Source organism: Cololabis saira, chromosome 24 (genome assembly GCF_033807715.1).
Source record: "Cololabis saira isolate AMF1-May2022 chromosome 24, fColSai1.1, whole genome shotgun sequence".
NCBI classification, from domain to species: Eukaryota; Metazoa; Chordata; class Actinopteri; order Beloniformes; family Belonidae; genus Cololabis; species Cololabis saira.
Window position 1 is genome coordinate 5,911,505 of NC_084610.1, and position 144,179 is coordinate 6,055,683.

Here is a 144,179-nt window from a genome sequence, read left to right on the forward strand (position 1 = left end):
TAAAATGTCTCATTTTAGTAAAAAAATCTCATTACACTTAAAACAAGACTCATCACTAAAAAAAACAACAATTTTCTCCTGTTTCAAGTAGATTTTCACTTAAAATAAGTAAAAAATCTGCCAGTGGAACAAGATTTTTTTGCTTGTAATGAGAAGATAAATCTTGTCCCACTGGCAGATTTTCCTACTTATTTCAAGTGAAAATTTACTTGAAAAAGGTGAAAATTGTCATGTAAGTTATTTTTCTGGTGTTATTTTTCTGGTGATGACTAAATGTTGAAATAGCAGTAAAACCACATTCATTGATGAAATGACATAAGGGATGGAAAGGAGGGATGGCAGTTTTACAGGGGGGATGACTTTGACGGTTTTTATTTCAGGGGGGGATGCCATCCCCCCTCATCCCCCCTCAACTCCAGTACTGGGCATTTACCAACCAGACCGAGGTTGTGACCAGGAGCTCCGCTGTGATCGTGTTTGTTCGCTGGACCTCAGCTTGCTGTGACCTTGAAGTCTCATGTGAGGATTTCCAATGGTTGAATGTATCTAAATAAACACAACCCATCAACCGGAGGCAAAGATTCAGCAACTTCAGTCACATCCTTGTTTTCTGCACTTGATGAAAGATTCTGATCCCTGCTGCAGATGACAGGAGAAAGTCACTGAGGGAGAAGTTTCTCTGGCAGCCGGCACTTTTTCACAGGCTTTCCAGTCAAACGGGTAGGCATTGTGACAGGCCAGTCAATACAAGTCAGCAGTGATTATGCAAGTTGCTTATGCCTAATGAGAAAGGTCAGTGCATTGCCAAGAGAGTGGGACACATGCCCACTCTCACACTGAGATGTACAGTACAACAGTGCTGTCGGAAGCTTTGCTGCATAAATACACGCTCCACGTTCATCCGTCCTGCAGAAAGTCAAAGTGCTCCTCAGAGAACGATATCAGGGATGAAAATTGACGTGACAGATTCTTTCTCCCACCGAGCACCTGTATAAACCTACCCCACTCGTAAATTTCTTTTATTTTTACTGCATTTTATATTTAAGTGGTGTTATATCTCTGTAAAAATGCCATAGACGTGCTATAGTGCTTATAAAAAAGACTAAACAAAATGCTCCAGTTCAGTTTGGAGTCCAGACGACATTATTTATAATACACTTAAATAAAAAGTGGACCGTCTGCCGAGCATTTCTTGGCCCATTTGCAATTTGGTGGAACATTTTTCTCATTCTGAAGGACTAGTATCCAATAATAGATGTTTGGGAGTGTGTTTTAGCTGTAGAAGACATAATTAAAACCAAAAAAGCAGCTTTTCAGTCAGAAAAACCCTTTCACTTCATTTTACAACTGCAAGATTAGTCTGGTTTAGTCAGAGCCGCTGAGTGTTGGGACAAAAAGTCAGAAGACCATTGCCAAACATTCCCCTATGAATGGGTTACCATAGCAACCCAGAAAATGAAGGAGAAGCTTGTTGCAGGGGGGAAAAAAGGGGTTTCCTCCGCCAGGAAGTCAGCAGTGTAAAAGGATGAATTGTAGAGCAAAGCAGCACTTCCAAACGCAGCCTGTTGTGCTGGAGTTGTGATATTACAAACGTACCCGAAGGTGTCAAGATCAAGTGAGAATTGTGGTATTTTATTTTGAAAATGAAGTGTGCTGCAGATCCCATTCTGGAGTCAGACCTCCTGACGACTTCACACATTTACATCACAGTTCAGGACCTGTGGAACATTTATGCTGACTAGTCATTACATCCTTATAAAAGTGAGTAACGGATCCCCAACTGGTTCACTTTTGAATGTCAAGTAACTTTCAAACCCCATCTGAGCATCTAAAGCATTCATTGGGAGGGACTTGTCCCTAGATTCCAGGTGTTTCACTGTGTCTAGAACGTTGTACGCTACATTGCTCACATAGTGGCACCTGAAGCCAGGCTGAACCTCTGAAACACGGATGCTGCTTTTATTTGTTGAAGGAAGAGACTGGCCTTCAAACCACAATCGAAGCCCAGTTTCCACATCAAAACACGGAGGTGGGAGTATAATGCTGTTGGGCTGCTTCTGGTCCCGGGAACCTTATTTAAGTGCATGGAATCATGAAAAGGGACGATTATATCGTAATGGGACGATGACTGCGTTTACATGCAATCAATAACCCTTTTAAAACCCGAATATTGGCAAAACCCGAATTTGCACGGCCATGTAAACACCAATAACCCCTTTGAATAACCTGAATTTGCTCATAAGATAAGATAAGAGAGATAAGATAATCCTTTATTATTCCCTCAATGGGGAAACTCCTGTGTTAGCAGTACACTTAACATTAATACACACACACACACACGCATGCGGGGAAGGGGGTAAAAATTTAAAAAAGTAAAAGATATATATAATTAAAAATTATGGACAGTATATACACAATACACAATATACACAATGCAGTGGAGATAAAAAATATAAGATAAAAAATAGTGCAAAGGAAGAAAAACAGTGCAAAAAAGCAGGTAAAAAGAGTGTGAGGTAGACATGTATCATATTCCGGTTTCTAAAAACCCAAATATGACCCCTGGGTTACTCCTTTTAAAACCCAAATATTGGGTCATGTAAACACCAAACGGAATATCCCCATCAAACGGAACAGGAATTTGTTTTCTGCACATGTTCTGTTCACAAGGAATCCTGGTCTTTTGAGTCCAGGAAGTTCTTACAAACACGGAGAAACCAAGACCAGGAGTAGACTAATCACTTCATAAATGTAATGAAGAATATGAACATTTCTGCATTTGTAGACGGTAGAAAGTACCGGGATAGAAGATTTACAAGAAGGTGAGCGAGAAGTTGCGCGAAGCAGCATTTGTTTTGAATTTGGATACAGGAAGAAGAAGCGGAAATGACAGGAATTGCGTCATGATGTTCTCCGCGCGTCGCTGGTTTGATCCATATATCCCGAATGATTAATCACCATGTAAACGGAATATTCCAAATGTTTCAGTAACCGGAATATTAGCAATAACCCGAATTTTGACTGCATGTAAACGTAGTCACTGGTCGGTAGAGACGGTTCCATCCAACCTGAAGGTTGCCGGATGAATCTCTGGACAAGTGTCCCTGGACAGAACAGCGTTGCTGGAGACACTCATCCCGCCAGTCCAAAGTCCAGATAAATGGGAACAGCAGCCGGGAAGGGAAGTCCCAAATCACCATGCAGAATACGACGATCTGCTCTGGTGACCTCTAAAAAAGAAAAGCGGCAAAAAAACAGAAAACCCCAACTTTATTCTTCTCCCAAATCTGCTGCCAGTCACAGTTTGGGTGGAAAGAGCTTGAGGTCAATGTCCAAGCCTGGAAAGGACACAATTTGGATCTTCACCGCGGGAGAATGCGTGGAGATTCCTCCGGAGACGCGTCCCGGCTCAGTTAGGAACAACCAGCAGAGGTTGTTGTCTGCTGTAAGTCACAGAGACGGCGCTGTCCACGATGGTCATGGACCTAATCCTCTCGGTCTCGACGTTTCTCTTCTTCTTTCAGTCAAAAACGTGAATAAAATATCTTAAATGAGCATCACTGAGATGTTTTTGTTGTCGTTGATTTGCATTGTTGATTATGACCACTCGGACGAGTCAACAGCTTTGTTTGGGCTCTTAACTTTGAGCTTAATGGTGAGATGTGATGGTGGTTAATTGCATAAGTGGCGTACTGTACATGTAACGGGTTTACCCCCCCCACCCCCGGGCTGAGCTGGCTCCGGCTGGCAGAACAGCATCCTCTGTACACTTTATCTCCCTCGCTCATTGCTTTGATGTGTTGTGATTGCGTTGGTGTGGCGGTGGTGCGCCGGGTGGGAGGGGTGAGGGGTTGGAGATTGGATGGAGGTTGTGGGGTGGGGGGGGGGGGGGGGGGGGGGGGGGTGCAGCAGAGAAAAACGTTCCGCAGTGAAAATGTGCTCCCACTGAAGCGTAGAGAGACTGCAGCAGAGTGAACGAGCCTGTGCACCACCTGCAGTCGAGTGTGTGTGTGTGTGAGAGAGGGAAATAATCACCCAAGACACAATGATTAAACACCCCGCTCCTCATCCTCCATCCTCCCTTTCTCTCCTGGCTCCTTCACTCCCTTCGACCCATTTCTCCACACACAACACCATCATCACCCTGAGCCTGCCTTCTATCAGCTTTGCACAGCGACTGCTGCTGCACGTCCGTGTGTGTGTGTGTGTGTGTGTGTGTGTGCATTGCGCATGCTGATGTGTGTGTGTGTTCACCACCAGTCTCTGCTCAGTATTCTCCAACACATTCCCCCCCTCCTGCCTCTTCTGTTTCAGCGACTCGCTGCTTCCCTTTTTGCCATTCTCCTCTTCTCCTGGCGTCTCAGGTCCATCCATTTTGACTCCACCACTCACTGTCAGCCCTTTCTCCATCCTCCCCATCTCCACTCTCACTCATTTCTTCTCCTCTCCAGTGACTCTGCCTTCAACTCTGACACATCCACCCCGGCTGAATACACTAAAAACCCCTTCTGTAATCCAAGGGTTTTTTTTTTTTCCCCCTCTTTCCCTCCAACTGCTCCAAGTCCCCCCCCCCTGTCCCCCTCCCCATCCTCACTCTTTTGCTCCCCTCCTCCCGCTCTAAGTGCTGCAGCATCAGTGCATGTGTGCGAGAGAGCAGCGCGGAGCGAAAGAGGTGGACAAGTGTGTGTAAGCGGAGTGTGTGAGCGAAGCACCGGGGATCCTGAGCCTGCAGGAGAGCCATGTAAAGAGGGAGGCAGGTGGAGGGGGGGTTCTTCTGCCTGTGGATGTATATATGTATATGCCCGGGCCGTGTTTGCAGGCGAGCGTATGTGTGTGAGTATGGGCATGCCAGCGTGTGTGTGTGTGTGTGTGTTCAACACTGTCGTCGATCAGCGACAGGCTCTTCGCATTATGCAGCCGACGGTGCTCATCACACTTTGAGGACTGACTCATCCACACCGGGCTGCAAAGACACGGGAGCCAGAGACGGATGGAAAGACAAGGAGGCTGTTTTAAGCTCTCGATGCTCAGGGTCCCTCTAGACCGTCCGAGGGTCTGGTTCTGTTTGTGGGATGCCAGCAGCCCCTGCAAATTGGAATTGCAGACGCACAACCAGACAGACGTCCGAATTCGCTGAAAGCCCCTGAAACGAAAATAAACCCCCCACACCATCGTCGTCTGAATCAAAGGACGGTTTCCACTTCTCATCTGCTCCATGGACTAGGACAAGAGGATCTCCGTAATCCACTTGATTTCCTTCTTTTTTTTTTTTGTGTGTGTGTGTGTGTCGGAGGCGGGTGCAGGATCCTATCCCAGAACCGGGGAGGGAGATAAGAGGCTGGCAGACCAGACGGGGCAGACTGAGGCATGGCTCGCCTCAACTGGTGCCTGGCTGCTGTCATCAGCTGGGGCAAGTTCCTCTTCTCCTGCTTCTTTCCACTGCGGGGGGCCAAGCGAGACAAGGTAAGACCTCACGGAGAGGGGAGAAGGGGAGAAAGGGGTGCTGGGAATGGCACACTTAGAAGGGATTGAGTTGACTTAAAGGATTCTCCTTGCACATGTTGCCTTTTCGATACCCACTCCAGCCGATGCAGGTGCCTCTCTCTTCTGCAACAGAGTTAATCTGAAATGATCGTTCTGCATGCAGCGTGCATCAGGACAGGCCTCGGTCTCAATCACACCTCTCCACCGTGACTTGCATGCAGTTGGCCTTACCTAGACCACCACATGACGTAGCGGTGAAAACCAGCCCGGCGCCCGGTCATGGACCATGGTCTCCGGAAAGGCTGGTTCCTACCCCCACTAAGTGCCGGTTCAAGGTCAGGTCTGCATCCCTACGTGGTCTCCGGGCGGCTACTGGAGATTTAGAAGGTGGGGAACCATGGGGACCACATTTTTGGGTTTGCAAGAGGAACCAGCAAGCGCTTCTGTCAAACAGGGTCACCTTGCCTTTACAGCTGCAGAATTGTAATGCACCATAATTAGTGGGTGTGTGTTTGACAAAGGAAAAGATTTTGACATCCCCTGCCTGTCATCTCTAGAGAGGGGGGTTGGGAGTCTGCTCTGCCTGTGAGATGCCTGCGAGATGCTCCTGTGGTCATACGGCATGTTTGGAAGGCCAAACTCAGGTTCATTGATCAGCAGCAGAGACATCCACTCTCTCTCTCTCATTTCTGTGTTTCTGGATGGAGACCTCAGCTGAAACTGGGGGGGTTCTTGCTCCACGGCTTCTCGGTAGCAGCTAATCAGTCACGTGTAACATTTCCTCTGATCGACTTAGTTACGCACTTTTGGAGGGATTTGAGTTATTTCAGCGATTCACCCTCTCCTGGAACTCGTCCCCCGGGCTGGAAACGGGGACCAGCTTCAGCAGTCAGGGAGAGTATCACCAGAAACAAGAGCACCCCCCCACCCCCCCTTTTTTTTTTTAACTCTAATGCACCATTTCAGTCCTGACTCGGCCCAACTTTCCTTTCAATCCCGGACCCTAAAGGCTCCGAACTTGAGCATCGTCGCATGGTAACGGCCTGCTGTTGGAAGTAGTATTTGGGCAGTGAAATCCCTCGCTAGGGGGGGGTTAAGCTCATGGTGGCACCACAGAGTGCAGTGCTGCAACTGCCCGTCTCCTCCAGCCCCAAAGACCCTCCCACCAGCACCAGCACCAGCAGCTAAACCCACCGTCCCCCACCATCCCCGGCCCCCTCCTCGCCCAATTGCCGCAGCTTCTTATCTCTACACCCGCGCTCCATCCCACCAGCCCCCCCCGCCCCCCGCCCCCCCATCGCACTCTCTTCTACTGCATGTGTGTGTGTAACTGTGTATTGAGCTTGTTAGTGCCTTTGCAGATACACACTCATTATACATCCTGTACAAGCTCCAGCTCCGGCTTTCCTCTCAGTACTGGCTGTCTTCATTTAGGTTTAGAAAATTATTCATTTTTATGGGATTCTTCCGTTTCCATCCCTTTTGAACTGATAAGAGCTTCACTGTCAGAGTTGCGTAATTCAGTTGATGATTGTTTATCACCAGAGATGTTCAGGTTCGGGTTCCATAACCTGCAGCAACATTTGTGCCTTTGTTTTCTCTAGAGAAGCGTTCATGCAGTTCACTTGAATATATCTTTTTGTTTATCATATTGTTGCAATAAATGAGTCTCTAAAGTCTTATCAGTATGTATCAAAGTGTAACTGAACTCAGTACGCTTGTTTGATCCCAGGTTAATATTATATTTTAATGATTTGGTAGATAGATACTGAGTTCTTGTTTATTCTTGTAAAAATGTACATCATTATTGATACTTCCCTTATGAATGAAGAGTTGCTAATATCCAGAAATGAATAAGTCTTCATTATTTTGCTTTTCTGTGATCACTTTACAGTTAAACTCATTTTTGTACTGATGTGATGATTTTCCATCTCACTCTTTCCTTTTTTTTTGGGTTGTTTGAAATTTAAGTTAAAAAACGTTATTTGTGCGCAGGGGTCAATCTAAGGTGCACGGACAATATCAACCAACAACAGCTTTAAAAAAAGCAGATTGCATAAAAAGACACAAATTTTAATCAAATGAAGTTGATGCATTTATGCAGATTAAGTGCGTAGTATAAATATAAACCCAACGACGTAAGATTAAACCAAACTGTCATAGATAAACTATAGTATCCAAGATTTTATGATACAAAAATAATTTTTTGTATCTTTTTTTGTGAACATCTACATCTTTGGGGTCATGTCTCTTTAAGTGGCAATTGGTGATTTTAGCATCTCCTTATGCTCTTTTTCCAACATTCTGTCTTTTTGTGACAATCTTAAGGTGGTTTGATTGACTGGCTCAATCCCCCGACTCTTCCAGCATCATGCAACACCTCAGAACTCACTGGACACTTTTGAACCGTCTGTCCTGTTGCTGTTCTGCAGCATCAGGACCGGCCACGTGGCCGACAGGGAGGTGAAAGTGGAGAGGTAAGGCTCCGTGCCTTCCCTCCAAGAGCCGCTGCGAGGTGTTCAGTTTCCATGGCAACGCGGCTCGGGCAGTCCCCACATGATGGGGCTGGGTTACAACGGGAGCTGGGCGGCGGGGTTGACTGTGAATGTATGGCGGTTTTGTCAGAGGGAGATGAGGAAACAAGAGAGGGAGGTGGAAGGATGCTGCGTAAAGGTTTTCTCCAGATGCGTTACTATGGTGACACTATTGTGGCACTGTGGAAGAGGAACCCTCTCCTCACCTCAGTTTTCCTCTCATTCACATCCTCTTTTTTTCCAGCTTCTTTTCCTTCTACACTTTCATCCCTCTCATCTCCTCTCCTCTTTCCCTTTCATGCATTTCCATGTTCCCTTTTGCTTAATTTCCTCTTCTCTTGCACCCGTTTGGCACCTCATCCAACCTTGTCTCTTCACTTCCTCCGATGTGATATTTCTCTCCTTTCTTAGCAAGAGCATTGCAGTTTTGGCGCAAAAAGTCACATTTTCTTCCCTCGCGATAGGTCTTTTGTAAGAATACCAATAATATTCAGAACCTCTTTGTAGTGGTCATGGCGTAGCGGGTAGAGTCCGTTTCCGTCCAACTGGAAAGATGCAGATTCAAACCCCTGCTCGGTCAATTGCTCTTTAGCATAGTGCTGGCCCCAGGCCGGGATACATGGGAAGGGAAAAGCATCTGACGTAAATAAACATATGAGTCGAGAGTATGGACTTTTGCTTGCGTTGTGATTTCAGATCCAACGTTTTCCACGTAATACTGCTACGACAAAAACTGATATTTGATATCATCACAAGTTGTGAGTCTTGTCTAATGCATATTGTGCAGTTTGATGACGCCAAAAGCATCAACAACCAGTGTCGAGAGGGGGTTGTTGTTGTTGTTTGAATCGTGAAGGAATTTGACCGTTGTATGTAAATATGTATGTAAATGCAAGTCTGCAACTTAAAAATCGGTCTTTACAGTCCTCAGTTGCGAGACGGGGCCATATGTTAACCTTTTGAAGCAGAAAAAGATTTCAAGTTTAATGTCGGGATACAGGAGCCGAGGACCCAAAAGCAGGAGGTCATGTCCTTTTTATTGAACACAAGTTGAACAACAGAAGGCACTACTAAAGTAGGATAGTGAAATTATTAAACTGAAAACCGACAAGGAAATAGAAGAATGCAAGCAAACCAAGGTAGAACAACGCATACATGACAAACGAGGGACAGACGAGACACAGGTGTTGACAATGAAACGGAGCAGACCAGCATAGGAAGTGACAGAAAACACTTTCAAAATCAAACAGGAACTCTGAACCAGTAAATCAAAGCTAAAACCTTGATCAAATCAACATCTAAAGACCTTGACAGGTATTTGAAACACACTTGTTGTCTCTTTCTTTTTTTTTTTTGCACCGTGGCTCCTTTTAAGTTCAGTTTTTCATCCTACTTTCCTTCTGCTTTCATTTGATTCATTTTGTTTTCTCTCCTGCTTGAGTCCTGTCCCATCTCCTTCCCCTCTCCCTTCTCTATCTCTTGTTTACTCGCCTTTGCATTTGTTTCCCTGATGCCTCATCAAGGCATTCACATCAGGCAGCTGTCCAGAAAGCCAAAGAGAGAAAAGGCTGATGGGAAACCTGCTCTCTGAATGCTTCCTCGTTCTCTGCCTCTGCAGCATACCGTACGCAGTTTGTATTTATCAAACAGTCCCGACCAACTTTCCCTCCGTGTTGAGAAACGTGGGCCCGCCACAGCAGTCTCTCTGCAGGTGCCGCTGCCGACTTGTGCCCTGAATGGCTGGCTGTGCTCCGGGCCGCCGTTCAGCATGATGGATGCTTTGTTATTCCAGCATTAAAGCTTTAATGTGATGGATTCCCCCAGCGCCAGAAGAGGAGATGGCAGACTCCATTCTTTTTCTTTATTCCTCTCTGCTCCTTGGCTTTTGTTTCAGTTCATCTCCCAAATATTTGATCCGCTTTTCCGGCGACGTGTTTATAATATTGCATCCGGTGATCAAATACCAGCCTCTCTGTGCGTTTGCCAGTATTTATAGATGTAAATCAGATTTCCAAAAATCTTTAAATGGCAACAGCATTGAAAGAGAAGTGTGCGGAGATCTGGTTTATTGTATTGGGAATAAGGGGATAATACCCGCCTTTTAAAAATACAGCACTCCTGCAGAAGCTGCATGTTTGCTGGTCAAAGCTTCCTTTCGACGGCTCTTCTGGCTTCATCATAAGAGAAAAACAAAGTACATGAGGAGCACGCATGAGCTATAAATGCAGAAACAAACATCTGCTAATGGGTTTAGAGGCCACTAGAGGCTGCTCGCAACCCAGTTCAGACCAGCGGGCTGTCACGCATCAAACACATGCACCAAAATCCATTTAAAGCAGCCCAGGAGTTAACACGACTTCCAGGAAAGTGGCTAGCATGCTGTCCTGTTTGGTGTTACCATGTAAATAAAACACGTGCGGAGGCGGACGCGCTCATAAACACACACACAGATTATATGTCAGGTTATATGGATTGAGGTAACTGTTACAGTGGAAGTGATGGAGAGCAGCATGGATCAATACGGGGTGTTTTCTCAAAATGAATTGGCTCTTAGCCTTTTATAGATCTGCCTTTGGACTAATGTAATGTTCCTGTGCCGGCGGTGTAATGTTGATTTAGTGCTGTGCTGTATACGCACATATGCATGATGCTAGTCCTTTACCATTAACTAAGCAATGTTTGCATGTATACCTGTTTGAATAGATGCCGTGTGCTCATGCTGTTGACTGTGAAATGTTTAAAATTACTTAAAATGATGCTGGCATGTGAAGAATATTTGACACCCTGCTTCAAATGCAAAAAAAAGTAAATCATCTGGCTTGCCAGATGTTATAATTAGGTAAATGCAACCTCAGGAGAGCAACAAAACGTGGCTTATTACATTGTGCAACTATTTATTTGACAAAAAAACAAAGCCAGTGTGTGCAAACAAAGTAAATCCCATAAATGAAGAGGTTTGCAAAACGACCTTTAGCAGCAATAACTTGGAGCTTTTGCTTTCTGCTTGATGTTATCAGTCTGTTACGTTGCTGTGGAGGAATGTTGGTTCAATCTTTGTCATAATGTGGCTACAGTTCATTTAGGTTCATTTTTTTTATGCATGGTCCTCCATTAGGTCAAATTACAGCATTTCAGTCCGGCTAAGAGCTGGATCCTAGTCCAGTTGCATGAATGGATTTCAGTCAAGCTTGATCTGTTTAACCGATGCACTCACGTCCAAGCAGTAGGTCACTGGGTCAATCAATTCCCAGCCCTGTCATGTGTCCCCGACAAAGTGTTTCCGAGCAGGACATTGAACCCGAATTACCGCCAATACCGGGAATAGTCGGGAAGGACACCCTATGGAGCAAAAATGCCCTGAAACGACAGAGGAGAAAGAATTCTTTAGTATATCGAGGAGTTTGTGATCCTGTGGCTACCTACACGTAACAAGCCCAAATCATCAAACCGTCACCTCCGTGCTTGACAATTAGTGTGATGTGTTTCTGTGGATATACTGGCGTTCAGTTTGGGCATCAGGGCCAGACTCTAGTCTCATCTGTCCAGAGGGCATCATTCTTCAAGTCTTAACTTTTGATCGAAAGCCATTTTGCAAACGGTGTTCTTTTAGAAGAAAAGTGACTATGTACTTTGGCAGCGGCGGGACTTTGTCCCAGATGTCCCAGATGTCCCAGATGTCCCAGACGAGAAAGCTGCCAAGTCGTCTGCTTTTATAGACGGGCTCATACTCGGTGATCATCACTTAATCAATGTCTTTGATTAGTGGCCGGTACTTACCCTCTTAATTCCTCTGGACACAGTAAGGGTGTACTTGGATTATCAAAGCTCTGCAGTGCAATTTGTCATTCCAGACCTGGAGAATTTTTCCCACATACATAAGACCTTGAAGTTGACATTGGGCTCTTCTCTCTAATAACACGATATCCACTACCTGTTATTGGACCTGACGACAACGGCTGCAAGGACTCGCTAGCTCCGTATTGTAATGAGCTTGTCTGGGCCCTCGGCTGTGACACAGCATCAGCTGAGTCCTGCAGATATTTTGCAGGAGAGGAGGAGAACAGATCTGGAGGCAGGAAGGGGTTGCCGATGAAAAATTGAAGTGACATTAGCACAGACATGAGCGAGCATGCTTCCAGGAGAGAGGTGGAGGGAAAGAGAGGTGAGGTATGCAACGCAAGGAAGCCAAGGAGGTGGAGGAGGGTGGTCAGTGAATGGAGTGTGTGTGTGTGTGTGTGTGTGTGTGAGAGAGGTAAAGAGAGGGAAGGGAAAGGAGGGGCTAACAAGGATCATTTGAGGAGAAGAGAGTTTTGGAAGAAAGAAAAGTAAAGGCCGGCTCGGCGCTCACCTCCCTCCCCCAGCTGCTCCCTGGAATAAAGTTACCACACTTGAAGAGCGGCAGGAAGGAAGGCAGAAGTGAGCGAGGGAACAAGAGGGAGAGCTGGAAGGAGCAGGAGTGGACGAGGGGAGGGAGCTCACATGAGGGAGACTGGCTGAGGCCGTCAGAGAGAGGAAAGCGGAGCAGCAGTGCCCTCCATCTCTGTGCATCTCTCACGTCTGCCATGGATCTATGTCGACGAGGCCTGCCGGGAAGAGCTGGGAGTTTTTGGGAATACTCTGGATTTCAGCCGTGAGCCTGGAAAACCCTCGACCGGTGTTTTGTTTTTGCCCCCCCCCCCATCCTCCAGGATGCCCTCCGTGTCTATGTCGCTTCCCTCTGCCCTGGCAGGCAGGGCCAGGACCTGGGTCTGTCTCTCCTGCATGTTCTGGGTAAGACATGTTCGTGCAGGGACGATCAAGACGATCAGAACAGTGAAATATTCCAGTCGGTGTAAGCAGATCCGAACACATGACACATGAATGAAGGACTTTAGTTGCACTGAGCTCTGTCAGATGTTTGAAAGACGTTCCACAACTGTTGACAAGTGGGTGGCTGTGTTTACACGTGAAACTTGGAGATGAAAGGTTGCTTTAGAAACCGTGGCACACAAGCATCCCTGTTTCCTCCCGTGTTTGGAGCACATGCACCCGTGAGTCAGGTGGACGTTGCAGTTTGGGGGGATTTTTCCAGAGTAAATCACGTCTCTAAAGTACGACGGAGTATTAGGGCCAAACTAAGACAAAAAAAATTGGAAATTACGAGAATAAAGTCATAATATAATGAGAATAAAGTCGTAAAATTACGAGAATAAAGTCGTAATGTTGCGAGAATAAAGTCGTAATAGAATAAAGTCGTAGTATTATGAGAATAAAGTCGTAATATTACGAGAATAAAGTCGTAAAATTACGAGAATAAAGTCGTAACATTACGAGAATAAAGTCTTAATGTTGCGAGAATAAAGTCGTAATATTATGAGAATATAATTTATGAGAACTCTAACAGGAAGAGCTTCTTCTCCCTGTGTTAAAATGAGGAATATTGAGCATCTTGTGAAGTTATATTTATATATTTATAATATATTACGACTTTATTCTCGTAATATTATGACTTTATTCTCGTAATTTTACAACTTTATTCTCGTAATTTTACGACTTTATTCTCGTAATATTATGACTTTATTCTCGTAATTTTACGACTTTATTCTCGTAATATTATGACTTTATTCTCGTAATTTTACGACTTTATTCTCGTAATATTATAACTTTATTCTCGTAATTTTACGACTTTATTCTCATTACATTATGACTTTATTCTCGTAATTTCCTTTTTTTGTTTTTTTGTTTGGCCCTAATACTCCGTCGTACTAAAGAGTCTCAGTTGGACTCAGACACAACCTAGATGCTAAATTCCTCCATCAACATCATTTTTCTGTGTTAACCGGCCTGTAAAGTTCAGGGGTGTGTGGTTTCCTTCCTCTTGAGTCCTGCTGGTACATCTGCAGAGGTCTGCTCCGTCCGCTGATCCTGACAGGTCTGATCCGCAGCGACTCGCATCGGCATGTCGGTGCGTCGAGTCCACGCAGCCTCGGCACTGGAGTTATTTCTGGGTTCTCCTGTATAATTTAATCTGCTGCTGCTCTCCTCTTCTTCTGTATGTGGGGCTGACCGAGTGTGTCAGGAGCAGGGGGGGGCTCTCCGCACAGGCACGCCAACCCCGAAAAATGCATGATTTGAATTGACTTGGTCGGATGCGAATACAGATGTGAGACTGAAGCCTTTGTGAAGTGGAGCCGCGTTCAGCGAGTGGGCCGGCGAGGCTTTTGTGTTTATAAAACATTTCTATCAAGTGAAACCTGCCTCTTTAGATGTTCTTTTCCACAAAACTGGAGGATTGTGGATGTCAACATACAGCCACATCAAATGTCATCCTGCTTTTCTTGAGTCTGGCAGTAGCATCATGCAAACTTTACTTGTGAGAAACATGGATTTATCGCTTTTCTCTGCTTGTGTAACGTACACACGTGTGTAAATGAGGCATCTGTCCTACTTCTCTCCAGCTTGCAGTGCAGGGTAGAGCCATTTAGATGCAAGGGAACGAGGCCGGGTGGTAAACAGCCTCCATGCACTCCACATGTAGTGCGAGTTTCCGGGGACGAGGGGCCTCCGACTCGGCAACATCCGCAACAAAAACAGATAAATGCTAAAACTGCACTGTGTACGGCTGCTTTGGAGGTGTGACATCAGCGGGGAGAGGAAGTTGAGGAGCGAGTGACGTACGAGAAGCTAGTTCTGAGAAAGCTCCTCAAATACAGGCTGTTAATAATGCATCATCCCCACGCACAGACTGAAAACATGAGTCGACATGCTGACAGAGGAAGCCACGCATGGCCTGCATGGCCTGCATGGTCTGCATGGCCTGCATGGCCTGCAGCACGGCCTGCATGGCCTGCATGGCCTGCATGTCCTGCATGGCCTGCATGTCCTGCATGGCCTGCAGCATGGCCTGCATGGCCTGCATGTCCTGCATGGCCTGCAGCATGGCCTGCATGGCCTGCATGGCCTGCAGCATGGCCTGCATGGCCTGCATGGCCTGCATGGCCTGCAGCATGGCCTGCATACAACACTGGTCAAGCTTGTCTACATTAAAATGATCTACATTAAAATGCAGTAGCTGCAAATGATGTCCCATATGTGGTTTCCAACATACCTGCAGTCAGGATGCTTGAACGTTTAATCCTTTCAAATATTACAAATGACTACTATTCAATCTGAAGAGGACATTTTACTTGGACGCTTTTAGTTGATGAGAAACACTTAAATTTAATTAAAATTTTATTCAAGATGCGCCCCATGAGTGGCATCTAATGAGGATCAGTTATAAAACAAGCTGTGTAGCGATCAGAGAACCGTGTGAGCTCCGGTAACACGTTGGCAGGTGTGAATGTTCGGGTCGCTCCCATCAGGGAAACACTTGGACAACGGTGCTCCGTGTGGCAGGTCTGCTAGAAGAGATGTGGGTTCTGGGTTTGGAAAGATCACGTTTGGAAGTTTAAAAGTTTAAAGTTTAAAAGACAACTGCTTGGACTGGAAAAAAACTTTAACTTCAGGGTAAGAAAGGTATTCCAGTTCTGAAACACGGTGGTGGTAGAGTAGTGGTTTGGAGTTGTCAGAACAACATATGTATGAAATTTATGTTTGTCTTTTCTCCATATCGGCATCCAGCTGTACTCTTCTCTTTTGTGGTTCGTTGTTTCCTGTTCAGACTCTGATTCGAGCTCAAACATGCGAGTTGTTGGAGAACCATTGGCTCCTCCCTTCAGCGAGTCTCCAGGACTTGGACCAATCAGAAAACAGTTGTTCTCAGGAGCAATGCTAAAACAATTATAGGCCTGTGGAGTGATGCTGGGTTCAAAACCAATCTAGATTTATCAAAGCTTAAAATGAGACTGCTGGAAATGAACAGATGGAAGCTGTAATCGTTGTATTTTGAAACTGAAAAGCATGTTTGGTCATTTTGTCTTGCATTTTATTCTCATATTTTTGCCACTCCCACATCCATCCATCTATTATGGACCCGATTATTCCTATTTAGGGTCACAGGGAGCTGCTGGAGGTTTACCAGGCGGTACACCCCAGACAGGTCCCTCTCACACTTATTAACCAATATGATCAACACCAGGATTCTGATTTCATAGAGGGAACCAAACAGATATTCTCACACATTTTTAGCTCATTATTTTAATTGGATTCTCATTATCTGCATTTTCAGCTTGTGTGAAGATTTCAAGATGTTCCCGGTCATATTTATGCATAAATATAGGAACTTCTCCAGGGGTTGGCCAACATTCAAGCACCGCCACGTCTCCCTGATGAATGATGTTGGAAATAACTTTTCACCAAAGCACGCGATGCGGACTGTGATTTTAGATTCTTATGGCCAAAGTCGGGTTTATAAAATCATTGTAAAACCCATTAAGTGTTTCGTTTTGTAGTTTAACTCGGTTTACGGGTTGGACTAACTTGACTTTGACAGACTTTGATGCCAGTCGCTCCACAGTACGCATGTTCTGCAGTAATACTGTACTGGATTATTACGACATCCAACTGTCACGGTATTCTGTGTTTCAGACGAGTAAAAGACAGTTGCAACACTGTAAAAATATGCAGCACATCCATCATGTCTAACAGACTCCATTATTGACTGACCAGAATCCTCAGAGAGCGCTGAAAATCAATCAGACTTTGATCGGACGGTTACTGGCTGCCACGCCTGCACGCGTGTCGCCTCTGCATGCGCTTGTAACGTGTGTGTTTTCATGACCCCGGAGGTTCTGGGAGTTCTGCCCGGTGATGAGTTTGGGGGATGCTGAAATAAGGACTCTGTCGAGGCTTCATTTATCAAGTGTTTCATTTATCCTTTTTTACTTTGAAAGATGGGAGATCCCGAGAGCAAAGTCACATGTGAACATTTGCTGAAGCTTGACTGAAAAGCTTTGGAAACACATTGGGTTGGGTCACTCGGGCTGAACACTGCCGATCCAACCGTGAAGGACTCCCAAAGACTCTGTACCAACAAGAGGAGCTAATTGAGGTGTTTCTGTCTTTTCTGATGGGAGGAGTTTACCAGAAAAACCAGAAGAGCACCCCTAAACCAGACCCTGGAAGCTGATGGATGGATGAAGGAACCCTTTTCTAATATATTTGATTCGCTGTATGAATGAAAAGAGAATGCAATGATTTGCAAATCTCACAAACTAATCAATCAAATTCCAACCAAAAAGACGTGAACTCACGCAACAGAGGACGTGTGCTGTACTGTCGTAAGAACAAATACGATCATTTTGGATTTTAGGGCAGCAACATGTCTCAAAAAAGCAGCAAAAGGTGTGAAACGTAATTGGTTCCACAAAGAGACACCTGGAGGAACATCTTGCAACTAATTAGGTTAAGTGGGTCAATGACAAGACTGGGTTTAAAAAGAGCAAAAGAGAGCCAGAGACTCTCAGAAGTAAAGATGGACAAAGTTTGCAAATATATATATATACATATATATATATATATATATATATATATATATATATATAAAAGGTTGTCTAGTGAATTATTAGTGAAACAGTTTCACAATATTGTTCCTTGGCATAAAACTGTGACAACTTTGAATATCTCTTTAACCATATTGTCAATAACGTGTCGATTGATCACAGTCGTACAGCCGTACGTGAACATGGTCCAGCCTTGCCATCGTCCAGCACCCAGAGCTCGTCCAGAACTTTAGCCAAATCAAACATTTACTGTTGAACCACGGTTTTTTCAAAATGACAAATATGGAACAACTTTCCTCTTCTAGCTCTCCAGGAAGTGATATTGGTTCCTGGGCTGATGTGGGCTGTTGTTCATAATAATAATAAGTGCTACGCTACGGGGTGAATGTTGACCCGGTCCCAACGCTTTTGGATGTGTTGCTGCCATCAAATCCAAAATTACTTTATTTTTTGTTCTTTACATGGTACATTTCCCACATTGTAGACATTATATTACATGTTTCTATGATGTGAATAAAATACCAGTTAATGAGATTTCCATTCTGTTTCTATTTCCACGGTGTCTTGAGTTTAAAGCGCGATGCATTGTCAAGAACTCTTGGCCCAAACTGTATTCCTCTGTCCTATCAGCCATTTAAAAGCGCGCTGTTGGTGTGGCTTGGAAATACAGAAGAGAGACTGTTTCTAGCAGTGTGGAGTGCAGATGATCATATTTGGGTTTTTGATGCTGATGTCCACCTCCAAATGACATGAAACTGCACTCAGACCTAGTTTTGATGAACAGCCTCCAAAGGGACATCATGTCCTGCTCTGCTGCCACACAGGCATCCCTCCAGCTCTCTCCGGAGCTTCCTCCACGTTCCCGCTTTCCACCCTGTCCATTTGTGTGTGGGTGTGTACGCATGCATGGCCCGTGTAACTGCATCTTCATGGTTCAGACCGTCCTCGGAGAGTGTAGCTGTCACTCCAGCTAAACAATGCTCTGTGTATCCGTGACCAGGTGATTTATATCCGATGTGATCGGAAGCCCCGGGCTACCACCCGCTAGCTCCTGACCCAGCTTCAGCACACTTCCCCAGGGCTTCTCTGCCCCCTCTTCTTATACCCAAGTCTGCATATCTGTCCGCAAAGTTTCTTCATTAGGGCCCGAGCACTGACAGTGCGAAGGTCCTACTGTATCTGTAGGAATGTTTTTTTTCCTCGTTATTTTTATTGTTGTTTTTCCGACGAAATGAGGGCCTTTTTTCCCCCTAAACGTGCCCCAAAAGGCACCAAATTTTGCACGCAAGCCAGGCCTGGCGAAAAATGTGATATTTAATGGTTTGCATTAATGGGCGTGGCCTAATGGCTCAACAGCGCCCCCTAGAAAACTTTGCGCCTCAAGCCCCACAATACGGTTTGACGTACATGCACGAAAATCGGTACACACCTGTATCATGTCGCAACTTAAAGGAGCATGAGGCAGGATTTATGAAAAAAATTCGTATACGTTTTAAGTTTTCTAGTAATAATGTCAGATGAAGCGTTCCAAACCAAAAAGAATGAGCCCTCTAGTGTATCTCTCCGTTGCCTTGAACAGGCTGTGTGCTGCAAAATGTGCTGCAATTCGGTCCCGAATTTCATGACGCTGCATGCACGTTCTCCCCGTTCTCCCGTGCCGGCTTCACTGTTGGCTGCAGTACCCCCGACGGCCGTCGTGGCGAAGGTGGCGCTAGACAGTCTCATTTCTTAAAAGGAGCCTCATGCTCCTTTCAAGAAAAGTCTCTTGGCGCCATGGCCGAAACGGAACAGGAAGTCGGTCATTTTGAATTAATCGTGTAATTTTGGTGCAATTTATGCCATTTCTTCAGCCGTTTCTTCGCCCGAACCGTAACGTGCAGGTGTGTTATACATCAAAATGTGCGTCTCAATCCTGCGACGATGCGCATTACTTTTCTCAGTCAAAAGCGTTACCGTGGCAACGATAGACGCCAAAAAACGCACCCCCCCTTCATCTGATTGGTCCATATTTGATAGTTCCTACTTTCTGCCATAACTTTTGAATGGTTTGATATAGAGAGTCGTGGGTGGTTTCATCCGCTAAATGTCCAGGCCTGAAGAATCTACATGCAAGTCATACAAGCTTCCACTGCAGCCTGAACGTGCACAAGGGTGCAAGGGCCCGTTCATCGCTGCTTGCAGCTTTAATTGCAAGTTGGGATTGTGTACATCTGGCTTTAAATATGTATACATAGATATTCACCGCATATCAAGTCCAAGTCACCACCTGGATTTAACTTAGCAAATAGGTAAGAAACTCCCATTGGATACTAAAATGACTGCATACCATAGATAATTATGTTTCAACTGGCAACACCTCATCTTGTGGTCATCTTGTGGAAATCAGAAGGGTCAAAATATTGGCGACAAGCGACGAAAACATCTAAGTAAATTGCTGTAATTACTGAAATTGGGTTAAGATCTATCAACAAACATTAATTATATCTGCCATAAAGCATATTTGGACTGCACATTGGACTGAAGGATCCATTTCAATCCCTCAGAAGGATAGCCGTTGTCTAAATGACCTCAGTGGAAGCCAGCGATGTCTGTCAGAGGCGGCGAAGGATTCCACCCAAATGTAGATTAAGAAATTGGAGAAAAAGCTTGTAACAGAGAACAACAGCACTGTCTGACATGTGAGTTACACTGTTAAAGTATGGATTTAAAAACCAACCTGGAAAAGTGTCATGACTAACGGAACCACGATAATTAAGCACGACTTGTGGATCATGTCGCCTGTATATCGGACCGACGTCGTAGCTGCCATTAATGCTTGCTCACCAGTTCGTATTGCTCTGTAATTCCACCACCAAACACAAGGTGGCAGTGCAGCCTCTTTTCTTTTGATTACCGTATTGTCCCGATTATAAGACGACCCCGATTATAAGACGACCCCCTCTTTTTCAAGACTCAAGTTTGAAGAAAGACTTTTTGAACACCAAATTCAATTTTTATACAGAAAATAATTCAAGTACATCTGAAACAAATGATTATAACAATATATTGGAGAGAAAAAGCATGTTATTTTGACTATTTGAAAACATTATCTTGAAGTTTGCATCATAACTTCTCCTCAGCTGCCGGTTTACCTGCCGAACTTCCACCCCTCTTTTCTCCAGATTGTCGCTACATTTCTCCCCTTTCTGTTATCTCTTCGCTTATTTTCTTCTCTTTTCTTTCTTATACTATTTTTAATTTTTCTTCTTCGTGACAGGGGTTGGCTTGGGCCTGGGGAGTTAAGTTCAGCATTCGCTTTAAAGATATCTGGCGCCATTTGGCGTTGTGAATGGGTATAACGTCTAGACCCCGAATGTAAGACGACCCCCACTTTTTCAGTCTTATTTCAATGCAAAAAAAACACTGTCTTATATTCAGGCCAATACGGTACTTTCTTTGAGGCAACATAGCCAATGAAGCATATTTTATGTGTGATGGAACCGATCAATGTTGAGTAACAGTATTTATTTCAACAATCTATCTTTCTCCCTATCTTGACGACTATCTTAACCCTTGTTGAGAATCTTTGGGGTGTGCTGGAAAAGACGCAGTGACCTAACACTCCCATCGTCACTATAACATCTTGGCAAAAAAATGAATGCAACTCTGAAAAGAAATCAATGGTTTAATGTTGCTTTAGCTTATCTTACCGTTTCCCCTGAGAATGACTCATGTAATCAAAGGTATTACTGATCCACCCGAACATTTGGGTTCAAATGTCTCTCAGCCACAAGTTGTGTAATGGAATGCGTTCCATGTGGAAAAAGACATCCATAAAGCAGCGATGTGTATAAACATCAAATGATTCAAATTTCAAACCTACATGTCTGCTAGTTTTTCCATTTTTTCCATGCATTGTCTATTTTGATCTATTTTTTCCTGAGATGGACTCAAAAACTACACGGCTCATTCGCAAACACGGCACTCAGAGTTCATTAGCTGCTGACTAACGATCATAAGCGGCCTAGACTTCATGATCACAGCTTATTGATCTTTGTGTCTCTCAGTCTACACCTGCTATTGATCATATTGCGCCCTCGCGCAAACAGAGCAACAGCTTGCATTCTCACGTTAGCCCTCAAATGTTCGTTTTTGCAGCTGATTTGGATGCATCCTTATAAACCCACACACAGAGATGCAAACATTGAGAATATCTTTAGATGTGTGCTTCAGTTTTTGCTGATGCTCGGAGGAGGACTCTCCTGCAGCCTTGTCAGCGACTGACAGCGTCAGTCCACTTGGGATTGTCTGTACTCAGGCCATAAATAACACAGCCTCAGCAGCATTTGTGTACACTCATCGATGCTCCCATGGTGTTTAAATGGTCCAGAAAAAGAAAAATATCAGCCTGGTGTGTTACAGTTTTCTAGGCTTGTTCTGCTTTGTGATGAATTTGACCTTACCAATACTTTCTAGGCCTTTCCTGAGAAATAAAGAAGTCATATTGATTTCTTCAAAGTAGCACCGTTGATCTAGTTTGAAATCAGAGAAATGAAGTCTCCTCAGTATTTCACAATTTCAGTATTTTGAGGGAAGGTTGATCATTTCTTGTGCCGATGCACAAGCCTGTTCAACTTACAGTAATGATTATGGGTACATCTGCGCTGGCAATCACTGATGGAGCCATAATCACAGTGAAGGAGGCCCCTCGGGGGTTATAACTATCATAATGACTATCCTGATAGGGGATTCTCTCTCTCCTCTCCGTTCAGAAAGGCAGAGACCTGGGACCAAACCTGTCTCGTGTCAAGGTTTTCAGTTCTAGTTCTTGATTTTCCTGGCGAGTAAAGCTGGTGTCATTTCAAACCAGACGGACGTTAACCAGTGCACGTTCAGCGCTCTTGTTTGATACGTCACTTAGGTTTGAGATCAAAGCTTCAGAGACGGGAGTGGAACCAGCCTGATGTAAACACAGATGTTCTGAACATGGTTTACTTTTAAAGAAGACGCGTGACGTTGCCAGTGGGCTCGTCTCACATTAGGTGTTTTGGCCGTCATCTGCTTGGATACTTTGACACCAGCAGTTGGGAGCAAGAGAGGGATCTGACTCACCAGCAGCTCACGCTGACTGAATAACACTAACTTGTGACTCATGAAGTTGCCCTGTCTGAAAACACACCCTGTTTTAATGAGCAGTACTGGAGTTGAGGGGGGATGAGGGGGATGGCATCCCTCCTGGAATAAAAACGGTCAAAATCTTCCCCCCTGTAAAACTGCCATCCCTCCTTTCCATCCCTTATGTCATTTCATCAATGAATGTGGTTTTACTGCTATTTCAACATTTAGAGTCATCACCAGAAAAATAACACCAGAAAAATAACTTATTTGACAATTTTCACCTGTTTCAAGTAAATTTTCACTTGAAATAAGTAGGAAAATCTGCCAGTGGGCCGCTCGGTGGCGCAGTGGGTTAAGCAGCGGCTCATATACTGAGGCTACAGTCCTCCTCCTGCAGCGGTCGCGGGTTCGAATCCAGCCCGCACACCTTTGCTGCGTGTCTTCCCCGTTCTCTCTCTACCCCTTTCCAGTCTGCGTCTCAATAAAGGGCCACTAGAGCCCAAAAAAAAAAAAAAAAAGAAAAAAAAAAAATCTGCCAGTGGGACAAGATTTATCTTCTCATTACAAGCAAAAAAATCTTGTTCCACTGGCAGATTTTTCTACTTATCTCAAGTGAAAATCTACTTGAAACAGGTGAAAATTGTTGTTTTTTCCAGTGATGAGTCTTGTTTTAAGTGTAATGAGATTTTTTTTACTAAAATGAGACATTTTAACTAGAAATAAGACAAATATTCTTGTTAAGATTTTGAGTTTTTGCAGTGATCCATTTTACTTATCCTGTGAAGGACAGAGTCATATTGATAAGTTCAGAAAACTGTTTCCTGCAGTATTTCTGCAGGTGTTTTGGTCACTGCTATTATTTGTAATATATTATATTATTTGTATTCAGCACAAATTATCTGTCCCCATATGATAAAACCCACCATCCCCCTTGATTTTTTTCTACAACTCGAGTACTGTTAACGCCTATTAGGACCAAAATTCACAACATATATCACAGTGTACCGAGGAAGTTTGAAACTAACTAATGTCATCTAAAAAGATGTAGGGTCTAAAAAAAGGATCCTGATCCAAGAGGTTGATGATCAAACTGCCCTTGCAGGGAGCTGGTTAGCGCTACGACCAATCGTGTATTCAGGGCGACGGAAACAAGTCAACGGTAGAGAGAGTTGTGTAGAAGAGGGTGATGGAGCAAGACAGACGGCAGTGATATTAAAATGATTGTCTTTGTATACAGAATTTGACAACAATCGGTGTGCTCAAACACTAATATCTGTAATATCTGCAGCCCAGCCGCCTACAGTTAGGCAGATATACATAACCACGTTCAGATTACTTCTTGAATAGCTTACTTTATCGTCAGAGCAAGTTGGCCAGACGCCTCTTACCATTCGTAAATGAGATGGGTCTCATCCACCTCAATCCCCAAGACCTTGGTGTTCAACATGTCTCACCACTTGGACCTAGGGCTGGCCGATATGGACCAAAAGTCATATCTCGATATTTTCTAGCTGAATGGCGATACTCGATATATATCGATATTTTTTCTGTGCCATAATTGGGGTTTCCCCCAAAGTATTATAGCATAGCATCTCTAATAGCTTCATTTTTTTCTGAGGCAAACCCTTAAAAAAACAGTCAGTTTTAATACAAAGCCTTGTGCCAAATGTCACACAGGTTCCTTTATTAACAGAGGTCTGCACAATATCAAAATGTATAAAACAAATGAAATAAAAATAAACTGCCTGCATATATAGAATAAAAATGCTTCTTGAATAAAATAAAACAAATATCCCTTTCCTGCATAACAATTAAATGAAAATACACTGTGCAATTAATGCAATGTAGACAGTAACAGGCAGACTTTCCCACTGAAGCTGACAGTTGTGCAAATAACAAAACATTTGTGCAAATCTCAAATAAAACATTCAAGTCAATTTGTCACAAAATAAGCTATATCAAAATCCTAAAAAAAAAAAATACATTTTTGGATGGAAAAAAAAAAATACATTTTTTTTTTAAATCGATATAAACGATATCGTCTCGTACCATATCGCATTTGAAAATATATCGATATATATATTAAAATCTCGATATATCGCCCAGCCCTACTTGGACCTGCTGATTATCAGCTGACATTGGCCACTTTGAATCTCACTTCAGTGGCGGATGGCAAGTTGCAAGGTATAAAGTCCAACTTTGTTCTCCTCTTTCACTCCCTGTAAATCCTTCATCAGGGCGATTTACAGGGAGACAACCACCCGAGGGTTTTCACCAAGTCTCATTTAGCTGCCAGTGAGATAACTGGTAAATCAAACTTTTACCCCAGGGCTGTTACCAAAACAGTAAATGCATCTGAATGATGAGTGCCATCTTCTGTTCAATTCTTGAAGATAAAAACTGTCGATGCCAAAGCTGATTCAGACCGCCGCTATTCCTCAGCTTCAGCCGTCCAGGCTATTTACTTCCAGATTATGTTGCCACTTTGTTGTCAGCCTGTTCAATCAGCCAGGAGACTCTCTGTACATGAAAAGACTGATTCCGTTGGCTCCCCATGACTTTTCAGCATAGTTATTGAGCTCCAGCGGATGTTAGCAAGGCATGCCTGCAAAGCAAATTTTAAATTTGCTAGCGGTACCTCTATATTTCTCAGCTAACATCCAGCAAGGGACGGGAAAGATTACTGGCCTCAAAAAGTGAATCCATTTCTAGTAGAACCTGACGTCTGAGCCGTGAGTAAAGACCTAACAGAACATAATCGTTGTTATTTTAAACATGATGTGGCTGGATGTGCTGTTAATTGTACTGACAGACAGCCTGCGTGGGTGTGGATGGGACCAGGATGAACTGAAAAGTTGCATTATGGGAAATGTAAAAATTAGCCGTTTCTGACTTATCCTCATACAATGGAGACACAAAATCTAATCTTTTTGATGCTTCATTTCCTTTCTGTAGTTTAATATCATTGGAAAGCTCAATTAAAGTCAGTTTAGGATGAATAAATCTGAACTTTCCAAATACAAATAACTTTGCGATGCAGTACTTTTCGGTTGTAATGTTGTGGGTTCTTCCACCATGCCTTGTTTCTTTTAGTGCTTATATAAACTTGTTTCTTGTAAATGTTGACCCTGTCCTGCCTAGAACATAGATCCTGGTTCTCGTGTCTCTTTCTGTTTCTTGTTCTTATTTCCTCCTGGTCTCTATCTCACAAAGGAACCCATTGTTTGCGACAGCCTTTCAATTTGGTGGAAATTGAAAGCAGGTGTGGCTCTGCTGTTTCATCTCGGAGGGGGGGGGGGTCAGGACTTTCCCCATTCTGCGGCTCGGTACTTCTGCTTAACTCATGCAGACTGTCATCCAGACTTTTGCCTGCTTTTTGGTGCTTTTTTTTTTTGCTGCATGACTCACTTGATCCACACATCCACCTCATCCATCAGCCCGGTAGCCAGTCGTGCAGAAAATCACTCATTTTAACACATAATGTGTGTAGTAAAAGTGTTTTAGTTTGTTTTTAGAAGTTTGTCAAAGCATATAATTCCTTTGCTGATTATTGAATGGAAAAAAAAAACCTTTTCAACTCAAAGACAACATTAATTTAATCCCTAACTGACTATCCTTGGTAATCATTATTGTGCACTAGAGGGAAATGACTGAGCAATTCATGGCCTGCAGGATTTACATTTTAAATTGCATCATCAGGCAAAATGATACTGTACATCTTTATTCCAACATTCCTCACTCCCAGTTCATGCAGAAAGAGTTCCCTCTTACTGAACTATAACTGGAACCATATGTGGAATTTTGCATTAGAAAACGTTTGTTTCTCATACTCATGGGAGTGAAGATGGATGTGTGTATGTTTGCGCTCATGTTCATGTGTGGTTTTCTGCATCTGGGATTTAGTTCCAGTCATAGCGGCCCAAAAGGTTGCCGGCTCAAACCCAATCTCGAGGCTGCAATAATAAAACTCTATATGGAGACTTTTCTCTCTTGACACTGTACAGTAGTAATGTTTGACATTACAATGCATTTCTTTCACCTAGCAAAGACCCCCGGCCCCCCCGACCGCAATTTTGCAAAGACTCATGCTTTTAACTGCACCAGATTGGGAAAACTGCAGGACAGATGGGAATGCTGAACATAACATGAACTCTGAAGATTTACAGACGAGGGAAAAATCTTGTTGTAATCATTGTCGGTCTATGCCTGTGTAGTTTCAATTTTTATAGGCTAACATTAAGGAGCTATAACTTAAATCATAGACCCTGTGAGATCACCCATAGGTTTATGAAGATTTGAAGGTTTTTTATGTGTTTGGGGTTTTTTTAGACCTAGAGTGTTTTCCATCTTGACAAGAAGTGACTCCACCCAACCCCGGTTTGTCTAAAAATGGCTGAATGGGCAGAATGAACAAACCTGGCCCGTTGGAAAGCTTCTGAAAGGAGGTGGACTGCCAGAGTCAAAGTGAGGACTGCCAGACCTACCGTGGCCATCTGTCACCAGCCGCATGGCCCAGGCCAGCCGCAGTCCGGCTAGAACCGGGCAGGGGTCAGCCTGCAGCCCGTTGGCCGCCTTCGTCGCTGGGCTAAGGTCTGAAATCAGCCTAAAGCGACCCATCTTCACCCAGGACTCCTCCATATCAATCCAGAGCTGTTCACGGTGGTCTGTTAGTACCATTACCAGTGGAAAAAAGTCATGTTATCTTTAAAAAAACAAGCAGTAATTATACTCTTTGAGCTCTCACAGCTCTCACGTCAAGCTCACTGAATATGCTAAGTAGCTAAAGTGATGACAGCTAGTTGCCAAGGATGCAAAATACACACTGCAAAAACTAAAAATCTTAACAAGAATATTTGTCTTATTTCTAGTTAAAATGTCTCATTTTTAGTCAAAAAAATCTAAAATCTAAAAAATTACATTTAAAACAAGACTCATCACTGGAAAAAACAACAATTGTCACCTGTTTCAAGTAGATTTTTTTGCTTGTAATGAGAAGATAAATCTTGTCCCACTGGCAGATTTTTCTACTTATTTCAAGTGAAAATGTACTTGAAACAGGTGAAAATTGTCAAATAAAGTATTTTTCTCATAATGACTCTTGTTTTAAGTGTTTTTTGACTAAAAATTAGACATTTTAACTAGAAATAAGACAAATATTCCTGGTAAGATTTTGAGTTTTTGCAGTGCATATTTGGAGACAAAAAAAACATTTAGTTGTATCAGGCTGTAAATATGCTTCTTTCTGCTGCAAAACTGGACATTTTAACATTTGAACTCCAGAGTCAGTGGGGATTGACAGACTTTTGGACTCTGCCCCTAGTGGCCTTTGAGGGAACTGTACATGATGTCAGTTTAGCAAGTCGGCTGCAGCTTCTTGGCTAATTTTTTGCCTCATTGGTTACAGATTTTAAGACTGTGTCATTTCCGATACTCAGGTATTTGCTCTCAAGCACAGACAAAGTCATTTTTGGCATCACATACTGTATCCCTTATGATGATAACGTTTTTCTCTTCTATACATCATTATTCCCATGACAGAACTCATTTTTGTTCATCTCTGAGCAGAAGGGCAGATCAGTGCCTTTGGCAGCGTCGTCCTCCCTGCGTCTCACACCCCTCCTCCCCCGACATGTTGGCTGTAAGTGGGGTCGCGGTCGAGGTAGTCTAGTGATGCTTTTCATTAGCTAAGTGCAACTGAGGGAGAAGAGCAGCAAAGCTTTGATTTAGTGGGCCCCTCTCTGCAGGCCCATGCACACAAAAAACACCTACTCTCCTCATCCTCCATCCTTAGCTCTTAGACTGCTCACTCTATCCCTTTAACTCCTCTTTTTTTCCTCAGTCTACATCCATTCCCCCTCACTTTCTCTCTAAGCCTCTTTTCTTTCTACATGACTCCCCTTTCCATTTTCTCTCACCAGCACCTCCTGGGAGTCTTCTTCCAACACAGCAACAGAGGAACAGAGGACAGGGCTGAGGATTTTTTGCTGCTGCTCAGAACCGCAGACACAGTAAAAGACAGAAAAAAAAAGTTGTTGAAAAAGGACCATTACTTTGATGTTGGGACTCATTTTGTTTTTAATCTAGATCGAGGGTCGGCAACCCGCGGCTCTAGAGCCGCATGCGGCTCTTTAGCGGCGCCCTAGTGGCTCCCTGGAGCTTTTTCAAAAATGTTTGACCTTTTTTTTCCTTTTTTCTTTTTTTTCTCTTTTTATTCCCTTTTTTCTCTTTTTTTTCTTTTTTTCTTTTTTCCATCTTTTTTTCTTCTTTTTTTCCTTTTTTTCTCCTTTCTTCTTCCTTTTTCCTTTCCTTTTTGATCTCGACATTTCGACTTTTTTCTCGAAATTTTGACTTTTTTCTCGACATTTTGCCTTTTTTCTCGACGTTTCGACTTTTTCTCGAATTTTTTACTTTTTTCTCGACATTTTGACTTTTTTCTCGAAGTGCATAATGAAAAAAAAATCTTCCCCCAGTTATAACTAATATAGATACTGTACATACAGCATGTGTTGCCTTCATTCTAAGGCTTATACAAGACTTTTCATTTTTTGCGGCTCCAGGCATATTTGTTTTTTGTGTTTTTGGTTCAATACCGCTCTTTCAACATTTTGGGTTGCCGACCGCTGATCTAGATCATTTAACTTGTATATTGTCAGTTAGAAAGTCATCTCAAGGCACTTTACACAGAGAGCACTGAGTCTCCCAATGAGAGCAAGCAAGAGGTGACAGTGGAGAGGGAAAAAAGGTCTTAGGAGAACCAGACTTTGTTGTCTACATGCCTATAAAGAGACCCTAACTATGAGCTTTATCAAAAAGAAGAACTCTAGAAACCACAAGTAAGCCAAGTGCTCCATTTGGATAATATTGAACTGTACTGTAGGATCATTAAGATGAGAGGCAGCTATGGCCTAAAGTTTAAATGTGATCATGAATTTAACAGGAAGCCAATGAAGGGAGGCAATGAATGGAAAAATAAGATCTCCCCTGCCCACCCTCACCAGAAATCTTACTGTAGGATTGTGGAATGTGGACAAGGAATTGCAGCAGTCTAAACTTGAAGTGATAGTAAAAAATGATTAACTTAGGAGGACATGCATACTCTACTTGCATATTTATGACTGTATATTCATCTCTCTTTCTTGGCATATGGCAGATGGGTATCCTCCCCGAGTCTGGTTCTGGAGGTTTTTTAACCCTTTCCTTGGACTTTTTCCTCCTGTCCATCCTGAGCAGGCATTCACTTCAGTGCAATGTGTTGGCTGCTTTAGCTAGGCAGTTGTTTCTTTTAATTGGCATTACAATACATAGGCTACATACATTTGAATTTTGGACTCAGTTGGAATTAACTGGATTATACATTGGAATGAATTGGATCATGAACTGGATAATGCATTTTCTTTTGTTGTTAATTATTCTTAAGCTTTGAAATTACTTTATTGTGAAGTAGTTCAAGTAAACAAGTAAATTGAAATCAATTGAACTGTGTGATGTAATCTTCAATCCTGGCCAAATATAACTGTAAGATTCCTTACAGCATAATTAGATGCCTAAGTAATACCTTTCATAGTCCATTTTTGACATGTTCAGGTCCATAAATGACAACCTTAGTCTGACTTTCATAGCAGGAAAGTTATCCAGGGCTATATCTCATTAATAGATGTTTGTAGTCAATTGCAAGCTTCACAGATAGGTATAGGTGAGTATCATCTGCATAGCAATTATTGTTTATGCAGTGCTGCCTAATAATATTACTATATGTAAGCATAAATGGAGTGAAAAGTAATGGCCCAAGAACAGAACCCTAACTTTTATGTGTAAGGAAGACCCCTCATTTTCATGTACAGTACAAACTGGATAAATATGACTTAAACCAGGTTGATGTGTATCCTTTACTCCAAATAGAATGACTAAACCTTTGTAAAAGAAAACCCAGTCCTAAACTATGTGATCTGACTCATGACTAGAACTATTCAGACAAATAATATCTTTCTAAATGGTAAATTAAGGAAATTGCAACAGGTTTTTCAAGAAGTTTAGAAACGACAGGGAGAGGTGATCTCTGTCTATAATGAGCTAGCACTCCCAAATCAAGACCAGTTTATGTAGCGGTTTAATTACAACGGCATTGTAAACCCAAGGCACATAGTTTGTCAATAACGATATACTGATCACATCCAAAATACATAAATGTTATAAAGGGGAAAACCTCCAAGAGAGAGGTCAAATTTAACTGACATGAGTTGTGTTGCTTTGTAAGTCTTTTGAGCATCTCTGAATGTTTACGCTGCCATGAACTTTACCATTTTGAAAGTTTTAAAAGGTATTTCATGTTTCAACAAGGTGACCAACAAAATCCTTATAACTTCTTTTATCCTTTTATATTCTTTTTCTTTCAAATTCAAACTCATCTTGAGGCAGACCTCTACAAGTTACATGATAGAATCAGTCGTGGATGATTAAGAAACTGTTAGTCAATCAGCTGTCTGATTACATGCCCATAATTGTTACCTTACTGTGAGTAATATATTTACTCTCTAGAAAAGAAAAGAAATAACAGCCAGAAAGGGTCATTTCCATCATTTTTCTCAAAGCTGATTACCTGCGATTTAAGCTGCTGGGGAGATTTCTTCTTATTTTGGAAAAAACATTGAATTCCAGATGCTAAATGGCAGACATCCAAAAGCCATTTGCTCTCCTCTTGTCTCACTGCAGGCCTGACTTCCCTTTTATACATGTACATCTGTGCAAACTCGCTCTTGTATGTTTTTTTTCCCCTCTCTTTTTTCAACACGGCCTCATCCATCATTGTGTGACAGAGCACGTTGACCCCAGTTGCCGTGGCAGCCAGGTAACCATGGCACCTGACTGTGACACAACTGCCTGCATGTGATTGGTTCATCTGACGGCTTTCTGCCAGGTCATCTTTAACATCAGGGCTGGCACCAAGGTGCTTTAAATGCTATTTATAAACCTGGCAAGGCTTACGCTGCAAAAAGTGTCCACCTGAACAAGTTGGTCGTCTACACAGTTAGATATGTGACTCAATGACTCAACGTCAGGGAATACCTGTGTGATCTTGGCAAACTAATACTTTTCAAGTCATTTCCACTGTTTTTGTCCCTATTTGTATTCTGTCTGACTTTCTCCCTTAAGTTGACAGTTAAGTCAGTTCTCCAATAACCACAATGGATACAAGTCAGGTCAGATTACAGCCTTCACTTTAATCAGAGCGTCTGTGGATGAAACACCCACAGTCTGCCTGTTTATAAACCTGAGCTGCGGTTCAGTACATCAACAACCTGACAGAGTAAAAAGATCACTCATGAGATGGATGACAGAGAATTATTTGCAATTCTTGTTGCATAATGTTTTCTTTGAAGCCGTCTGCGCTATTGAACAGCGCCCACGAGCTGGGCCACGATTCTTCGCTGGTGCTTCTAGGGAGCGTGTTGCGGTGTGACAAAAGCCATTAGGATTCAGGGAGATGAGGGATCGAAAATGCTGAGAAGTACACTTCTGGAAAAGCTTTGAGCCAAAATGACTGCAGAACATGGAGACGAGAAAAGGCATAGGGCAAAAAAAAGATTCAGAAGCAACCAGAAAAGGAGCTTAAAGATGATGCAGTGAAGGATTAGAAGTGGACAAACCTGTGAGGTCATCCGTGAGTTTTGTGAGACACTTGTCACTCAAACATGTCTGACTCTGGGCTGACCAATGGGGAAGCATCCGCCCACTGCGGGATGTTTGTGTCAAAATGATTCAATAAAAAAAAAAAGACTTCAATCAAAAAAAAAATCACTTCAAATCGAAAAGAAATATTTTAAATCCCAAAAAGTGTTCAAATGCAATTTTTTGGGTCTCAAATATTTTTTTTGCATTCAAACACTTTTTTTCTTTGATTGAAAAAGTTATTTTTTATTGAAGTGATTTTTTTTTTCATTGAAAATATTTTTTTCTTTTTGAAGCAACTTCTTTTTTGATTAAATGATAAAAACACACATGTCCTACCCATAATATGGCCCAAACAAAAAACACTACTTCAAAAAAGTTGCTTCAAACAAAAAAAATGAACTTCTATCAAGAAAACATTTCCAATCAAAGAAAAACAGTGTTCAAATGCATTTTTTTTAGTCTAAAATATTTTTTTGCATTCAAACACTTTTTTCCTTTGATTGAAATCATTTTTTTTTATTGAAGTGATTTTTTTTATATTGAAAATATATTTTTTGATTGAAACAATCTTTTTTTGATTGAATAATTAAGACACAAATCTACCTCCATAGCTTTGAAAGTGGTTTTGCTAAATGTCTTATCTATGACAACCTTTTTTTTTTTTTTTTACCACATCAATAACATTTTATGAAGCAAAAAAATTAAAATAATAATGAGAGGTGTGGACCTGGTGGCTGGTTTAGCTAATGACTAGCCTTCAATCACTTCCTCAGTTTTGCGCTATTGACTTTTGATCTTTAAAAATAATGACACAGATGACAATAATTTATATTTCAAAGGAAAAAATGATTTTGAGCTTTGTGCTGTTAATTCTACCAAAAGACTGCTGGGCTAACCAGGCTTTGGCTAAACACGGTTATCATTTGTGATTTCATCACTGAAAAGCCTGATCCTGTTGCAAATGGCGGAGCTGATCATTCTGGCCTGAGAAAAACCAAAACCCGCTCTAATCTCACGGGTTACTGCTCTGACAGAACACAAACTACCAATGGAAACCTACCAATTTCCTCCTTCATCTATAGATGCTGCATTTGCATTTGCATATGTGCTTCAAGGGATTACAGAGGTGCTAATGTACACATGTGAAATTGCTGTGCTGCAACTTTCTGCCTCATACTGCAGGTTTTACAAGCTAAAAATACATCTGAATTAAAATGGCAAAAGTTCAAATGCATGCACCTTGAAATAAGTAATCCCCGCTCCCAACATGTACATATACAGTACATACTGACTGAAGATCCTACAGTGAAACTTTGGTGAAACCATATTAGTCAGTCACTGGGTAATTGTATATCCTTCAGCATCAATATTGGTTATGCAGACTTGTGATCTGCATCTCATTTGGAAAAGACTTTTGTCAGGGTTGGTACTGGAGCGAGCTGTTGTAATACATTGATGAAGAGAGTTGAGTGTCATGTGGAGACAAGAATAAATGGGCTACTGATTTATGGCTCTACTATCTACTATTACTACTATTCTATTTAATCTGAATAGGCTCCAGCAGACAACCGTGACCCTGAATGGGATTAAAGTGGGTATAAAAAGTGGATGAATGGATATTTTAATTGACCATCTTTTGCTTTTTGGTCATATTTAGGCAACGAGACATATTGTTTAGGATTCTGAAAGCCTCATGGTTTGAGTTACAACAGGCCCTTTGACGTCTACCTTCTTCAACAGGCTTCTCCATGGTTTCCTTGGTCTCCTTGGTTCTAAAGTTCCCACCTAGACTATTCAAGATTCAAGATTCAAGACAACTTTATTCATCCCTTGAAGGGCAATTTGATTTGGCAGCTTGTGCCCAAACACACACATATCACATTCAATAGAACACAGAGAGAAAGTTGGCAGCTGTGTGCAAAAATCTGCAATTTGTTGCATTAAAAAGTGCTGATACCAATAAATTAATTAATTAAAAAAACAGTCTATACAAACACCGGATGATATCATTCCTAGAAGGTACACAGTACCTAAATGCACATACCAAACAAATTCATAAGTATAAATTTAATAGCTGGACAGCAGAGGGGATAAAAGACTTGGAAAAGTGATTACCCTTACAAGCAGGTTGGGCATAACGACGTCCTGAAGGCAGCAGTGAAAATACTTTTCTAAGACATGCCCAGAAGTACCCAAGACTATGACTTTGGTTTCATGACGTGATTGTTGAGTGACTTCTACTGACAACTCTGACACTAACGAGGAACCTGTAAATTGAAACGTCACACCCCAGAAGCGTTTCCAGCCTTAATTTGTATCGTGGAACGTTACTGTTGAACTAAAGCTTCAATTGGGCCTTAAACACAAAAAAAGTACTACCGGTACTTTCTTTGAACACCTCTAGGAGAAACATCCGAGTAGGCGTTAAGAAAAAGGACCTTGCATTGTCAGATTCTAGACGACGGACGTTTGATTTATTTCAATTTTTCTTGAGTGCTCATTGGATCCGTTGAATGAAATGCATTTGTTTTAATTATTCCCAGAGGGACTTTCAAGGTGATTGCTGGAACAAGGTGTCCATAAAGTGCTAGTTTCAATACGGAGAGCTCAGATTTACAGTCTAGCGGAGCCAAACCCAGAGCGGCCCAGCTGCACAAATACAGCGAGGAAATGGCATCATTATTGTGCCTCACCAAAGAGGCTGATCAGACAGAGGGATGCTGGGAAACAAAGAACACAGCAGAGGAGGGCGCTTGTCCTTCAGTGATACGAGCGGAAATGAAATGAGGAGAGATTTTGGATAACTTTTTGTTCTTTAATAAATTAGGCTAAACAAATCCAGACAGCCTCGTAGAACCACATGCAGTCAATTCATATTAAATTTTTAATTAGAGTTAAGGTTTCTTTTAAATTTCAAACTAGTGAAGCAGCTGGGTGTTTGCACTTCTGACATTAAACTAATCAAACTAACACTTAGTAATGTGCAGCTGGTTGGAGGGGAGGTCACGATTCTTTGGAAGTGTTGGAAATGTTCCTGCAAATCCGGAGTAAATTGGATAAATCATGGGATTGAGTTTGGAAATGTCTCTGCTCTTGTTTCTCCTTAAAACAAGAGCACAGTGCACCTTCATCATCATTTAGATGTCAAAATCCTGGATTTCTCTGCATGTCTACGCTTGGGTTTTGCTGCAGCTTACAGAGCTGTTGTGTCCTCAGGCGGTTCAGCAATAAGGGCAACGCACCTCCAAAAGACAGCCGCATACCAGCTTGGTGCAGAGAAATACACCTCCACGCAATGCTGCACAAATGCACGCAGGCAGGTATCGTTCCTGGACGTTGGGGGGGCTGGTGGCCGCAGTGAGGCTTTTTATATTACTGGCCATAGACCTCGGAGAGTGAACTCAGCCCTGATCCTTCTTCCTTCTCCTTCTCTCTGCAGCCCGACGAGCTGGAGGGCGTCCACACACACCACTTCAAGCTAAAGCCCTTCAAGAAGGCCAAGAGTTGCGATATATGCAAGCAGGCAATCACCAAGGAGGGCCTCATCTGTAAAGGTGAGTTTCTTGGACGAGGTTGACGTTGTTCCAGGATGCATGGGACTAAGTTCAGGGAGGGAAGAAGTCGTATTTCTAAAAAACGAAACAGTCACTTTCTCAAGAAAGTGAAAATATCATCAATAATTGCCATTGAAAAATGGAAATCAGCTGAACCATCATCTTCAAGGGAAAATGTATCAATCAATCAATCAAATTTTATTTGTACACCTTTCATCCAGGTACATGAAATACAAAGTGCTTTGATATTTTGACTGACAAATAAGCATAATAAAAACAAAAATAAAAACTGGGAGACCAATGCACACTGACATACAATATAGTTAATTAAAATGAAATAATGATAAAGGTTCAAGAATTAAGGCTAAAAATTAATCAGTCCACAACAATAAAATATAATAATAAAAACATTACAAGAAATGTAGTCAGAATAAGATTGTGTTTAATTGTCTGGTTAAATTTAATCAAAGAAAACAACGTGTAACTCACAATAATGTTCAATAAAGAAAGTAAGAGCATCTCCACACACAGTGTGAGAGAAAAATGCAAGTTAATTAGTTTAACAACTGCTTAGCCTTCAGTAAACCACTTATTAGAAGGATGAGATGACAACAATGTTTAATTTATTATAAGATGATATGAAACTGAAGCAAAGTGGTCTGATGAGTCCAGATTTACCCCTGTTTCAACGTGACAAGAGGATCAGGTTAAGAATATTGATATGATGGACCCATCATGTAGATGTAGTGGTAACCATGGAAACCTGCGGTGGCAGGAACATGATTTGGGGTAACTTTGGTTGGTCAGATCTAGCTTCAGGAATACAACATGTGGATAAATGTCATCTGGCAACTTGAATGCACTGGATGACTAGTGTATAGACTTAAATAGATGTATTTTTCCATGCCCTGATGGCACGGGACGTCCATCTCTTTCACACCTGGACTGGCCACAGAGTCCAGATCTTAACCCCGGGGAGAATCTGATCATCAGGACGACACCACAGGCTAGAGATGAACTTGGTGCTTGACAGCAGCTATTCTCCTTTGACATTGTAAACTGGCAGCAGGGGGCTTCCCTTATTACTGAACCCATGATGTGAATATGTGCTGGACTATAAAAAATGTATTCAGAGAATTTAGAATTTCTTTAATAATCAAATGCATCTTTTTCCATTTGGTTTTGGTCCAAGTCCGTTACAGTTTTCTATTTAAGCCCGCCTGCGTCTGCGATTATACCGGTTTCTCTCCCTCCTTCCCTCCACTTCTGCTCCTTTTACCCCACAACCCACTCACATGGCTTTTGGTTCTAATTTTAGAAGAACGGTAGGTTTTTATTGCAGGTCCAAGAACCGTCCTGGGGAAATGAACATCAGAAGTCTCCTGGGCCGCCTCAGTTTTCCTCTGTTTTTATATTCTTTTATCCCACCATCTCTCTTTACATTATTTTTACCCAGTCTCTCTCTGTGTTGGGTTTTTGAACTGCAGTACAAAGGCAGCAGCTTTAGCCGGGGCCAGGAAGCCCAGCAGTGGAAGAGCGGGCTTGTGTCGGGCTTTGGCCGAGGATTTTCATGTTTAAAATTAGCATGCTGCTGCATTAGCCTAGATAAGATGGAAACGAGAGAAAAAGGGGGATGAAAGCCGGGGGGAAGGGGGGTGAGGGAGCCAGGCAGGAGAGCAAGAAATTGGGGTAGAGGATTGACATGGAGAAACAAAAGAAGAGGAAGGTGCAGAGCAGAACGCAGGGAAAATTACCTTTCCTCTAATCTTCTGTCCGTTCACAGAGTAGACCGACCCTGAATCAAAACTCCCAAACTACCGGCGTAAACGAGTTAATCAGCAGAAACAGGAACGTTCACTAATCATGAGGCTCAAATAGTATTTTCTGGGGTGATGTCCACCCAACAAACGGATATCTGAACATTTGGGTCCAGCCCTAATGTTCAGACCTTTCGTGGCAAGTTGCTTATTTTTATTGGAAAATGCACTTTTTTTTTTGTGATCAAATGTTTTTATTTTTTTTTCATGATTTTCTTATCAAAGGTGGCATCCACAATAATTTTAAACAAGCATTAACACATTCTCAGCCCCTTCCAAACCCACCACCCCTTGGACCTAAAAAGAAAGAAAAAATAAATAAATAAATAAATAAATTGGTAATGCAGAAAAACAGATACTACAGATAAGATAATAGAACAAAGAACAAAATAAAACAAAGGCAAAAATATAATAATATCAAAAACTGGACAAGGATAGCTGCAAACAAGGTAATCTATGTCAATTTTAAATACATCTTTCGAGTTTGGACTTAATTTTAAAAATGCACTTTTTTTGAAGGAAAAGGGAAATTGAAATTTTTGCTCAAACGTTCCCCTGTTCCCATATTTTACCGGTGTCCTTTTTATGTCGTGTTAGAAGTTGCCTCACAGCCTCACAAGAATGGTTTTCACTACGATGAAAAAACCCTGTTCAAGCAGATGGACCCGAGCACAAGTTATTGGAGGAGTTGATGCTTTTCCAAGCTCTGAAGGAAGACCCAAGCCGTCTCCCTCCGTCTGCTGGACAGGAAATGCTATCGATGGTCAGAAACAAAACAGGAAGCACCGAGGTAAAGATCTGCTGGAACGCCGATGTCACTGTCGGCTACGCTCCGGGGCAGAGGCTTCAAAATCTACTCCGTCAGGCTTGACGAGAGTTTGCAGGAAAAAGGTCAAGCCTGTCCAGAGGAAGTTTTATGTTATGGATTTGATATTGTATCCCGGAGGAGTGAGTTCTGCTGTAAAGCACGGCGGTGGCAGCATCATGCCTCAGTCCTGGGAGAGCCAGTTGCTTGTCCTCTCCGTGTGTGGAGAATCTCTTCACACAAACAGGAACCTCCGTCTGCGAGTGACGACCACTGAAAGCTCACAAACGACTTTCTGAGTCCAGTTGTCCTTTGAAGTAAAGAGCAGCGAGTCACAGTTTTTACCTGTAGAGGACAAAAATAATGCACGAGAGAGAGTAAACCTGCTGCAAATAAAGCCGTTGGAACTCGCATGTGTGATGAATCAATAATCCCTTTGTAGATACATTGATTCACGGATGACGAGGGGTTTATTTATTCTAAGTTTTGGGGTCTGTTTAATCTTAATAAAGTAAACCAACGGGAGTTAACTCAAAAATGTGTCTGGTTTGCACAGCTGCTGTTTCAGCTGCTCAGACTGATATTCATTTTACAAATAATCACCAATCAGCCCTTCAAACATGCTATTATCAAGTCGTCCATTTATCACCCTGATGCCGGTTTACCTTCATTAACCAATGCATGTTTTTCTAAGAGTCTGGTTCTCCTTCAGACCGCCTGGAACATTCCCGAAGCCCCCCCCTCTTCCTCTTCACTCCTTCCTCATTTGTTCTGAGTGCTGGATCACTAGGAGACCACCTAGGTTGACAGGTAGCGGGGGAGCTGAAGGTTGTACCTGCACAAGCATCACAGCAGGGCTGCTTGACGGCTGCAGGTTCACATATCACGTCTAGGTTCTCAGTGGGAGCTCAGCTGTTATTTTACCAATATTATAACACCAAACTTTCATCTTTTGCAAAAATCCTTACAGAGCTGAAGCACAAAGGAAATAAATGACGCTTCCTTTACTTTTCCACTTGGGGGCAGCACCACAGCATATTCGTTGCAAGGACGGAGCCGGCTTTGGTGCAGTTTCATTTTCAGTCCATTCAGCAGAAAATAAAAAAGCAATCTTTAATTCTCTTTACTTAAGAAGGGTAATTCATCTACGAGGCTGACTGCTTCCTGCAGATTTGGTTCATTTTTGGATCTACTCAGATTGAAACATGCAGGGTGTTCCTTACGTCTTCAAGTGGTATTTCCTTTGGTGCAGTATCTGCATTTATACTGTTCAGGAATATTTTCGTATGCGAGCAATTTCTGTTCTCCTTGGTGTAATTAATGTTGCCTCTATGTTTTTCAGCGTGCCGGTTGTCCTGCCATAAGAAATGTGAAGTAAAGGTAAGACACTGCACATCCTTTACCTTTTTATTATCAGATATATGTACAAGTTATGCACTACGAATGCCTGTCTACTGTACGTGCTTGTGCATGCATACCTGCAAATACAGCTCACACTCAACTCCATCCGTGATCCCAGATATTTAGCTCAGATTTCAGCTTTAATACTGGCGTAGGAAAGAAAGGTACTACGCCTCACTCACGTGCATTGAGTTGTTTGCAACAGCAGGTTCTAGTTACGTTAGCCAGCAGGGTTTAGGTAAGAAGAGTTGACTATCTCAGTCTGATTCACACTAAATCATTTCATTTTAGAAGGCTGCCAAAATCTTCTTTTAAGGATATTCAAGGGGATAAATGATTATTCCAATTACTAAATCCTCATTCAAATTGGATCCATGAGGACGACACCATTTTCACATCGTAACTGTGGTGTAAAGACACACTGGACTCTCCGTTTCCTTCGGCCTCTGCTCTGCTATGCATTCGTAATAATCCCACAAAGGTGCACTACTCACTTCCCAGTGTGCACTTCCACAAGGAATCATGGTGTTCTGCAGTCTAAAGACGTCCTTTTCCTCTACTTTGTAGTCAACTTTATAGTCAGCAACGAGACCTTGGCATCTCTGGTCAGTGGCTGCTATTCAGAGCTGAAGAAACAGCAGTTGGAAGTTGTTAGAGTGGGACAAGCACGGTGGTGCTGGCCTCAGCTTCCCCATCACTGCTGGAATTTGAGGATGCTACAGATGTAGGATGCATGAGTGACAAAGTCCATAAAATAGCCTGTCCAACCTGTCCTGCCTGTCTGAACGCTGTCGTCAAAAACCCAGCGATCCATGAATTTCCACCATGAGACCTAGATCTCCCTTTTCCCCAAGTCTCCTAAGCCACATCCTTCAGCTCTTCCAGGACCGCAAAGAATTCCCAGGTCGGCCTCATAGTTTTCTCGAGGTTGGACATGCCCAAAATCCCACTCGAGGGAGATATCCAGCAGGCACCATGGACATCTCCCTGACGCCCAAAACCATCTCATGTAGCTCCTCTTGACATGGAGGGGCAGTGGCTTCACCCCGATGACTCCCAAAGGGCTCCGACCATCACCCTGTCCCAAGGTGGTGCAGAGGCATAACAGCCGTGGAACACAATGTTGTGGTTGTGTAAATAAGGCCACGTTTATATTTCCCCATCTACGTTTTGAAAAATACCATCATTTACACGAACCTGCATAAATACGCTGTTAAGGTGCTATGAGCAGCCAAACCTACAGGGGGCAGTGTAACGAGAAGATAAAGTCATGCTAGCCAATTGGAATCCTGGAAAAAAACATCAACAAATGACACGAGTAACTTCTAGTTACTTCCAAGATGAACGAGAGTCTTTCGTTTGGAGTGACAGAGAAGTGGAGTTACTTTTAAGTGTGACTTTAGAATATAAAACAGGTAAAATACAAGAAAATATTGACGGTGGCCAAAAACAGGTCGCACACATGACGCTGCACTGCAAAAACTCAAAATCTTAACAAGAATATTTGTCTTATTTCTAGTTAAAATGTCTCATTTTTAGTCAAAAAATCTCATTACACTTAAAACAAGAGTCATTACCAGATAAATAACTTATTTGACAATTTTCATCTGTTTCAAGTAAATTTTCACATTTTTCCAGTGATGAGTCTTGTTTTAAGTGTAATGAGATTTTTTTGACTAAAAATGAAACATTTTAACTAGAAATAAGACAAATATTCTTGTTAAGATTTTGAGTTTTTGCAGTGTGGTGACTTTTCTGTGGCATAATGTGACGTTCTGAAGCCTAAATGTCCGTTTCCCTCCATTTACAAGCAAACGTGAAGACGGAGTTTTTGCTAATCTCCACTTTGGCCAGAGTTTTCAGAATTTATGGTTTTTAGTGACTTTGAGCTTTGTTTTCGTGTAAACAAACGGCCAAAACGCAGGAAAACGCCACCGTTTTTGCTACGTGTAAACGGGGCCTAAGGCTCTGGCTTGATGGTTTGTTCCAATTTTTGTTGGATCAAATCTTCAATAACTTCATTAAAGCGACACTACGTAACTTTTCCACCTTAATATAATATTTCCAGAGTCATTGTGATGGTACATCAACTTCCAACAGGTTTAATGACACCTCTGTCATGGTCTGAGGGGTCTGTATCGCCTTCACTGGCACTATGTAACTTTGAGGAGCATGGTAGGAACCCTTCCACACTACTGGTAAAGCACTACCGCTTTTGTCCAAAGGAGTCGCCAAACTCAACAAAAGCTGAAAGTTACGTTGTGCTGCTTTAACAGAAAAATGTAATTATAGAATCATCACTTTTATACTATTTTGAACTCCTGCCTATCACATCCCTCCTGATGTATTTGCAATCAAGCAGTAAAAGAATACAAGATGCATGAGTTTGTAGGTTCTCCAACCTGCAGGGGATTGTACGGTGGCCGAGACCCGCCATTGCTGAAAATAAAAGTAACGCTGCAAACAGAAACAAACGCCGCTGCAAATAAAATAAACGCTGCAAATAGAATAAACCCTGCTGCAAATAAAACAAAAAAACGACGCAAATAAAAAAGCCACAACTGAAGTGAATAACCGGGGACTATTTTTGCCGATGCACCGGTGTTGCACATTAAAAATTACACGTAGCAACGTTGAACACTAACCTTTTCCGTTATTTTCGCGTTCGTTGTTCTTCTTATTCCTCGCTCTTCTTATTTCTTCCTTTTCACTTACGTCCTCTTCGTCTTCTTCTTCTCCTCTCACGTAAAAAACACCGGTGCATCAGCAAAAATAGTCCCCGGTAATTCACTACCGTTGAGGCTTTTTTATTTGCGTTGTTCTTTTTTTTATTTGCAGCGGCATTTCTTTATATTTGCAGCGTTTCTTTTATTTATCTTTGATTGTAATACCTGCAGAGGATGTGCCTGAGGAGAAGGCACTGCAGCAGAACCTTTAGGACACCAGGACTCAGCAAAAGCATTGGAGATAGCTCAACTTCTGCTGCATCGCAATACGACGTGATCTCAAATGTGCATTGGCCAATCAAATGCGTAATGCCCTCATAACTAATTCAGATAACATGACACAGTTGTCATAGGGCTCTTTTAAGAACTGATGCTTGCAGCATTTGTTCTGAACTGGAACTCATGCTGCGTGCCAATGGCGACAGCTAGCCAATATATAGTCACAATTCCTTCACTTATTTGCAAAAAAATCTCTTTACATGGATCAAATTGGTGATATTCTAAACCCCAGGCAGTTCTGAAAACAGAAAGACGTAGGACCTACAGGAGAGGAAATGAAGCCATGCGGTGCACCGTCTCCGCCTCCCCACTTCAAATAACATGTTCCCCATTTTTACCTCCTCAAAATCACACTCACCACATTTGATCCCCGTCTGCAGTGGAAGGGGAAAGAATGCATGGGGAGAGCAAATGAAAAGGAAGGGAGGGGAGGAATGACTGACGGAGCGAAGGGAGGGAAAGAGTAGAAGGGGACGAGGCTACTTTTAGTGGTTTTAGTTGTGACTGGTGGGGAGAAATGTTAAAATGTCTCTCCTCTCCTTTTTTCTCCTCTGCACGTTGCCCTGATTCATATCTCCTCTCCAAGAAAACCATCCGTTCACCCAAATATTACTGTAGGAACAAAAGCTGCATGTTTGCAACGGATCCAAGAAAACAAAAAAAAAAAAAAAAGAAATCTGCCAAATACCCCGAAAACCAGGAAAAGCGATTTGTGGTGGCAGTGTGGGGAATAATCAGGATAGCATCATAGCTCATTCATTCCTCTTGTGACAGACATTGGACAAGAATTTAAATGAGAGAGGAGGACTTTGAGGTTCATGGATGTTCGACGACAAGGTCTCACACTTGATCATTTTAGAAAGCAGCGTGGAGAAACTGTGGATTGAGTTGAAAATGTAAAATGAAATATTCTCAATGAGGACGAGGTGGTCCTAAAACTGGTTTACTTGAGGCCAAACCTCTGTTCAGTGAAATGAAATTCGGTGTGGTCGTGTCTCTCTCGGGGGGCCGAAAACCAGACTCTGTGATGGAAATGGAAGCCAGTGATGCTTTTCCCCAGAGACTCAGCTCTAACCTTGATGAGTACAGTCATCTAAAGCATTTGCACTTCACTAGACATGAAGGTAACTGCTCTGATTTCACTTTTTGTGTGTTCTTTCTCACCCCTTTTTTAATGTTTTTCCTACCTTTTTTTTGATTGAACGATTTTAATAGTTGTGCATTTATCTTATACCATCTTTTTGTTTCATGGCATTAAATTGAGTCAATAGGGACTTTAATGTGGCTGTGATCAGCTGTCTCATCATAGTTTAATGAATATAGTGTTCAGCGTGGTTTATGCTTCTACATCAAGCCAACGACGTGCAGTATATTTGTGGTAGCAGGGGATTCTCCATAGCTAATGTCTGCCATGAAATGTTACATGGTCTTGGATTCACCTGGACCACAAGACATGTAATTAGTCCGCCTGGTGGTATTTGTATTTGTGGTATTTGTCCAACAAGGGGCTACAACAGGCCTGCTAAGCTTCAAAAGCCATTTCCATTGACCGCCATGTTTAATAAGTCCAAATTTGCAGCAGTATTGGTCTCCGACTCTCCGAGTTAGATTTGACATCCATGATAACTGAGCTGAAGAGGAATTTTTATGTATCACATCAGGCTAAATGGCGTAAAGCCACAAAGTCATGCATAGTTAGGGACATGCTTTTGAATGATGACTGACCATGGTTGATAGCTAGTTATTATCATTTTAGCTGCTTATCACTGAGTATTGTCTTGACTTGACCTCCGACCTTGAAGGGTTTGGGGAAGTCTAGTCAAGCAGCCTGAAGCAGATGTCTTCATCTCTGAGTTGAAGGTTAGCTAGAGAATCCCAGTTAGACTGTCTCCTAGCTTGTTGCTGTTTACCTCTCACAGCCGATGGGTCTAGGGTTGCCAACTCCCTGAAAAATAAATAAGGGACACCTCCTTGGCAGGGCCGGCCAACCCGATTGCCTTCACCTTTCCTGGCGTGGTGAACTTTTTAGCCCCCTTTTTTGTGAGTGAAATTATTTTTTAACTATTTGACTGGAACCTGAATTGAATTAGATGCATATTTTTGAATGCCATGAACAGATGGAAAACAAATTATTATCCAGCAATTCACTTTAATACAAAATAAACTGAATAAAATATGTATCTTTCTTAAACAGAAACCTGTTCTGCTTAACTTAAAATTGTATAATGTAAAACAATAAGAAATGAGAACATCCATTCTTTAAAAGTGCACATTTTTAGTGCAATAACAAAAGTGCAAACAGAAAGTCTGTAGAAAAACATATTGTAAACATATTTGTGCCTCAAAGGCCATGACTGTAGGCTACAGTTGTAGAAAAACTGTAAAAAAAAAAAAACTTATGAACTCAACAGTTCAATGGCATTTTCCATTGACATTTTATGACTATTATACAGTATATATTATACAGAATATACTTTAGTTTATAAATATGGGACGATTCAGTTTTTCAAGGGATGGTTGGCGACCCTAGATGGCTTCTCCAGTCAAACTACCTTTTGTAAGGCATCATATCAGAACCCTTCAAAGTTGACTAACTTGCAAAAAGATTGCAGTCTGCTGCGCCTGGCTACTCGTTCCTAGCTCATCAAGGCTTGGTTGACCCTCACAAATCTAGGTGATTCATGGTGACCCCCTGACCGTGGGCCCACAGGAACATAATAGTCCTCACTTCAATTCTGGTAGCACATGTTTCAGATGTCAGTTCAACAACATCCAAAACAAGTGCTGCCGTTTGGTTAGCATGTTCCACATGCTTCCATGCCTTCTAGTTTTGCCCATTTTTGGATTCATGGAGGTTTGGTGGAGTTAGTTCCTGTCCACATGGCACTTAGCTTCAAAAGCACTATTCAGAAAACCCAGACAAAACCTGATTCCCTAACCTTCCTGCTGCTATGTGTGAGGTGCATGAAGGATGTAAACACAAGGAAGCACAGCAGCGCAGTCTTGCTGCTGAGAAGAAGCCACACTGCCCCCTTGTGTTTGGTGGTGTAATTACAGAATGACGCAAACAGCTACGAACAATGTAGGCATCGCCCCATGCATAGGTAATTTGCGTTGTTGCTACAGAGAACCATATATTGTACTTTAGAGAGTAAACGTTATTTGTTTACAGTTTTGAATCATGAAAAGAGTTTAAAAAGTAATTTTATTTAAATTCAATGTGGAAAGAAATCATGAAAATTAGTTAACAATGAGCAAAGTGTGATTGATGATTGATTGATGATTACTTGGACAGCAGTCACCAAAGTCAATGCAGCGTAGTTTGTTGGGGCTAACCTGATTGAGTACCACAGTTTTACATTAATTAGACTTTATCTTTGCCTGTTTTCAGAAAAGAAAATGATGTCATGTGTTTTTCTGAGAATTACGTTCATTTAAATGTTTAAAAAAGCAAGCAGACCATTCTGAGAGGAGATAAAATCACACGCTAAATTATTTCACAACCTTTTCTTACCTCTGTTCATCTGAGAAATCTCAACAAGATAATCTACTTCTGGCATGTCAAAGTGAACGTAATTAACTTTCAAAAATATTTATGGGTAATGTTGTTTATCATCCTGCCAACATGGTTACCATTTCATTATCTTAATTGCTTCGATGTCTAAGATTTGTGGCTAGCTTTTCTTGTTGCAGAAGGTGACAGATTGCATCTTAAACACAGTTTGAAGTTCATTTGACTTGAAAGTAAAAGAAACCGAGGAGCCGTTTTACTTTTTTCCCCAGAAAAGTTTCTCCAATCTTGTTGTCAGTGGAACTAATAGTCTCGTTCTTTTAAACTTTGAAGCGCTGCAACCAAATGTGGTTCAATTATTCCCTTTTAAAGTGTATTAAAATGTCATATCCAATATTTAAAAGACTAATGTCCACAAATATAATGAATGAAGAGAGGCTAATATTAATATAATCCAGCTGCCGCTCATTTTTACATTTTTTTCTTTTTCTGTTGAACTGCAAACATGTCCCTGTGGACGTGTCTTTTGAGCCTTGAGTATGCTCGACATTTATGATCCTGCAGTTCCAAGGAAACAGTATAGGTTTGCTTATTGTCAGTGTTTTGTTTGGGTGGGAGCTTGTTAGGACGGTGGCTGGAATACTGAGCACACACCAGGGGCTCTTTCTCCCACAGCCTCCTCTGTTGCTTTCCTGTATTTCTATAGGAGCAGGAGCATTAACTCTGGGGGATTTTCTGCATTTTCTGGTACTATGTAGTCTGCTATGTGGTCCTGGGTTGTCTTGCAGGAAAACATTCAGTTTTTTGTTAAATTGCAGTATAACGTGGAAGTTCAGACCCTTTCAGATGATTTGTAGTGACGCATGAAGCTGTTACACCTTAAAGGCAGGGTAAGTGATTTCTGGATGATGTCACACATCACCCAAACACTGTGCGGTAGCTCCTCCCTCCCCCCCAGTGCTCCTCGAGAAAACACACTTAACATGGTATACTCACTTATGAGCAGTACTGGAGTTGAGGGGGGATGACGGGGGATGGCATCTCCACTGAAATAAAAAAAAGTCAAAATCATCCCCCCCAGTAAAACTGCCATCCCTCCTTTCCATCCCTTATGTCATTTCATCAATGAATGTGGTTTTACTGCTATTTGACATTTTTCACCTGTTTCAAGTAAATTTTCACTTGAAATAAGTAGAAAAATCTGCCAGTGGGACAAGATTTCGTGTACAATCGTGTTCCACTGGCAGATTTTTCTACTTATTTTAAGTGAAAATCTACTTGAAACAGGTGAAAATTGTTGTTTTTTCCCAGTGATGAGTCTTGTTTTAAGTGTAATGAGATTTTCTTACTAAAATGAGACATTTTAACTAGATATAAGACAAATATTCTTGTTAAGATTTTGAGTTTTTGCAGTGATCCATTTTACTTATCCTGTGAAGGACAGAGTCATATTGATAAGTTCAGAAAAGTGTTTTTTATTGTTGTGTTTTGATGTATTTGATGTAAGCCCAGTGGATATTTAAAGCTTACAGAAGGCTGCATTTAACTGCTGCTATGTCATTCCTGCAGTATTTCTGCAGGTGTTTTGGTCAGTGCTGTTATTTGTAATATATTATATTATTTGTAATCAGCACAAATTATCTGTCCCCATATGATAAAAATCCACCATCCCCCCTGATTTTTTTTTATAACTCGAGTACTGTTTATGAGATACTCACTGAAGTTTTTTGGGTTGTAGATAATGTAGAATACTTTTAAAAAGAGGTGGTTTGGGAATCTATTCACCAGGTTCAAGTTGAGCTACCAAAGAAAGCTTGATAGCAGCAGAAAAGAAAAGGAGGAGAAAAAAGAGAAATTCTCCCTGTGAGAGCATATGAGAAATTTCACAAAATGCTGTAAAAGCTTAAAAATTTGAAACAAACAAACTCAGAAGTTGTGATTTCATTTATTGTCAATATTTCTATCGATGGTTTCCGTCCAAAGCTGTGGTCTGATTGCTGTTTGGTTCAAATACAATATAAATGTGCCAACAGATCCACCCATCAGCATCTGTGGAGGTCGTGCAGAGCATCAGTCAGCTCCCTGTTGTGTCTCTCGCTCCATGGAAACAAGTTCCCGCTATTCCTTATAATTTATTCCTGCCATGTCTTGGACGAGCCTCCTGGAATGCCGCTGCAGCGGTTTGTAGTGTTCGATGGGCTGGTGGGTTGGAAAAGGCAGGCGAGGTTTGGCAGGGAAAGGTAGGGGCAGAGAGGAATGATGGGAAGGGGTTGGACGAGATGAGCGAGAATGCAAGCAGTTTGATTATTTATCATGTAAACAACAAAGCCAGGGAGCCATTTTTGTCTTGAATTGGTTTCATTTAAAAAAGAGAAAATGTTTTTCACTAAATTCATGTGGTTCTGTCTGACATTTGATGTATATTGTTGCTGCATTTCTACCTCAGCCACGAGACAAATTTGTTTGGAATACCGTGGAGTTTTGTTGAAAAGTAAATGCAGGTTTGGGGAAAGTTGACAGTGTTTCTGCGTGTCTGTCTATAGGGGCTATAGGAGTTTTGTGAAGCTCTTCCTGGCTGAAAGATGATTTCTATTAAAAGTGAAGTATTGCTATGACAGCATGTTTTTCACCTCAGCTTCTCTGGTATTGGATAACATTTTAGGAGGAAAGATGTGATTCTCCACTTTGAAGGTTAATAACAGAAACTAGTGACGCAAGATTTAAGAGAGGATCTTTGTCTTCTTTTGTCTGCAGTTTACCTGATATTTTGCCGTCTTTTTGATAGCAGGACTCACAACAAGCACCGGGACATGGTCTTATATGCAGAGGTGGGTAGTCACGAGTTACATTTACTTAAATTTACTTGAGTAAGTTTTGGGAAATGTTGTACTTTTAGGAGTAGTTTTGAATCACTATACTTTTTACTTTTACTTGAGTAGATTTGTGAAGAAGAAACTGTTACTCTTACTCCGCTACATTAGGCTACGTTGAGCATTTACTTTTCTTTTATCCCTTTTATCCGCGTATGGGTCAATCTCATGACATCACTGGGTGATTCTTTGGGAAAAATGTTTGTTTTTGCATGTTTTGTCACATTTACACAGACTCAAACACACACAGAGTTTCTATGAGTTCATGGGCTTGTTCTAGTTCTGCCTGGTTAAAAAAGAAAAGTACAAAGGCTTGAAATTTTGTGCTACTTGTGCTTCATTTATTTATTTATTTATTCTGTTATTATTTTATTTATTTTATTATTTATGAAAGTACTTGAATTTACTTTAAGCTTATTTTAATTTAAGCTATTTTTTTTATTAATTTTAATTTATTTTATTATTTTATTGATTTAATTTGCCTGAAGATGATTATTTTGTACTCTTGACTATTTGAATGGTTGTGTTAAAAAAATAAATCAGACGTTACTCAACAGTTACTCAGTACTTGAGTACTTTTTTACTTTTACTCAAGTAATTATTTGGATGACTACTTTTTACTTCTACTTTAGTCATACTATTCTGAAGTAACAGTACTTTTACTTGAGTACAATTTTTGGCTCCTCTACCCAGCTCTGCTTATACAGTATGTGTATCTGATGGTGTATACAGGGGAAATGTTGGGATGCAGCTTTCCTTAGCATTACTTTTGTAGGGTTGGGGGACGACACCTCTGACAGAGCAGTTTTGATCAATTCCAGGTATAAGGGGGAAGGATTGGACCACTAAAGGAGTTGCCAGTGTGAAACGCAGGCTCATCTGGGGACCAAAACAGTTCCTCCTACCACTGCTCTGCAGCCGCACCGAGCCTGCACTAGATTTGATTCATTTACGTGTTGACACTTGTTTACTTGTAGCTGCTATCGGCGGTTGCTATCATATTCAGGCTTTTCCACTTCCTGCAGCCGTAAACAATCAAAGTTCAGATCCCAGCAGGGGTGAAACAGAATAACTAGGAAGTGAGTCATGGTTGCAGTCCAAGAATAAAAGTTTAAAAAAGGATATGAAACAATCATAATGGAACCTGTTTCTGTTGATACGTCCTCTTTTCCCTGCAGTTCACTAGTCAGAAAGGGATTTATCAGCTTCATGTATGCTTTTTATGTTATGACCTTGTAAAAAAAATAATTAATAAAATAAAAAGAGGCTTCCTGGCAAAGTGGTAATATCACATTATCACATCCTTGTCTTTGAGCTGTTAAGGTCTGGAAGCAGATCTGAGAATCCAGTCACGTATTATATTTCTATTTTTAGAAGATCTAATAGCTCCTTTGTCCTCTGTAAGAAAATCCAGAAGATATCCCTGCTGCCAGGACTGTCAGATATTCCTGTTTCATCTCCAGCAGCCTGAAATGTGTCAGTCAGCCTAACTCACCGCTGACAACACACAGCACCCGCTCTGCAGAAGAGACAGCTAAGCATTTTAGAGAAGTTAGAACAAAATCATAAATTCTAGGTTAGTTATCTCATGGAATACAGTTTTCTGTGATATAAGTTGGTGTTAAAGTAGACGGTTTTGCCTCTCAGTCCCTCTGCACACATTCCAAACTCAGTTAAGCCTGACTTAAGCTGAACTTGGCCACCTCTAGTGCAAATTCCAAGGTCAAGGATTTTGAGGTTTAGGTGTTTAATCCTGGCATCCTGACATTTTAATCCACATCCGAAAATGTGTGACATGTAAAAAATGGGAGAAGCATTTAATTAGACCCCTGACAAACAGCATAGTCATAGAAATGTGGTATTGAGCTTCAACGCCATTTGTATGACCTGCAATAACATTTTAGGCTTTTAATGAAACCTACCATGTGTTTTTTGTTTTTAATAATGAGAAGTGGGGACAAAAAAGAGGATGGACTACCTTAGATGGCCAGGATCAGTTTCCTACCCAGCCTCATAGAAACTCTGATAGCCGTAGATCAGGGGTCAGCAACCCAAATTGTTGAAAGAGCCATATTGGACCAAAAACACAAAAAACAAATATGTCTGGAGCCGCAAAAAATGCAAAGTCTTGTATCAGCCTTAGAATGAAGACAACACATGCTGCATGTTTCTATATTAGTTATAACTGGGGGGAGATTTATTTTTTCATTATGCCATTCGAGAAAAAAGTCAAAATGTTGAGAAAAAAGTCGAAATGTCAAGAAAAAAGTCAAAATTTCGAGAAAAAAGTTGAAATGTAAAGATTAATGTTGAAGTACAATCTTGAGAAAAAGTCGAAATGTTGAGAAAAAAGTCAGAATTTCGAGAAAAAAGTCGAAATGTGGAGAAAAAAAGTCGAAATGTCGAGGAAATAGTCAAAATGTTGAGAAAAAAGTCGAAATGTTGAGAAAAAAGTCAAAATTTAGAGAAAAAAGTTGAAATGTCGAGATTAAAAAGGAAGAAAAAAAGAGAAAAAAGGAAAAAAAAGGAAAAAAGAAGAAAAAAAAGAGAAAAAGGAAAAAAAAGAAAAAAAAAGGAAAAAAAAGGTCAAACATTTTTGAAAAAGCTCCTGGGAGCCACTAGAGAGGCACTAAAGAGAAGCATGAGGCTCTAGAGCCGCATGAGGCTCTAGAGCTGCATGCGGCTCTAGAGCCGCGGGTTGCCGACCCCTACCGTAGACAGTAACAACTATCTTTGAATCGTAGCCGACATTGGCTTTATAGCTACTGTAGTATCTCACTTTCTATTCAATTTGCCAAACCTAAGCCCATTCTCGTGTTTCTCTTAGAGTAGCAGCCTTCAACTGGGGATGAAAATGAATGCATTTATTGATTTTGATCATTATTTTCCCTTTGGGGATATTAAAAGTATATTGAATTGAATTCAACGGAACTTAACTGAAAATAGCTGTTTCACATTTCATTGCTCAGATTCGGCTCCAAACCCTTCCAGCCCAACTGAAAACTAACTACAGGGGTCCAAAACAAGGGCTGTTTCTCAGTGTGCATACTTTCTCTGTATACTTGAGAAATGTCATCATCTGCAGCGGAAGCACTGTTCCCGTCCTCAAGTCATCGAGTCCAGTCCAAATTCCCAGATGTGTACTTGACCGGCCCACTCTATCGAGGATGCATCCAGATAAATCCAGACTTGATGTAGTTGGAACTAAGAAACGGCCAAAGGATTGCAGGTTCCTGCAGGAACTCCACCCAAGGCTCCAGCCAGTGCTTCAGCTGAGACACCTTTATCACCAGACCCTCTCAACCAAGAGCCATCATGAAGTTCTGTTAACAGCAAAGTCATTGGTGATATCTTAAAAATTAAAAAGACCATACTCTGCTTGGGTTTTACTCACAGTTCAGAAGTGCAAAGTAGCTTAGAGGAGGGCAGCTCGCGGTTTTATTCAGCTGTTAATCCTAACTATGCAGAAATTTGATGCTTCATATAATTTTACTTGGCGAGCTACATAAAAATGAAAATAAAAGTTCTAATTGCACTTTTAAACTGTTTGCCTACTCTATGAAGACTTTCACACTAACTACAACAAAAACATACAGAGATGACGTCAAAGTTCCCTGGTCGTACCCCACTTGAAGGAAAATATTTGCCTGCCGCCCGCCGGGGTTTAAGCTTTGGGTGTGAACTTAGCTCCCGACCCCCAGACGAGCACGGAGGTAAATTGGGCCATCAGTCATCTGCTAGGACGCAGTTATTAGATGCTCCGGACCATTTGTCTGCCAACACTATCTCCCGACTACTGTGCTGCATCTATACCGCTGAAGGGTGTTGCCATGGAAACGTGGCGTGATGGCTCTTTGATGTGACGTGTGTGCACCGGGGAAACAGGGTTTCTTCTGTGAAGGACTGCTGAGGAATGAAGGGGGCTTGGCCCGCTCAATATGAGTGCGTGCATGTGTGTGTGTGTCTAATCATTTTCCTGCTCCCTCACTCTGGTACCTTTTTCACTTTCATGCTTGGACGGCTACTTTCTTTTCCACGCCAACATTCTTCAACGCTCCCCATCCCTGCGCAGGTCTTACAGTGTTTTCAGTCTTGGTCCACTTTTCCCTGTTTGGAGGATGACGCGGAGGAAAGTGCCATGAACGCATGCTTGGGGATAAATTTGAGGTCTCTGGTTGCAGAATGATTTTTAAAGATAAAATGATCTATTTATCTATGTTTAACCGGTCAAGAAAGATTTTGTGTGAGTGTTCGGACCCCCACCAAGCCAAAACACTGCAAAAACTCTTACCAGGAATATTTGTCTTATTTCTAGTTAAAATGTCTCATTTTTAGTCAAAAAATCTCATTACACTTAAAACAAGAGTCATTACCAGAAAAATAACTTAGTTGACAATTTTCACCTGTTTCAACTACATTTTCACTTGAAATAAGTAGAAAAATCTGCCAGTGGGACAAGATTTATCTTCTCATTACAAGCAAAAAAATCTTAGTCCACTGGCAGATTTTTCTACTTATTTTAAGTAAAAATCTACTTGAAACAGGTGAAAATTGTTTTTTTTTTCCAGCGATGAGTCTTGTTTTAAGTGTAATGAGATTGTTTTGACTAAAAATGAGACATTTTAACTAGAAATAAGACAAATATTCTTGTTAAGATTTTGAGTTTTTGCATTGTAGGTGCCCAAATTGCAGCTGTAAGTCCCTGGTTTGAATATTTCCTGGGACCTTTGCAGTATCTCTAGTTGTTGTGTTGGGTTTTTTTTTAATATAAATTCCAGATATTGTCCACAGACTCAGGTGCAGATACATGTTATACTGTTGATGCCCTATGAATATACAGGTAGTATCCTTTGGCATTAGTGTTTACTGAAGACAAATGAGTCCGGACATACTCGCTTCTTTATACACAAGCTCAACTGTATATATTCCAAAAAGGCTATTTTTGTGCAGTAGTGTCTAGTTATTCTGGTCTTGCAGATGATGTGAGTTATTGTGTAGTGAAGTGTTGTGAGAGGCCGGTGCAGCTGCTTTAGGCTCGGCCTGCAGAGGTTCAGGGACAGACTCAGCGCAGCCGCCTGCGGCAGGTACAGGACCAGGGAACACCAGCTGCAGCACCTCCAGCTCAGCGGTGACTACTCCTGGCAGCAGCTGGCTCCTCCGCTTGAGTGACCGTCGTCTCGGATTATTTCCGGACACTTCCAAGTGGAGAGCTGCTAGACATGGCCGACCAGAGGAGGCCAGCTGCTCTGCTGTTACCGCTGTAGGTGCTCCGGTGGAGCAGCCTCGGCGTCAGGTCAGTTCAGGACCTTTCCACACGGACTAACTCCACCACCAGACAATGACAACGAAGGGAGTGCTGCTAGAGACAAAGCACGGGTGCTGGTAGAGCCGTCTAGAAGATTTGCGAGGCCCTGTGCGAAATGGCCGGGGGGGGCCCTCGCGCGTGAGGGTAGCGAGCGCGCGCAAAATTTGGGGGTTTTTCGGGTCGGATTGGGTGTCTATATGCTCAATTTTAACTCTCCAATTCGCAAAATACTGCATACCTTCCCCTGCCTCATCATCATCTCTTGCCTCGACGCGGGGCCCCACGGCTGCTTGACACCCGGTCGGATCGGTGATTTTTGTAACAAATTTATCAAACAACCCTTTCAGAGAGGCATTAAACTCTTCCATTTTCTTTAGTTTTTTTCTTTTTTCATCCCCTGATGGAAATTTCCTGAATCTGTCTCGTTCTCTCGACATTGTGTGACAGTTTGTTCCAACTCCACCCGTCTGGATCAGAGCAGCTTGTGTCTGCGCTTGGTCTGACGCAGTTGTATTGAACAACAGACACGCGCATCATTGCACATATATTTATTGATATGCACAGACTAGTACACATTTAGGTCTGTAATGGAACGTGACTGTTGATATTTATAAGGGAAAAAATGAAAAAAAAAGAAGAATTTTTTTTTTTTTTTTTAATTTGAAAAAAAAAAAAACGGCCCATCGTGCGAGGCACCTTGGGGCGCGAGGCCCCGTGCGGGCGCGAGGCCCCGTGCGGTCGCACGGTTCGCACACCCCTTGCGGCGGCTAATGTTTACTCGGTAGCAACATCTGGAATCAGGGGTTTTTGGAGAGAAATGCTCAGAAGGAATAAAGGCCAACATTATAACATCACAGGTGAGCGTAAATTAAGATAGCCAAGGTAAAATAGCGACGTTTCTGCATCTGCATTGAGCTTCCAGGGAGCTTGCTCATCCTATATGCACATTCTTTGATCAAATAGTTATCACTAATATGGTTTTGTACAATGAGACAAAGAAGAGTCAAAGATGGGTTATTGTGCATCCTACATATGGCTGAGAAGAATCTCATTCATCCATGACGTAGTCAGAGTACATCTGGTTGGGATGCTTCCTGTACCGTACGCCCCCCTGGTGATGTTTCCTGGGCCTTTCCCACCGGATAAGGCCCAGGTCAGGCTGGAGGGACGACACTCCCAGCTGGGACCCCCCGAGATGAGCCGGGGAAGAGGGAAGTCTTGGTCAGATTTGATCAGTGAGGATTAGTTATCATGAACCAAGGATAGTGTTTTTGGATTCACCGGGGTTGAGCGGTATCATGTCCTACCAACATGGCGCTTCAAAACCACTTTGCAGTAAACCTATGGGTGACGTCACAGGAGGTTTGTCCAGTCCCTTCATGCAGTCTGTGTTGTTCCCATCCTCCCCCTCCATCTCCCTGTCAAGCATGCATCAGCAGCAGCACAGGGGACTGTGAGGAAGAGGAGGGAGGAGGACGAGAAGAAAGCGGACAGACAGAAAGAGGTTAGCAGAGGGAGGGATACAGTTACCGTCTGCCCCAGAATGCCTTTTGCTCTCTCATTTTGGGCACCGGAATCATAAGGAGCCCCAAGCCACTCTCTTGGCCTTATATAGCGCGTTTCAAAACTTCTTGGCAGTTGACAGGAGGAAGCCAAGCCAGCAATATAAAGAGCGTGTCCTGGTCCAGTGCAGAGGCTGCGCAGACATGCACACATATACACAGAATCAAGTTCAGTAGCTCTCTGGCACGCGTCTGGGATTACTGCTGTTGTTTTGAGCGAGAGGGGGCGGAGGAGGAGGAGGAAAGTGTCTGAATTTGGTACTCCCTCTCTCGCCTTGCGTCTCTCCTGGAGGGGTGTGAAGGCAGGGGGAATGCAGAGGTAGAAACAAGGAGAGGAGAGTGCGGGAGAAAGACTAGCACCGGGGTGCAGGTAAGAGACTTTTCTTGTAGATGTAGCAATATCTTAAAACTCACATTTGTGGCTTAAAATGGTTCAAAAGGAGGATGTCAAGTAAAATTCAGAGGTTTTTAAGCTTGTACATAAACCGGAAGGAGTTTGAGTTGTGCAGCTTTGATTATGAAGTGATTTCTGCATGTCTTTTTTAGCTGAAACTGCCTTTTCCGGGATATTGTGGATGTGTGCTAGTCTGCATTACACCCATGGGAAAGTCTCTCCCGTGGGAATGAGACGGGCAGAGTTCATTCAAGCTGCCGTTTGAGGCTCCAGAGCCTCCCCTGACCCGGCGACCGGTGATTTGTGGCAGCAGGGCCAGCGAGAGAACAGGAGCAACTGGTCAACGCAGCAGGCAAACACGTGTTTTCCCTCTCAGCAATCTGAATCTGCTCTGGCGTTGCAAGACGTGCAGGGAAAGCAGCTGGTGCAGGGACGTATCTGAACTTTTCCTTGCTTTTCCTGTAGTTGTTGTGCTCTCACACGTGATTTAAGAAAGGATGGACGCCTCTCACCTCTGACCTCGACTAACATGGGGGCAGTAATTAAACATGACATGGTCAAGAGGTTGCAGGGCTTCGGTCTCCCGCTAAGGAGCTAAAACAAGAAAGGAATGCAGTTTTAGAACTGTTTAAAAATTAAACACTTCTCAGACTACAACCCTTTTGACGTAGGAAACATTTGACAGTGATGTACCACTGAACCTGTTGCTCTCGTCCAAGCCCAGCATGTTTTAAACCGGTCTCAAATCTCAAAAGCTTGAATAAACCCAGAGCAATTCCACTCACATTTCTGAGCAGGAGAGCCCACCAACAGAACATGTGGTTGGTAAAATATGAAAAAGACAAGATCCTGCAGCTGTCTGGGCTGTGAAGCAGGATCTTGGGACTTTTACAAGTAGAAGGGACCCAGGGAGGGTGGCATTTAACAAATTAACTGGCCACTAACATTTCTCTGTCAATGAGTGACAGACTATGCGAATGTTTGGACCTATTTCAGTCCAAGTTACAGTGCAGCTTTGCACTTGTGAGAAAAGTGCAGAACCCGCTGCTACGGAGCATTCACTCGTCACTCTCCCGCTAGATCTTGTTAGAGTATGTTTTGTCAAAGATTATGGCACCTTTGATGTCGGCGTGGTGTTGTTTTAACTCCTTTCACCGCGCTATTAGCGGTCAGAAACAGCCCTGCCTAGTTAAACAGGAACTGATAGAAGAGGGCTGTCCGGAACCGACCCCTCAGCAGATCCAGCGCTGGCTCGGTCCAGTAATGACGAAAACATGCTTTGTTTTGAGCGTCCGCAGAAGCCCTGCCAGTGCAGTGTAGTGAAAACAATTTTATTGTAATTCTCCCTCTTTTTTTTTTTTTTAACCCACAAAGCGAAATACAAGATCTTGAAAATGAGGTGAGCTCTGGTCTTAGAGGTCCAGCCCGTCTCATGGTCCAATGACCTAACATCTCTAACATGCATCGTCTTGCAAACTCTCAGATCTGGAGGTTTTCAACCTGCATCCAAAGCGGACCACAATCCCACATCTGATATTCATCATTTCCTTCTTTAATGGGGTATTTTGTTGTCTGTAGCTCCCAGAGTGATTTGAGTTGCAACCAGCCAAGCCGGAGCCGCTCACCACTCGCTGTGGCCCGACCATGACCATACAACCCATCCCTCACTGATCCATAGCGTTTGGCCTCCTGCGTGTCCACTTTATGGAGTTCCTCCTCGCCTCAAACTAAACACTGGCATGTTGGTTTTTGAAGTGAAATAATGACAGCGGCTTTGCTGGACGCAGCGCCGGGCTCGCTGGCAGTCGGGGACAACAATCCAGCGCCATTAATCTGGTTTTAAATAACCTCCTGTGTGTTGTGGCGCAGGGTGTCTTAACCATTTAGAGGAGACGGGAACACTTGTGCTTGTCGGACAATATTTATGCTCATTTATGGGGTGTCAGGCATGTGGTAGTTATTTTGTTTTCATGTGAAAAACACATCCTCTTTATTACTCTGGATTCAGGGACACGCTGGGGATTTGTTAGTCGGTAGCTTGCATGTCGCCGAGGAATCTCCCAAAGGGCTCCGACAGCTGTTTGCTTTATCTTGTGTTTTTCTCTTGGCCTGGTCATTTTCTCCAACGTCACACGCTGCTAGAACACCACAAGTATCCCTCATTAATTGGCGCCGTTGGAAACAGCTGGTGGACGCTGTGTCGTCCAATACACGAAAGCAATTATTTAGATTTTCTGTGAGCGTCAGCCTCCTTTTTACATCCTGTTTAGGTCCTCTGTTAGACCTTCTTGGCTCCAAATTTAGAAATCCAGCAAGCCGCGTAGACAAAATAAAATGTTTTCTGTTTCAAAAGGATATTGAATCATGAGATTGATGCTCCAGATAGTGTTTTAGCTGTAAAATGTTCCCACGCAGCATTCTGTTTTGGCAGAACTGAGCAAGAGTCATTTAATTTGCCATCAGACTGCCTCTATATCAGATATTTAACCGCCGATGGCATTCGACACTGCCAGCGACACACTGCCCCCCTGTCGAACATTACACACTTGACATGATGTCAAAACGTCAGAGCGGGAAGAAACACGCTCTCCACCATCAGCGCTCGGCGGATTTATTAGTCCTCCAAGTAAAACAGAAACCCAGCCGATGTAAAAATCCCTCCAAAGGGGCTGTTTGAGCTCCAGTCCTTATTTGGCCCCCGTTTGGAAAGTGGAGAATTTACTTTCTCGGGCAAACTGCCATCGGTGCGGCAGCGGCTCTTGTGTGGGCAGGAGGAGTGCTTGAGGAATTTCGACTGTGGCCGGACCAATGGCAGGCTCACTTAGCCGAGCCAATGAGATGATTTATGCACAGTGGCAAACGCGCGCTTTCTCCCATCAATTTGGATGAAGCTGAAGCGCTGAGATCAGAGCGGTGATCCAGTTAGAGGGATGAAATACAGCAGCTTCGCCAAGTTCACAGAGACCAAATCTAATACAGAAATTTAAAGGGGAAAAAGTCAGAAAACACAAAACTAGCACAATAAATGTGCTGAATATCAAAGCCACCCCCCTCTTTTTTTCTTTTCTTGACAAGGTGCAACCAGAAATTAAAAAGGCTGCTGCGTAAGCGACTTCTTCGGCCTCTCGGGTCAGAGGATGCGTTCACCTCCCCGTTTGAAGTTTGTGAACAAAAATGAGTTAATCATTACACAGCTCAGGCTGCTGCCCGCTAACTCATTATACAGCCATTGAACTCACTGGACCCAGAGAGGCAAACGTTGGTAGTCTGATCGACTGCTGCAGTGAAACTTTGGGATCCAGTAGGGCTGGGGATCCATTCAAATGTCAAGAATCGATTCGATTCCGATTCTTAAGATTCAGAATCGATTATCAAGATTTGATTCGATTTGATTCGATTCGATTCCGATATTGATTTAGGTTAGTGTTATCAAAACAGTTTTTTCAGCAGTTGCATGAATTATATGACTGTAGTTCTGCAAAATATGAATACTAGTATTATATTGAGATTCAACAGCAAGTATTGGCAGCTAATGATGCTGTAAGGACCAATCAGCTCCCAGAATGCTGATAGAACTGCTTTCAGAAACATCATTAGGGTCAGAATTACCAAACAGATCCAGGGAGGAAACAGAGATGGATTAAATCGGTTTTATTTTTTCCCACATTCCGTTTTTATTTGTTCCATTTTCGGTCCATTTTGGTTTTTAATTTTTGAAAATTTGGTTTTTAGCATTTTTTGCAAATGTAACCCCAAGACAGTGTATAAAGTAATGAAATATATACAATTTATGCAATTATAACTAAACACTTTAATGTTTTCATACCTTTAAACATATTTAAAGGCAAAAACATGGCACCAGTTATTCTCGTGTCCAACAAAACATTCCTTTTTTGGGGATAAACAAAAAAATTACCAAAAGTTGTAATGTAATGATGAAAAAAAAAAAAATACACACATAAATATATAAAAGAAAATTTAAAAAAAGTCCCCCTCCCAAAAAAAAAAAAAAAAAAAAAATCGATCTTTAGACAAATGAATCGATTTTTAGGAATTAATATTAGAATCGATTTAGAATTGGGAAATCGATTTTTTCAACACAGGCCTAGGATCCAGGTATAGCTGACGTTGAAGTGGAAGCTGCAGTCACACCTGAGACTCTTGACCTTCACAGTTCAACAATGCCCGGCCTCAGCTGTCCTCCGCCCGTCCCCTGACGAGGCCTCTCGGCCGGGCCGAGACACTGGAGAACCCCCCCCCCCCCAGCCCCCCCAGGTGGTTTGGTTGACTCCTTGTTCCAGTTCATTGGCTGCTCAGACGCCCCTCGTGACTCCAGGAGATTATAAGCTCCCTGTTTTGAGAGCGCAGACTTGCTTTGACTCTCTTTCTCTCAATGTGCAAGTTTTCTTTGTGGTCTGCTGGTCACCTCATTGCCTATTTGCCGGGAAGTGAGCGGGGAAGCGCATGCAAAGGTCAAAGGACCGGCCAGCATTCTTCGCTTTATTTTAGATGGAGCAGCGACAAGCTGGAACGTTGTCATGAGTGCACACAAGCACGTGTGTTTTACAGTTAATATATCAATTCTGAGGCAAAAAGAGCGCTGAAACTAAGCTTTAGTTGCAGGGATTTCAGTCACCACGGTAGACAGGATGGATGTATAAACATAGGAAACTTTTAATAAGCAATACATATATACTGGAGCTGCATTGAGATGCTGCAGATGGAGAAATTCAGTATTAGTCAGGCATGATGCTGAAGCACAGGGCCTCCCAGAGATTCCTGCACTGTTATCCGTCTGAGCTGGTAAAAGCCATGCGAAGCCTTCGTTAGTCTCTGCTTCCAGCTGCTGCAGCCTTATATGGAGGTCCTGGTGGATGTTGTCTTCTCGGTTTGTTGCATGGTGATGTGGTGAGGATTTTCAGGTCCACTGAAAGTTTGAAAGGGCGCAAGATGTCTGCTTCCAAAGTGCACATCTGTATTTCCTCTGACGCTGTCAGGAGTCTGCCTCGCTCCGTCTGTGTGGTTGGCGTCGGGAGTCTCTGGGAGCATTTTTCTACGTGCTCAGAGTTGTGTATGAAACCATAGCCCTGCAACATTTAATCCACACTGGAGGGAGTAATCATCGGGTCATCTGCAGGTGTCTGGTACCGTGTAACACAGAGCAGCGTCTAGATTAACTTGCTGAAAGGTACTTTGGCCAGTGGGGGCTGCCAAACCAGATAAATGAATGTCAGAACCGGCCTGGAGTACTGTAGGGACAGTAAAGGACAAGTACGAGCCACCTCGCCTGTAGCCTTCGGGGAGTAGAGGGAGTTTTTCATCGACTCTCTGCTGTGACATTTTCAGACCAGCGCAGGCCACACAAAGAGAGAGGAGTAATGTTGACAGAGCTTTCGAGACGGTGGCCACTGACAGGGCCTTTCCAAAACCTTGATTCTTTCAATTTTTCAGGAATTCAGGTTTAGATTTGCTGACGTGCTTCAGATCCATCTGCTGCCAGTTGAAGCTTTGCTGTAGCTGTCAGACAGACGGCCTCACATTTGCCCCGAGGGAACTGGTACAGAGGAGCTTACGGTGGACTACGCTTGAAATAAGGCACCTGGAAACCTCCTGTCCTCTCTGTAGGAGGTGAAACGTCTTCAAGAGCAAAATAAAAGGAAGTCCAGTTGCCTGTTCCAACCCTTCCAGAGATTTCGGTGGGCTATGATTGAAAGACGTGCAGGTCCTGTGGCTGCAAAGCAACCCCCGATCATGACTCCTCCACTGCCATGCTTCACAATCTGTGTGGCAGATTTCAGAACATCAAGATCCACCAACTCCACTTTGGTCATATCAGTTGGTAAGATATTGCTCCAGAAGACTTGTGGTTTGTTCAGATTAGGGCTGGGCGATATGGCCTTTTATTAATATCTCAATATTTTTAGGCCATGTCACGATACACGATATATATCTCGATATTTTGCCTTAGCCTTGAATTAACACTTTGATGCCTACAATCACACCAGTATGATGATTCTATATGTCTACATTAAAACATTCTTGTTCATACTGCATTAATATATGCTCATTTTAAACTTTCAAATGCAAATGCAAAAAGGGGGAATAAGTCAAATTTACCAAAACTGTATTTATTAAACATTTATTAAACGAGACGAGAGAAAAGCCTGTAATTTAATGCCCGTGGCTAAAAGCAAATGTGTGAAAATGTATACTCGAATATTCACGATATAGTCATTTTGTACATCGCACAGTGTAGAAGCCGAGATACATCGAGTATACTCGATATATTTCCCAGCCCTAGTTCAGATGCAGTTCTCCGTATCTCAGTCATGCTCTTTATGTTCTTGTAGGATAGAGAAGACTGCCTCCTAGGAAACAAACCATACTTGTTCAGTTTTTAATTGTGCTGTAATGAATTTAAAGATTGAATATACTCAGTGGGACCTGGGTTTGGGGCATCGCTCTTGTATTTCCTTGCTTTTCCTTGTATTTGTCTTTTGCTTGGATGTCCACCCCCTGGGAAGATTGGCAACTGTCCTGAATGCTTTCCACATGTGAATAATCCTAATTTCCATTTCTTATGTCTCTCCTATTGTGTTAACACGCATCTAAAAGCTCCAGCAGACCAGCAAACTGCCCCCAAAATGCCTGTTTTTAAAGAGATCTGGACACCTGCTGATGATCAATTCATTGACGGTTCATGATTAGATTAACAGCATCTGGATCCGACTTCCCCTTTAGAAGCTTATGGAAGCACTGAGGGGGTACTTAGTGTTGCCCACAGTGTTTTTTTTTTGGCTCCATGTTTTTTAAATAATAAAGTTAACTAGAAAATTTCAGGAAATTTTGATACGGGCATGCCCTACTGCCCATTCGTCCCCTCTCGCTGCTTTGGTTTGGGGCTGTAGTGGTTGTGTTCGGGGGGGGTTTATGTAAGTTTGAGGTGTTTACGGTTGTATTGCATTCATTCCTGTGCTCCCTATAGTTATTAATGGGGTGCACTTTTTGGCATCTAGCGTTGCCACGGTAACACTTTTGACTGAGAAAAGTAATGCCCATCGCGGCACGATGGAGAAGCATCTAACGATGTATGCCATGCATGGGTGCACATTCCGGTTCAGGCTACGTTAACGGATATGTTTTTTTTTCACCATGGTAAAAAACCCCATCCGAATGAATGGGGCCATTTGGACATGGGGACATTTTGACATAAAATTTCCTTAAATCACAGCTTCATGAAATTTGAATATGTTGAAGTCCACAGCGTGCCGAGTCTGGGAACATTTGTACGATGTCTCTACGATAACCTGTTGCCTAGCAACAAGCGTCCAAAGTCAAATGGAAATAAAAAAAAAAGGAAAGGTAAATATCGCAAACACTTTAATAAATGGCATAAGGAGTTTGTACGGTCCGTTAGTGCCAATCGGGCCGAGCCTTTGAAAGTTTGAACGATGTCTCTACGATAAAGTTTGGCCGAGCAATAAGCGTCCGAATTTTCGCGTTTTTTTTTGCTTTTTGGCATCTAGCGTTGCCACGGTAACCCCTATTACTGAGAAAAGTAATGCCCATCGAGGCACGATGGAGACGCATCCAACGATGTATGCCATGCATGGGTGCACGTTCCGGTTCGGGCCGTATTAACGGACGAAAAAAGAGTGCGGAATAATAAGAAGAAAAGGGAAACCTTTTCTGGATACTAATATATCGCCTTCATTTTTCAGGTTTTTGCGGCCATGTTTTATTTTTTGGGGATTTTTTTGTTCCACATCAGAGCGGGGTCATGCTGTACACCCGCTGGTGCGCAGTGGGAGTTTTGCGACTTTAGCTTGTTAGCAAAAGGCAAGCAACATTGCCCTTTGGGCCGTTCTGGACGATTGCAATATGGTCATGCCACTACTTGGCATGCCCATAATAAGAAATATGTTGTCTTTCTGAGGTGCAGTTTGCTGAACTCTGATATTTAGCTGATTATAATGTAGAATTTCATGGGAAAGTCCAATACGAGCTGGCTTCCACATCTCTCCTTTTGTCACCTGTGGAGTGATGCTTTCACCTTGCATATCAGCATACATCGGGCAGGATCGGTTCCGCGAGCGTTTGATTCAGCTACTGCTCTCTGATACGCTCCACGATAGCGCTACAAAGTCAACTGGCCTTTTGTTTTCCCAGAACAAACTAATTACGACGGCTTCCTTCCTGTCTGTGTCTGTTGTCTGCCGATAGCGCGCTCTCATCCCACCGCTCGTAAACATCCGTCGGCTCTCAGCAGGCTGGGATCGCGGCCGCGACCAGCACTCCCTTTAACCGTGCATGCATGTATGAACTTCTCACGTTTGTGTTTATCTGTACACACTGAAGTAAATACAATCAGATGGCGGCCGTAGCTTGCCAGAGAGTGGCTGTTTATCCGTCATAATCAGTGATTTGTGGCACAGCAGGCGATGCAGACTATTAGGAGCCACTCTTGCCTGCCATGCATGCTATTTGTGAAATGTTTTGAGAGCCCCATCTGACCGTGACGCTCCCACTGCTATTTAAAGACATGATATGTAGTGTTGCGACACTAGGAAATCAACACGCCTCTAATTTTGAGGTGACGTTATAATTAGGGTTGAAGTGATCCTGTCCCTGGCAGCAGGTACTGGATCTTGACTCCGCATCCACAGGAATAGAGGGCCGCCCCACCTCATGTGTTGGGAAACCTACACTTGTGTGTACTGAAACACATGCTGCGGAGCTAAAAGGGATGTTGTGTGGAAAAGGAATAGGAAATTAAATGGAGAATGCAGCTTTGTGAAGGGGTGGATGGTGAAATGACTGTCAGCTGGGAGCCACAAGATGAGGTTTAAAAAAGCAAGGCCTCTCATAGACATGAGTTCAGGTAACGATCTAACCGCTGCTCTTATTTGTTTATCTGTGTGAGGCAAGTTTATTTCTAGAGCACAATAGAACACCAGCGTGCTTTACAGAGGCATTTATCAGGGTTCATACGCTTTGAAAAAACCTGGAAAAGTCATGGAATTTTAAAATGTAATTTTCAAGGCCTGGAAAAGTTTTGGAAACATAAGTTCACCCCAAAAGTTTTGGAAAAATCATGGAATTTATTTTTCTCACTTAATGATAACATTTAGTAATAACAGCCTATAAGGTAGATTTAAAATTGATAAATAAATATTTTGTATAGAAAAGTCTCGTGCGTTCTCACACGTGACGTGCCGAGCATCTTGCGCATCATGCAGATCGTTTATTATTACAGTTATTACAGTTATATTAGATTACTATACAACATATACTACAACATAGTGCTGGTATATCAGTGTTAGTCTAAACAAATGTTTATTTTGTATAAAACCATAATTTTCATTAGATCTCCACTGTGGTGACCTTTTACATAGTTTTATTCCTATATTTCATTCATACATTGATGTTTTAGAGGGTCATGTATAGTCATGGAAACTTGCTGCCAAGTCATGGGAAAGTCATGGAAATTTGTTAATTTAAAATTTAAACAAAAAAGAAAGAAATAAGAACAACAGATAAAAATCAGTGCAGATTTGGAGCAGGTGAGCCTTCAACCTGGACTTAAATACACTGAGTGTTTCAGCTGATCTGAGGCTTTCTGGGAGTTTGTTCCAGATATGTGGAGCATAGAAGCTAAATGCAGCTTCTCCATGTCTGGTTCTGACTCTGGCAACTGATAAAAAAACAGATCCAGATGACCTGAGGGGTCTGGAAGGTTCATACTGGGTCAGGAGTCTCTGATGTGTTCTGGTCCTGGACCATTCAGAGCTTTATAGAGGAGCATCAGAACTTTAAAGTGTGTCCTCTGAGGGACAGGTAGAAGGTGTACAGAGCTCAGAGCTGGACTGATGTGGTCCACTTTGTTAGAGGACTGGAGCAGCAGAGTTATGGATGAGCTGCACTTGTCTAACCTATGTTTTAGGTAGACCTGTAAAGATGCTGTTACAATAATCAATCAAACACTGCGTCCTAAATTCCGTACTTCCACCCTAATGAGTATGCAAAATGAGTATGCAAGATTTTTTAGTGCGTCCGAAACATTAGAACGTACTCAATAGTAATCTCTATCCATACTCATTCTGGAGAAATGTATTAGTGTGGATTGATGGACACTAGCTGAGCAGAAACTTCCCACAATACAATGCAGCGGTGTTTGGTTTCTAAGTGATACGTATATGTCATAAGTATAATATTAAGTATAATAATATTATTATATAATATTAATATATAATATTATATAAGGTCATCTTGTTTGGGCCAGGATAAACGGGAAATAGCGGAGCGGAGCTGCTACTGTTACCATGGTAACAGCTGCTACCGCTGCTGTGACACGTCACTTCCTCCCAACGGCAGGAAGTGACGTGTGCGCTCTTAATAGTACGTCCGAATGAATGCACACTACTGATATTTACTCAAAAGTGTGCCGAACTTAAGTATACTTTTTAGTATATACTTTTTAGTATGGCATTTCGGACGCACCAAAAGTGTTCGATTAGGTTCTACCTGCTTCTTCTACCTTCTTGAAGTAATTATACCTTTTTGATGTGCCGTAGAAAAATTGTTTTTTTTAATATTGCGCCCCCTACAGTTCAGGTTTGGTCCAGCGATGTCTTGCAGGGCGGGACCTTTCGTTAACGACAAAATTACACCCTACTGTACATCTATATTTTGCAGACAGCTTTCATATGGGATAAACAAACTGTGTTTTGCTGCAGTACCAGATATTGATCCCTGGATGTGTCATCAAAGCCCTGGATTATGTCAACAATTGCCTTTTAATTAACCCTGGACTCCAGGGACGCCACTTCTCATTCATGAAAATGACATATAGACCTATGTGCTTAAGTTGCCGTGGTAACAGTAAACTGAACGGTAAATGTAACCAGTGTAACCATCATGTGTCGCTCTGGTAACGGCAACCTTATTTCAAAACACTGACAGGACAGGGCTAGCTAGCCAAAATGTGAAATTACGTGCAGCCGAAAAAATATTATATCAAGTCAGTCAATTTTGGTTATGTCAGCAGAAAAACACATAGACGAACGTATCTGATAGTTCTTGTAAAGGTGCAAGACAACATTGTTAGTTAGTTCCTTCCTCTGCACCGGTTCTCCAGGGTGTTACGAGACAGATGGCCTTTCAAATGCACCACACGTGACCTTTTTTGTTCTGCCGGAGTCTCTCGTACACACTGGTCGGCATTTGCATGACGATGAACAACTCTGGAATGCTTTGCATGTGTGAGCTGAGTGTATTACTGTTACCTCAATTGCCACTGGGAAACAGTTGAGTTTCCTTGGATTAGATGTTTCCCACGACGGCGGTGGTTATTTCTGTACTGTTGGGGAACACTTAGTCAGTCGGGGAACATTCAGTCCTGAAGTGCTTCAGGGAAATGGAGGATGCCATGAGTTTTTGCATCCCTCAGTCATTTCTGTGACACTATTCCTCGTTTGCTTTTCTCTGTGTGAGGTATTGTCCTCAATTTCCCTCATGATTTCTCCGTTTCTCCATTCACAGGTTACTACATCATGTCAAACAACCACCAACTGTGAGTCCGGCCCGGTGAGTATACAGTGCGCGTGTCTTGTTGTGTGGAAATGAGCCCATAAAGGAAACATTTAAAGGTCTGGGTGACCTCCTTTAATGTACGGGGTCTTCCTGGAATTGTGGTCAAACCACTCACCGTGGAGTTCAAAGAGGTTGCCGCTGGAGTTCAAATCCCATCTTTAGGGAGATGGCGGCGAGACAGTTATGAAGATTAATCCAACACATCCAAGTGAGGCTCTTAGAGAAAACTCAAAGTACTGAAACTTCCCCCGATTCTTCTTGATATCGCATTAATTTTAGTGAAAGTGACATTTAATGAAAATATATTGGGACTATTGATATCTTGAGTTTTGAGGATCCTACAAGACCTCAAATTTACGTGATTAAAGGGGACCTATTATGGCATCAAATACCTATTTTAAACAGGCCTTGAATGTCTTTAAAACAAGCTTTTGACTGTTTTTGATAAATAAATTAGAAATTCAGCTTCTGAGCCATGTCTTTATCTTCCCATTCTCTAACCTCATTATCTATGCAGGATTCTGAGTGGGCGGGGCTATGATAATGAGGCACTGTGCTGATTGGCTGCCTGAATGACGCGATACACCGCTACGAAAAAATGGAGGAAGCTCCGGCCGGCGGAGTTAGTTATGGGCGTGGTTTCACGCATCGGAGGCAAACCGATGCAAATCGCATTTTCATTACGTAACGAAAGGGAGCAGAATCTTATTGGCTCGTAGATCCACATCACACTGGACGGCTCATCCGGACGGCTGTACAGACACTGCAGAATTTGGTTGCTTTCCTCCTTCTCTGAGTTGGCAGGCTGAGGGGAGACCACTTTATATATGTTAAAGCAAGAGAAAACCTGTTTTTCATAATAGGTCCCCTTTAAGTTAATCTACAGGTGCAACCACTGAGTGTGTGAAGAGAACTGGACTGTGGTGTTAGGTTCTTTCAGAGTGGCTCTGGTGGCCGTTGAAGCCATTAAGCCATGCTTCCTACAAGTTTCATTCATTCATTCTGTAACATCCTTTAACTTTAAATATATTCATGCATCCTCATTTCCAATGTTGCTACCGAAATAGCATCTGAAATGAGGACTTGTGGAGCTTTGGGCAAACTCTGCAGGACTCTATGGCCGAGCCAAGGCCATGACTTGAACTTCCAGGGTAAAAGGTGGCTGTTTCTGGGTGCACCACCTTACCAGTGCTAACCTTTGGAGGGGGAGCCATTTCTGCCCTTGGACCCTTCAAGACAAACCCAAAACCAGCCCCTTAGTACATTCAACATCACAACAAGACTTACAATCTTTAAAATATGAGTAATTATGCTCTGTTGGCTCTTAATCCACAGATTAGATTTCTGGTTCGATCAAAATGCTAAGCAGTAAGCGGCTAACACGATGACAGCTATCCTGGAGATTGCAGTGTAGCTGTTATTCTAAAACCCTGCCCCTAATTATATATTAATATGAGGTTTAATATAAGTTTAACTGATGACAAAAGTTCTCATGGATATGAAATCCACCTTTGGTGTCAATAAACTTTTTTGAGTGAGTGGAAAGGCTTAGTGGAAAAGTTACATCAGTTACATCAAAAAAAAAAGTTACATCAGTGTATACAAATGAGTAAATTCATGTTCGTGATTCAGACTGGATTGGCCTTTTTTATTCTCCCTTGTATCACTTTTCTCATTATATAATCATCTATTTAGCATTTATGTGTGGAGAGCTTTTATTGCATGTACAGTGCCAAAAATACTTGACATTATTTGCGTGACGATAGATTTGTGAACAAAAGAATGACGTGCAGGAGTGTTCCAGCCTGGCGTGAGCAAGTCATCCAGAGGCTCTTAGATGCAGACAAAATATAGTGACATCAGATTCATGAAGACTTCGAAACACAGAGAAGACAATGGAAGAAGTGACGTGCTGCAGTCAAAGTGATTCTTCCTGCTTCCAAGGGTTCCTGCTCCAAAGGACAAAATGTGATTTATGCACTGCGACTCGAAGACTTGGTTCATTTTCATTTTAATGAGCTTGAAATTGGAGTTTTCATTCACTTCCATGAAAAATGAAAGCTCAGCAAATGTTGGTCATGATTAGAGGACCAGCAGGGATTGTATTTTAATGATTCTCCAGATTTCTCCTCTATAATGTAAAATAAAAAGTGGAGCTGTATGTCCTTTTTAATATCTTTAAGATCAACAGTGAATTATGCGTTCAAATTACGAGCGCCCCAAGCTACAGTAACTTCCCACGTTTATTTAAAGCTCCTGCCTTTGAAATCACCGCTGCAGCGTGTTATAAACATTGTTTACAGCCCCCGACAGATTTTTCCTTTCACTTGGATCCTTAGCGAGCTCTGGGTCACACACTGTGTATACATATTCAGTTTTTGGTATGTCCTTCAGCAATACTCACACTCAGTTTAAGAGTTCATATTTTAAGAGCTTGACATGCCGCTGAAGTGAATTACGCCAAAGGCTTTTCACGAAATGTGGTTGTATTAGTTTGGCCGTGAGAAATGACAGCGGCGATGGTTCATGGAGTCTGAGTCTTTCCCCAGAAGTCCTGTGTGTGTTTACATTAAGTCCTGTGGGTTTATATATATATATATATGTATATAAGTATGTGTGTGTGTATTAATTGTGAAACAAAAATGACTAACCTGCTAACTCTCGTCTCTCCCATCAGCCTCCTACTCCCCAGCTGCCATTGAAGCATGTAGAGACACCGGTAAGTACAGGCTCATTTTAAGTCTGTTCATTCGCAAAAGATGTTTTTATTTGTATTTCCAGCGATCATGTATGTTACGTGCCGCAGACGCTTTCTAGACTTAACCTGCAATATTGCTGAGATGCCATTTGTGATCCGGATAGTTTTTCTGGTGGAAGAACGTAGATGCACAAATCCATCTAACACCAAACCTCACTCACATTTTTGGTGGCTGAATGAGAGCAGCACTGCCAGAACAGCATTCATGGAAGAGTGGCGGCAAGTACGCCCGGCCAAATAAAATATGAATATTACAGACAAACAACTGCTGGCTAGCAACCACATTTTGACTGACAAATGGATCGTAGTCGGTGCATAACAGTATGTGACAGCTTTTTAATTTATTTTTTTTTGCATGATGATAAACCATGGCATCCTGTAGATCATTTTTTGTCAGCTTTATGGCTGGTTTTGTCAGACAATTAACAGATTTTAATATAAAATAAAGCACTACATTAATTGAAACATTTATCACTGAGGTGTGTTTGCAGTGACATGTTTGAGAAGCATTTGGTGCAAACATATTTTGCATCACCATAATTACGCAATGGTTTGGCCATTGCAGTGGTGCGGTTCAGCCGGTGAATCAGTCTCGTTGTTTCTTGTGTCTCTCACACATGCACACACGCACACACAAACACACACACACACACACACACTTTGAGGCCTAAATATTAAAACTGTTGACTCTTAAGCCCCTATATGTGTTCTATCCGTTCTTGTAAAATGAAGAATGTGGCCAACTTGGCCAGCCGGTCACGTCATGAAAATCTTCTCCCGTGAAATGGGCCTGGTACCCCATCCATTCATTATCATTTTCACTGGGATAGAACATACTGGGGGAGCTGGGATTTATGGGATGGCTCATGTCAGAGCATCCTAGAGCCACTATTCAAAGAAACCCCAGATGGCTGCAGAATTCCTTGGATCAACATATTTTTTTTTCACAAAACCAAAAATATTCAGTCTTTGCTACTCTATTGGAAACCATCTTGGATGTCCCGTTAATTCTAGTCTTTACCTACAGTACAGTACGTCATATGTTTTGTGTCTCTGATTGGTTGCATGTCTATCCAACGGCGTCCAAAGTCAGTTTTCTTAACTGTGTCCATTCGTACTGCCACCTGGGAGTCAAAGTCGTAGCTTTCAAAGGAACAAAACTATCTATTTGTGTCGCAGAGGAAAAGAATCTGGACGGCTGGCCGAGCCAGAAGATGGCAGTACCAGGCAATGTTTACCAATCAGAGCACAGAGTTGAGACGTCCATAAGGACTGCTCTCTCTATACTGAACAGGATTATACAACACATTATTTAACCCTTAAAAATGATGACATACAAGTTCTTCAGAGCAGATAATCGGACATATAGTAGACGCACGAGTGCTTTATTGGTGGCAGCATCTCACTTAGTGAAGGTATTTTCAACTGTGCCACTGACAAGGTCAGTTTATGAAACCTATCGGTCATGAGCTGTTTAACCTCCTCTCAAGAGCTTAGAAATATTTGGTGCATTAGCCATTAAAACATAAAAACTGAGGTGACATATGTTGCTCCCAGCTCGTCGCCAGAAACCAATGCCAAGGACTGGCCTGAGACCAGGTATGAATATTTTCCTTGACACTGCTAAACTATGAAGGCTGTGGGCATAAGCAACAAAATAAAAGGGATCACAGCTGCTGCTAATGTAGAAAAAACGGGACTATTATTAAAGCCAACAGGCAGAAAACAGGTGGAATTTGTTTAGATTGTTTAAGATTATAAAAAGAGACTATATCTTCATTCCTCTTCTCGAGATAATATCTACTCCAAAGATAAAGGCGGTCCTGTTTTTTTTCCTTTCCCTTTCGTTGGTCCGTGTTTGCGTCAGACATCGCCTAAATGTTTAGATCAGCTGTAGAAATAAGAGGGTGACTCAGAGCTGGATTATAAACACCGGTCGGCCTGTGTACACCAGCCTGTATGGAGATTGATGCACATTCAGGGCAGGACAAAAAATGCAAAGGACAGAGTTTGACAAACAGAAAATGAATTACAAGAGTGAATCCCTCAGCTTTACATCTGACATTTAAAGGAAGACTCAAACCTCCACGTTCATTCATTCGTTGGTAACCTTGACCGCAAAAAGTGTTTAGTTGTAACAAACTTACTCAACTAAGTTAGTGTTTTTCAGTGATGCATGTTTGTCTCAATCTGTCCCACAATACACACTCTTAGTTCTCCATCAGTATTCTTAAGGTCGCTTTTTAAATGTGTTATTCCCGTGAAAAATGTATACTACACATCGTGGTACCCAGCTAATTGTGCTAACAACAAAATAAAGTATTTACAAGTATTTGACAGGAAATTAGTCAGAAATATGATCACGGGAACACACTGATCACAACAATAAACAAAGAAGAAGCGGATTCAACTGGAATGCTTTGACATTTTTTTTGCGCTTTGTCATCGTGACATTAGGTTGTTGTTCCAACATCTAGCTAACATCCAACTAACATTTTTAGCTGCCAGCAAGAAAACAAGCTGAAGTGTTCACAGCTGTATTTCACCGCAAGTAACAATAAATTAATCGGAATTAGGAGTTCTTGAACATACTACTGAGCATAACAATGAACACTGAGAAAATGTATTATGCTTCAGACTTTGTAGTTGCTCTTTGTCATTGTGACATGTGCATATACCGAACATCTAGCGTTGCTGTATACAGTACAGACCAATACCAATGTTTGGATACACCTTCTTATTCAAACGAAAGGGGAAGTGTGTCCAAACCTTTGGTCTGTACTGTAGTCCACAGTCCCTATGTAAAAAGTTAAAAACAATGTCAAAAACAATGTCTTGAGTTCAACTACTGAATTTTCTGAAAATAATCGTAGTGGTGTTCACAGTTTCATCCTGTGCGCCCAAATAAATCATAACAGCATATGTATCATTACAGTATGCCCTTTTATACCCTATAATATCATTACCATACAGACATATGTGATATAATATCTGTGATCAAATAGAAAGAACACTAATGTCCGTGTTATGTGTTGCTCTTTTCACGTCACTACATTTTTGCTCCACAGCCCATAAATTGGTCAAAAACCACCAGTTTAGAAAAATATCACCATCAAAAATGTATTAGATAGCCTATTATTATTATTAACATGCCGCTGCTGTAACTACCAAGATGTCCTCAAAACAATTACAGCAATGTTGTGTTTACGACTTAAAAAAAACCCTCTTAATCTAGAGGGATAAATTACCTTTGACCATCAGACTGCTGTCAGACCTGTTTTTTTAATCACATAATCTGGTTAATCAGTAAACTTTGTGTTCTCACATGTTCGATACACATTTCATTACATGACAGTGTTAATAACAAACATTAAGCTTTTTAATAAAAATTAACTTCCGCATACAGTCAAACGTTAACCAAAACTTATTTTGTTGGTCTTTTATGGCTAATCTCAGTCTGTTCCATCTATCTTTTTCTTCGCTGAAGGGCTGTAAATGAATCTGAAGTAGGACATGTTGGTACATGTTGGTACATCCTTGGTCACCTGGGCCTTATTGTTGTAAACTACTTAGCGCAATGCATTATAGCATTTCTGAGTGTGCTTTATAGGGATTAATAATTTACACTACATATTCATACACTACTTAAAAATGGCGACAGTGGATTGTAGCGTATGTTACAGCTAACTTTAGCATGTCAATGTTACACAAAAATCAATCAACAAGTTATAGTATTTACAGTTGCGTCATGTATTTAACAGCAAATTCATGGTAATTGTGAGTGCTGGAATGTACTGAAGATAACAATAAAATACAGGCATTATGGTTGCTCAATTTAGCTTGTTGCTTCAACATCTTGCTAACATTTGCTTATCCACGAGTAAACAGGCCAGAATTTTTCAAAGCTGTATTTTCAGTCTGAAAGATTTAAGTAAGTTGTGTTTATAAAAAAATTTATTAAAATTGTCACTTTAACCAGACGTTTTACCAAAACGTTAGCTGCAACTACAGACAAAACTCTCAAATTTCCAAAAACATCAAAAACTGGGTTGTGGTTGTCACTATTTACAAATGTTTTATTTGTGTTGTCTTATTTTATGAGGCTGATTTTTTTTGTTTCATGTCAATAGTAGTATTCGTTAGGGATTTTTTACATTCATGGATTTTTTTACATAGAAATTCAAATTTGCTGTGGATTCTGTGTCCATTCTTCATTCCAGGTGTCATCGTCATGAGGGGTTTTCCACACCCCTTGTCCGTCTGTGTGTGCGTCTCTTTGTGGTGTGTGAGTGAAGAAGGAAGTGTCGATGGAATGCTTGTTTGGTTAGTCTATTCAGGATATATCCACAGTGGTTTTGGGTCAAAATGCCTCATTGTAACCATAATTGAGCCAGTGTGGGGCCTGTTGAGGGTAATCCAAGTGCAATAAGGGGATTTTTTTTCATCACTTTTTGGCTCGGGTAGAATGGAGCAAATATATGCATAAAGGTTCCAGACGCAGTAAGGGAAAACAAAGTCAACAGACTCTGAGAAAACATTGGTTTGTTGTTAAATATTGCTTCTATTTCTCATTCTCTGCATTTGCAACCTGTTTCACCATCCTGAGGGGTAATTAGGGTAAAACATGTGCATAAACACACTGTACGCAAGCACGAGGCATGGAAAGAATGGGAATCTGTACAAGACACAGAGGGGAGGAGAGTCAAAAATAATGAGAGATAATGACACAGAAGGGGGAGTACTTCCAAAGATCACAGAGTGAGTGAGTGGGAGAGGACGAGGAAGAAAGCAGACGACAGTTGAAACGGGAGAAGATACAGAAGTAGATGCATCATGGCATGTTACATAATCGCTGATCAGATTTGGCTCAAACGGGACAGCCTGCAGTGTCTTTTCTTTTTGTTGTGATAATAAAACCGGCGTTCTTTGTCACAGACCTCTCACCACCTGGATAATGCTTGGACATGTAGAGAAGGATAAAACTGGACTTTGGTTTGGATTTCAAAACAATCATCTGACAAGATTTGAATTTCTAGGAGTAATCTTAGTGAAAAGGTGGTAAAACAGTAGTGTCTTCAGTCGTGATTGTAGCCATGCATCTGGCCAGCTCCATTCGACGGCGTTTTGCCCACCTGCGATCCTCCTGGAGGTGGAGCACAGGGTTCGTGTTAGGCAAGGTGAGCCATGCAACATTTATGAACGATGTATTCAGAATCGTGGCACTGATGTTCCTAATCAGGATGTTTTAACTGTAAAATACGAATCAGGTGTTTTCATGTTGACTGATCTGCAGTCATGCCGCTATTGTTGCTACAAGCACGTGCCGGCCCAACACCCTTGCAGCTTCATGTGGACAGGCTGTTTCATTTTGCAAACATCGCAGGCTGAGGTCTGTGGAGCATCTGGTTCCTGCCAGAGAATTATGCAGCCGTTCTGGCTCAGGGGGGCTGTGATTAGCTTCATCTGTGAGGAGCTCCTCGGCTGCAGGAGGGAGTGCAACCGGCTGTGTGCTTAACCTTGAGTGTTGATTACAGACATCACTATTAAACTGCTTAACCAGTAAAGCCGTCTGTCAGGTCAGAGCCACGGCACATTCAACTGTCTGTGCTTGTTCCTTCCTCTTTTTGATAATTATTTTCTTACATTTGTTGCAGATTTGACTGCTGTTCAGCACGAAACCATGTGAAAAAGAAAAAGCTCAGGTTTTTTCATGACACAACTTTATAAAGGTCTTAAAATGAGAGAAATGCAGCCTCAGATGATGAGCGATTAATATATGACAGTGTGCCATTATTCCTTTTTTGATCAAATGTTGCCACGTATCTCTTTTAACAACCAGGAATTGCTTCACAGTCCTATTTTATAAATCAACAACCCTGAAACCAGCTCAAAAAACTAGAGTGGACCTCATAACAGAGGTGACTGAAGGAGTTATGGAAGTGGTGATGGATAAGGAATGACTAAGAAAACTCAGCATTCTAAAAAAGACTTGAACTCCAATCCTGTAGGGGGAGACTCTGAGAAAATTCAAACGCCACTTGGTGCGGCTTTAAATAATTATGTAAACTTTGACTGTCCTTTTCTTTACATTTATAAAATCACAGTACGCATATAACCTACAGGACTGTCTCAGAAAATTAGAATATTGTGATAAAGTTCTTTATTTTCTGTAATGCAATTAAAAAAACAAAAATGTCATACATTCTGGATTCATTACAAATCAAATGAAATATTGCAAGCCTTTTATTATTTTAATATTGCTGATTATGGTTTACAGATTAAGATTCCCAGAATATTCTAATTTTTTGAGATAGGATATTTGAGTTTTCTTAAACTGTAAGCCATGATCAGCAATATTAAAATAATAAAAGGCTTGCAATATTTCAGTTGATTTGTAATGAATCCAGAATGTATGACATTTTTGCATTACAGAAAATTAAGGACTTTATCACAATATTCTAATTTTCTGAGAGAGTCCTGTAGCTTTTATGTTTGTTTGAGTTTGTTTGAAACAAAAAAACAGAGACCTGACTTTAGATTTATTCTTTCCATTTAAAAAAGAATGGGTTGTGATGTGCTGGAGCCTTTCCCACCTGTCAACCCGCAACAACTGAAGCTCACACTCACAAAAATCACTAATCACCATGATTTTCATGTCGTTTGGAACCTGGGAATTCTCAAACACGCCCAAGGAAAACATGTTAACTCCAAACAGGGAGAAACATCGATTTGAGTTGCAGTGCAAACCACCACACCACCATTCTTCCATTCTTCAGTTGGAAAAAATATACTCACATTTAATGACATGCAAACTGTTTTATTAATTCATATTCACATATGAAGGTTTGGAAGGGTTTTTTTCTCAGAGTCGCTTGCTGGAGAATCTTGTTGATAGCAGAGTGGACCCTATTCAGAAAAACTAATCTTAGCAGGGGATGCTGAATCATGACACCATCAAAGGCCCCAACAGAACTTCCTTGTGATTCTGTTGACTAATTTTCTGTCTTTAATGACTCTCTTGGAGTTTCCATGCCACCACTCTTCATTAATGTAGGAATATACTATATTTATTCGGGGAAACTCCTTGTGGAGCTGCTTGAAGTCTCTTAAATCTCCGGGGCAGCCTTTGTGAAGAGCTCTGCGTAATACTGAGGGAGGATTCATCCCAACCCTTCTCCAGACCAACATCATTCAATTCAATTTTATTTGTATCGCGTCTAATACAACAAAAGTTGTCTGTAGACGCTTTCCAGAGACCCAGAACATGACCCCAGAGCAATTATTACATAAACAATGGCAGGTAAAAACTCCCCTAGTGGGAGAAAAGCCTTAAGCCAAACAGTGGCAAGAAAAACTCCCCTTTAGGAGGGAAGAAACTTTGAGCAGGACCAGGCTCATAAGGAGCCAGACTGGGGGAGTCGGGGACGTCAGCAGCACACAGCAGGCAGGTGGAAGCAGCAGCGGACATACATTGGCATTGAGGCTGAAGTCTTCCCCAAACATCTGAACCACTGCCTCCTCTCTTGTCTAATGTAACTCGACCTAATGATCTGGACATCCGGTAGCAGCCTTTCATTTTTTGTCTTGTTTGGTGGCACACTGGAAGAAGATCTGGTGTCACACTGATGTGGACTTCTTTTTTCTTTTTGGGATTTTTGACCTGGATCTCAGTTGAAGGAACATCCCTGGAGGTGCTTGCATTTTCTAAGTCCTTTTTTCCTCTTCTTTCCTCTTACTTCAAGAGGACAATATCTCAAGGGAGGGGGCAAGTCTTTTTCCTCTTCCGTCCTCATCCTCCTTCATTTTTGAGGCTGAGATCTCTGGTGGAAATTTCACTACTGGGCCTTTCTAAAGGAGACTTTACTTCAATAATCCTCCTTTTTCTTATAATGAGATGCTCTTGCGGTTAGGGTTCTCGTCATCTATCCTTTTTCTTTTTAATGCAGCTTGTTGTTGCTTTTACATTGGTTCCCAGACACTGATTGGAGTAGCTCTTTGGTCTGTACTTGTGAATGCCGCTACCCGACAACCTCCTCATCTCTTGCAGGTGCCTTCTTGATGGATGTCTGGTCTTCAGACGCTGCCTCTGAAATCAGTTTGTTCTCCGTCCGTTTTAACTCACAGCAGGGCTGTACGTGTACGCCAGCATGCAAGAGGTCCATCAGAGGCCACACTGTGACAGAAGCAGCTTATTGCTCCCAAGAGATGCATCTACATGAACAATCCTTCAATTCTGAAGGATGATGAACGCTTTAGCTACTTGGTGTAATATTGGCCATATCTCTTAAAGCTGAAGAAGGAAGGCCTGTCTTCTGGACCTTACCTTCAAGCTAATGTCCAGCTGTTCAAATTCCTGACTTGGATGCATCTTGTAGGTCAGAAATGTGTTGTTTTGTGCTTTTTGGGGGTTTCTGGCTTTCTGGAGTCCAACAATTCCTCTTCTCCAAAATAATGCATAAATCCCATCGGGGAAATTTTGACTGCTGTTTTCTCAAAGACAAGAGTATAATGTCAAAACAGTACTTAAGAATCATGGTTTACTAGATGTTTTGAAATGTTCTTATTGCACCAGAATGCAATGCTGACATCATCTTGATTACATGAAAAAAAAAGAAAAAAAATCTTTCTGGAGGAAATCGAGAAAATTTATTTTATCCGGAATAAAGTGTGATTATGATTCAAATGATGCATATGGATATCTGTTGTTTTTATATGAGAGTCAAATCATATTTATGTTTTTTGAAGCTGTTCCCAGTGCTGCTGTGGTACCTAGTTCACACATTTACAGAAACAGTCTACAAACACAATTCAATCTCTCCATTAAATTACATTTGTGGCCTCATATGGACAAACAAAAGAAGTTTGTTTTCAGCGTAGGTGAGGCAAAATTGAATTTGAAATACTTTGCGGTATAGCATCAGCCAAAATACAAGAAAACGCAACATCATGACATTTCACAAAACAAGGTCAAAAGAGGAAAACATGACGCTTCACAAAATACAGCTTAGAAACAGAAACCCAACGATATTTCTCTGAAACAATGTGCGTTCTTTTGCTCACCAGGGGTCCGCGAGGTCCTGCAAAAGCGTGGAGATAAGGCGAAAGCAGTCACGGTAAGGCAGTCTTAACAAGCTATGTTGCATGTAGATGCAGAAAAAATCCAAAGATATGAGAAAAGATGTAGGATAAAGCAAATACGTGGCCATTCAAACTTCATTAAGTTCTGAAAACCACTGTAATCCTGGCCTCTTTAAGTGTGTCTGTTTCTCTTCCCTACCAGTCAATAAACCTGATCGCTGCTTGGCCAGGGAAACAGGTTGCATAATATCAGCAGAGGTCATGTCAACAGTCAGGGAAGGAATGTAAATCTTTGGCCTTCCAAGAAATATACGGGCGAAAAGCGGGAGTTTACATTTGATCAAGTGGATGTTTGCAATCAGCTCTGCCGTTAGTCCCCTTAGAGAAATCGGAGAGTTTTGAAAATGTTCTCACTGCAGCTGTAAAAATGACTAACAACACATGAAAACAGAACATAATGGGGGGGTAACTGTACCAGAAGCTTCTGTTTCTCACTCAAGAAGAACATATTTGATGCTGGCCACCAAAAGCTGAAGCTGTGAGGTGGAAACATGCACTACTTTGACACAAGTATGACACAGTTTCATTGTGCCACCCCCCCTGCAGGAGTCAGAGCGTGGTTCAGACCATGGAGGAGAGCTATGAGGTGGACCTGGTCTACATCACAGAGAGGATCATCTCTGTCTCGTTCCCCGGCAGTGCCGAAGAGCGCAGCTACACCAACAACCTCAAAGAGGTGGCGACGATGCTGCGGTCCAAGCACGGAGAACAGTACATGGTGAGAGATGTCAGACCACAGTGTTCGTCTGAACTACACTGCAAAAACTCTTTTATTTGTCTTATTTCTAGTTAAAATGTCTCATTTTTAGTCAAAAAAAAATCTCATTATACTTAAAACAAGACTCATCACTGGAAAAAACAACAATTTTTACCTGTTTCAAGTAGATTTTCACTTAAAACAAGTAGAAAAATCTGCCAGTGGAACAAGATTTTTTTGCTTGTAATGAGAAGATAAATCTTGTCCCACTGGCAGATTTTTCTACTTATTTCAAGTGAAAATTTACTTGAAACAGGTGAAAATTGTCAAATAACAAGTTATTTTTCTGGTAATGACTTAATAATTTTAAGTGTAATGAGATTTTTTGACTAAAAATTAGACATTTTAACTAGAAATAAAACAAATATTCCTATATAGGTAAGAATTTGAGTTTTTGACAGTGTAGTGCATGTACTGTATGTAGGAGGGTGCTGGCGTGGTATTGGTCTGCATCGATCAAACAATTTAAAATTTGGTTTAAGAACTATCTAATGCTTAAAGGAAAGCTGGAAGGACAGATGTGGATCATCATATTAATGGAGGAAATGTTATAAAGAAAAAAAGAAACTCTTGATTGGACCATAGGGCAATGAGCAAAGGTCATGTGATCTCATGAGTCCAGACGTACCATGATCCAGAGTTATGTAGCATAACAACCACGTAAAGGCAGTATTATGATTGGAGTTTGTCCGGTTGGTCAAGTTTGAGTCCAAACCAGGAAATCCTGAACGACCAGGTTTAGACATCATTTTCACACATGGATCGGACACCAAGTAGTTTAGACCATAACTGTAGTCATGATCTTTGCTGGAGCAGACCGGTGAGCTCATCAGAACAACTAATCAATACAAATGTGTGCTGTAATCAAAGCTAAAGGTGGTCCAGTGAAAGGAAGTGACTGTTTCATAGATATTTGTTCTGTCTGATTTCAGGTCCTCAACCTGAGTGACCAGAGGAACGACTTGTCAAAGTTAAACCATAAGGTACTGAAACTTCATCAGCTGCATTATTTCTGTGTCATGAAAACAGAAACATGTGTATGTGGATTGCTTAATCGCCACACTAACTAAAGCCAAACCATGCATGTCTATTAACAACTAGCACTAATCATAAATGTTGGATGCCTAACCCCAAACAACCAAACCCAGCCAGGTCCTTTTTGACACAACTGGACAGGTTTCTCTAGATCTGACTTTGATACCGGTGCATGGGGATAGAAACGGCATTGGACAATCTGTCAAAGAAGTGAACATGTGATGTTGGCAGAGTGACAACCAAGCAACAGAAAAAGAAAACACAAAAACTACATGGGAACCACACAATGACACATTTCATAGCTCTGACCATTTAGTGTATCCCTCAGGGACCCTTATATTTCGGGCCAGTCCCAATCCCCCCCTAGTCCTACTTTTCAGCCCTACCCCTAAATTTTGCGCGTTCCCGTGAGGGTAGTGGTGTCCCAATTCCTCTTTGCATCTAGGGCTAGTGGGCATACCGAGGGTTAGTGTGTATGAATCTAGCCCTTCACAGCTAGGGTTTTTGGATGCTGACTTCTCGACTGAGGGCCTGAGAAAAATTCCCAGAATGCTTAACGTCATCATTTGCAGACTGAATTAAACAAAAAAACATGGCGGACATTTCTAATTTTTAGTGAATAAAATCAATATTTTGAGTGAGTTTCTGCATAAAAATGCATTTTGATTACATTTCTAGCGAGAAATATATATTTTACTTTCATAATATTCACTCAGTGAATGTACATAATCACTCGCTCGTTTTTTCAGATCTCGCCAGAATAAAGGTTGATTTTTTGGTTCTGCGTTACACCAACGTAAAGCCTACGGCGTAGAGTACGCAGCGACGCGCGCCGTATGGCGCGCGTCGCTGCGTACTCTACGCCGTAGGCTCTGCTTCGATTTAACGCAGAACCATAAATCGCCAGCAGGCCGTTCTCATCCCGAAAACATAGGATCAAATTTCCTAACAGGCGTTATTTGGATAAACTGAGCCCAGGTTGGGGATCTTAACTTACTTTTACACCTGAAAAAATATTAAAACTTAATAAAGTGGCATATTAACAGCGCTACAGCAGAAATGAAAACAGCTTCTAGCTCTCAGCTTCCTGATATGGTGTGACGTATGTGCAAACATAACTACGCAGTCGCTTACGTACCCGAACGTAAACCACGCAGTGACGTAGCAAGTGGTGTCCCAATCCCTAGGGAACATTACAAAGCCCTACTCATTTTTAGGGCTAGTGGTAGAAAGTAGGGGGTGTATTGGGACTGGCCCTACGTCCACAAAGGGGCCCCTGATACTTAAACCATTAGAGACCAATGTCATTTGCCCATTGCAAGGCCCCACTTTCACTGCACCCACATAGCCATGCTGGCTGGGACTGGGCTGGACGGGGATCGGTTCTCTGGGCTAGCAATCCCATTTTCCACTACGTGTTACCTTCTTTTAAGCGTTTTTCAACACATTTGTGCAATATTGCTTACGTGCTAGTTTGCAAACGTTTTAATCTGACAAATTAGAACAACGTGCATTGGCATGTTATGGTTTAGTAAGATAGGCATAGGCAAGGATCTTTTCCAGACCTAAAGATGAAACCTGTGTCTGAATAATCCTCAGGTTCTGGAGTTCGGCTGGCCAGATTTCCACGCTCCACCGCTCGACAAGATATGCAGCATGTGCAAGGCTATCGACATGTGGCTCAGTGCAGACGCACGCAACGTGGTGGTACTGCACAACAAGGTAAAGCGAGAACGGCGAGAAAATAAACCAGGGGACGGGGGGGAACACGGCAGTAATGTGTGGAAACATTTCTCTGGCTGTATGTTGTGACTTCCTGTAATCCTTTCATCGCTGTGAAGCTGCCAGAAACTTCCAGGAAAAACTTTTCTCCCTTATCTTTTCATCCTACAGGTTTTTGACTGCTGACCTTAAAAATCTCAAATAATCAATAGTTATTCTGTTCTCATAGTTTTGGCTCTCATTCCTTCTCGTTCAAACATACATTACCCCACTGTGTTTTTAGTTTTCGTCCAGATCAAGATGAAAAAGCTAAATTAGATTCGCTCCTGGAACCAATTTGTTGCCTTTTGGAGCCCGACTGATCAGTGTAAACAGTCAGGGGGGGATCAAGATTATTTCATGTTATTTATAGTTTCAGCTTTTGGGTTTTTAAATATAAGTCAGTCAACTTAATCACCAGTATCACGTTTAGAGTGGATTTGTTTAGATCAACACAAACACCGTTCATTCCTTTGAAATGACTCCTGTTTCAAATAAACGTCTCGGCTCCACATCTTGAAACTTGACGGGTCTTGTTGTCCGTTTGCAGGGAAACCGAGGTCGGACCGGGGTGGTGGTGGCTGCGTACATGCACTACAGCAACATATCTGGAAGGTATCAAGCATGTTGTGATCCGTGCACGGATCCAGCTACGCACTGACATTCAGCATTACGTCGTAACTGGCTGAGTAAAGTTTAACCGACACGCTTCAGCAGAAGATTTCAGGCTGTCAGTAATGAAAATTGCTATTTAAGTACTCTGATCTTTCAAATCTCTTCCTCGCAAAGAGTTTTTGTAAGGACGGGAGCAACAATCCATCAAAGTTAGACCTTAAAGTCTGGCACTTGAGCAGCCTCAATAATTAACACTGACTTTGATATTTTAGCTGAAGATTTCACCGTGGCCAGCTTATTTTACTGGCACGGTCAGAATAATCACTGAAAATGTCATCATCCTCTAAAGCAACCATAGTTGTGTTGGTGGGTCGGAGCCAGGTAGACTTTAATGTAATTCATAAATGAAGACCAGATCTGTGAAAATGCTGCAGGTTTTACCAAGTAAAGGCTGTTGTTGACTCTTCATGTTCGTCAGTTTTTCCTGGTGTGGTCAATAAACACGACGCTTACGTAACTTTATGTCCCGCAGTGCTGACCAGGCGCTGGACAGGTTTGCCATGAGGCGCTTCTATGAAGACAAAGCTGTCGGCCAGCCGTCACAGAAAAGGTAAATCATTACCTCATTACCCCTTTTTTTATCTGTTTTTGAATCTTATCATGAAGCCAGAACAATTGTAGCAAGGCAGTATATACAGTATATGTATGTATATGTATATATTTTCATAAATAAATAAAGTACAGAGTCCTATTTGTTCAGCCTATTTGGAATTCCTCCTTCTTTGAGAGATATTTTCCTCTCATAGGTTGAAAAACATCAACCTCTGTGGTCAGTTTCAGATAGTACGTATATGCTGCGCTAGTGTTCAACAGTAACCTGCACAAAGTGGAAAAACTCAGCTTTTGAAAAGCAAACTTCTTCCTGTTGTTTGACCGTGGAGTGAAATGATACAGGCTCCAGGTGGAGGCTCTTATCAAAGCAGCTTTGAGTAGAATTAGTCAACTCATTTATAAAGATTTGTACTTCTTTGTGCTGAACAATGGGGGGATCTTTCAATACCTACCAAGCGCCAACCGTCTAACTTCCGGACTGAGGCTCATGCAGAATTACACTGCAAAAACTCAAAATTTGTCTTATTTCTAGTTAAAATGTCAAATTTTTAGTAAAAAAAAAATCTCATTACACTTAAAACAAGACTAATCACTGGAAAAAAAAAAAAAAAACAATTTTCACCTGTTTCGAGTAGATTTCAAGATTTTTTTGCTTGTAATGAGAAGATAAATCTTGGTCCTACTGGCAGATTTTTCTACTTATTTCAAGTGAAAATTAACTTGAAAAAGGTGAAAATTGTCAAATAACAAGATATTTTTCTGGTGATTAAGTGTAATGATATTTTTTTGACTAAAAATGAGACATTTTAATTAGAAATAAGACAAATATTCCTGGTAAGATTTTGAGTTTTTGCAGTGTAAGATCTGTTGCAGTTCCTCGACTGACCACCAGAAACTGGCTGCAAAAGCGGGGCGATCTCCATGACTCCCTTTTTAAAATGTCCAGCTATACAACAGAAAATAACGTATTAACAGCCTGGTTCCCAAAACCCTTTTGGACTCAATCGTTTGATTTCACATCCATAACAACTGAGTGGTGTTTTTTTTTTTTTTTTTGTAACACATCAGGAAGGTTTATATGAAGCATTTATTACTTACATGATTGATTGACAGTCGGCTCAGCCAATGGTTGGCCGTTATCCTCATCTGTAGTCTTCGTGCTTCTGCACTTAGCAAAGTAGCCAACCCTTTGTGGGCGTGTTCCCATTGGCACCATGGCTGCACCCCGTACGAAGAGAAACAGGGTTTAAAACCAGTCTTCAGACACCAGTCGGTCACGTGACCCAACGCTTCTTCCACTGTTTTTAACAGTGTCTGATTTCTACGGAAGAGTATTAGGGCCAGGCAGGAGAAAAAATATTTGTGAGGGGAAGATTTTCTTTTTATTGTGCACTTCGAGAAAAAAGTCGAAATGTCGAGAAAAAAGTCGAAATGTCGAGAATAATGTCGAAATACAATTTCAAGAATAAAGTCGAAATATCGACATTAATGTTGAAATACAATTTCGTTTTTTTTCGTTCTTATTTATTTCGAAAAAAACAAGAAAAAAGATAAGAGAAACAAATACAGGTGGGCATTCTGCCACATAAAGAAAAAAAAAACACATCAAAAAACATATTTCAGTTACATGTTCGAAAAGGAGTGGGAGGAAGTATAAATTTATTTAATCCCACCCCCTTTCCACAACTAAACATAAATTATATGCCTGTATTTACGCTTTATACTCTACACTAATTTGTTTTTTCTGAACATTTCAACTTTATTCACAAAATTTTGACTTTTTTCTCGACATTTCGACTTTTTTCTCGAAATTGTACTTCAACATTGATCTCGATATTTCGACTTTTTCCTCAACATTTAAACTTTTTTTTCGACATTTCAACTTTTTTTATCGAAGAAAAAAAAAATCTTCCTCTTCTAAAATATTATTTTTATTTTTCTCCTGACTGGCCCTAATACTCTTCCGTAGATACCTGACAGAAAAGCGAGTGTAAACTTATTTTAGGCTTAGGAGAAAAGTGACCTCAGTCTCTCTTCTTTTACGTAGCTAGCTAAGAAACTACTGGATTGCTTGAAGCCGTCAGTGCAACTTCACGCACAGTTTTAGTTTCCCTAACATTGAGAAGGAAGGTTAGACTTCTGTATAACCTTGTGTAAACTTTCTCCAACCACGGGCTACATGGGCTTCGTGCCGGCCGGGCAGCTCCCACTCAAGTCTCAAGCACACTGAGAGAACTTGCAAGAGATGCATGTCGCCCAAAGCCATCCAGTTTCAAAAGCATTTGGGTGTAGAAATTCTTTCCTGTTTCCTGGTGCTCATCTCCAATTAAGTTTTAATTGAGATAATTGTGAAAAATGTTGGAGCGCAGAGAGAAGCAATCTGTCTTGTCCGTGTGACGGATTCCACCAGCGTCTCCAGGGAGGCTGCAGTCCACGTTGGAAGTTTATTTCTGTCAGCAAATCTTCCCTCAATCGCTCCGAGATTTAAAGGGGTGTGTTTTGACTGCTTTCCATGAATTAAGAGAAAAGTAGTGAAGGACTGTAAATCCCAAACCAGAGTGGGTCGAAGCATCCCAGATAAAAAGCGATATATTATTTTGAATACAGTTCATTCGAGGGCGACTGTTTTCCCAGTTATCTTCCCTTGAGTCATAAATCTGCTCCTACTATATAATTATCCTTCTACCTTATTAGATAGCCGACTGTTTAAAGGCCTGACCCTTCAAGAGTCTTTATCTGAACTTTTCAGAGGCTTAACAACAATTCATCTCGTTTCTAGTGAATTAGACAAGCAGCCATTCCTTAACACGTCTATAGGCTTGCCCTCTGCCTCGCCGCTATTTCCTGCTTTGGGTATAATTATCTCTGCCCCTTGAGTCTGCGAGTATAATCGTCTGGAGTTTGTGACATTAACATGAGGAACGGGAGGGAAGCAGAGAGTCTGCCGCTGCCACGAAGGATACGTCATATGGTGTAGTACGCCGAGTGTTTCAGCTCCGGCTTTTGTCACATTCACCGACTTGAACGTCGGAACAAAATGTCAGGAGAGTTTCTTTTTTACTTGTGCACTCTTTGTACCTTGGAGACGGGCTTGAACACCAGTTTGAACACCAATTTTAGTAGAAGTAGTTCTGTTATGTGAGTCTAAACAAGTATTTTCGGTGACTGAACAAGAGCGAATGAATGAAAACGGGGCAAATAAGGTATCGTTGTAGCACTTTTTACACTGAAGGATGACGTCTGTGTGTGTTTTGCGCGGCCCATGGATGCGTTAGATACCTCTCTGTCTGCCATCTCGCTCCTACTGCTTTGATTGGCCGTTCCAAGTTCTCCAAGTTCTCCAAGTTTGGTCTCATGCGCTCGGGAGTTCATACTTGGCAAGTACAACTCAGGAGCACTCACTTCAGAAGATGGGAGGAAACATTTCTATTGTTTTTATATTCCAGTTAAAGGAGAATTGAACTTAATTCAGCTGACGGAAACACGAGGACGAGCATCAGCTAAAGAGTCAAAGATCTGTTCAGGATGATGCTGTCTTGCTAAAGGCAAGATCGTGACGATGTCTCATCACGCATGTACTGTAGCTACAAGTCCCCACCCCCCCCCCCCGGAGTTTCTAACACGACATCCCAGGTCGGGTTAATTGAATTTCACGGAGGCCAAACCATCTGCTCGCTGACAGCAGAGCAAGAGAGCGTCTGCGCGCTGCGACACGGCGGTCAAGGTTACATTTGGTACCATTATCGTTATCATCATTAACAACCAGACCACACTAACTCAACAGACCCCCAACCGGCCTCTGCGCACCGGCCCGCTCCCACGGCTCTGCGGTGCATGCAGCTCACTTTATATTCAGAGTGGCAGTCCAACGAATTCATGAACCTTTACTATGTAATCCTGCCAGAATGTCTCCCGGTATGATCACGTATCAGGGCAAGAGAGATTCCTCTGTTTCTATGGTGATTTTGAGATATATTTTTATTATAATACATATTAAATAGTTTTGTTTAATAATTATAGACCTCTTTCATATGCCAGCCAAAGCTAGTCAGCACAGTTTGTACCCCACCCGTTCACACACATTACCATCGGTACAGAATGTACCGAACCAATTGCAATGTAGTGGGGTTTATGCAGTACTGGAGTTGAGGGGGGATGAGGGGGGATGGCATCCCTCCTGAAATAAAAACGGTCAAAATCACCCCCCCTGTAAAATTGCCATCCCCCCTTTCCATCCCTTATGTCATTTCATCAATGAATGTGGTTTTACTGCTATTTCAACATTTAGAGTCATCACCAGAAAAATAACTTATTTGACAATTTAACTCCTGCTTCAAGTAAATTTTCACTTAAAATAAGTAGAAAAATCTGCCAGTGGGACAACATTTATCTTCTCATTACAAGAAAAAAAATCTTGTTCCACTTATTTGAAGTGAAAATCTACTTGAAACAGGTGAAAATTGTTGTTTTTTCCAGTGATGAGTCTTGTTTTAAGTGTAATGAGATTTTTTTTTACTAAAATGAGACATTTTAACTAGAAATAAGACAAATATTCTTGTTAAGATTGTGAGTTTTTGCAGTGATCCATTTTACTTATCCTGTGAAGGACAGAGTCATATTGATAAGTTCAGAAAAAAGTGTTTTTTATTGTTGTGTTTTGATGTATTTGATGTAAGTCCAGTGGATATTTAAAGCTTACAGAAGGCTGCATTTAACTGCTGCTATGTCATTCCTGCAGTATTTCTGCAGGTGTTTTGGTCAGTGCTATTATTTGTAATATATTATATTATTTGTAATCAGCACAAATGATCTGTCCCCATATGATAAAATCCACCATCCCCCCTGATTTTTTTTACAACTCGAGTACTGGTTTTATGTGATGACTCTGGAAAAAGACAGGGTGTCAGATCCTGCTCTGATTGAAGCTGCGAGGCGTGGACTGATAATACCCAAACATTTTCTATCTTTTCCGCAGGTATGTGCGCTACTTTAACGGCCTCCTGTCCGGCCACATAAAGATCAACAACAAGCCCCTATTCCTGCATCACGTCATCATGCACGGCATTCCCAACTTTGAAGCCAAAGGAGGTGAGCGCCTGCAGAGAGACGTCAGTCTCCCGGTGGTCCTGAATGCATTTCAACGTCTTTGTTTCCGTCCCTTCGCAGGCTGCCGGCCCTTCCTGAAGATCTACCAGGCCATGCAGCCAGTCTATACGTCAGGAATATAGTATGGAAACTTTTCTTCCAGTTCAGAGTGCTTTGTGTTTGAATCCAGGACAAAACTGAGCCCGAAAGGGAATTAGCTGAAATTAAAAGACCTTTATTGTCTCTGCTTGTGACAGCAATGTGCAAGGAGACAGCAACACCAGTATCTGCATCACCATCGAACCAGGACTCCTCCTGAAGGGAGACATCTTGGTAAGGTTTCCCTCGAGCCGGGGACTAGTCTTCCCTCAACTCCTCTGACAGCAGAGTCACATGGCTTCCTCTCCTGTTCATCACAGTTGAAGTGTTACCACAAGAGGTACAGGAACCCGACCAGAGACATGATATTCAGGGTGCAGTTCCACACTTGTGCCATCCACGACCTCGGCGTGGTTTTTGGGAAGAGCGAGCTTGACGAGACCTCCAATGGTAACTGCTCTTTTTCTGAATGGGGCAAGTTAACAGTTCATTCATACCAAACTTACTGTTTACAGCCAGAACAAGCCGGAAAACATTCATATGTGCTGCAGAATATTGATGACTTATTTCTGATGTTTCGGAGTATCGGATCAAATCTGAGATTGTTTTTTAGTATCCAGTAAAAAGAGTTAAGCTTTGGTGCAGGAAACCCTGTTTTCCTCAGTCCTGCAGTAAACGGAGCCCTCTGCTGGTGAAAGCAGCTCATTATTTATTCACAAGTAAATAACAGAAAACCCTTTTTCTTAAAAGAATGCAAATAAACAACACGGATTGTAGTTAAAAATGGGAAGTAATGAGTCTCCAGGCGTGTTGAAACCTACTACCTGTTCTTAGGTTTCTGCTGTTTTATAAAAGTGATTTTTGAACTTTGTGTCTTTGTACAGATGAAAGGTTTCCAGAATATGGGAAGGTGGAGTTTGTCTTCTCATATGCTCCAGAAAAAATCAGAGGTAATCCACTGAAAGCATTTTTTTTCCACAACTGAGCAGAGAGATGACGTCAGTCTGGAGTGTGGAGCCTTTTTTCTTAGCGAGACTGTGACTGATATGATCTCAGAGTGGGTTTTTCTCGTCTTCCTCAGGGCTGAGCCACCTGGAGAACGGGCCCAGTGTTTCTGTGGACTACAACACCCAGGATCCCCTGATCCGCTGGGACTCGTACGAGAACTTCATCCACCGCGGCGAGGACATGGTCGACGGAGAGCACAGTACGTCGCCTCTTCCTTCTAAAAATAAAAAAAACTAAACCCAAACAAAGTTCAAACACTAGATGAAACGATTCCTGACCTAACGATAGCTCGGGCTTGGGAGCTCTGGGCCGATTCACCAACATGTTCTTAAGAACGATCTTAAGAAATGTCTTAAGATCTAAAATTAAGAAGTTCATAAGGAAGTTCTTAAGTGCAATTCCTCAATATTTTCTTAAGAACCGTCTTAAGAACTGTCATTTCTTACGAATTTCTTATTTTCCCTACTTAAGAACTTCTTAAAATATGTCATTGCATTGCACACGCCAACAAACAACATTTATAGGTAGTTTGCGTCTTAACAGCCAGTCACTCACTAAACATGGAGAAGGAGAAGAAGAGATGCAGGAACTTTTCAAGGTTATGGTGGATGAGATTAATGTGCAAAAAAAAATATTATTGGGGAAATTAATAATAATTAACTACCACGCTAACAACTAACATGCTAACAAACAGTTAACAGGCTCTTTGTGTAATTAATTACAACGTATATCCTCAAACTATGACCTACTAGTCTAAACTTGTCTAAAATGTGTTGAAAAAGGTGATATTAGAGGCTTATTATTATTATTACCTTTTCACAGAAGACATTATAAGACAGGTCAAGGTTGTCTTAAAGTTAAGAAAAAAGTCAAGAACAAATTTGAGAACTTTTATTTCAAGAATACCATTTATTCTTAAGTTTTTTCTTAAGAAGAAACTTAAGAAGAAAGTTGAGAAAATACTTAAGAACTTTTTTGGAGAATATGACTTCTTCTCCTTTTTCTTCTTAAGACTGAACTTAAGAAAAAAATGACACTTAAGAAGAGTTTTTTTCTTAAGAATGTTTTGTGAATCTGGCCCCTGGTCTTTTCTCGACTGAAGATGAGCCCTGTATCCATGAGGCCCACAACGTCCTCCTCCCTTGACCTGTCAGTGGAGCCTTTAAATAGCTGCTGCAGAAATAGGGGGGCGTCAGCCGCCCCGCTACTGGCTGCCCCCTCTCCGGGGGGGGTGTAACCTGAAACACCCACCGGGCCCGGCTCTCCAAGTGCACCTCTGCTTCCGTGCCAGGGGTCCGGGAATTTGAAATATAGTCATCCCCCATCTGCCCCGAGACAATAAAAAGTGAACCTCCAAACTGTTCTAGTCACACACTCTTAATTATTACACCTTGTTAATTAGTATAATATTTTTTTCTTTGTGCCGGAAATGAGGAGAAGAGATTGAAAGGTTCCCTGTAGCTCCTGAGGATCTGCCGGGTCTTATGCAGTCCCTTGGATCCCCTCGGTGATGATGAGATCAATGATTACAGCTATAAAGTGCACAGAAAAAGAAGACGTACTCACTCCGAGTTGAGTCAGGACTTGGCAGCCGTTCTGCTGCTGCATCCACTTTTATGGACGGGACCTTTTTTTTCTTTTTTTTTTCCTTTTTATGGCAAAGATCCATTTCATTTTTATGCACGTCCCCAGAGAACCATTGCAGTAATTGCTGTGTTGCAAGAAGGTCAGCGGGAATCGCCAGGATTGCAAGTTTGATCCTAATTGATTGGACGGCGGCGTCCGCAGCACTCAGCAGAAAAGCCTCTCGGCCGGTTCGGTCCTTTCTCTAATTGCAGCCTTCGCTCTTGCGCTCGGACGTGTGAATCTGGACGCTGGGAGGAGGAATGCGGGGGTCAGACGCTGCAAGGTTTGGACAGATCGCGGGGAGTCTTGATTGTTTTGGAAGATCCAACAATGAGAAGTTGCCAGAAGCTGATTCAGTAAAATTGTGGCAAATAAGAACTGGCGAGTCCATTTCATTATTTGGAAAAAGTACTTAATGACAAGAGAAGCATTAGCTTGGGAGTAAGTCAATCACGTGTAAAACGGGCCGATACCCCAAAGCTAAATGAATGAGTGTCAACGAGGGAGCGGTTTATTTTTACACGCCGCTGCCCAACGGACTCGACCTGGACCTGTTTATTTGTCTGGGTGTTAAACAAATGCTTCATCCCCGTATCTTCATGCGTCTGAGGACTCTGCTAACGCTTCCCGCTGCCATTTTTATCCCCTGACCTTGGAACTGCTCGTTGAGCGGACTCGGTGAGAGATGGGTGTCTTAAACGGGTGTGCAGGATTGGGAAGCTCAAAGTTGTCAAAGGGAATGTCATGCACGACCACGCGGGGGAACCTGAGCAGAAGAGTGTCCCGAGCATTCAGCGTTTGGGTTTTGTGCACAAAGACGCATGTACATCTGTTTTTGTCAGCGTTACATGAATGCGTGATGGTGCGTAGGCCTATAAAGGGTTAGTATATGTTTTTATGAGGCACGCAGTGCACCTTGTGTATTTCGCCTTTGCTCCACTGGCAGCCCTGCGGTGGAAGCAGCTGTCGACCCGGAGGTCAGAGGAGTCAGGAGGGCAGCGTTTAGGGCTCCGAGGGGGTTTGTGTGCGACTACAAGCAAATATGCCTTTGAGAGGCATCAGAAAGCGGTACATGATTGCCATCCAATAGGGAAGGAGTTCACAGCCACCATCGCGCCCTTGTTTATTTTTTTATTTATTCAGGTTAAGATTACAGGGACAATGCACATTCATAAACATTTCTGTAAATGTGCCAGTTTAGCCATCCTGGCTAATTTCAACCGCAGTCCCTGGGCAGGTGTGATGGCAACTACAAGACTTACAACAATACATTAAAACAAGGACAACAACACTGTACACTTCATAAGGGCACAGAAGAACACATAAAACACTTAAGAATAAAGACAATAAATACGTAAAACATTAAACAAATAAAACACGCTTCATGTTATTTGGATATGGTCACACACTTGATTGTCTTTTAACCATAATTTTAACTCAATTTTAAATGAATGATATGTGTCATTGTTTCTGATATACTGGACTGTCTCAGAAAATTAGAATATTCTGTTAAAGTTCTTTATTTTCTGTAATGCAATTTAAAAAAAAAAAAAAAAAATGTCATACATTCTGGATTCATTACAAATCAACTGAATTATTGCAAGCCTTTTATTATTTTAATATTGATGATTATGGCTTACAGTTACGATTAAGATTCCCAGAATATTCAAATTTTTTTAAATAGGATATTTGAGTTTTCTTAAGCTGTAAGCCATGATCAGCAATATTAAAATAATAAAAGGCTTGCAATAATTCAGTTGATTTGTAATGAATCCAGAATGTATGACATTTTTGCATTACAGAAAATAAAGGACTTTATCACAATATTCTAATTTTTGAGACAGTCCTGTATGTTGGCAGACTGTTCCATGTATGAGATGCTCTTACTGAAAAAGCTCCAAGATCAGTCCTCCTCCTAGGTATTATGCAGTCCCCTCTTACTGCAGACGACTATTGTCAGTTGTTTTCTGCTTAATAAAAGCACTAAGAGGGGGAGGGGCTAAGTTGTGCAGTATCTTATAGACAAGACAAGCATCAGTGAATTTGATAAGATTATCCCAACTCAACCCTATCGTACCTTTCTGCAATGCTAGTTCACACAGCTCCCATTTAGCTACCGTTACACCTCAGTCTCCACCCAGTGAGGTCATGCCGCAGACACAGAAAGAAACTTTACACCGTTACACCTTCGTGTGCGTCACACAGCACAGCAGGGGGGAATGAAGTTGCTGCAGAGGCAAAACAAACTGTAGCTCCTGGTGGTTCCTTTTATCTCATGCTCTCTTTGCACGGCTGCCATAAAAGTCTCCTCATGCATAATCACCGATATAACGGACAGATGCACTTGTTTTTTTATGCTTGGGATCTAATGGTTTAGTTTCACATTAACTACCCACCAGGGGATCAGCGAGCCATCCCATACCAGCTCCAGGCAGCGAATCAAGCACAATCGCCATTTAGCTTTTTTTCCCCCTTTTTTTCTATACTCGACCGCTTAAATCTATAATTAGCATATTGAACAGTTGAACAGTTGCCTGGAAAAACACAGTTTGAGCTTGTTAATTGTGAGCAGACTGCACACTGCAAAACACCCCCTCTAGAAAGAAGTCTATTACCCCATAAATCTAGTTAAAACTGTCTTATTTTAAGCGAGGAGCTGGTTTCTGCAGTGCTTGATGTCCAGATGAGGAAACGTCAGTATCTCGCTCACAAATATGGATTTAAAGAACAAACCTTGAATTCAGTCATTCCGTTTAAAAGCCGCTGTTTGATGACGCTTGAAAAGGCTTAATTTTCTACATTAAGTGAAGTTTGACATTTCCTTTGTACATTTGTTATGTTACGTCAAGGATTACAACATTAAAGAAAATTACAGACTTTAAACTTGCCAGCTTCTCTTGAAATAAGGTCTGAACTGTTATTACTTAATCAAAGTATTATGACTTCATGCGTGCCGTTTTTAGAAATGTTACACCGATGCAACACCTTTTACAGGTCTGAGGGCTTGTTTGGTGCATTTAAGAGCTCTGAATCATGAAATGCATGTCATTAAACGTGAGCGTAACTAGTAATGGCTGATGATTAAACCCGCTGATGCTCCGAGTGCATGGAGTTTTTGCTGTAATGGTTCCCTGAATCTCCGGGAAATGACAACCACCACTAAAAGCAGTGTTTAACCACATGAGGATGAGCGTGCGGGTGCCTCCTCCTGTGTGTGTGTGCGTGTGTGTGTGTGTGTGTGTGTGTGTGTGTGTGTGTGTGTGTGTGTGTGTGTGTGTGTGTGTGGTGGGCCCAGCGGCAGCTCAGGCCGTCTTCCCTGTTCACCGCCCTCCTCCCATATTTGGCTGAAGCCGAGCCCTCAAACATGTCTGGAATAGCTGGATAGAGACGGACGGAGACAGATAGTGAGACAGACGCAGAGAGGCTGAGCAGGCGAGAGCAGACCTCTCTCAAACCTCCGTTTGTAAGCCATAGATTGGATTTTTTTAAACCTTTTTTTTTCCTTTTTTAAATTAGTGAAGTTAAGGAGAGATTGAATGAATGAAATAAAAAACAAGGAACCAAGAAGAGCAGCTGGACAGCTCTAACTGGTGAGTATGAGGTCTTCTAATTATCACCAGCTACTTTCTTTATCTGTTAAAACCGCTGTGGAAGTCAGTGTCATTGTCTTAGCGGCACATGTTCAAACAAACTTTATTAGTTGATCATTTTTGCTGTGCATGTATGATTTTTTCTCCTCCTTCAAGAAAGAAAGTGTTTCTTTTCAAACAAAATGACAAAAGCGCAGCATTCTGTCTGTTTGGGGCTCCGCACACAAGAGTCTGTTTGCCTGTTTATTGCGTTTCCATGCCAACGTTGATGCATCCTGCGTGTTTGGCGCCTATATGGCACAAAATGAGTCATGGAGCGAGCAATTTGTGTGTGGAACATTTTATGAGCGGCCTGCAATTTGGGTTCACCAAAACTATTCGGGACTTTGATTGGTAACTTCATGTGTGCTGCGGAGAGCTCGGACTGGGACACAGAACATTTAACATTTAACAAAAAGCCCCTGGATGGGGTGTTTAAGTTAGGAACTTTATGTGGCAAGGAGAAATGCATTAAAAGAAGTGGCCTCTTGTGGTTTCACTGACCAGATTGCACCAAAAATTACTTCGTTCTTCAATGGTGCATTGAAGAAAAGGAGAACATGTTCAGTTATGTTATTTTCTTGTGGCATATCCATAAAAATGGAGCACAGTCAGCTATTTTAAAAGCAGCCTGTGTGTGTCTTGCATGAGCCCATAATGCTTCCAGTTAGGCCTCTTGCTGACAGCACAGTGAGCTGCAGCAGCAGGTTCAAATCCCAGTCCTGGAATCCCTGCCGACTCGCTCTTCATCTCTTAATTCCTCCTTTCTCCTACTGTCTGTCAAGATGCCTCCGTGCAGCTTCTCCCTACGTCCTCCCCTTTGTCGTCATTCCCTCGGCCGTTTACTCGCTTAACATCATCCCTCGTATTTTTGGAAATCTTCTCTTTCTCAGGAAAATCCCCCAACAAATTTAGATGTGGAGATTCATAGCAGCAGCCCGTATGTGAAGGCAGTGGGATGAAATGTGATTGGTTGATGATGTCAGAAGCGCCGGCGTGATGCTGCTGTGAGGTCACGGTCAGGCCGGTGTGATAAAAGCTCAAGGTTGAAAGTTTGATATTAGAATCTCAAATATTGCTCAGCCGGCAGCCTTACAGCCAACTTTTGATTTACCGTTTTTAATTTCATCGATCGCCCAACTTTGAATTAACTGCTCAAGTTTATTTTTCCATATTTAAAAAAAACTGTAGATTTCTAACACCCTGCCAATATAGAAGGATAAAATGGTTTAAAAGGCACTAAAGGCACTAAAGTAACTTGAGTTAAAAATAAAAATACACACATTTCAACATATGTACAGTATTTTCCAGTCTCTCTCCTTAAAAATGTTATACCTCCAACCGATAAAAGGACACTTCAGTTTAGTTAAAATAACCAATATGTGTGATAAAAAGTTGGAGACACGTCATTTTAACTTTCAGGCAAAGTCCAAAGAGTTAAAAAGAACTACATTTCTGGAGAAATTGCAGTTGGATGCTGGATTGGTTTCCATGGTGATGACAAGTGCAACATTGTATCCGGCTTTAATTGAGACTAAGCTAAAACTTTGTCTCAAACTACCAGCGTGACTCTTAATGAAATGTCTTTTCCACCGTGAGAACTACAACACATTTCCTCATAAGTCGATGTGATATTTGTTTGGAAATCCTGCTCTTGGTTTATATGAAGCAGATTTTAAAAAAGAGGATGGTTTTCTTCCATATTGATGAAAAATTTGGGGCGGTCAAGTGAAAACTTTGGCCTCTAGAGCAGGTTAAAGATAAAGTTTTTCTTACCACTTGGCTCACAAAAAATATATTTTTTATTGCTGGAGGATTTTTGCAGATAAATCATCAATTAGTTTTTCTTCAGAAATGGTGCAACACGTCTCCAACAAATATTTTCTCACACATGAATGAAAGCTTTCCAGTTTTGAAATGCAACATTTGCAGACAACACATTTTTGTGAAGGAAGCCAAGTACGGTAAATGTCTCCTGGACTGCTTTTGCTTTAGTGTTAAAGTTCAGTCTTTAAAAAGAGCAATAGGTTTGTGTTTCTTGGAGGTAAATGTGGAGGAGCTGCATGTGACGGACTCACACTGAGGTACCGTAGACGGAAGGCAGATGCTCTGTTATGACAGCTTCTGATCCTCGTAAGTGAAAGACGGATGGATGGACAGATGCATGGAAAATAAAACCTCCAGTCAGTAGACCCTGGGGCGTACGGAGGCAGACACGGAGGCTAGAGAGCCTGACGCGATCCTGTTTAGTCCACTTTTAGTCCTTGTTCATATGCAAGGAGGCAAACGAGGCTAAACTGGGTTTTGAAATGACATTTAAGTCTGAAGGTAAGAAGTCGGAACTTTGTCTGAAAAAAAGAAAACCATAAGACATTAAGTCTGTTTTTTCAGGACTGATGGGGATTTAAGTCATCATTTTTATCAAATATTTATTTTTTTTAAACATTGCATTTTATTGAAGGATGCAGCAAAGATTCATGGATTGATAGTTGCAGCAGGAATGTTTCCTGTGATACCTTCAGCCTTGTTGTTTTTGCAGTGTAATTTACTCATAAATGATCCATCCATGAGAAGATCCCAGTCTGCAGCGTCATTTTCTTCAGATAGAACAAAAGAAAAGAGTGGGTATGACTATCACAAGGCTGTGGACCACCACCAGGTAGTTTTATGATCGTCACTCGGATGGATGACATCATCCTGGCAGCAATCTCAGGGAGAGGCACCGATACGGTCGCATCACGTCACCGCAGACTGCGACAGCCGGACAGTGTTAGACAGTTCGACAGCCAGACGTGGCAAATATAAACAGTTTTACTTGAGCCAGTCACTGATACACTAACCGTGACACCTTTATTTGCTGATGGACTTGTCACACCATCCCCTATAAGGGCATCTCATTTTCTCTGTAAGCTGTGCTGCAAAAAAAATAGCCTAAGATTGGGAGCATACGCCACATTTTTTTGTTGGAAAACGTTTAATAAATGAGGACAGTAGTGACATTTCAAACACAAACACAGGTCTTACAGAGCACTGGTGTGATGGATATTACAGCATATACATTTGTGCATGTGCAGACCTGCAGACAAAAAACTGTGACAAGTGATGAAAGGCAGTACGTGTAGGCGGGTTTCCAAGGAAACGTATATGAAAGATGTAGCAGGCTGCTAATTTTGTTAACCAAACCTCACTGGTGTGAATAGTTCACCATTTTTCTTAAGGTATTTAAATAATAATCCAGCTGAGTGAGGTCTGAGCTTAAATACACAAAAAGAAAAGTTCTTAAATATCCCAGCAGAAAACTTTGAATCTTGTCTTTTGTGTAGTTCCCCATTCTGAGAAAGTACAAAGCGACAGTGGGAAGAAAAGCATCTTAATGAACAGGAAGACGACACAGCAAACGAGTATTTAAGTACAGCAACATTTGCACTTCAGACAGTAACGAGAACGGTTTTAACTGCAGTAATAATGACGTATAAGAAGTGTAGGACCACTGCATCATGGGAGCTCCCCCCATCAATGGTTATTTTTAGGTAAACTGTGCTCACGTTTTTTTTTACTTTGTCTTAAAAAAACAGTTTCACTGTTCATTTTTATTTATTTTATCCATGTTTTTATCTATTTTATAAATGGTTCCTTTCATCTCTGCAAGCCCCAGGCCCCCCCACAGATGGCCGTGTGAACTGGAGATGTTCATCTGCTCGGATGTACATTTATAAACGTGAATGCATGCATGAAATCATACACCAGTCCTCATAGAAGTCGTCTATTTAATCCATCTTTCTATATTTACACCTATATGTGTTTCGTAAAAATGGGTTTGACCCTTTTAATAAGGTCATCATGTTGTCTTTGAAGTGTCCAGATTTACTGAAACCCTCTTAGAACCATTTAAAATCCGACCCACTCACAAAAAACTTTCGATTCAAAATTAATTAATTGAATGCGATGAAAGAACGTAATGCATCTTTTATGTAATTTGAATAAAAAGAGACGTTCTGGGACATTACCAAATAAAAAAAAAATCGTATATAATGTCAAATATGAACAAATTACGCTGCTAAATTAGAAATCTGTTAATAGTTGAGTGGAAAAATGTTATTTGGTGAAATATATTATAAATTTGAGGTCAACTTTTACACACAGCAGGAATGATAATAAAGTCAGTGTGACATGAAGTTGCTGGTCGACTCAAAAAAAAAAAAAGCGGGTATATTTATCAAGTAGATGTGGCACATTTATTGACGGGGTCCAGTATCAAATGACGCACTAATTATATTTGTTCTCATTCCTTTGTGGATATGCTGACAAATGGGCGGCTTCAGTCCCCCAGTCTGTTAATCTCAAATGTGCCGCGCGTATAATCCTCCCAGAAGTCTATTTGATGCAGCAATAACAGTGTTTGTAGCACATTGTCTATTTATAATAAACCATTGGGCACAGGTGTTACAATGGCTTTTTAATTGCCTCCAGAGCCGCGATGTAGCGAGGAAACACTCCAGCGAACACTTAAGGCCCTGTATGAGCAATGTCTCTGCTGCTTCCCCGGGACAGGAAAGCACCTGTCACGTGACAGAATAAAGAGCACTCACAGGTGTGGGTCTGCGTGTTAAAAAAGAGCAGCTGGAGAAGTCGTTTTTTAAAGGTTTTACACATAAATACAGCTTGAAGCCACTTTGGAGTTTACTGACTATTAAATTGAGAAGTGGCGAGCACAGCTTCGGCTGTGAACCATGAAGAATGGCATGTTCCACTCATCTACCGGAATAGGAAAAGAGTTGTTCACTGTTTGCATTAGCCAAGCCTCAGTGAGTCAAGCAGGCTAATTTGAGCCCTGGTTGCAGCTATTTGTTGACACCAGACGAAAGCTATTTGCTCTATTCTGACAGAGAGCTGCTGGTTTATGTCATTCATAATCGTGATCATTAGACGTAACACCGGGCCGGAGCCCTGCTGACTTTCACGCTACCGTACAAACACGCGCCATGTTTGGACATGATATGCAACTGTTAACATAACTACTGTATACCTGTGTTCATGTTTCATAAGTCAAATGCAGCGCTTGGCGTAGGTTGTCTCCATGCCTCGACTTAAGTCGTATCCGAAATTAGGGCGTCCAAGTCGAACCGGTATTTATTTTCAAGCTGGGTATGTGCACGTAGGCCGAAAGAAAAACATCATGCTGGATATTAAAGACATGTGACTCTACAACAGAGACAGGAATAAAAGTCATCCTCTCTGTGCTATTGTTTGTCAACAAAATTAAGCCAAAAACAAATGTGGGCAATACTAAGTGCCCCCTTCCAGCAGATTTAAGAGGATGATCGCAGGCAGGGGCTATTAATCATGAATTTGTCATCAGAAGGTGTTCAGACCGCTGCAAAAGCAGATGTTTTAGAAGTTTTGTGGTCTGGAGCACTCAGATGTGTGTTAACCCGATGCCAAGAGAGAAAAACATGAGCAACGGTTGCTCCACATTGGTCTATAAATGGTTATTAAACCATTTTCACATAATTCAATAGTCCACAGTAAGAAATATTATGATGTAAGTAAGAAACATTCAAGACATTTGCCAGTCTTCCCAGGTGTGAACTGAAGCAACACACAATGAGTTCATTTTATTGCAGCGAATGATGGATATAAATCATTGTAAAGTTGAAATATCATTTTAACAGCTTCCCCTCATCCCTTTGTATTTCCATTTAAAGGATAAACTTGAAACAGAACATAATTGTGTGGTTCAGACAAATTGATTGTTTGTCCATTCAACAATCAGACAAGATGCTTTTATAAAGAACCTCTCAGATTTGCGCTGTGTGTCTAGGGCTGTGCGATTAATCGATTTTAAATCTAAATCGGATTTATTAATCACAATCGATGTTAAAAAAAGGAAAATCGGAAAATCGATTTTCCTTTTGTGCAGCTGGCTGCATTACAGACAGAGCTTGTCTAGTCATCTTTGTTTGGTCAAGAAAATTGTAAATGTTGTCACTTTACTAAACTCAAGGAGGACTTACAGTATCTTTCAATTGCACTTCATTCCCAATAGGGACATTTGTTTGCTATTTTTCTTTAAAAATAAAGATAAAATATTTGAAACAATTTATTCCATTGTCTTTTGTAGTTTTAGGAAAAAAATCGAAAATTGAAATCGAAAATCGGGTTTTCAGAGAAAAAAAATCGGGATTTTATTTTTGTCCAAAATCGCCCAGCCCTACGTGTGTCTGTAATTTTGTGTAATATCATTGCAAAATGAAAGCAACATTGTGTTACTGGAAAGCATCTGGATTTTTATCTCACCCCTTCTTTAATCCCTCGCTGAGCTGTTGACATGTCAGCTGGTAGCGTCTGCTCTGTGGATTTAACCAGCAGCTGGAAAAAGTGTCACCCCAGCAAAAGTGGCTCTGAGCACTTAAAGATCGCCTTTTATCAGCGGCAGGAAGGGCAAACCCTTCTCTGGTAAAGCTCAGAATGAGCCAGAAACAGTTCAACAAAACACTTTGATCAAACATTGAAGATGACCAAGATCTGAGGCCTTAAAATACACGTAGAATAGACACATTGTTATGGACGCTATGGTGCAGGGAGGGGAGGTGGCACACAGTTGAGGGATCCCCTGATGATGTCACCCGGCAGGGCGCTCCAAACATGTGGCGTGGGAGTTGTAGTTTATCTAAAATGACTTATCTTCCTTGTGGAAGTGGAGGTGCTGACGGCTACGGAGTCCCTCCCCCCGCTGCCGGGAACAGGCAGCGATCTTCCCACAGTGCCAGCTCACCCCCCTGGGCGGTGTCAGTGGTACAACCCTGCCTTGCTCCACTAGAGCACATGTTGCATGATGGGAGGACATGAATCAGAGAGGACTGGAAGATTTAGATTTAGTGAAGACGCTCACTAAATCAGTGCCTGAAGGACTACAATCTGGCAGCTTTCATTTTATCTGAAGGTTTGCTTGTAATAATGATGTAAAAATTGAGAGCGCTGACTTGTACAGGTAAGGAAGATGTTTTTATCTCAAATTAATAGCGTTTAGTATTTTTTTTAAAGTTATAATCAAAATAGAACATTCTATTTTTATTCATTTATCTTTTTTTCAATATGTCATATTAGATCTAATAACATAAGGAGCCAGACTAATCCCCATCCCTCCCATCTAAGTGTAACTCTAACCCTTCATGTATACCGCCATAATGTGTCGACATTCAGAACAACCACAGGAACAAACTGTGTTTACAGCTTCCCCGCCTGCCCTCTCATTCTTGTTGCTTCTGCGCCAGGGAGTTGTTGTTGACATGTTGGGTTTTGAAATAGCTGCGGTCCACCAGCGAGCCACCATCTGTCCCCAGGGGTCGCTCAGTTTGGAACGTCCACACACGAGCCAGCCGGGACCGGGCGTCTGTTGTGTATCACTTTGTACAGGAATCCCGCATAAGAGAAACTTTCTTCCTGTGTTACCTCAGAAGGACTTGGTGCGTGTTTGTTGGTGTGCCATGGTTTCAAGTTCAGTCGAAAATGAACTCTTCCAATTGCGAATTCAGTCCTGGACACATATATGCATTTATGTGCCAAAGGCAGCAAAAAAAAGCTGAAAGGAGTTTGTTTACAAGAACTATAACCTGGTCCAGTCAGCAAATTACACCTGAAAATAGCTACTGAAACTTTGCACTTAATAAAAGAAAAACATGTATTTACTTTTAGTTAAGCCTGTTCACACCTCATATGCAGTCAGTCCGACATTGCTGACATGATTCAGCAGTAGATGGCTCGTCCTCCCCCAGTGACGCTCTGGGCCTCCAAATTGACACCGGTCCACTTTTCTTTGGTTCACACCGACCAGCTGTTTCCGAGTGCCGGGCAGACCCATCCTTGTTCACGTCAGAGTATGTGGGCCTGCTCTGATGCTATGTGACGGGGGCTTCAGACCTGCAAATTGGCTATTAATAGGGCCAAAGAGGTTTGTTGTTGGTAGATGTGCTACATGCTGAAATTCAGGGTCGCAAGGATCAATTGAAATTCAATCAATGTGCTTTTGGGTTGGTGATACTGTACAAAAATACATCATGTTCGGAGCCAGTTCTTACGCATTGAACACAAAAAGATTTGCAAATTTCCAAGGAAAAGGGTGTGCGTTTCCTTTTACTAAGTATATGCACAAAACTGTATTAATTCGTTTTCTTGTGTCTCTCTGTGCCTCTTTCAGATGTTGTTCACACCCAGGGTCCACTTGATGGAAGTCTTTATGCCCGGGTCTGCAAGAAAGACTCCCTGGAGGGAGTTGTCACCATCAACGGCCTCCCAGTCTGTGAAAACCCCTTAACAAATGCAGAGAACTCCTTGACACAGGCCAGCCATCCCCTGCAAACCACTGAGCATACCCTTCCTGTGACAGGCCACACCTCCCTGCCCGCTGTCGACCACACACTCTCCGTGAGTAGTGACTCAGGCAACTCAACAGCATCAATTAAAACTGATCGTACTGATGAGCACAGCCATCCCTTGCAGACTGCCGTGAGCCACAACAATCCAACGACAACCCAGCCAGCACTTAGCCCGCAGGAGAAACGAGAGCTGGACCAGCTTCTGAGTGGCCTTGAAGCACCAACGCAGCGGCAAGCTTACCTGTCGACGTCTACCAGTCCAGGAGGGGGAGTCCGACACCTGGTTCCTGCGCAGGTGCATGTCAACGGGGGCCACACCAGACTAGCTGCCGTCCCTTCAACAGAGGAGCGTGAGACCGATATCCTTGACGACGAACTGCCTAATAGCCAAGAGGGTAATAGTGTGGAAAGTCTGGGTACGCTCTCATCTCTGGAGGGCCAGGGAACACCAGGTGACCAGTACTATCAATCACAGACTCCTGTCAGCGGACACAACGACGGCCCATACCTCGAGAGAAACGTTCTTGGGGAAAAGCTGAAAGAAATGCCTGTGCATGGAGTAAGAACCGCTTCGGCGATGCAAGAGAGGTCTGTGGACTCATCTTCGCCTCAGGGGGGATACAACAATTACCAAAATGGAGGAGGAATGTACCAGTCACCGTCCTATGGGAATCAACCTCCGGGTAGTCCTGAAACCAACCCCAAAATGATGCCTAGGGCGCCTGAGAGGAGCACCAGCAGCCGGGAGGCTGTTCAAAGAGGTCTCAATGCTTGGCATCAGCATAGTCTTCCAGATGATCCCTTTGGCCCTCCTCTCCAGTCAACGCACAGTCTGCCCCACTTCCCCACCTCAGCCTCACAGCGAGATATCGAGCAGAGCATTGAGGCATTGAACATGCTGATGCTTGACCTGGACCCAGTCAACTCCCCCATGTCCAAGTCACACAGTGCACCACCTGGGGAGAACAGCCTGAACTCCTCCCAGGTTCCCTTCTCCCAGACGCTGGCCCGGCCCTCGTATCAAGCAGACTCTGCCATTCATGGCTACAACAACTCCGGGCCGGTCAACAATGCCTACCATCAACCCCTACGATCAACTGGGAGGGTGTCGGCATCGGCTAACCAGAGTCCAGTCATGGAGTCTCCAGCGTACTCTCCCCAGAGGTCCCACGCTGGCCACCAACAACAAAACACCACCCCAACACACACCCCGGAGCCCTACCTCCACTCACGGCAAGCACCCCACAACTACGCCGCGGATTCCTTCTCTAGTTTCAGCCAGCAGGCACCACACAAGGCTAATAACTCATATCCAGGCAGTGGAATTTCGCACTCCCCAGACCTGCAGGGGCCATCTCCATACCCCGGATACAGCACCTCTTCTTCTCCCCTTCCCACCTTCACCCCTCAGCCTAAGGATATATCTCCTTCACCCCTGCCCAAAGAGCAAGACGCCGAGGAGGAGTCGCTGAACCTGGAGGGCCTCGTCGCTCACCGTATAGCCGGTAAGTCTCTGGGATCCAGTGTCGGTTATTTTTGCTAAAACACTTGTCCCCACTCCTTAAAAAAGATCCATAGTGATACAAGCCTGCGTCCAAAATCGCTGACAGGGGCTAAGAGAAAAGGTGTGTAGTTTGAACCACCCAGCAGAACGTGAGCAGTGTAGCTTTCAGCAGTGCCGTACCAGAGGGATGACCTGCGTTCACAGAATTAGCTCTGCAGCTGAACGGAAGCAGAGCTGCTGAGATGGAGATGGGACCAGAGTAAGAATAGCCGAGCGTTCAGAGGCTCCAACTTCCACGCATTGTCCGCATTCAGAATATACAGCACCTTAATGTGCAACGATACCGAGGCTCCCAGGTGCCTCCCAGTGGAGAAAAAGCATAAATTCCTGTTCTTATACAGGTAGATACTGTCACAGGTCATGCTGAGCAAACAAAAATGCTCTCTTGTGAGATTTTTAAGCAGTTTACAAACATCTTGTAGTCCTGAACCCTGTATCACTAAACTCTTTCAAAAACCCTCCATTAAACTCATTTCTGTTATGATTTCTCCTCTCCTTTTTTTATTTAATTGTTTTCTGTGGAAACACCCTTCCTGCCATTGCTTCCTCCTCTGCACCTCCCTCATCCTCCTTCTCCTCCTCCTCCTCCTCCTCTACCTGCCGCCTCCCTTCCTCCTGACATCATTCCCCGGGAACAGAGTACAACGCTCGTATCCGGGGCATCTGTGAAAGCATGGCACCACAACAATCTGACCGCCACCGCTCCTATTCCTTCTCTGGTTTGTTCACTTTGCCTCACTTTTATTTTCCTGCATTTGTTGAGTCTTTCTTTCACCCTGAGTTTCTCCTATTTATGTTGAAATTATTCTGTAATTGCCTTCTTCATGACTTTACATCACTTCCTCACTGCAGTTTTTACCTCCAAAAGCCACCTCTCAACACATTAAACATATTTATCAGTCAATCACTCCCTTTTTACATTTTTGACCGATTTCAAACCTGAAAAATGTTTTTAGATCAGCAGAAAAAGACGAGTTCAACACAGTGTACATTTTTTGGGGGGGTTTCAGGAGTTCGCTCCCCAGGAATGACCCCAGAGTCGATGCAAGAGTCAGGCAGACGTCGGACCACGAGCGAGGGCCAGTACCAGAGCAGCCACGACATGTCGGCAGCACAATCACCAGACTTTGCCAACAATCTGGCCCTCAACCCGGGAGGAAGACCCAGAGAGGTACGGACATGTGGTTTCTTGGGGGTTACCGTGATTTGAAAGGCTTTGAGGGGGAGGATCATTGAGCAGGCTGACTTTTTTTTTTTTTAATTTGATTTGATTTATTTTATTTTTGTACATGTAAAAAAAAAAAAGAAACAACACTTCATGAGAAGTTTAAGAAAACAAAACAACAAAACAAAGAATTTCATCCTTTTAAAACTTGCTATCTTGATTTACATGTGCCAAAAAAGGAGTAGGAAGAAGTGTAAACTTATTTAGTCCTACCCCCATTCACTGATCATTTAACCTGTATTTATAAAATGATGATATTCATATGATGAATGATGATAAATGATTCATATTCGAAATAAACTCCACTACTACTACTACTACTACTACTACTAAATATTCACACACTGCTAAATAACATTATTATTATTATTATTATTATTATTATTATTATTATATACTGTAATTATACTCACACACATACTTATACATGCATACATACACTTTACAACATAAGAACGTCATGTGGCTTTTTTTTTCTACATTGTATCCAGAAGTTATCAGTTAAATGTGGACAATATTCATGTACATTACATTTTATTTTGAAAAAAAACGTGTTTGTATTGAATATCTGCATTCTGTAGGATGAATGATCCTGATTAGTGAATACAACTGTGGCAACTTTTTGTAGATATGTTTTCAGTTCCTCATTTTAAGAAGATCAGATGTAACTGAAGTCAGATTCCTGGTATTTATTCATACTCAGATATTTATCAGATATTTTGACTCTTAGAGAGAATTCAACCTCATGAGTCCCTTTAACAGTTTGCAGACATACAAAAGGCCTTAATGTACGTTTGAACTTAATTTAAACTGTATATTAGAGTAGACGGCAGCTTTGTGAGTCAGCAGTGATTTCATTCAGCCCTCGAGGTTATCAGGCCAACCAACCTCCTCCTAGCCTTCGTCAGCCACATTTCCATCCTCCACTCTTCATTTCAGCTCCAAAAGTCTCGTCTCAGATGATGAGAAGCGGATGGATGGACAGATTCCACCAGAATGAATGTAAAGTACAGATAGTTAGCGTCCTAAATGACCATGAGCTCAGCTAAAATAACTGAGGTTAGGAGGGTGTGATCCAACTAACCCAAAGACTTGATCGTTACACCCATTTGCCTGTTTTTTGGATTAAGTGGGGTTGGGTGGCGTTAACCTCACAAGTTTTCAGAAACTCTATGGGTGATGTCACAGATGGTTAGTCCAGTTCTTCTAATACCGTTTATGGAAAAAGCTCAGATAACTTTCTTTTTTACGGAAAGCAGCATCAGCTAAACTGAACTTTGTTTTTTTTAAAGACCTCAGGATCTGTTTAGTCTATTTTTCAGATTATTATTATTACACTTTGTGTGCTTCCAGGGCCCCATGCACAGCTACCGCGAGGCGTTTGAGGACGATGATGCCGGCCACTTTGCCAACAGTCCCACCTTTGGAGGCGGTGGTGAGAATTCCCCCATGACCCCCCGCTTCCCCGTGTCGCCACAGACTCCTTACTTCAACATGTGTAGGTTTACGCTGCCTGCAGACACGGGGCGCTCTCCAAACCTCCAGAACCCCCACTTTTTTAAAATGAAAACAGTACAAAACACTAACCCTTAAAAGGTCAGTGGAGTTTTGAGCCACAAGTGTATTGCAGGTTACACAAAAATACAAATGTCAAATGAACAAAGTTTCAACTAAACTAAAATCTCCATATTTCTTTGGTTTAATCATCTTGTTTTAGATTATTACTAAGAAATTAAACTTATGAGAGTTTTGCAGACAAAAACGATAAATACAAATCATTTATGAAATGAAATACTCCACAGTTTCTCTTCACAATCACGAGCATCCCACCTCCACTGTTGATGCCAGTGTCCTCTGTCCCGCTGCTCCATTCCTCCACTCCTTCCTGACCCCTGGACATCCTGGTTTTCCTCCTGAACCCCAGGCCTCGCAGGCCGGAGGCTCATCGTCCGCCCACAGCCGCCCGTCCCCGGGGAAGAAATGTAAACCGATCCAGGCGTGTTCTGTGGTGTTTTCATTCATTCATTCATTCTTTCTGGATGAGCAGCATCTCTGTCTGGGATCCACGCTGGCCGAGCTGCTGCGGTGCCTCCTGCAGGACCAGCAAGCTTCCACACAGTGGCAGAAGAAAGGGATGGACATTGTATTGGACTCTGAAGTATCCGTTCTTGGGTTCCTGTGGAGCCCAGAAGAACGTGGACACGTTTCCACCTCAACACCAGGACCACAGTTGTCCGTCAGATGGATTCCTTGTCATTCCTACCCACGTGAAGGACCTGGTGTTGCTGCATCAGTACATGCGTGTGGTGATTTGCACTGACAGGAGCCCGATCAGTGCAGGACCACAGACAGAACCTCCGAGCTGCGGGCCACGTCGGCCCTTCTTCCATGTAAACACCCAAACGAGCTCAGCAAGAGCAGGATGCAGGACAACGTTGGATCCATGGTTGGATATTTGTATTAGCCGGTAGAGATGAGAGTGAGGACATACAGCTCCTGCACACCTGTCTTTACGTTAAACCCAATCAGCTACATGCTGAGGTTGGAAGTAGAGGAACACATTCATGGAAGAAGGAATAAATTGTTCTTTATTTAGTATTAACACTGCAAAAACTCAAAATCCTAACAAGAATATTTGTCTTATTTCTAGTTAAAATGTCTCATTTTTAGTCAAAAAAAATCTTATTACACTTAAAACAAGACTCATCACTGGAAAAAAACAACAATTTTCACCTGTTTAAGGAAGTAGATTTTAACTTAAAATAAGTAGAAAAATCTGCCAGTGGAACAAGATTTTTTTGCTTGTAATGAGAAGATAAATCTTGTCTCACTGGCAGATTTTTCTACTTATTTCAAGTGAAAATTTACTGGAAACAGGTGAAAACTGTCAAATAACAAGTTATTTTTCTGGTAATGACTTTTGTTTTAAGTGTCATGAGATTTTTTGACTAAAAATTAGACATTTTAACTAGAAATAAGACAAATATTCCTGGTAAGATTTTGAGTTTTTGCAGTGAACCATAAGATAGCTTGGTTTGTAAAGCAGGAAAACCACAGAGTGACATAAAATTACATTTATAATTAGCAATGTATAGTTTAAAAAGATCTTCATCAACCCTAACAGAACCAGACTTAGAAATAGAGAAATATAGTTCAGGAGTTGGTGCATCAATTTTTCCTGACCTTGTTATTGCAATGACGAGACCCTGAACCCAACACTGGCCCTAAAGCATCTAGACAAACCATGACGCTGGCACCTCCGTGTTTCACAAGTACAAGACAGTTCCTGCACTTCCAAAACACCATGCTTCTTTTTTTCAAAGAAACATCCTCTGATTTCGTCCACAAAATCTTTTGTGATTCTAATTTTCCCTTCTAATCAGAGGTTCCCACATGTGTCGGACACACAGATTAGTAATATCTACAGCAGTTACAATAAAACCATTTTGTCTCTCTTCTCATCTTCTTCCTGTCATTGATGAACTACTTTTTAATCACTGTCTCTTTTTCTTTTTTTAATCAGCTCGCTCGACTCCGGGTTCGACGGTGAGTCCTCAGTCAGCGTCGGGACTCAAGTCTCATCAGCAGGGTGCATCAGGTTGGTATTTAAGATGCAAGACAATTCCAACCAAACATGAGTTAACATTATTTTCAGTCGATGCAGATTATTTGCATTTTACGCCACAGCGCTCTCGTGGAAGGTAAAAGTCAAGACTTAGAGTATTTTTAAAGCACAGACTTCATCAGACAGCCTAGAAGCTGTTTCTGCTTCACTTACAGATGCTTTGAGTTTCCTCTGATCCTCCTCCTGTTCAGCATCTCTGCATTATGTCATACTGTAGCTCTGAGCTGATTCTGCAGGAAAGGCTGTAACGCTGTCTAGTCTCTGCTTCCCCCTGCTGCTCCACGCTGTTCATGCACCCCTAAATGTTCCCACACTCTCGATTTGTCTCCTCCTCTTCCTTCTGTTTCTGTCTTTTCTGGCTGTCAGAGTCTGACTCTAATGATGGAGAGCAAGGTAAGGGCACCGCTGGCCAAAGAGTCTCCGAACCATGAACAACTTATCTTAGGATCTTTAGGATTTTTTTATTTTCAGTTCTGCATCCAGCTTTTAAGGGATTTTTTTTCTCTTTCTCTTATTTTTGATCTTCTGTTTGTGTATCACCAGCTTTTAGTTTGACTTCTGACACTCACAACCTTTTTATTTTTAGTGCATAACAGAGCAGACGCCACGAGTCCTTCTATGTTCATGTGTGTTTGTTTCCTGCAGATAATCGTGGCTTCGGGGACTCGAGGGGACAAGCGTTTAACACTCCTCTCTCCTCCTGCAGTCCCATCCACACCATCGATGGGTGAGTCGCTCCACCTTTTAATTCCACTTCTTTAACATAAGTGTTTGGTTTTGCTTTAATATGATACACACTGACTATTTTATTCATTAGTTTTGATACAACATATGCAAAAAAAAAAGAAAAAACAACATTGTGGCAGGGTGGAGGACCTGCAGCCACTCAGGCTGACGGGACACAGGTGTGGCCCGTCAGCCTCTCCACCCTGCCAGCCTTATAAGGGAGAGACAGAAGCTGCAGGTCGGGTGGTCTGCTGCTGACAGAATGTGCTGCTTGTGCACGTGTGGCGGTGATTGCAAATAAAAAGGTTCTGCACAAAACTCTGGTTCCTCTCTGTCCTGTCGGTCTGGCCCCGTAGCACGCGCCGTGCTACAAACATCTTTCAGTAAAGTTTACATAACTAAACATTATAAGAATTAATCTTTTAGTTGCCAGGTCTTAAAATCTGGCAACATCCAAATGGGGTGAAACCAACACAAGGCTTTTTGCACCATTTCATTGTTTATTTAACAAGAACTTAACAAAAGACATTTTTTTAAATGTACAAAAAGATTGTGCGAAATACTAAGTACCTCCCTACTGGTTCTAGAGGATTTAATAGGGGTGGTTTGCATCCAGCTGGATGTAATTATGAACACTTGAAGACCTTTATAAAAGCATTAAGGGATGTATTTACACTGCCAAAGAGGAGGGTAAAACATTAAAAAACTATCTCCAACCTTCAGAGGAATGGACTTGATCAAACAGCAAAACGTGACACCAGCCGTTAAACACGGTGGTGGAGGGCTCATGATTTGGGCTTCTTTTACAGACCATGATGAAAAAAGTCAAAATGTGGAGAAAAAAGTCAAAATGTGGAGAAAAAAGTCAAAATGTGGAGAATAAGTCAAAATGCAGAGAAAAAAGTCAAAATGTGGAGAATAAGTCAAAATGCAGAGAAAAAAGTCAAAATGTGGAGAAAAAAGTTGAAATCGGGAGAAAAAAGTCAAAATGTTAAAAAAAAAGTGAAATGTGGAGAAAAAAGTCAAAATGTGAAGAAAAAAAGTCAAAATGTGGAGAAAAAAGTCAAAGTGTGGATTTCAAGATTTGACTCAACCAAAGTAGATGAAAGTAAATGTGATGTTATGTAAGCCATCTGTCTGAACGCTGAGGAGATACAACACGGCGCATCGGCAAATGACAAGAAAATGACAAGAAGGGTAATAAGTGAGTGATAACTGCTCTTTTGTTCCTCAGAAGGAGGAGTGGCTCTTCCGAAGGGCCCCCCCACAGCCCGTCCTCCATGTACGCCTACAGACCCGCCTCCCCCGAGGGCTCGCAGGTCAACATCATGGGGGTGCACACCGTCCCCGGCAGCCCCAACACCCTCCACCGCACGGTGGCCACCAACACCCCGCCGAGCCCGGCCCTGCAGAGACGCCTGGGCCAGGCCAGCCCGTCCCTCGCCAGGCACCCGTCCCCCGGCGGCATGCCCTCCAGCCCTCTGATTGGCCGGAAAATGGCAGCAGGCGGCGTTCCCCCGAGCCCGCTGATGGGGCGGCGTGTAAACGTGAGCGGCTGCAGCACACCCGACGAGCTGGGCGCCGCCTCCCGCCAGGGGAGCGCCCAGCCCACCCCCACGCCCGCCTTCCCCGTGTCCCCGCAGCTGCCCGAGAAGAGACACATGTCCAGCGGAGACGCGGAGAGGATGGACAACAAGAACCTGATGGCGGCGCCCATCAGCGGCAGCAGCACGCCCAACCTCTCGCACACGCTCCCAGACGTCTCCAAGTCCATCTATGGCAAGACCCCCACGTTTTTTTGTTTTGTTTCAATTACGTCACACAAGTTTTATGTCTTAAAACTGAATAATGTCTTTTGTTTTGTTTGTTTTCATCCAAATAGATGGTTACCCGGACATCAAGATGAACGTTAAGTTTGTGCAGGACACCTCCAAGTTCTGGTACAAGCCAGACATCTCCAGGGAGCAAGGTGGGCGCCAACTCAGCGCTATTTACCCACAGGAAGTCTGCTTGAGTTGATCAGTTACCGTACTGTTCGCACCACCTTCAATAAATGGCCTATTTTAAAACTCTCTTCATATACAAAGCGCACCGCATTATAAGATACGCTAAGATACTGTACTATAGTGGCTGGGGTTGAGTTACGTATCTATCTGATGGAGCTGCGCTACAGGAAATACTACAAAATGCTACAGCAAATGCATAAAAAAACAAGAAGAAAAGTACCGTGAGTCAAACTTTATTAACAAAATAAAAAACAGCTTTCTGAAAACTTTGTTCACTCCAAAAACAAAAACGGAAGGGAACTTTTCCAGTTCATTCACCGTCCCTGTTGTGACTAATTAGCCACGGTGGTGAATGGAGCGATTGATAACATTTTTTTACACGCACCTTAGGTTTGTTTGTTGTCTGCTTCGCCGGTCTTCTCTCTCTCTCTCTCTCTCTCGTTATTGTTGTTTGTTGTGGGATGTTGTTTTCCCGTGGTTTATATAACTTTTCATTAAAGTGCGGTTTAACGTGTGGTAAGAGATGTTATTCTCCCTGTGTGGTCCCAAACCCGCTGAGCCCACACACCTGTGTCTATTTAATACCTAACTGTGTGACGTGACTCATTACCGAGGTGATTGCTGCCCCCTTGTGGCTTGGTATATAAGTAACACCCAAATTTAACTAGTCTTCCAACCCAAAGAAACCAAAAACACCCGTATTGGCTCCAACAATCCCCGAATCCTTCAAAATCTTCTTCCGTGTGGGAACAGAACAGCTGGGCGAGAGCAGCATCCAACGGTCCCGGCTCCGTCTGTCACAGTCGTCATTATGCGAGTCAGCGTCGCTGCTGTCGTCTTGAAAGTCTGTGGAGATTCCTGCCTTTGTGAAACTGCCGTTACTGCTGTTTTTAGCGCCGTTACTTCGGCGACACCGACTACATTACCCACAATCCCCCTGACCACTAACAGAAATTACCGTAATGATCACATATAAGGCACACTGCATTAAAAGCAGTGTTGTGCTAGTTACTGAAAAATAGTAACTAGTTACCGTTACTAGTTACTTCATTAAAAAAGTAACTCAGTTAGTAACCCAGTTACTTAGACCAAAAAGTAATGCGTTACTATGAAAAGTAACTATTTAGTTACTTTAAATAAAAACATTTTTTTAAATGCTCCCATTAATGCCTCTCTAGCCTTCATTTCAGCAGGTACTGTATGGATTTACATTGTGAATCGTGTTCTGCATTCTGATTGGCTAAAGACAGTCTCCCCGCTTCTTCACTTCCTGTGTCAATAACGTTGGTCGCTTAGCAACAATGCTGAGAACGGCCAATGAGCTTCAGCAGCAACTGAAGAACGGGACTCTTTGAATGAATAGTTCATTACAATCCTCAAATATAATAACCAATGGTGGCATGTTGGTTTATAAGAATCTTTTTGCCCAGAACAAAAAAAGCGACAAAACGACCCATAACTATTTTCTTCTCTCGAAAAAACACACCTGCACCGATGGCTTTAGGATAAAAAGACGCTACAGAGTTGGGATGCAGCGGCTCAGAAGAGCAGTGGAATACCTTCTATAATAATTGTAAAAAGAATTTCACTTATCACGGGTTCTTTTTGGAACGTAACCCCTGCGAAAAACTGTAATGACAATATCTCCACATTGCGAAACTCTCCTTCTCTTGGCTCGCCATGACCGTCATGTTTTTGAAAGCACACACACTATGTTTCCTCTGGTCTCCGCGTGTGGGGAAAAAAAGCTTCACTGTAGCCAGAAATAACGGAGTAACGCACCGTTTGGTAACGGTAACTGCGTTACTGAATTTAAAAAGTAATGCGTTAGAGTATTAGTTACCGCAAAACTAACGGTGTTACTGTAACACGTTACTAAATAATGCGTTAGTCCTAACACTGATTATAAGGCGCATTGCCGGTTTTTGAGGAAATTAAAGGCTTTTAGGTGGGCCTTATAGTGCGTAAAATCCGGTACCTTGATTGTGTTCCTCTTGTCTCCATCCTCCATCAGCCATCAACCTGCTGAAGGACAGGGAGCCCGGGGCGTTCATCGTCAGGGACAGCCATTCCTTCCGCGGGGCCTACGGCCTGGCAATGAAGGTGGCCTGCCCCCCGCCGACCATCCAGCAGAACAAGAAAGGTAACCTCGTCTCCCCGCCTCCTCGTTACATAACCGACCTCGTGATCTGAGTTTGTGAAGGGACTTTTATTGGTTTCTAGTTGGCGACATGACAAACGAGCTGGTGAGGCACTTCCTGATTGAGACGAGCCCCAAAGGCGTCCGTCTGAAGGGCTGCCCCAACGAGCCGTACTTCGGTGAGCGTGAAACCCCGATTTCTCCCCGTAGCGTCTAATTATAGCCTAACGCTGGCTACAAAAGTGTTTCCAGTTCAGTGGAGTGAATTTACTGCCTTTGCAGGATGTCTGTCTGCTCTGGTGTACCAACACTCCATGACTCCGCTGGCTCTGCCCTGCAAGCTGATGATCCCCACCAAAGGTCAGCCCACAAGAACATATGCAGAACAGCCCCAAACATGCTTGAATACAATGCTTTTCTGATATAAATGTCTGACAACTGCTCCATTCTGTCATGCAAAGACCCAAACGAAGAGGCGCTAGAACTCGCTACACCTACAGATCCAGTTCTTGAACTTCTCAAACAGGGAGCAGGTGAGACTTGTTGGAATTTAACCGTGCAAACTTTGTTTCAACCTCATCTGATCTGAAGGCATTCTTTAAAAATGACATGTTATTATTTATAGGTATTTTCATTTGTTACAACACGCTGTAGCTTTTAGCGTTTGTGTAAAATAAATCAGTGCAAGTCACTCTGGATTATGGGTTTAGGGTACAGATGTATCAATAAATCATCACATCCCCTTTGTGAGAAACAACCACAAGAGATTGTGAATATGAACATCTGAGGGAAACCTCAGGTGATGCGGTTCCCTGGAATTCCAACCAGCATGCATTTCTTCCAAACCATGACGCTGTTGGAACAAAGTCCATTAATGTGAAGTTTGTTTTTAGACATTAGAGAACTTAAACCGGTTCTAACTGAAGCCAAACTGATTAAAAACAAGTAAATAAACACAGAACTGGCTTTTGAACATCGTAACTGATCAGCAAAGGACTGAAAAACTGTGAAAAATGTTTCCAGAGTATCCTGTAGATTGTCATGAGGACCTTTCCGTTCAACTCTTTCACTTAAACACTTTCACTGTCCCTTTACAGTTCAGAAGGCTCCTGAGGAAGCACATGGTAAATTCCTGTTTGCTCCTGAATGTGAATGCAGTTATGCTTCAAATCCAAACACAAAACAATATATTTCACATGCATGAAGAAAATGTTGCAAGTGAACCATAGTAGTGGTAAAGTTTAATATGTTTAGCATGTTGCCCTCCATGTAATGCATGAAAATCTGCTGTTTTCTGCTCGAACGCTCTCTTCCTCGTCCGACACGCGTATTTATTTACCAGTGGCATGTGTTGGTCCTTTTCCAGCGTGCAACGTTCTTTACATCAACTCCGTGGATATGGAATCTCTCACGGGGCCTCAGGCGATCGCCAAGGCGATTAGTCAGACGCTGGCGACCAACCCCCTCCCTGCTGCCACCACCGTCCACTTCAAAGTGTCCACACAGGGCATCACGCTCACCGACAGCCACAGGAAGTGAGTCACCCACACACTAATGGCATCCTGAACAAGTGCTTCTTGTTTTACTTTTGATCATTATTCTAAGCACAAACATGAAAAAGGAAATAATTGGATGTGGTTTTGAAGTCTTAAAAGGAAATCTGATACTCCGGTTAACATATGCTGTGTATTTTGCATGGGAGTTCGCCGCCCCCTAGTGGCGGATTAGTAGACTGCAGCACTGAAAACGACAAAACCACTTACAGGACTGTCTCAGAAAATTAGAAAATTGTGATGAAGTCCTTTATTTTCTGTAATGCAAAAATGTCATACATTCTGGATTAATTACAAATGAACTGAAATATTTCAAGCCTTTTATTATTTTAATATTGCTGATCATGGCTTACAGTTTAAGAAAACTCAAATATCCTATCTCAAAAAATAAGAATATTCTGGGAATCTTAATCTTAAATTGTAAGCCATAATCAGCAATATTAAAATAATAAAAGGCTTGCAATATTTCAGTTGATTTGTAATGAATTCAGAATGTATGACATTTTTGTTTTTTTAATTGCATTACAGAAAATAAAGAACTTTATCACAATATTCTAATTTTCTGAGACAGTCCTGTATAGTCTACACCTGAAAGGGCTTACATTTGCAACATAGACTTTATAAAACTCTGATAAAACACTTAACAAGTTTTATTTCCTGAAAGAAATACTATTTGTTTTGCAGGATTTTCTTCAGGCGACATTATCCCATCAACACAGTAACTTTCTGTGACATTGACCCCCAGAACAGAAAGTAAGAACCTCTTTCCTGAGCATTTGTTAATAACTTGAGCAAAAATAAAACTAATTCTTGTTGTTTATTTCCATAGATGGGGCAAAGAAGGAGGCGGCTCAGTGAAGTAAGTGTATATACAGTTAGGTCCATAAATATTTGGACACTGACACAATTTTCAGTATTCCAGCTCTGTACAACACCACAATGGATTTGAAATGAAACAATCAAGATGTGCTTCAAGTGCAGACTTTCAGCTTTAATTTGAAGGTATTTACATCCAAATCAGGTGAACGGTGTAGGAATTACAACACATTTTATATGTACCTTCCACTTTTTAAGGGACCAAAAGTAATTGGACAACTAACATAATCATACATCAAATTGTCAATTTTTAATATTTTGTTGCAAATCCTTTGCAGTCGATGACAGCCTGAAGTCTGGAACCCATAGACATCACCAGACGCTGGGTTTCGTCCCTGGTGATGCTCTGCCAGGCCTCTGCTGCAGCCGTCTTCAGTTCCTGCTTGTTCTTTGGGCATTTTCCCTTCAGTTTTGCCTTCAGCAAGTGAAATGCATGCTCAATCGGATTCAGGTCAGGTGATTGACTTGGCCATTGCAGAACATTTGACTTCTTTGCCTCTTTGGTTGCTTTCGCAGTATGCTTCGGGTCATTGTCCATCTGCATTGTGAAGCGCCGACCAATGAATTTTGAAGCATTTGGCTGAATATGAGCAGATAATATTGCCCGAAACACTTCAGAATTCATTCTGCTGCTTTTGTCAGCTGCTACATCATCAATAAATATAAGAGAAGACTTCACCAGAGGAAATACAGAGGAAATACAGATGGGTTACACAAGGTGTAAACCATTGGTGAGCCTCAAAAACAGGAAGGCCAGATTAAAGTTAGCTAAGAAACGTCTAAAAGAGCCAATGCAGTTCTGGAACAACATCTTATGGACAGATGAGACAAAGATCAACTTGTACCACAATGATGGAAAGAGAAGAGTATGGAGAAGGGAAGGAACTGTTCACTTTAATCTGGCTTTCCTGTTTTTGAGGCTCACCAACGGTTTACCTTGTGTAACCCATCTGTATTTCCTCTGTATTTCCTCTGGTGAAGTCTTCTCTTATATTTATTGATGATGTGGCAGCTGACAAAAGCAGCAGAATGAATTCTGAAGTGTTTCGGGCAATATTATCTGCTCATATTCAGCCAAATGCTTCAAAATTCATTGGTCGGCGCTTCACAATGCAGATGGACAATGACCCGAAGCATACTGCGAAAGCAACCAAAGAGGCAAAGAAGTCAAATGTTCTGCAATGGCCAAGTCAATCACCTGACCTGAATCCGATTGAGCATGCATTTCACTTGCTGAAGGCAAAACTGAAGGGAAAATGCCCAAAGAACAAGCAGGAACTGAAGACGGCTGCAGCAGAGGCCTGGCAGAGCATCACCAGGGACGAAACCCAGCGTCTGGTGATGTCTATGGGTTCCAGACTTCAGGCTGTCATCGACTGCAAAGGATTTGCAACAAAATATTAAAAATTGACAATTTGATGTATGATTATGTTAGTTGTCCAATTACTTTTGGTCCCTTAAAAAGTGGAAGGTACATATAAAATGTGTTGTAATTCCTACACCGTTCACCTGATTTGGATGTAAATACCTTCAAATTAAAGCTGAAAGTCTGCACTTGAAGCACATCTTGATTGTTTCATTTCAAATCCATTGTGGTGTTATACAGAGCTGGAATACTGAAAATTGTGTCAGTGTCCAAATATTTATGGACCTAACTGTATATATATATTTGCTGTTGCAGTCACTTCTCAGAAATGGAGGAAAAGCAGAGCTTTTGAATATCAGCATTAAAATACTGAATTCAATCATATGTTTCCTGATTTTCAGGCTGTTTGGATTCGTCGCGAGGAAACAAGGAAGCACAACAGACAACGTCAGCCACCTGTTCGCCGAGCTGGACCCGGACCAGCCGGCCTCTGCCATCGTCAGCTTCGTCTCCAAGACGATGAGCCGGTGAAACCCTCCGACGCCCAAACGGCAGTGGCCGTTTTTGCAACTTTCCGTCGTCGTCCCTGTCGGTGTCGTTTTTTTTCGCCAGGACTGTGATGATGTTCTCTTCTCTTTTTTTTTTCTGTTTCCTCTTGGTTTGTTTCTGTTTCCCTTCTGTCCTTCTTCCTCCCTGCCTTTGCTGGTTTGTCTCTTTCCGGAAGTTGTCTCTTTTTGAAGGCTTTGCCGCGGATTCAGAGGCGGGATAGAGGATGTTGTGGTGTGGAGCAGTGCAGGTGACAAACGTGGAGGGAGAAGATTTATTCACAGGGCTGAAAAAAGTTAGCTAAAGACTAAAGGAACCATGTCAGGGGAACATGTGAGGACTCGTACGTTTCAGGGGGGGTTATTTGTTGATTTCTGTTGATTGATTTACCAAAGGTAGTTGCAATACAAGTGCAAGAATAATGTAGCTATTAAGCCATTATTATTTCCTCTTTTTAAAAGATGAAGTGTTGAACAAAAGAAAAAAAAAAGAAAAAGAAATCTTGTTTCTTCTTGAACTTCAGGAAAAAAAAAAGTTGGCCTTGATGGCTTTTAGCAAAACAATGTCTGGAGACATTTTGCATGTTAGCTTGATCTTTAAGCTTGGTTCTTCTTCTTTCCACAAATGTTATCGTGAAACCCTTCGAGAGGTCATTTCTGGGTCTGCTGTGTGTTGGAAAGGGCTCTGCAGTGAAACAACAACTGATCTAAACTGCGCATGGCAGACCTGACTCTAAAATGAAATTTAAAAAAAGAAAAAAAAAGGAAAAAAACAACAAACTCCATGCTATGATCGCCACACTCGGTATCGGCGCTGCCACATTCGCATCCCACGCCTGATCTGTAGCATGGCGTACGGAGAGAGGAAGAAAACTGCTCGTCCACACGGTGGCGCCATTTCTTCAGGCTTGCACTCTCAGACTTTTTCCCATCAGCACCTGCTTGCAGTAGTGGATCTGTTGATAAGACGCTGCCACCGAAAACACTGGACACCACCGGGGACTGGCCCAATGACCTGGACCTATGCACTGTTCTTTATGCATGTTGTTGTCCTGAAACCTCACCCTCGCTCCCTCACATTCACCATCACTGAAAACATTCTTCGCTGTGTGCTTAAAATACAAAAAGAAAAAAAAAGAAAAGAAAGAAAATCCTTCAGACAAGTACACTGAAGCGGGATGACTTGTCAAAGACTGCATGAAATAGACAACATTTTTGTACTCTTCAGAATCCTGAAAAGAAGTAGACAAACACATCGCCGAAGTAGTCTGGCGATGATTTTCCTTCCTTTGGTCCATTTGAGCCAGGGTTACCTTTCACTGTATCACGTTTTTTTGTTCCACAGTGTTGTTAGAAACTACATTTAGATACCTTTTAGAGCAAAAAAAGGTTGAAACACACACCTACACACAATGTGCACAATGCCTGCTTGTTGAACACGTGCTCAACCATTCACAATAAGCTAAGGAGAACTGATATTGATATAAATGTACATAGATATACTTCTTTGAAAGGTGACATAGCAAAAAAGTATTTATTTTTGTTGCTTTGGTCCCTCATGATTACTCATATATACATATATTGTACAGTCTAGATAAAGAATAATGGGTTGAGAAAAAAAAACTTATTTTGGCTAATGATTTCAAAGTCTGAGGATTTTGAAATGTGTTTGAATATAAGGTGTACATTACTTTGTACATGTATATGTTTGTTTTCCGGCTCGTTGTGTTTTTTCTTCTTTTTTTTTTTTTTTCTTTTTTTTCTGCGTTCTCTCGGAAAAGAGGCGGGGCATGACTGAGATGGAGGCCAGGAGTCTGAATTGCATGGACAGAAGCATCCGAGTGCGTTTCCAGTCGCTGAAACACACTTCCTGAAGCATTTTAGCAGGTAGAATTTAGATTTAAAAGAAACAACAACAAAAAAGAATGAAAAAAAAAAGAAAAAAGGAAGCTCAGAAGCTCAAACGCAATATGAAAAACAGGTGTTTGCACCCATGGTAGTTCCAATTATAATTTTGCCAAAGATTCACACATTTGTGCTGACTGCAGGCTGCATGTTGCTTTCTTCTTTTTCTTTTTTTCTGCATTAATTTCATCCTTGGCTTAGCCAAAAAAGAGATTTTTAAGCCACTTTATGTCGCAATTACAGCTTCTGACCACATGGAGGCATGTGAGTTAATTCTGTTGGAATGAGTGGGGAGGGCCCGACGAGTTCCATTTTTCCCGCTGGAGGTAGATTTCCTTGTATCCAAAGAGCAACATCTGGTTTTTCTGAGCTGTCGCTGATGCGGAAGTATGGATTAATTGTAATTCATCAAATGACCACCAGAGGCTGCCTCGGAACGTGAGTCACTATCCTTTGACCGCGTGTTAAACTGTTCAACTTTGCCAAAGAAATAAATATATTTACAGTCTGATTTGACAAAAAAATGAGTAAAGAAGCATTTTACATATCTGGATTTTACATCCACAACACCAAACGGGTTGAGCTTGTAGCCACTTTGGCTATCCGCTCTGGGCTAGCCACCTCCACGCCCACACCATTTAAACCATTTAAATTCCCCACACAAGACTAACCTGTAAAGTCCAGGTGGCTTTACAGATTGTTGTCGTGCCCCTGCTGGCTTTGCACCCAGAGCCGCCCTGGGCAGTCCTCGTTTCAGTTGTTGCTTCCAAAACAAGTTCTGAAACAAGGACAGATTAAATCAGACTTAATGTAACTTAAGTTTGGATTGCATGTTAATTTGAGTGAAGCTAAAAAAGGTAGGCCTGTGTCATAAGCCAGGGTCTGATGTGGAGCCCCCATGTGGTCAGAAGACATAGTACTACATAGAGTGGCTTTAATAAATCTGAACCAAACAGTTCAGACAGATGTGTTACGGTCCACCAGGGGGAGCCCTTGCACTCATCCAGGTGCACATGATGAAAGTTTTTTTTCTTCTTTTCTTTTTCTCAATTGTAAGTGGTATCGCCTTTCTCCAAAAAACAGAGAAAGAAAAAGAAAAATCACCACTTCATCATTGATGCACTAATTTCACATTACCACCAGAAGAGAGACAAGAATTTCACGTGGTTCTGTGATGGACGTAAAAGTCAGATGTGTCTCACCGTCGATGCTAAAGCTCCGCAGCTGCAGCTTTGTCAGACTGCTTAAGGTGTCTTTTATTTATTTATATTTATTCTTTTTTTTCCTGACACATTTTTTTTTTTTTTAATCATGTTTCTTTGTCACCTTTTTTCGCGATTTTAACAGTCAGTGTTAACGATTTTAGGAATGTACGGTGGCGCTTTATTGAAAGCGAAGAGGTACAGAGCACTCGATTTGACTACTAAAAAAAGTCATGCCATCTGTAGTCATTTGGACAGAAAAATACACATTTATGTTGCCTGAATATCAATAAAAAAAACAACAAAAAAGACAGGAGTTGCATTGTACCTATTGGCTTTGAGTCAAGAGTTACCTTGTGTGATTGACAAAAAAAAATACATAAAAAAAAGATTCTGTGACCCTTTTACAGATGGGATTTGTATGTTGTATGAATGTGCTGCCAGGGTTGTACAAAAGGGTCTCAGATTTTGTTTGCGCTTATCATTTACATTATATTGTCATGGCTTACCTGTTCCTAAGGAGAAAAAAAAACATTAAAGCAATACAGATCAGTTACATCAAAGCGATGTGGGTGTTTATTTAGCTGAGACGATTTTATTTTGAAAAGCCGACCCTTATTCTCTCTAGCTTTAATCTGCAGCACCTGATGGAAGGTTATTTAAGAGTTGTTGGCTTTCAAAAGTTCGGTGATCTCCCAGTGAAAGCGTGTCAGATAAACATCAAACGATAACAACAGCAAACCTTTGGACAGAGTCGTGTGAACATCTTCAGACATGAAACCTCTTTGGGTGGAGAAGTTGGAGGAACATGATGTGACCGCCGCTTCCCCCACTGCCCTTCTCAACTTTTCTTGTTATTTTAATGTCAAACAAGTTCAGCAATGAAAGGGATGCTGATTTATCTCCCTTTAATTCCTGATGCTCGTCTGGAGTTGTCGGGAGAGTCGTCTTCACGCCTTAAAGGAAAAAAGATGTGATGACTGAGGTTTTGTTCTATGATTCTTAGCGTGATAAAGTCAACGCAGCCCAACAGGTCTCTCTACACCTACGTAGACGGAGAACGTCAGTAAAGAACTGTGACCGAAACTGAGATTTTCTCACCGCTGCAGACGGTGTTCAAACTCCCAAATATGCATGACGCATTTCCCCCTGACGGATTACGTAGCTGCTGTCACTCCGTGCTTCACTATGTAACATTACGAGCTGGTAGGGAGGCACTCGCTCCCACCAAGTGCATCATGGGTCATTCTAACACATCCAGGAGGAAACCGGCTCGTCGTCCTTCCTGTTCCACTCTGGTGTGAAAAGATTTAATGCCACATCTTTCTTTTTAAACGTGGGGCTCTCAGTGAAACTCTTGTCTTTGTGTGCAAGACAATACAAACTAAAAACATGAACTCTGTCGAAGGAATAAAAACACGAGTGCGGTTTGAACGGGACACCAGCAGCCAGCGGTCGACCCTGAACTGCCGCCAAGTCGCTGACATGAAAATCCCGACCATATGGACGTCTACTTTGTAACTGACTGGGAAAACCAGGACATCCCAACCCGGCACCGTCCCACTTTCCTTCCTGGAGCTGATGAGGGAGCGCAGGAACACACAGTTCCTTGAATGACCACTAGGGGCATAAATGTACAACTTTGCAGCAGAGATACTCCGAGTTTGGTAGAAAAGATCGTTAGTGGTTCGCTCTTGTTGCTTATTTTAGATGAACTTTTGACAGATACATCTGAAACAAAGAGGGATAGACAGATTTGATCAGAAAAAACCTAAGGCAATATGACTCTTTCAACAGTGTATGGGTAAAACGCTGACATGGAAAGACATATATTCTGAAAACGGGCGCCCTGATAACGCGGGGGATCCTCTTGTTTGATAGCTAGGTCTCTGGAGACAGGATTTAATGTTTTCAAGGAGTCTTCCTGTGTAACCAGAGGATATCCAGGTCTGGAAAGGATGTGAAGGCTAAAAAAGAATGAAGAAAAACCTAAATCATTGTCAGACAATACCAGATGTTGTTTCAACCAGCGTGTTCAACATCTTCTGGTCTCCGCACAGACTATGTGGCTGGATATGGAAACCAGCATTACCCCGGCATGTCCATCACATCTGATCAACCCTAACATTTAGATTTCAGCTCATTTCCAAAAACGGTTTGGTTGCTGTTTAAAATCTAAATGGAAACCAAATGCAATGATTTACAAATCTCATAAAACCACATTTTTACTCACAGAAGAAGACATGAAATATATCAAATGAAAAGTGAAAGTGAGACATTCAACACTGCCTGAAATATATTTGGAGTTTTTGATTTGTTGTGACATGTCTCAAAAAGAAAAAGAAAGTGGAAACATCTCTCATTATTTTTTATTACGTGGTGAGATTCTGAGAATTGTGCATCGTTGGGTGCAAATTTTATTCGTTTTTTTTTAACCCAAATTGCTTTGTTTTCACTGTTTCCTCTTATATCCTGCTTGGTTAGGTTTAGGCATCAACAACCTATTGCTTTGGATGAGGAGAATATGAGGACTTGCCCTAAAACTCAAACAGCTGCAGGTTTAAATGACACTGACTTCCTTTATTTAGTAACCGAGTGATTATTCATGCTCAACATCAATCCAGTCATGGGAAAAAATTGGCCGATTTTTCCTTATTTCAACCTTTTAAAACTTAAACAGCTGTTGTTTTTTTTTTTTTTTTTTTAAACCGTTAGTATTTAAATGACTGTTCTGCAACACACAATAAAAAATTAATGAATCGGTTAACTTGAAGTGAGCATGGTCTAAACACATGCCAGCTCAGGTTTTGTTTCCTCTCACACGTGTTGAAACGATACCTGTCTTTTTTTAGGGTTTTTTTTTTTTTTTTTTTTTTTTTTTTTTTTTTTTTTTTTTTTTTTTTTTTTTCTTCTACCTTGTCTGCACACATATTATTGATTGATACCATGACGGTAGAAACCAAAAGTGTATATATGTGCATTATTACTATATGTAATATATACATATATATACGCACACATATGCGTACACATACATAAACATACACATACAAACCCAGTGTTTTTTTTTTTTTTTTTTTTTTTTTTTTTTTTTTTTTTTTTTTTTTTTTTTTTTTTTGGGGGGGGGAGGGGGTGGGGGGGGGTGGTGACGACATCCACTGCCAATCCAGGAAGCAGGAACACACGGAGACACACGTCAAGCACTGGAAATCTGCAACAAAAAAAAAAAACCACAAACAAAGCACGAAACCGGCACGGAGCCATCCAAAACACGAACAGCCATCGACCTAAATCTTGAGATCTGATCGCAGTCTGAGCTAAGCTATCGCTACCGCTACCTAAACCCAAAAACTAGAGAGCCAGCATGCAGGTGAACAAGCCAGTGTGTATGTCTATGCGTGTGTGTGTGTATGTATATGATCATGCATGTGTGTGTGTGTGTGTGTGTGTGTGTGTGTGTGTGTGTATGCGTGTGACTAAATTACTATATGTGTGTGTGTGTGTGTGTGTGTGTGTGTGTGTGTGTGTGTGTGTGTGTGTGTGTGTGTGTGTGTGTGTGTGTATGTGTGTAATAAACCAAACAAAGCTCCACCTGAAGTGTATCTATAGTGGGGGAGGGGGGGGAGCAACCCCGCCACCCGTGAGACCAGAGGCCGACAAGGAAGAGCCCGGAACCCAGGCCACCGGCAACCCCACAGAGGGGAGAAGTAGGAGGGAGGCAACCCACCGCCTGCGAGGCCCCCCCCCCCACCCGGCGGCGGCCGAGGGGGCCCGCGGGCGGGGCCCCCACGGCGCGGAAAGAAGCAGCCAGGGATCCCGCGGCGGCGGACCGCGACCCAGGCAATCCCCGGCCACCCGGTCCGGGCCGGACACGCGGCCAGGAGGCCCTCACCCTTCAGGCCAGCGACCCCCACCCGGCAGGGGGCCAGCCCGCCCGGAGAGACAGAGCCGCCCCGGCCGCCGACGCGGGCAGGCGCACCCGTCCCCCACGAAAGTGGCCCTCCAAGACCAGAGGGGCGCCCCGCCGTAGAGGCAGCGGGGGGGACCGGAGACGGGCCCGGAGAGAGGGAACCCCCCAACAAGGCGACACACGCGCAGGCCCGACAACGGAGGGCCCCAGACCCAGGCATCCCATTCATTCATCCATTCACCTATCCGATACCTATACTAATAATAATATAATATACTATACATAATAATAATAATACTAATAATAATACTAATAATAATACTAATAATAATACTAATAATAATAACCATCTTTGTATAATATAATATTGATAAATTATTAAGTTTTTGATGTCCTGCCAATGGAGGCTCAAATCCTCCATGGCAGGACCCTTCCATACCGCATTCTCACCGACACAGACATACAATCACGCACCGTTTCCCCCTCCCCGGGGGGATCCAGCACCGCCAGAAGGCACCCCAGGCTGCACGGCCGGCCCCGCCAGGCCCGGGTAACCCGACCCACCCGTCCCAGGCCCAGGCCGGTGAGGGAACGCGGGTGATGTGGGACCCCCTCCCGCCCCTTGTGTTGAGTGCATGTGATTAATGCCATAAAAACAGGGAGGAGGGAGGGCCAAGTATGACACAGACCCCCCCCCCTCCCGAACTACGTGTCCTTGTCAAATGTATTTATTAAGTGTTGAATGTGCAGTGTCTATTTTGCTGTTAAAACCGTGAGGCGGGGAGTGCCGGGCCACGCGGGACAGTGCCCCCCACGACCCGGACCCCCCGCCTTTCGCCTATGTGCGTATGAATCGTGTAGGGGGGGGCAAGAGGGGGAGCGGAGGCCGAAGCCAGGAGGCAGGACCAGCAAAGCCGGCCCTGATAAGACACCCGCGTCCCCCCACCGGCCGTCCAGCAGACGGGGGCCGGCCCCCCGAGCCGGGCAAGGGCCCCACCGTACCCCCAAGGGCGCCCCCGGCGCCGCCGGAGCCCCCAGACGGAGGAGGAAACGGTCCAACATCCTCCCATTCATACTGACAACATAAGACATAGATACCTGGGAATGGTGCCACCCCGCCGTCGCGCCCGCCCGTGCACCCCCCGGTCAGGGGAAGCCCGCTCCCCGGACCCGGCCCCACCCCCCCCCGAGGCCACCCCGGCGGACACCCCAAGGGTCCCGGAGTCCCCACATCCGCAGGGGCACTTGGCCCCCGCCCAGCGACGGAGGACCAAGGCAGCAATGCCCCCCCAGCGCAGACAGCCACCCCCCACCCAGGCAGGGCCGGGCCCTCCGGGTGGGACCCCCACGTCCACGGCCCCGCCCCCCCCCGGGAGGCCCGGAGACGCCCCAGCCACAGCCCCCCGCCCGAGCCCTCCCCAGCCACCCCCCCCCCCACCGCCATGAGGTAACCCCCCCCACAGGCCCCCAAGGCCCCCACCGGCTAGGGACAGGGCCCCGCGGCCCCCCCCACCGCCCCCCAGGGGCCACCAGAGGCCCGCGCCCCAGACCCCCCAAGCCGACCCCCAACCCCAAGGGCTACGAGATCACCACCCCCCCGCCCCCACTAGGTAACGAAGCCAATAAACGGGGACCACAGAGAGTGCAATTCAGCCGAATGTTGTTCAGTGGAGGCAGACATTATCTCACTACTAATATGATCTGATAAAAGATTCCTAAAATGGTTGATACATAAACTGGATTTTTGTTTCCAATTTACTAAAATGGTTTTCTTTGCGATACATAAGGCAGTGAGAACCCGGTGTGTCCAATTAGGATCTATTTGAGTGTCTCCCAGGTGACCTAATATACATACCGTGGGGCATACTGGGATTCTGTGGTTGATCCATGTGGATAAATCCTCACAAATCTCCTTCCAGAACCTCTGTACCGGTGTACAGAACCATAAAGCATGCATATAATTATCTGGGGTGTTCTCTGTGCACTGTGAACAGATATTAGAGGTGACAAAGCCCATCTGGAACATCCTTTGTCCAGTATAATGTATTCTATGAAGAACTTTGTACTGTATAAGTTGTAGGTTTGGGTTTTTTGTCATAGTAAACGTATTTAAGCATATTTGTGACCAAGAAAACTGGTCGGTATTAAGAGAGAGATCCGCCTCCCACTTAGAGATCGGGAGAGAGACTGAATCGTCCAGTTTAGACACTAACCTGTAGAGTTTTGATAACAACTTTAAAGTGCTTAGATTCAATAAATCTATTATCTTAGCGGGAAGTTGTAAATCTAATTGGCTAATTTTGTATGTTTTATTTATTATTGCCTTAAGTTGTTGATACTCTAAAAATTTATTCCTGCTAACTCCGTATTGAACAATAAGTGTATTGAAAGGTACAAACTGTCCTCCTACAATTACGTGCTGTAAGTACCGTATTCCTTGATCTCTCCATTGAACGAAGTTAACCATCTTTTTATCATTTTTCACGATGTCTGGGTTGTTCCATATGGGTGTACGGTCACATGGAAAAAGTGAAATTTTAGCTATTTTAAGAAATTCCCACCAAGCTGATAAAGTTGTGCTAATATTAATGCTTTTGAAACATTGATGACGTTTGATACTTTGACTAATAAATGGTAACTCTGAGATTTCTAGTTCATTACAAAACACTTGCTCTGAGTCCAGCCATTGACTATCTAAAGGATGATCTTTTGACCATTTTACAATATACTGTAACTTACTGGCTATGAAGTAATACTGAAAATTAGGTAACTCTAAACCTCCATATTCTTTGGATTTTTGCAATGTCTTTAAACTAATACGTGGAGTTTTATTTTTCCACAGAAATTTTGATACATATGAGTCCAACGATTTAAACCAGGAAAGAGGGGGTTTGCATGGTATCATTGAGAAAAAATAATTTACTTTTGGTAAAACCATCATTTTAATGGTGGCTATTCTACCCATGAGCGAAATGGGGAGAGAGCTCCATCTGGAAAGATCATCTTCTATTTTCTTTATAAGCTGAACATGATTTAATTTTATTAACTCTGACAGCCTAGGGGAGATGTTTATGCCTAAATATCTAATGTTCCCTGATTGTAATTGAGTATTGGTTATATTCCTAAAATTGCAGTTAACACACAGAACAGTGGATTTAGACCAATTAATAGAATAATCAGACAGAGATGAAAATCCCTCTATAAGTGCAATTGTCTGTGATAGTGAAGATCGTGAGTTCTGGAGGAAGAGGAGTACGTCATCCGCATAAAGACTAATTTTGTGCTCTAATATTTTACATTGTATACCTTTAATATTTTGATTTTGTCTAATAGCTGCTGCTAAAGGTTCAATAAATATTGCAAATAATGAAGGAGAGAGAGGGCAACCCTGTCTAGTGCCTCTTTGCAAGGTAAAACTTGTAGAGATTTGATCATTTGTCCTTACACGTGCCTTGGGAGAGCTGTATAATATTTTTATCCAGTCAATGAAAGATTCGCCAAATCCAAATTTATGCAAAGTTGCCCATAGAAACTTCCAATTTACCTTATCAAATGCTTTTTCCGCGTCTAAGGATATAATAGTAGTCTCCTGTTTATTGATACTCGAATAGTCTATAATATTTAATAATCTGCGAATATTAGTAGACGAATGTCTACCTTTAATGAAGCCTGTTTGATCCGGATGTATAATAGAAGGGGTGACTCTTTTCAGACGTTCAGTAATGGCCTTGCTAATTATTTTAAGGTCTACATTTATCAATGAAATTGGGCGGTAGCTCGATGGGAGCAAGGGATCCTTGTCCGGTTTTAATAAAAGACTAATATTAGCAGAGTTCATATTTAAGGGTAAGCTTTTATTTTCCCTAGCATTTAGAATCATTTTATAAAATGTTGGTGCTAATATACTCCAGAATTCCTTGTAAAATTCAGCTGGGAAACCATCTGGGCCCGGAGCTTTATTATTGGGCATATGTTGAAGAGCTTCATGGAGTTCTCCTATTGAGAGCGGTGAGTCTAAATTCATAACCTGTTCCTGATGTAACTTCGGCAGATTAATGTCTCCAAGAAACTCATTAATGGATTGATCAGATGGTTCAATTTGTGACGAGTATAATTTATAGTAGGGTTAGTAGGGTTTTTTTTTTAACGTTTTCATGAAACATCTGGTCAGAACATGAACGGGAGCTTCTCACGGATAACCCCAGCCAAGCTGCGCGGTGGAGATGTCTGCAGCTACTTCACCCAGGTATGACCTTCCCGCACAGAACCTCCATCGTTTTGGAAAAACCTGACCCCTGAACATGCAGATGCCACTGGACTGTAAATATTCAAACAAGGGAAAATTCCCACTGCTGTCTTATCAGATGGAAAAATCAACCTGCTTGTTTTGGTTAGCACTCCACCTCCTACATGCGCTCGTTTTTTCTCTATCTCCTAAAGAGTACTGACTCGTACTTATTTCATAAAAAGTAGATTAAATGACAGTGATAATTTTAATCTTTTCGAGCAGCAGCATTTAATTAAAAATGGTCCTGAAGGCTTTTTGCCACCATTGAATGTTTATTGGCAGGCGATATTGTCAGCGCACCAGCTGATGAAGAACAGATATCTTTTAGGAAATTGTTAAAACCTCATCAGTGATGTAAGCGAGCTGTTACTGCCAGCGATAATCTTCTCAGGACAGGCCTTGATTTAGCCCATTTGCTAAGAAAAACACTCCTTGCTTCTGTCATATCCGCAGTTTGACCGGTTCGCAGCTCCTGAGGGGTTCCTTCAGATAAAAGTGCCGAGTTCAGGGTAATTATGGGGGAAAACTGGGCTTCTTCTACAGCGGGTTTCTCCTCATATCCACGTCGGTCAGGAAGAGGCCGTCAAGCACTCCGGTCTGAAACGGGCCAGCTGTTCTCCAGCCAAAACACAAGAACAGACTCTGTAAGGCTCACCGAGTCCCTGCAACAGCTCACTGACTTCCTTTTAGCTTCACGCTCGTGTGAAATCTCTCCAGAACAGTGATCCTGCATGAGAGGTCCCATCAGCGTTCATCGCTGCCACATCCATGCACACACTCAGCCTGAGATTGGAAGATCCAAGTGTCATTCACCTTTTAAAGGCTAAAGTTTAACGAGACTAAACGGAGACTGTGAGGGATCTCAGTCAAGCGCAGATGTAGATTTGGAAGGAAACGTGCAGGTTTCCCCTGCCAGGATCAAGACGAAGACGAATGCCTCGGCTCCATGTGCAGTATTTGTTCTCATTCGTCATTTTAAACATGTTTCAGGTCTGTGATTTAGGTTTAAGGGACAATTTTGGCTTGCAGATCTCTCTCTCTCTTTCTCTGGCAGTCTGAAGCAGGTTAGATTAGAAGTTAGAAGTGGCATCAGTGGTCTTATTTATCTCTAAACATATCAAATATTCACTAAATTGATATTAAACAAGAATTAGACAAAGAAACTGTAGCTGAGTAAATGTTTTCCGATTCAGGATTTAGTGAACACGATTTAAAAAAAAAGTTGCACTTGTCTTTATAAAATCAAAATTTCACTTTAAGGCAGCACTATGTAATTTTTCCACCTTAATATCATATTTCCAGAGTCATTGTGATGGTACATCAACTTCCAACAGGTTTATGAACCTCTGTCACGGTCTGAGGGGTCTGTATCGCCTTCACTGGCACTATGTAACTTTGAGGAGCATGGTAGGAACCCTGCCACACTAAAAAACTAAAAATGTTTACGGCTTTGACTGCTTTACGGCATACGTCACTTCCCCCTCCTTCCCGATTCCTAGTCGAGACGAAAATGGGCGGAGCTTGGAGCGTAGAGCTCAGCAGAAGCTGGTATTATGGCTGAAGCAGCGGAAAAACTCAAGAAAATAAAAGTTATATCGGGGAGGGCGAAGAAAGAAAGCGGGAGAGTAACAAGCTAAATGCCCGGTGGAGAATAAACATTGGCCCGGCGTTCACTCACTGGCGTGAGCTGAAAGACGAGGAGGGATGTCCGAAATTGTGTAATTCGCAATGAGGAAGCTTTATAAAATAATAATACAATTGAATAGAATTACAGCACTAGAGGAAATAAGGCAATGCAAAGAAAATGTATAGAACATTTCTAGTATTTTTCCTGAGAACTGTAAAATTGTGCAGGGCTGATCTGCAAAATATAAGGAATGGGCATTCAGTTATTCACAGGTTATAAAGTATTTTTTTATTTTGTCAGTAAGTATGTTGGACTAGCGTATGAGTTTGTAGTTTGGGGCGCATTATCTCGCTGAAACAGGACAGGGGGGCGGGGGTGACTTCACTAATAAATCCAAGTTGAACTTAGTGATTTTCAACATCGTCATATTATATTGTTTAGACAAAAATAGGTACATTACCTCTTCGCTATCCATCCTGCAAACGACCACTGAAAACAGAAAAGTAGCTTTGAAAGTCCGTCCCGTCTTATTTCATTATCAAAACAAATGCGACGGGAGATCAGTATCTTTCCGGCAGTACGCGCTGGTGCTCATGGGAAATGTAGTGTTCTTTCTGACTTTAAAGATTTAAAGCAGCACAATGTAACTTTCAGCTTTTGTTGAGTTTGGCGCCTCCTTTGGACAAAAGCGGTAGTGCTTTACCAGTAGTGTGGAAGGGTTCCTACCATACACCTCAAAGTTACATAGTGCCAGTGAAGGTGATACAGACCCCTCAGACCGTGACAGAGGTTCATTAAACCTGTTGGAAGTTGATGTACCATCTGTCAAGGTTGACATTCCCCCCTGCCTTCAGTTTCTGTCTTGGCCCGCCTGTGTCCCATCTGCCCTGATTGTGTCTGCACCTGTGTCTCGTCATGTCTCGTTATCCCCTCAGTATATCTTGTATTGTCATTCCCTTGTCCCCTGGCGGACCGTACTGTTTCCTACCTCCATGTCTCCTCGTAGTTTTTGTCCTGATCCTGGTTTTTGTTGATCCTGCTCTGCAGCGCCTTGTTTTTGAAAATAAACCCTTTTTGTTGCAACTCCTGGCTCCTGCTCTCCTGCACTTGGGTCCTAGCAAACCAAACCATGACACCATCACAATGATGATGATGAAATATTATATTAAGGTGGAAAAGTTACATAGTGCTGCTTTAAATATTTTGAATAGGACAAGGATTTTTAGAGCCAGGGACAAAAAAAAGGATTTTTGTGGATTATTATCTGACTCTTGAAAGCATCCCTCAAGAGTCGCCTGATTTTTGTTTTTAATTTAATGTCATTTTAATTTACTTATGTTTTTTTTTCCCCAAAACATCCAGATATTTCACTGAATCTATTATTCCCTTTTCTTCGTTACAACCATTGGTTTTTTAGAGTGTAAAAGCTGTGTTTTCAGTACGGTGGGTGTATTTCTACGGTCCATCAAGCTCGATTAGTCTTAAACTTTGAAAAAATGTGTGATTTTATTCTTTCTTAAAAATAATATAACATTTTCCTCCAAATAATGGTGGAAATTGGATCCGTACTGCGCTCTCTCTGTAAAATTGTTTCACATTGGCTGCAAAGCCCAACATATTTGGGTTTTTTTAAACACACAAACCTTCTATTGTTACAGTGTAAAATTGTCTCTGTTGTGGCACCTTTCAGTAATAAATCAAGCTCATGGTTAGATTTATGATTTTGCACATTCCCTCTGACCAAAGTCTGCAAGCAATCGTAAATGCAGCTAAATAAGAAGAAAATAAGGGAAATACCGGTGGAGGGGATTTCTGTACTTCAAATCGTGATGCTGCACGTCAATATCTGATACAGACACGCTTTTTTTTTTTTTTTACAAGCAAAGTGAGGTTTTTTCCCATTGTAACCCCGAAAATGAATTCATCATTCATGCTCCAGTGAAATATTCCCAGTATCGTCAACATGAGCCCACAGCATGATCGGTCCTCTGCCATGCTTTACAGTTGGAGACTTAGTTTTAGTTACGGCAGTTAACAGGAGATTTTTCAAAAATACATAAGACTTGTTGAATAAATATATGAAAATGTAAGATTTGATTGCCAATAGATGCAGATGCATTCATTGGCATCTAGTCTTCACACCTCCATTTGACCAAAGGTTGGTTACCCCAAATGTTTGAAACACAAAAAAAGCAATAGAAAAAGGGAATTTCAGTAGACGTGGGTTTCTCTGCATAGAATTGCACTGCTGCACCTTCTCATGGGTCACCTGGTCTACTGGGAAAGGTTTTTTGTTTTGTTTTGTTTGGGGGGGAATATTATTCTTTGTATGCCTTTAAGAGAAAACGCAAATTGTCATAAGTGTGAATACTCCCAAACTTGAGTCATGTCGGGGCGTAAGTGTTTCCTTTTACGATGTGGCCCTTGAGGGTCCTTGGGGCAGCAAAGGCCTGTCCTCAGGTCAGTTGTTAAGAGCCAGGATATTTAAAAGAGTCCAAAACATACAGGGTTTAACCAACCTAATTAGTTTCAGATGTTCCTATCCAGTTTTCTAAAGTGGTGTTATTCATGTGTCATGTATATAAGGCACCTTTCTGGTCTTCAAACCTTTTTCTGTGATCTTATTCGTAAAAATCTTTCCAGAACACAGAGAAGGAAAAGAAACCTTTTGCTGAAAGAATCATCTGGCTGGAAATTACAGTTTGAAACAAGAACAGACTCTCAAACCAGGACTGATTCCTCCTCAGTGGTTGCCCAGTTTCAAAGGTTTGACTGCACCAGACAAACACACACGAACAGTTATAATTCTGGATCAATGCAACACAGTGAGAGGATTTCCAAAGTTAATACTTTCTTTTCTTTGAGGGCGTTTTGGCCTTTTTCTATTCTTGAAAAGGACGAGATAATTACCAGCATGAATGAACATGACCACCAGCATTAATTTCCTGTGTTTAAGACAGCACCGATTCCATTACTCAATCATTATTTAGTCTGTGAATTATGCCAATGGCAATAAATATCGAGACGATCTCCTTCGCAGTGGAACATACACCCTTCAACACAATCATTTAGAAGTGATCTGATTCAAGAACTATCCATTTGAACACACCTTTCAATCCCTTCCTCCGTCTTAAAGCATCAGTATCTTTTCCCATCGCATATTGAGGCTGGTTCTTTTCCAAGTTAAATATGGATGTATAAATTTGCTCTAAGTGGCTGACAAAAGATCTTTTTACTTAATTACACGTATCATGACCTTTCCAATGGTATCAGTGATACCTGACTGGTGCATTGATGATTTAAAAGGCAGGAGCTTGGCCGCAGATGTAATGTTATTGGCCTTCTGAAGTACAGTAGCAACAAATGTATGCAACAGATGTATGTGTAATTGTGTATGTATAATTAAGGGCGTGTCTTTCTTGTGGGGTACCTCAGGGGTGCATTGTGGGGCCCTTTCCAGTTAACTTTGTATATGCTGCCCTGGGGTAAAGCCTGAATTAAGGTTCTGCGTTAAACCAACGCAGAGCCTACGCCGTCACCGTGACGCCGTCGTGAACCCTTCGGACTTCTCTGTCACTCCCTTTTGTCGCGGTGCAGTACCCCCCGCGGCCGCTAGTTCGCAATCTTTTCCTGAATGTTTTATCTGACTTTTCCGGTCACAGTAAATCAAAGAGATAAGGACAACTATTGTGCAAAAAACCAAAACAAAAAAAAAATCACACATACACGAAGAAAAGAGCGCTGAAAGTTCACGACTGCTTCAAACCGGAAACCGGAAATGCGTTGCTACCAAGCGAACCAATCACAGCCCTCTCCGTCTGCGTTTGGTCTGCGTCGCCTCGACGCGTAGTTACAATTTTTGGGAGGTGCACGTCACGCCGTAGGCACGGCGTCGTTTTGACGCAGAACCATAACTCAGCCTTTAGTCACTAGGAAATACAATCCGTCCTTTCTATTTATTTATTTTCTTTCTTGCAGACAACATCCAAATTTGTCTGCCAGTTAAATATAATAATTTTAATTCACTGCAGACATCGTTAAACTGTTTTCGTGTTTTGAATAACTGGTTGGATATTAATTTCCATCATCTCAATTAAAGTAAAACAGAGATCCGTATGTTTGGTTGTGCAGACTAGAGGAGGGACGGTGCTTCCTCTTTTGGTTCCTCGGTCTGGTAAGAACTTGGGTGTGATTTTCATTTAATTTTCATTTAAATGTTATAAAGAGATTAGTTCTGTTGTAAAAAGCAGTTAAGACTGGTGGCCAAAAGTGAAGACACATTTGCCTCATAAAGATTTTGAAAGAGTCATACATGGTTTTATAACTACAAGACTGCATTGTTATAATTTTTTTACACATTGGTTTGAAAAATTAATTGATTCAGTTGTTTACACTTCAGTTTCGGCTTCAAATGTTGCTGCTCTTAATTGTAACCAGAAAATATGAGCAAAACATTCCTGTTTGGTCATTACTCACCTAGCTTCTTGTAGTTTAGGATCGATTTGAAGATTTTACTGGTTGTCTTTAAGGTTTTAAAGGCCTTGGCACCACCACATCCGTCTCATTCATGTTCACACTCCTGTTAGCACTAAAGTCTTCCAACCAGATGGCCTTCAATGTCCCCACTAATTAGTGCACTAAAGTAGGAATGTCCTCCACAGATCAAACTTGAAGGTGAAGGTTTTAATGCTACTGCTGCAAAAGGAGGACTAGCTACATTTGACAAATGTTTTACAGAAAATCATGAATGGCAGTCAATGTCTGAAGTCATTTAAGCATTGAAAAAGTAGTGATGATTTGGAAACTATCCCTACAGACTCATCAAGGTCATTTAGATTTTTTTAAGGGTACAGGAAGTGAATAAAAAGGTTTGTACACATTTCTCTGTCCAGTTACTGACACTATGTCATAAAGCCGTACAAGTCAACTTGCAATGTTGCTCAAAGTCAATAGATGCAAAAGGAGGAGAGTCCATCTAATGCTAATCCATGTGTGTCTGCGATGTGTGTGTACCGTGTGTGTGTGTGTGTGTGTGTGTGTATTTGAACAAGGTGTGACTAATGAAATGTAAATACACCTTACCAAAAAAGAAATTGCAAGGATGTTGGATAACTACTTGGCCCCTTCGTGAGAAACACAGTCCCCTGATGACCCCTTACTTAAAAAAACTAACTACAAAAAACCTTAGATCTTCCCCTGCTTTTATGCTGTCTCCTCGCATGAGCCTTGAGCAACAGAAACCTGGAATCGATACCAATACTATCAGGTTTTTACACACAGAGAAAAACACACGGGGCTATCAGGCTGTAATGAAGAGGTAACACTATATTCCCTCACATAACACTGTGATCATGTTACTGTTATCATTAGCCTCATGCCAGGATCACAGCACAGAACATTCTTCTTTCCAGATTGTTGTCTTGAAGTGTCAAATCAGGTGAATATTCATACAGTTTATGTTCACGTTGAGCCCAGAACAAAACGAGATTGTCGTCTTGGCGTCACGACGTGGAAAGGTGATCGAGCATGAGGCACGGGAGACAGATTTCTGGGATCAGGAATGTCAACAACCACAGTCTGCGGTATCAAAAGGAACACTGTAGGTACTGTAAAACTGGCAGAATAGGCTGCAGGTTTTTGGGATATTTATCTTGTCTTAACTCTGGTTGGGGAACAGAACAATTCCCATTGGTTTCAGCTGCTGTTTTTAGTGATAATAACCAATTAAAATGATTACTTTAAGATCTGTTTTGCAGGCTTCTGTACAAAGCTGAAGCATGTGAAAAGAGTTTACATGCTAGTTAAGTTTCACTTTTGGTTTTGATTGAGTTTTTTTTTAGAATCTGTTTGAGGTTCTTAATTTGGCACGTTATCAACTTCTCTGACTGTTCCAACAAATCACGTCACGGGATAAATAAACAGTTGGTTGGAACCTCCCTGTATATTGAGGGCTCATACAGCAATATAAAGTGATTTAGATGGCACCCAGTCAGCTATAACAACAATGAGGACAATAAAAGACCAGTATAAGTACATCAAAACAGTATAAAATAAAATCTGCAGTGGAAGCAAACAGCAGTAATACTTTGTTGTGACATATGGCCCATATTATGGTACAATAAAAAGTTTTGATGAGTAATCCTCCAGCGGGTGTGAGTTAGTAGAAGGGGAGACGTTGTGCATCGGAGGGGACCCTGCAGGCGATATTCATTGCCTTAACAGCTCGGAGGAAGAAGCTGTTTATCAGCCGTGTCATGCGTGACTTATTAGGTCATTTTCTTCACAGCACTTCAGCCAAATGAACAGGAAAAACAGGATAAATGCGTAACTGCCATGCAGAGACCCCGCAGAGCGGCCCAGTGAACCCAGAACAGATACATGTGCTGTACGAGCCTAAAAAGCAAATCTTTCATCATGTCAGCTCTTCAGCAAGCTTAAACATGGAGAAAGACAACATCTTCAGCCGCCGCCAGCTGCTGCAGGTATGTTTTACACAACCACAGCCTGCTTGTTTGGATAATAAGTCATGGCAACCCCACATGTTGTAGCAAGAAAAACACTGATTTCTGATCACCAATCAGACAATGTCTAAAGTGAGAAATACAGTATCTATTGCAGATTGAAAACAACCAGAGGTGTCAAGTAACAAAGTACAAATACTTCGTTACCTTACTTAAGTAGAAATTTTGGTTATCTATACTTCACTGGAGTAATTATTTTTCAGACGACTTTTTACTTTTACTCCTTACATTTTCACGCAATTATCTGTACTTTTTACTCCTTACATTTTAAAAACAGCCTCGTTACTCTATTTCATTTCGGCCTTTAAATAAAAACTATCCAGTTAAATTGCTCCATCCGGATAGAGTGAATTTGGTTGTGGTTGTTTCAGATGTTCTTGTCCAGTTTTGTTCTTACATCCGTTCCCTCAGATTCCTGCAACTAAACTTGGATGTACATTCCAATAAAGGTTAGGATAAATGATAACATGCCTCTGAAGTTTGACTTTTTGCACCATTACAATACTTATAGGCAACTAGTCATCATATCTGCTGCTCTCTGAAACACATGTTAATGCTCAATAGTACACATATATGCTTCTTTAATATATTTGCATTATACTAAGACGCATTCATTTTCAATGGCTTTTGTCCTTAATGGCTTTTTCCCCCTTACATTACTTTTACTTTTATACTTTAAGTAGTTTTGAAACCAGTACTTTTATACTTTTACTTGAGTAAAAAACTTGAGTTGATACTTCAACTTCTACAGGAGTATTTTTAAACTCTAGTATCTATACTTCTACCTGAGTAATGAATGTGAATACTGAAGACACCTCTGAAAACAACTTCACAAAAATTAAGTCAAAAAGAAAAAAAAACTAACCCCAAAATAATCCCATGATTTAAAAGCTTATAGATCCACATTTAGTAACAATAAATTACTATTTCAACCTAAGCAGCCACAGTAGTTATTTTCTTTGTGACTTAATCAGTCCCTCAATGGTTGCAGAGGAATTTTGGCTCTTTCATCATTACAGCGTTTCTTCAGTTCATTGAGGTTCTGGGAAATTCTATTATGCACGCTTCTCTTAAGATGATATGGCATCTCAGGTGGTTTGAGGTCGGGACTTTGGCAGGACCATTCCAAAACATTTGAACTTAGATGTGCTGGTGTGCTTGGGATCATCGTCCTGCTGCACGACCCGATCAGAACCGATCCAAATGACTTCTAGAACAGTCCCAAATAATCCCCCCTTCACCGCCGTGATTGAGAGTGAGTGTGAAGTGTTTCTGTCTGGTTTTCACCAAGCAAGGGTATTAAGACCAGACAACTTCAATTCGGGCTCATCTGCTGATACAACATTGTTACAGAGGTATTGGGATTTGTTCTGATGCAATTTGCAAACCTCATTTGCACTTCCAGGTTTTTCTCTGAAAGAGAAAACTTTGTTTGGGCAACCTTCTTCTTATTATGCTGTCATTGATTTTTACATTTACCATGATCGATGAATTATCGCAGGGTCTGGCCTTGGACTGCAATTGCTGGTTCATCATCCACCCCTGGAAAGACTGGCACGATATCCTGCACGTGAATAATCTTTCTTACTGCTGTTGATTTGCTCAACAGTGAAATGTTTGGACATGGTTTTGGAGCTCTTTCCAGATTGTTGTGCAGCAAAAATTGCTTCTCTAAGACTATTGTTATTATTATCGGTGTTGTTTTAACCCAGAACTGACTCCAGACCAGCCAACTACCAAAATGTCTACTTTTAAAGACGTCTGCACCCCTGAAGATGATCAGTTCATCAAAGGTTTTGCAGCACACAGATGAAACGTACTTTCTTAAATCCTACGGTAGTATTGAGGGGGTATTGCTTAACGTATAGGATTGTTCTTTCACCTCATTTTTGTTACATAAATAAGGCCACTGTGTGAAGAAAAAGTATGTTCCTCTTTATCTGACGTTGCATTTGTCTAAAACTCATTTCCATGATAATCAGAAGGGGGCGGGGTTGTGTTTTTACAAATAAAAACACAAGGCATGCAAACTTTTTCACGTGACTTTGCATGTTGCAAAATGAGACACGAAAAGCAAAGATTGTGTTGTGAGAGCACATGACGTGGCTTGTTATTCCTGAAAGATTGCTACCATTTCTCAGCAAGCAGCATAAATCCAAAATCCACAATCCACCGTCACAACTCAGATGGATGGTTTTGATTGGGACTCCTAGTCCATATTCACAACAGCGGAGTTGATTCATCATACATGCACCATGAAAACATAATATTTCTCATCATAGATTCATTTTGTTAGGGGAGAGCGGTCATGTTGTTTCCAGAACGGACTAGCGCAGGATCTGCAAGCCAGCAATCTCAGCAACTGCCAAAGCAATTGATGAATCGCTGGCATTGGTCGTCAAGCCCGTCAATCCCCTGAAGATACATGATACAAACTTCTACTGTAGCTTGGAAACAAAACACACACACGAAGAGGCCTCAATCTGCTACAATCAGCCACTTTAAATCCCTGGCCTGCCTGGAAAACGCTGCATAAAGGAAGTGAAAAAGCATAATTCACCCGCTCTCTCAACGGTACCTGTCAGAGGTACCCTTGAGCGAAACACTCAACCCAGACATGCACGTGCGGAGCTGCTCGGCAGGCAGCAGCAGAAGATTGTGGTTTTTGCTGAGCAGCTCCCAGGTGTGATGCTGTGAAACTTTATGATCAGGGAGATACGGAGAGAACAGCGTGCCTGCTCAGCAAAATCTTGCAAGGTAAATAAAGTTCAGAAAAAGAAACTAATGAGTCATCTGGCCCTCCGAAGAAGATGGCAGCGCCCGCCGTGTCTGGTCTCTTCTGTTCAACACGTCTCTGGTCCACAGCTGAACTCGCTGAACTGAGCTATTTGCCTCCGGGGGGGTTTAATTATGTTACTGGCTAAATCCCTTTTCTCGCTTTAACCTCCACAGAAAAGGAATTTGCTGTGTCTGAAGATGGCTGACAGTATTTTTGAACCACATCTGTGATCTAAAAGGGTTTTAGGAGCTGGCAACAGGCGACGTCTCCATCAGCATGCGAGTTGAAATTCATCTTGGGGCAAAGTTCTCCTGTCAATCGACTTTGGATGCAGGCGTTAACATAACATACAAAAATTAATTCTGTGGCAACTTTGGGAAGAAAACTGCATGACGTTTGGAGTCAAGAGGCGACGTTGAGAGATCCGTCACTGTCTGACTTTAGTGATTGTGTAGAAGCCAAAGGGCGAGGCATTTCATGACACAGGGTAACCCCACTTTAGCATCAGTTATCAAAAGATTAAAATGCTAATCTATAGCTGTTCTGCACAAGGCGAGGAAATGTTACAGTGTTAATGGAGTTTGAAGGGCTGGTGAGGCACAAAGGCAGTTGCCATAGACAACTCAAAGTGGTCTGCAATACAGAATAAATGAATAAAAAGTGATGTACAAGAGCAAAAAAAGTTAGTTTTTCCATATTCCTTTGTCTCCTGTTTTCTGTTTCCTGGTTGCTTTACTCCATTTCAGTTTGTAAATATGTTTTTTGTGTATTAATTTAGAGTTTAACTTACTTTGTTCTCATCTGTCCTGATTGTTCCAACCCAAGCCCCAACCATCAAACTTCCAGGCTGAATCCAAACTAAGATCCGTCGCAGTTCCTCGTCTGGCCACTGGAGGCCTCAAAAACGAGTCAATCCTCATTGACCTCCATGTTAAAAGGTGCAACTGTAGAGCAAAAATAAACATATTTACAGCCTGGTTCAAAAAAGCGTTCGATTTCACGTCCATGACTACGTTTACATGCAGTCAAAATTCAGGTTATTGCTAATATTCCGGTTACTGAAACATTCGGAATATTCCGTTTCCATGCGTGAGCAAACAGGGTTATCCCTGTATCCATGGTGATTAATCATTCGGGATATCTGGATCAAACCAGCGACGCACGGAGAACCTCATGACACATTTACCGTCATTTCCGCTTCTTCTTCCTGTATCCAAATTCAAAACAAATGCTGTTTCGCGCAACTTTTCGCTCACCTTCTTGTAAATCTCGCTATCCCGGTACTTTCTACCGTCTACAAATGCAGAAATGTTCATATCCTTCATTACATTTATGAAGTGATTAGTCTCCTCCTCACTCCAAAAATGTGCCGTGGTCTTGTGTTTCTCCGTGTTTAAAGTACGTCCTGGACTCAAAAGACCAGGATTCCTTGTGAACAGAGCATGTGCAGAAAACAAATTCATGTTCCGTTTGATGGGGATATTCCGTTTGGCGTTTACATGACCCAATATTCGGGTTTTAAAAGGAGTAACCCAGGGGTCATATTCGGGTTTTTAAAAACCCAAATATGAGCAAGTTCGGCTTATTCAAAGGGGTTATTGGTGTTTACATGGCCGTAAAAAAAACAGGGTTATTGCTAATATTCGGGTTTTAAAAGGCTTATTGACTGCATGTAAATGTAGGGGGGGTGAATTGATTTGTTGAAGTCAGGAAAATGTATATAAAGCAACAGAATTTATTTTTAATATGACCGATTGACAGTCGGCTCAGCCAATGATTGGCTATTATCACCTCATCGTCC

General features: G+C 42.1%; 1 protein-coding gene across 1 annotated transcript; it reads left to right on the forward strand.

The window, feature by feature from the left end:
- Window positions 1–4,839: 4,839 nt before the first annotated feature.
- tns1a (tensin 1a) lies at window positions 4,840–121,288 on the forward strand. The gene is made up of 35 exons (XM_061716067.1): window positions 4,840–5,463; window positions 35,646–35,760; window positions 39,725–39,762; window positions 67,972–68,016; window positions 70,700–70,741; window positions 79,844–79,893; window positions 80,465–80,636; window positions 81,608–81,658; window positions 83,310–83,432; window positions 84,022–84,086; window positions 84,619–84,696; window positions 89,674–89,786; window positions 89,865–89,925; window positions 90,041–90,116; window positions 90,203–90,332; window positions 90,767–90,832; window positions 90,964–91,089; window positions 104,343–106,025; window positions 106,723–106,803; window positions 107,095–107,255; window positions 108,663–108,807; window positions 110,833–110,907; window positions 111,301–111,327; window positions 111,580–111,661; window positions 112,895–113,439; window positions 113,543–113,629; window positions 115,681–115,809; window positions 115,890–115,985; window positions 116,089–116,166; window positions 116,268–116,339; window positions 116,904–116,930; window positions 117,173–117,341; window positions 118,044–118,112; window positions 118,189–118,218; window positions 120,003–121,288. The coding sequence occupies exons 1-35, from the start codon at window positions 5,368–5,370 to the stop codon at window positions 120,130–120,132; spliced, it is 5,133 nt and encodes a 1,710-aa protein (XP_061572051.1). The 5' UTR covers window positions 4,840–5,367; the 3' UTR covers window positions 120,133–121,288.
- The last annotated feature ends 22,891 nt before the right edge of the window (window positions 121,289–144,179 follow it).

What these genes read in the sequence shown, in the direction of transcription:
- tns1a (XM_061716067.1), top strand. Translation starts at nt 5,368, where the DNA reads ATGGCTCGCCTCAACTGGTGCCTGGCTGCTGTCATCAGCTGGGGCAAG. An exon ending in CAACTTTGAAGCCAAAGGAG is followed by an intron (nt 89,787 to 89,864) that starts GTGAGCGCCTGC and finishes GTCCCTTCGCAG; the next exon opens with GCTGCCGGCCCTTCCTGAAG. An exon ending in CCGCTCCTATTCCTTCTCTG is followed by an intron (nt 106,804 to 107,094) that starts GTTTGTTCACTT and finishes GGGGGGTTTCAG; the next exon opens with GAGTTCGCTCCCCAGGAATG.